Here is a 138,435-nt window from a genome sequence, read left to right as displayed (position 1 = left end):
TTTATGGCTGAGATTCTAGCTATCTGTATAACAGAGCATTCTGTCACAGTGGCACAGATCCTATCTGATCCCCCCATTGTAAGCAGCAGTCCTGCCCTGCTTTATGGCTGAGATTCTAGCTATCTGTATAACAGAGCATTCTGTCACAGTGGCACAGATCCTATCTGATCCCCCCCCATTGTAAGCAGCAGTCCTGCCCTGCTTTATGGCTGAGATTCTAGCTATCTGTATAACAGAGCATTCTGTCACAGTGGCACAGATCCTATCTGATCCCCCCATTGTAAGCAGCAGTCCTGCCCTGCTTTATGGCTGAGATTCTAGCTATCTGTATAACAGAGCATTCTGTCACAGTGGCACAGATCCTATCTGATCCCCCCATTGTAAGCAGCAGTCCTGCCCTGCTTTATGGCTGAGATTCTAGCTATCTGTATAACAGAGCATTCTGTCACAGTGGCACAGATCCTATCTGATCCCCCCATTGTAAGCAGCAGTCCTGCCCTGCTTTATGGCTGAGATTCTAGCTATCTGTATAACAGAGCATTCTGTCACAGTGGCACAGATCCTATCTGATCCCCCCCATTGTAAGCAGCAGTCCTGCCCTGCTTTATGGCTGAGATTCTAGCTATCTGTATAACAGAGCATTCTGTCACAGTGGCACAGATCCTATCTGATCCCCCCCATTGTAAGCAGCAGTCCTGCCCTGCTTTATGGCTGAGATTCTAGCTATCTGTATAACAGAGCATTCTGTCACAGTGGCACAGATCCTATCTGATCCCCCCATTGTAAGCAGCAGTCCTGCCCTGCTTTATGGCTGAGATTCTACCTATCTTTATGCTCAACCTTCTTAAAATCTTAAAAGTATCTGCAGACCCGAAACAATAAAGGGAAAGTAAAGGGATTATCGGGCTGAGTTACGCAGCCATCAGGAAGCCGCAAGTGAGAATGATCATTACCAGGGAATGGGAGATGTGCGTTACACAGCTCATTGATTACCCATTTGATAAGTGCGCTACATGCTCCTGGGGGTGCAAATCTTCCAGCTGATCGCTCCCATACCCACACGGCCCCCGGTCCCTGGCAGGATTGGCTCCGGCTCATTAACCACATTCCCACACTTAATAAATCTTGCTACTGATTCTCTTATTAAAAGAGAACTTTGCCTTAATATGATATCTTCAAGGTAATCTGGTTGCTGGGCGTCACTGATCCTGGCAACAAGGTAGCATAGAACTTTTTAATAAGATATTGGCATCACAGCTGCCATCTTGGAAATGTATATGTACATGCAAGATGGCAGCACCATCGCTCAGAGGGAATAATCTCCATCCGGTAATTGTGCCCCCCCCCCCGAACCAATATTCTGAGCGTGACTTTCCTCTGCGCCATCCAGGGATTTGCTTGTTATTTGCTCTCCATTAATATGTAAAGCCGGGGAGAGGCTGCGTGCAGTTTGCTCATCGCTCCGAAGCTATTGAGGTCACACGGGGGCCCTGGGAGGAGGAGGAGGAAGGCCCATTGCCTGCTGGGCAAGATATGCCCATAGGATAGTATCAACTGTGATTTCAATTATTGATCAGTGCCGTGGGCAGAATTGGGCTTTAGCTATGGGCAAAGAACATGCATATATGTCTTTCCAATAGGTGTCTAGCAGGGAATGCTGGGATTTGTAGTCCTGCAGCAGCTGCATAAACACCTGCACAAGTGCAAACGACTCCTAAACCATCCCAGGGAAACCCGGCAGCATGAGAGGTCATGGGGGCTCAATGGGATCAGTCCGGCTCCCTGTAATAATCCCATTAAGTTAATACTCAGCTAAGCAGCTAAGGAACTGGGAAAGAAATAGCAGGAGAAGGGTCACACGGGGGCAAGGTTTGATCCCTGCAGGAGTCATTGATAGTTATTCCAAATGGAATAAATGGAGGGACCTCTGTATGTTGGGGCTAAATGGTGTTGCCTACTGATTGGCTGATACAGAGGAACTACTGATCTCATTGGTCACATTCATTGCGGGAGTCTCACTGGGTGGCAGGTTGGGATCTTCTACTTCTTTCTTGCCTACAGATTAATGTGGGTGCACTGCCCATAGAGGTGCTGCCCATAGAGGCGCTCCCCATAGAGGCCCTGCCCATAGAGGCGCTGCCCATAGAGGGGCTGCCCATAGAGGTTCTGCCCATAGAGGCCCTGCCCATAGAGGTGCTGCCCATAGAGGCCCTGCCCATAGAGGTGCTGCCCATAGAGGCCCTGCCCATAGAGGGGCTGCCCATAGAGGCCCTGCCCATAGAGGCGCTGCCCATAGAGGCCCTGCCCATAGAGGCGCTGCCCATAGAGGCCCTGCCCATAGAGGCGCTGCCCATAGAGGCGCTGCCCATAGAGGCCCTGCCCATAGAGGCCCTGCCCATAGAGGCCCTGCCCATAGAGGCCCTGCCCATAGAGGCGCTGCCCATAGAGGCGCTGCCCATAGAGGCCCTGCCCATAGAGGCCCTGCCCATAGAGGCGCTGCCCATAGAGGCCCTGCCCATAGAGGCCCTGCCCATAGAGGCCCTGCCCATAGAGGCGCTGCCCATAGAGGCCCTGCCCATAGAGGCCCTGCCCATAGAGGCGCTGCCCATAGAGGCGCTGCCCATAGAGGCCCTGCCCATAGAGGCGCTGCCCATAGAGGCCCTGCCCATAGAGGTGCTGCCCATAGAGGCCCTGCCCATAGAGGTGCTGCCCATAGAGGCCCTGCCCATAGAGGCCCTGCCCATAGAGGCCCTGCCCATAGAGGCGCTGCCCATAGAGGCCCTGCCCATAGAGGCGCTGCCCATAGAGGCCCTGCCCATAGAGGCGCTGCCCATAGAGGCGCTGCCCATAGAGGCCCTGCCCATAGAGGCCCTGCCCATAGAGGCCCTGCCCATAGAGGCCCTGCCCATAGAGGCGCTGCCCATAGAGGCCCTGCCCATAGAGGAGCTGCCCATAGAGGCCCTGCCCATAGAGGGGCTGCCCATAGAGGCGCTGCCCATAGAGAGGCTGCCCATAGAGGCCCTGCCCATAGAGGCGCTGCCCATAGAGGCGCTGCCCATAGAGGGGCTGCCCATAGAGGCCCTGCCCATAGAGGAGCTGCCCATAGAGGCCCTGCCCATAGAGGGGCTGCCCATAGAGGCGCTGCCCATAGAGGCGCTGCCCATAGAGGCGCTGCCCATAGAGAGGCTGCCCATAGAGGCCCTGCCCATAGAGGCGCTGCCCATAGAGGCCCTGCCCATAGAGGCGCTGCCCATAGAGACCCATAGTCTTTGCAGCAGTGACACTAAGAAGATTTTGTTTATCTATGTAAAACCTGGAATCTATAGCAGTATTGGAGTCTCTTTATGGCTGACGCTGCCTCTTGTTCTCATTCGGCTGAGCTTTATGGCGAGGGGATTATCCCATTATTCCCGAGTTACCTGAGGTCACGTCCCCCCAGAGCACACTAATAGGGAATGAGGTTGCCTATGTATTGCACTCTGGGCTCATTTTCTCCTAATGGCGCTAATTGTATTTAATTGTATCTCTCTGTCCCAGCAGCCACTGGTGGAAGTGTTCTTACACACAGCCATGGCATTTATGGGGTTATTGTACTTTGTGGGGGGGGGGGGAACAAATACAGATGTAGTGTTGGCAGCTGAGACCCCCATAAATCAGGGATGTCCCACTAATATATATACAATATAGTTATGTATGTGAGTGTATAGATTGGTAGGTGTGGGTGCTGGGTTTACTTGGAAGGGTTGAACTTGATGGACTCTGGTCTTTTTTCAACCCTATGTAACTATGTAATTGCTCACTAAGGGGCTTCCCCAATGTTTGGGGGCCCCCTGCCTCACCCTAAAACCAGCTCTAATTGGGCCCTGCGCTTCCCAAATTCATCAATGGCTGTTTCTTATCAGAGTTATATTTTCAGCCATTTCATGTATAATTCGTGGCGCTTCCATTTATCCTGCAAATTACCCGCTAGCAAACAGTGCTCCCCCCGTTATATCTGCCCAATGAGCCATTAAATGGAGATTTCTCTTTGTAGAACGGATCTGTTCCACCAGCTGCTGCTCCGCAATCTCTCCAATGGACAGACCCTCGGCGGCGTTAGTCTGGGGGGAGATGGAGCGGATGGTGCAACCCAAGAACAAAGTGGATGAGGCCCTGGCACCTGATATACGGGATTTAAAGGGGAAGTAAATGGGAACAAAAGGAACTCTACTGCCCAGAAAGGGTTAACTCTGCGGCACAGCTGGTACTGCTTGTACACTGTAATAACAGATCAATATACCAACACGCGGGTCACACAGCCAGACGGCCCAGAACCTGTTTCCCCTATCCCAGTATTTATGAATCACCCATAATTACAGCTGGTTTCGCAGGGATTGCTCTGTCCCTTCCATTAAGCGCCTTTAATATTTAATGCTGTCAGTGTGCGAGTCTGACTGGGCCATTAGCGCTGGGATTTGGTATCGCTGAGCTCCTGATCCGGCAGCTTTATGGGCCGGCTCTGTGGCATACACACTAATGCATTGGCCGGGGGGGCGCTGGGACCTGCAGAATGTAATAAGAGGGGGTAGGAATGGATTTACAAACATATATACATATACCAACACTTATATAATACTAACGTAGGTGCCCTGAATGCTCTCTGTGCATTCCCCCAAATATTTAAGTATTTAGTATATTAGTCCCTGCCAGGTCTGGGCTTCCAAACTGGCCCTGGCATTTCAATTAGACAGGGGCACAAACAGCCCCCCCAGCCCAATAAATAGTGACTGTCTGTGGCACCTTACAGCCCCCTGGCATTCCCAGTACCCAGAGGCACAAACAGCCCCCCCAGCCCAATAAATAGTGACTGTCTGTGGCACCTTACAGCCCCCCTGGCATTCCCAGTACCCAGAGGCACAAACAGCCCCCCCCAGCCCAATAAATAGTGACTGTCTGTGGCACCTTACAGCCCCCCTGGCATTCCCAGTACCCAGAGGCACAAACAGCCCCCCCAGCCCAATAAATAGTGACTGTCTGTGGCACCTTACAGCCCCCCCATGGCATTCCCAGTACCCAGAGGCACAAACAGCCCCCCCAGCCCAATAAATAGTGACTGTCTGTGGCACCTTACAGCCCCCCTGGCATTCCCAGTACCCAGAGGCACAAACAGCCCCCCAGCCCAATAAATAGTGACTGTCTGTGGCACCTTACAGCCCCCTGGCATTCCCAGTACCCAGAGGCACAAACAGCCCCCCCAGCCCAATAAATAGTGACTGTCTGTGGCACCTTACAGCCCCCCTGGCATTCCCAGTACCCAGAGGCACAAACAGCCCCCCAGCCCAATAAATAGTGAGTGTCTGTGGCACCTTACAGCCCCCCTGGCATTCCCAGTACCCAGAGGCACAAACAGCCCCCCCCAGCCCAATAAATAGTGACTGTCTGTAGCACCTTACAGCCCCCCTGGCATTCCCAGTACCCAGAGGCACAAACAGCCCCCCCAGCCCAATAAATAGTGACTGTCTGTGGCACCTTACAGCCCCCCTGGCATTCCCAGTACCCAGAGGCACAAACAGCCCCCCCAGCCCAATAAATAGTGACTATGGCACCTTACAGCCCCCCCATGGCATTCCCAGTACCCACAGATTGCCAGGCCGCGCCAGACATGCCCATGATGCCTCAGTTTGCCAGACAGGCCCCTCCTGTTACACCCAAAATGCCAAATGCTTTCTCTGAAGTCAAACATCTTTTTTTTGCTTTATGACCCGGGACTGTTCCTTTGGACACAACAGACAGGGTCGGACTGGGCCGCTGGGACACCTGGTGGGGGATGTGGCCGGCGGGGGCACCTTGGGGGGTGTGGGGCTCCTGGGGCAGTAGCCCCAGTGGGCCCTGCACCCCCCAGTCCGATCCAGACCCTCCCAGTCCGATCCTGCCCCTCAGCCGGTATTTGACTGAACCAACCGGTAAGTCACCAGCTAGGCCTGAAGCCTATAAACCCCCACCTTCCCTTACCCTTCCCGTTGCCATAATACCCCTTATAAGGATAGACAAGTCCCGCCATTCTCCTCCCCAGTGATGTAATTGCCCCATGTGACATCACCACCTGCTCCCTGACCGGTAGGCTGGAATTATCCTACAATAAAGATGGCAGCCCTATTGCTTAAGGATATGGCTAACACCAAAAGGTATCATTTAGCCCCACAGTCACAAACCTGTGGGTGCGCTCTGATTGGCTATCCCATTCCCCCAGTCTGGGGAACTGAAATTGCCCCCATAGTTGCACCCTGACCTGTCTATGAAGCATTTGTGTCAGTAACTGGGCCTCATTCTCTGCTCTGGGAGATTTGCAGTATATTCCCATTGGGAAAGAACACTCTGAAATAATGAAAATCACATTTATTCACTACAGACCAAGCTGTGGCCTTCCAGCTGGGCATGGGGGCAATACAGCAAGGCAAGGGCGCCCCCCTACTCATCAGCCTTGCAGTGCACACAGTCCGGCTGGGAGCCCCAGTGGAAGCCAATGCTGTGTATGACGGAGGAATAACGGCCGCTCACGTAGCGCAGGACAGTGTTAGAGTACAGGGGAAAGTCGTTAAAGCAGTTGCCCGAGGGTTGGCCAAAGCGGAAGATGCGCCCGTGGTTTGTCACAAAGATCAGCTCATTGACATAGGCGGCCGTCTTCCCTGATACCTGGGTGATGCTCTCCCCTGGGCGCAGCAGAATCTCAAGGATGGGCCCCGATGTGTACCCATAATAGGTTCCCCAGGTATCGCCGTATCGGAACTGCAGGCTGGGATGGGGGACAGGAAGAAAAATGAACAACAATAGTGACTGTCTGTGGCACCTTACAGCCCCCCCTGGCATTCCCAGTACCCAGAGGCACAAACAGCCCCCCCGGCCCAATAAATAGTGACTGTCTGGGGCACCTTACAGCCCCCTGGCATTCCCAGTACCCAGAGGCACAAACAGCCCCCCAGCCCAATAAATAGTGACTGTCTGTGGCACCTTACAGCCCCCTGGCATTCCCAGTACCCAGAGGCACAAACAGCCCCCCCAGCCCAATAAATAGTGACTGTCTGGGGCACCTTACAGCCCCCTGGCATTCCCAGTACCCAGAGGCACAAACAGCCCCCCCAGCCCAATAAATAGTGACTGTCTGTGGCACCTTACAGCCCCCCCTGGCATTCCCAGTACCCAGAGGCACAAACAGCCCCCCCAGCCCAATAAATAGTGACTGTCTGTGGCACCTTACAGCCCCCCTGGCATTCCCAGTACCCAGAGGCACAAACAGCCCCCCCCCAGCCCAATAAATAGTGACTGTCTGTGGCACCTTACAGCCCCCCTGGCATTTGCCTGAACCCACAGATTGCCAGTCCAGGCCTGATACTACTACTCGGAGCCTAGCCCTTTCCCCCCCCAGGAATGTTAAGGGGCCCCTTAAGTGTATTATAGGGTTATCTTGATTGGCCCTTACTAATGGGGTCCCCATGCCTCTGGAAACATTCACAGTGGGGTTCCAAGCAATGGATCAGCCCCATATCCTTACCCAATGACATGGCTGGGGTTCTCTCGCACTCGCAGGCCAGTGATTGGTCCATACACCTGCTCTGAAGAGAAAGAGAACGCGGTGCCTCCACCTGAGCCGTACTCCCCAGCGAAGGAAGAGAGGCGAGACTGGACTGCAGGGGGCGATATAAAGGGAGGGGGAGATAAACAGAGATTGGTGGGAAGGGGAAAGAGGGAATATTAGGGGCCCCTGTCACACAGAGTTACTATTGGGGCCCCTGTCACACAGAGATACTATTGGGGCCCCTGTCACACAGAGATACTATTGGGGCCCCTGTCACACAGAGATACTATTGGGGCCCCTGTCACACAGAGATACTATTGGGGCCCCTGTCACACAGAGATACTATTGGGGCCCCTGTCACACAGAGATACTATTGGGGCCCCTGTCACACAGAGATAGTTGTACTCACTGCTGGCTGCCGTTGATGATCCCAGCAAGATGCCAGCGCACAGTACCAGGAACAGAAACATCCTGCAGGGAACAAAGAGTTAAATGTGTTTCTGGAGACAGTGCAGGGTCCTAGAGGTGTCTTGTTGGGATCCCTAGAGCAGTCATGTTCCTTTGTGGTCTGGCACTGGGATGGGCCCCTTAGCCCATAACAAGGTTACAGATATATAGAAACATTGGGGTAACAGTCACCCTGCTATAGTTCCAGGGGTACCCAGGGCACAAATAAGCACTCACCCCAAATCCCCCCCTAACTGGCCTTCAGGCTGGGCCCCCTTAGCCCATAACAAGGTTACAGATATATAGAAACATTGGGGTAACAGTCACCCCGCTATAGTTCCAGGGGTACCCCGGGCACAAATAAGCACTCACCCCAAATCCCCCCCTAACTGGCCTTCAGGCTGGGCCCCCTTAGCCCATAACAAGGTTACAGATATATAGAAACATTGGGGTAACAGTCACCCCGCTATAGTTCCAGGGGTACCCAGGGCACAAATAAGCACTCACCCCAAATCCCCCCCTAACTGGCCTTCAGGCTGGGCCCCCTTAGCCCATAACAAGGTTACAGATATATAGAAACATTGGGGTAACAGTCACCCCGCTATAGTTCCAGGGGTACCCAGGGCACAAATAAGCACTCACCCCAAATCCCCCCTAACTGGCCTTCAGGCTGGGCCCCCTTAGCCCATAACAAGGTTACAGATATATAGAAACATTGGGGTAACAGTCACCCCGCTATAGTTCCAGGGGTACCCCGGGCACAAATAAGCACTCACCCCAAATCCCCCCCTAACTGGCCTTCAGGCTGGGCCCCCTTAGCCCATAACAAGGTTACAGATATATAGAAACATTGGGGTAACAGTCACCCTGCTATAGTTCCAGGGGTACCCAGGGCACAAATAAGCACTCACCCCAAATCCCCCCCTAACTGGCCTTCAGGCTGGGCCCCCTTAGCCCATAACAAGGTTACAGATATATAGAAACATTGGGGTAACAGTCACCCCGCTATAGTTCCAGGGGTACCCAGGGCACAAATAAGCACTCACCCCAAATCCCCCCCTAACTGGCCTTCAGGCTGGGCCCCCTTAGCCCATAACAAGGTTACAGATATATAGAAACATTGGGGTAACAGTCACCCCGCTATAGTTCCAGGGGTACCCAGGGCACAAATAAGCACTCACCCCAAATCCCCCCCTAACTGGCCTTCAGGCTGGGCCCCCTTAGCCCATAACAAGGTTACAGATATATAGAAACATTGGGGTAACAGTCACCCTGCTATAGTTCCAGGGGTACCCAGGGCACAAATAAGCACTCACCCCAAATCCCCCCCTAACTGGCCTTCAGACTGGGCCCCCTTAGCCCATAACAAGGTTACAGATATATAGAAACATTGGGGTAACAGTCACCCTGCTATAGTTCCAGGGGTACCCAGGGCACAAATAAGCACTCACCCCAAATCCCCCCCTAACTGGCCTTCAGGCTGGGCCCCCTTAGCCCATAACAAGGTTACAGATATATAGAAACATTGGGGTAACAGTCACCCTGCTATAGTTCCAGGGGTACCCAGGGCACAAATAAGCACTCACCCCTATAACCCCCAGTCCCTGAGGCTGTGTAGCCCTTACCTGCAGGCAGTAGGGAGTCTCAGGGTGTGTAGGCGCCCTGCCCCGTGCCTGTATTTATACCCAAGTCTCCCCGGTACAAGTGCCAGCTGCTGTCCTGGGTACCATGTTGGGTGCCGGTAACCCTTTCAGTGCCAGCAATGATCACAGCTGGGGATACAGAGCGAGAGCTTTAGAGTAAATGTTGTTGGAAGGTGCAGGGTTAATGTGACCCGGATTCTCCCAGGAGGGGCAAAGGCCAGACGGGCTAGATAAGGTACCTCAGGAGGGGCCCAGCTGCTGCTGACTGACGCACACCTACACAGTATATTTATTATTCCTGCGCCACACTAGGCCTGTCTTATGGAGTGACAGCTCCCATCATGCTCAGCTCCAGTGTGGCCTGCTGGGATATTGTTCCCTGCCATCCCTGGCTGCACACTGGGAGAGGCCTGTTCCCCATTCCCAGAAGGCCGTGGGCTGCATATTTTATGTTTATGTACAATGGGATGTGACTGTCAGAATGAGTGGAGCTGGCAGTTGTGCTCTCGTCCGTGTCTCTCCCACCGCCGACTCCACGTGTTCCCTTCCCACGTTGCCTACTTCTTCCCTATGTTCCCCAAGGCTCCATCCCACCTCTCTGCCTGCCCTTGGCTCTCTATTCTTCCCATTCTCTGTCTCCCACATGAGTGAGAACCATAAATGCAACTCCCGGACTCTCGCCCTCAGCGCCTCCCTCCCAAGCTGCACCCTGGGGGCCCCTCTCCCTGTTATTTCTTTTATTTACACTAAAGCTTTTACTTATATTTCCCTTTAGCCTAGTCACATGCTCCAACCCTGAACAGTCACTATGTGTGTGGCCCCAAGTGATTGGCTGATGGAATCCTATGTAGGCCCAACATGGCTGACAGCACAATGCATTGGGGGTGTTTAACCAATGGTCAGTGATCCTTAGTCCTGTAGATGGATTAGGAGCGGAACTATCTGTCAGTGACCCTTACAAACTGGGTATGGGAGAGGAGCTGAAAAGGGCTGAGTCCCCTTTAGAGAACCCACAGGTAAGCAGAGTGGAGTTCCATGCTCAAGTGCCTGTTTATATCCCTGCAGACTTCCCGTAGCGAGCAGCCTTCCTTGGGGTACGGGGTTCAGTTGCCAACTTGTTGCTCTCTCTGCTGGGTCATTTGCATTCACTGAAAATCCCATAAGGTTATATGTAATATTAATACTTATAAATCTGCATTCTGCCACTAGGTGGCGTATGCAAGTGAAATGATACGTTATCCTGTCTAAGATCCTTGGAATATGGCATTGCTGCAAACCTTCCAGACCACCATTCTCACCACTCTCATCTAGATTTAGTACAAAACCTCAAAGTAGATTGTCTTCATCTAATTCCTAGGGGCAGAATGTGGCCTACAGGAGCCAATGGCAGGAGAATGTTGATTAAAGACACAGACAGGCTACTCTTACAGCCAACCCATGCACCTCAAGCAGCAAACTACAGATTTAACCCCGTATGTGACAATAACCCTGGACCAGGATCCCCTCACAATCCCTTTGCCCAGTTACACCCCTGCTATGTATTTCCTTGTTATTACATAAAGGATAAACCTTACAGAAGTAAAACAGAAAGAACCCAAGTCCCACCTTGCACCCTTATAGATACAGGGCACTAAATAAGGCCAAATATACCCCCACCCCACACGGTGCCTGTAGTGAGTGGGGAATAATAGCCCTGACTGTAGGGGCAGAGCCTTCTCCATTCTCTGGGGGCATCGCTATGGGAACAGCTGCCTTTCTCTCTCTGGGGACGGACTGAGATGGGGGATTTATAAATAAAAGCTAATAAAGAGGGTCACAGGCTACAGCAATGCTCAATGAAACTGCCATTTATTCCGAATGATATTTGCAGCTGGCAGTCACGCGGGGAGTATGAGGAAAGCCTGGCTCCTGCGAGTAATAATGACAGTTACAGCCGGGTCACTGGGTTCAGGGAATACAATATATAAAGCTTGTGTCAGAGTTCAGCCCCTATAATGTGAGGTGGGGGCCCCTCTGTCCAGCTGTAATGTAGCGTGTAGTATGTGCGGCTTGGGGCATTCACGGCTCATTACATGCACATAGTCACGGATCATACCATGTACAGTCGGGGAGATACAGAGCATTTATAAAAGGCAGGGCCCATTGTGCCATTTAATGCTGGGACTAGTGATGAATGAATGTTTTCGCCAGGCGTCGATTGGCTGCAGATTTAGGTATTTCGCCATTGGTGATTTTTTCCACAGCAAAAAAATGGGACAGATTCGCTCATTACTCGCTGGGGCCACGGAGTCATGCACCATAGCACGGGCACACTGAGGTACACACGGGTCATAACAAGCTTAAACTACATGGATTATACCATTTACAGAGTTATGAACATACATGGATCATACCATGTGTCGGGAACATACATGGATCATACTATGTGTCAGTAACATACATGGATCATACTATGTGTCGGGAACATACATGGATCATACCATGTGTCAGGAACATACATGGATCATACCATGTGTCAGTAACATACATGGATCATACTATCTGTCAGTAACACACATGAATCATACCATGTGTCAGGAACATACATGGATCATACCATGTGTCGGGAACATACATGGATCATACCATGTGTCGGGAACATACATGGATCATACAATGTGTCAGCAACATACATGGACCATACCATGTGTCAGTAACATACATGGATCATACCATGTGTCAGTAACATACATGGATCATACTATCTGTCAGAAACATACATGGATCATACTATCTGTCAGTAACACACATGAATCATACCATGTGTCAGGAACATACATGGATCATACTATGTGTCGGGAACATACATGGATCATACCATGTGTCGGGAACATACATGGATCATACTATGTGTCGGGAACATACATGGATCATACCATGTGTCGGGAACATACATGGATCATACAATGTGTCGGGAACATACATGGACCATACCATGTGTCAGTAACATACATGGATCATACCATGTGTCGGGAACATACATGGACCATACCATGTGTCGGGAACATACATGGATCATACTACGTGTCAGGAACATACATGGATCATGGCATGTAGAAAAGCAGGTGCATACATGGGACATACCATGCTCACATATGTGGGGGGTCATCATGGAGGGACTCCGGTGTCAACTATAAGTGACCCTAAGTTTCAAACCAATTACTGACCGCCCCTTGTTTCCTCTGTTATTAACCTTTTAGTTGCACCCCCTCCCATCATTGCAAAATCATGTTTGTCCCAGTCAGAGCCATAAACCCATGGATGGGTCATACAGTTCTATGTGGGGGGAACACTGGGTCCTGGGAGTAAATTGCCCCCACGCCCAGTGACACCGGCCATAAAGTTAAATGAGAGGCAATTCCCAGGGCAGTGAGGGTTGGGGGGGAGGAGCCCTATGTGCCAGCTGGTTGGGGGGGAGGAGCCCTATATGCCAGCTGGTTGGGGGAGGAGCCCTATGTGCCAGCTGGTTGGGTGCTGCCTGCAAGCTGGACCCTATGATATGACTGCACCCATACAATATATTCCCAGCCTGGTCTGTTTGTTTTCTAATGGTGCCTCAGTTTATGATCCCTCCTTGGGCACCTCCTCTGCTATTTACCCCCCGCGGGGCCCCCACTTGCTTGGCCCTAGCAGCCCCCACATCTCTCTTCCCTGCACTCGTTCTGCCCCCCACTGTGGCCCTCTAACGTTCTCTCTCTCACTGTGTATCGCTGGCCCTATGGGGGGGGTGTCTCATACATGTCCCACACCGTGGGGGCCCTTTAATGTCTGCCAATTAGCCCCATACCCCCCTGAGTGTTACACCGTGCTGCTCTCAGCTACTCACCCCCCCCCGCCAATACTGATTATTCATTCATAAATAAGAGTTATCAGTGTAAATAGAGGGTCAGTTATATCTCATCTCTGTGATTTATTATTTACTGATATAGCGCCCACATATTCTGCGCCTCAAACCCCTCAGTCTCCGCCCCCACAGAGCCGCATCAAACACACGGATCCCTCCCAGGGGCTTATCTGTGCTAGGGGGGCCCCGCCCGTGCTGGAGATCCGATTGGATAAAGAGAGCAGCCCAGCAATAGGAAGGAACTGGTTACATTCCATAAATTTACTCTGGGAGAGGTTCCTGCCTGACCATGGGAAAGAGAGCAGCCCAGGAGCAGGAAGTACAGAGAATCAGAGCTCTGTACCTGGGTAAGTACTGGGGGGAGATTGGATTCACTTGCCCAGGGGGAGGTTCCTGCCTGACCATGGGAAAGAGAGCAGCCCAGGAGCAGGAAGTACAGAGAATCAGAGCTCTGTACCTGGGTAAGTACTGGGGGGAGATTGGATTCACTTACCCAGGGGGAGGTTCCTGCCTGACCATGGGAAAGAGAGCAGCCCAGGAGCAGGAAGTACAGAGAATCAGAGCTCTGTACCTGGGTAAGTACTGGGGGGAGATTGGATTCACTTACCCAGGGGGAGGTTCCTGCCTGACCATGGGAAAGAGAGCAGCCCAGGAGCAGGAAGTACAGAGAATCAGAGCTCTGTACCTGGGTAAGTACTGGGGGGAGATTGGATTCACTTACCCAGGGGGAGGTTCCTGCCTGACCATGGGAAAGAGAGCAGCCCAGGAGCAGGAAATATAGGGAATGGGACCTAGATTAGAATGATGACATTACATCCTACTTTTATCTATCATTGCAACTATATTTCCCCTTTAAATAAAAACAAAACAAAACAAAAGTCCAACCCGCTATGCAGCTTTGTATGTTTGTTCTATGCGGGAGCAGGAGAGCGATGCCTTCCAGTAACTGTGAGATGAGACAGCGCCACCTGGGGGCCAATCCATGAATGCGCCGAGACACTGCTTGCTGGGAATTGCCAAGTGATATCGATTGGAGGCTCAGGGTTCTCCCCACATTTGTCCAGTAAAATCTTCTTCATGTAATTGGGTGCTGTTATTTTTATGTTCTACTCCGCTCCCTGCACTTTATTGGCCGTATTCATCCACAGTGACACCGGTCGATGGCTCCGCTGGGAGTTACTTTATTGGCCAGTTTTACAGATAGGAATTAGGGCACTGCAGTGACATGGAGAACACTCGGGGGGGGGGGGAGTCAATAATCATTGTTGTCTGTATTGTGACTAAAGGGGATCGTTCATCCCCACTAACCAGGCTGCTCTGCTTCTATGGAAACGGCTCATTGTGTCAGTAACAGCTACCTGTGGGCTCATCTGGGTCAGCACCCCCCCCCAGCAACCCTGTGGGCTCATCTGGGTCAGCACCCCCCCCCCAGCAACCCTGTGGGCTCATCTGGGTCAGCACCCCCCCCCCAGCAACCCTGTGGGCTCATCTGGGTCAGCACCCCCCCCCCCAGCAACCCTGCGGGCTCATCTGGGTCAGCACCCCCCCCCCCCAGCAACCCTGTGGGCTCATCTGGGTCAGCACCCCCCCCCCCCCCAGCAACCCTGTGGGCTCATCTGGGTCAGCACCCCCCCCCAGCAACCCTGTGGGCTCATCTGGGTCAGCAAACCCAACACCCCTTTCCTGCGGTGTAACTATGATTTCGATCAGAACCACCAGACTTTGTGGGTCAGACTATAGTTGGGCCACAGGTTCCAGTTGAGCCGCAGTACAGAACAGAACTGTGTGAGACCCTGTGGGACCCTACAAATCCTGATCCTGGAAATTCTCATCAGATTCTAATGGGTTCTTGTTGTATGAAAAAGCAGCACAGAGTCGTGTCGGCTGGTAAAGCTCTTGTGTAGTTGGCAGAGCAGATTAACAACAGCTCCATTATTTATAGGCATAACTGTATCTTGTAGAGTGAGATCTGTATATCCAACCACATCCAACCGTATCCAACCCACATTCAACCACATTCAACCACATCCAACCACATTCAACCACATTCAACCACATCCAACCACATTCAACCGTATCCAACCACATTCAACCGTATCCAACCACATCCAACCATATCCAACCACATCCAACCATATCCAACCACATCCAACCACATTCAACCGTATCCAACCACATCCAACCACATCCAACCATATCCAACCACATCCAACCATATCCAACCACATCCAACCACATCCAACCACATTCAACCGTATCCAACCACATCCAACCACATCCAACCATATCCAACCACATCCAACCACATCCAACCACATCCAACCACATCCACCCTGTCCCTGCAGCTGGTAGGGGGTTGTAGTTCTGTCCTATCTTCCCCCTGCCATGAGTATATGTTATATGAGGGGAACAGTATTTGTGGAGTTTTATTAATGGACTGGGTCAGTGGGAGACAGGGAGGGACAGAGGGTTGGTGGGAGAGGGACAGAGGGGTTGGTGGGAGAGGGGCAGAGGGGTTGGTGGGAGAGGGACAGAGGGGTTGGTGGGAGAGGGGCAGAGGGGTTGGTGGGAGAGGGACAGAGGGGTTGGTGGGAGAGGGGCAGAGGGGTTGGTGGGAGAGGGGCAGATAAGTCGGTGGGACATCGGTCATAGTTTCCTTATTGTCTGTGTATTTACAGGAAAGGCATTCCCTTAGTTCTGTACCTTTGTTGTTTCTGAAGAGGAATTTATATAAATGGCTGGTGGGATGGAACAAGGGACAGAGGCAGCGGGGAAAATAGAAAAGCAGCCAGAGGGAGAGATAACAGGAGTGAGTGGAAAAGAAGAAAGAAGAATAGATAACAAGGACTGGAGAGAGAGAGTCAGAGAAAGGAAACAGGGCGAGATATGAAGGTGGTGGGAAAGACAGAGAACACGAGGAGTCAGGATGAAGAAGAGGAGGAGGAGGATGGATGGGAGGAAGAGATGGGGAATGCTGGTGGGAGAGACAGAGAACATGAGGAGTCAAGATGAAGAAGAGGAGGAGGAGGATGGATGGGAGGAAGAGATGGGGAATGCTGGTGGGAGAGACAGAGAACATGAGGTGTCAAGATGAAGAAGAGGAGGAGGAGGATGGATGGGAGGAAGAGATGGGGAATGCTGGTGGGAAAGACAGAGAACACGAGGAGTCAGGATGAAGAAGAGGAGGAGGAGGATGGATGGGAGGAAGAGATGGGGAATGCTGGTGGGAGAGACAGAGAACATGAGGAGCTGGGATGAAGAAGAGGAGGAGGAGGATGGATGGGAGGAAGAGATGGGGAATGCTGGTGGGAGAGACAGAGAACATGAGGAGTCGGGATGAAGAAGAGGAGGAGGAGGATGGATGGGAGGAAGAGATGGGGAATGCTGGTGGGAGAGACAGAGAACATGAGGAGTCAAGATGAAGAAGAGGAGGAGGAGGATGGATGGGAGGAAGAGATGGGGAATGCTGGTGGGAAAGACAGAGAACACGAGGAGTCAGGATGAAGAAGAGGAGGAGGAGGATGGATGGGAGGAAGAGATGGGGAATGCTGGTGGGAGAGACAGAGAACATGAGGAGTCAAGATGAAGAAGAGGAGGAGGAGGATGGATGGGAGGAAGAGATGGGGAATGCTGGTGGGAGAGACAGAGAACATGAGGAGTCAAGATGAAGAAGAGGAGGAGGAGGATGGATGGGAGGAAGAGATGGGGAATGCTGGTGGGAGAGACAGAGAACATGAGGAGTCAAGATGAAGAAGAGGAGGAGGAGGATGGATGGGAGGAAGAGATGGGGAATGCTGGTGGGAGAGACAGAGAACATGAGGAGTCAAGATGAAGAAGAGGAGGAGGAGGATGGATGGGAGGAAGAGATGGGGAATGCTGGTGGGAGAGACAGAGAACATGAGGTGTCAAGATGAAGAAGAGGAGGAGGAGGATGGATGGGAGGAAGAGATGGGGAATGCTGGTGGGAAAGACAGAGAACACGAGGAGTCAGGATGAAGAAGAGGAGGAGGAGGATGGATGGGAGGAAGAGATGGGGAATGCTGGTGGGAGAGACAGAGAACATGAGGAGCTGGGATGAAGAAGAGGAGGAGGAGGATGGATGGGAGGAAGAGATGGGGAATGCTGGTGGGAGAGACAGAGAACATGAGGAGTCGGGATGAAGAAGAGGAGGAGGAGGATGGATGGGAGGAAGAGATGGGGAATGCTGGTGGGAGAGACAGAGAACATGAGGAGTCAAGATGAAGAAGAGGAGGAGGAGGATGGATGGGAGGAAGAGATGGGGAATGCTGGTGGGAAAGACAGAGAACACGAGGAGTCAGGATGAAGAAGAGGAGGAGGAGGATGGATGGGAGGAAGAGATGGGGAATGCTGGTGGGAGAGACAGAGAACATGAGGAGTCAAGATGAAGAAGAGGAGGAGGAGGATGGATGGGAGGAAGAGATGGGGAATGCTGGTGGGAGAGACAGAGAACATGAGGAGTCAAGATGAAGAAGAGGAGGAGGAGGATGGATGGGAGGAAGAGATGGGGAATGCTGGTGGGAGAGACAGAGAACATGAGGAGTCAAGATGAAGAAGAGGAGGAGGAGGATGGATGGGAGGAAGAGATGGGGAATGCTGGTGGGAGAGACAGAGAACATGAGGAGCTGGGATGAAGAAGAGGAGGAGGAGGATGGATGGGAGGAAGAGATGGGGAATGCTGGTGGGAGAGACAGAGAACATGAGGAGTCAAGATGAAGAAGAGGAGGAGGAGGATGGATGGGAGGAAGAGATGGGGAATGCTGGTGGGAAAGACAGAGAACACGAGGAGTCAGGATGAAGAAGAGGAGGAGGAGGATGGATGGGAGGAAGAGATGGGGAATGCTGGTGGGAGAGACAGAGAACATGAGGAGCTGGGATGAAGAAGAGGAGGAGGAGGATGGATGGGAGGAAGAGATGGGGAATGCTGGTGGGAGAGACAGAGAACATGAGGAGTCAAGATGAAGAAGAGGAGGAGGAGGATGGATGGGAGGAAGAGATGGGGAATGCTGGTGGGAGAGACAGAGAACATGAGGTGTCAAGATGAAGAAGAGGAGGAGGAGGATGGATGGGAGGAAGAGATGGGGAATGCTGGTGGGAAAGACAGAGAACACGAGGAGTCAGGATGAAGAAGAGGAGGAGGAGGATGGATGGGAGGAAGAGATGGGGAATGCTGGTGGGAGAGACAGAGAACATGAGGAGCTGGGATGAAGAAGAGGAGGAGGAGGATGGATGGGAGGAAGAGATGGGGAATGCTGGTGGGAGAGACAGAGAACATGAGGAGTCGGGATGAAGAAGAGGAGGAGGAGGATGGATGGGAGGAAGAGATGGGGAATGCTGGTGGGAGAGACAGAGAACATGAGGAGTCAAGATGAAGAAGAGGAGGAGGAGGATGGATGGGAGGAAGAGATGGGGAATGCTGGTGGGAAAGACAGAGAACACGAGGAGTCAGGATGAAGAAGAGGAGGAGGAGGATGGATGGGAGGAAGAGATGGGGAATGCTGGTGGGAGAGACAGAGAACATGAGGAGTCAAGATGAAGAAGAGGAGGAGGAGGATGGATGGGAGGAAGAGATGGGGAATGCTGGTGGGAGAGACAGAGAACATGAGGAGTCAAGATGAAGAAGAGGAGGAGGAGGATGGATGGGAGGAAGAGATGGGGAATGCTGGTGGGAGAGACAGAGAACATGAGGAGTCAAGATGAAGAAGAGGAGGAGGAGGATGGATGGGAGGAAGAGATGGGGAATGCTGGTGGGAGAGACAGAGAACATGAGGAGCTGGGATGAAGAAGAGGAGGAGGAGGATGGATGGGAGGAAGAGATGGGGAATGCTGGTGGGAGAGACAGAGAACATGAGGAGTCAAGATGAAGAAGAGGAGGAGGAGGATGGATGGGAGGAAGAGATGGGGAATGCTGGTGGGAAAGACAGAGAACACGAGGAGTCAGGATGAAGAAGAGGAGGAGGAGGATGGATGGGAGGAAGAGATGGGGAATGCTGGTGGGAGAGACAGAGAACATGAGGAGCTGGGATGAAGAAGAGGAGGAGGAGGATGGATGGGAGGAAGAGATGGGGAATGCTGGTGGGAGAGACAGAGAACATGAGGAGTCGGGATGAAGAAGAGGAGGAGGAGGATGGATGGGAGGAAGAGATGGGGAATGCTGGTGGGAGAGACAGAGAACATGAGGAGTCAAGATGAAGAAGAGGAGGAGGAGGATGGATGGGAGGAAGAGATGGGGAATGCTGGTGGGAAAGACAGAGAACACGAGGAGTCAGGATGAAGAAGAGGAGGAGGAGGATGGATGGGAGGAAGAGATGGGGAATGCTGGTGGGAGAGACAGAGAACATGAGGAGTCAAGATGAAGAAGAGGAGGAGGAGGATGGATGGGAGGAAGAGATGGGGAATGCTGGTGGGAGAGACAGAGAACATGAGGAGTCAAGATGAAGAAGAGGAGGAGGAGGATGGATGGGAGGAAGAGATGGGGAATGCTGGTGGGAGAGACAGAGAACATGAGGAGTCAAGATGAAGAAGAGGAGGAGGAGGATGGATGGGAGGAAGAGATGGGGAATGCTGGTGGGAGAGACAGAGAACATGAGGAGCTGGGATGAAGAAGAGGAGGAGGAGGATGGATGGGAGGAAGAGATGGGGAATGCTGGTGGGAGAGACAGAGAACATGAGGAGTCAAGATGAAGAAGAGGAGGAGGAGGATGGATGGGAGGAAGAGATGGGGAATGCTGGTGGGAGAGACAGAGAACATGAGGAGCTGGGATGAAGAAGAGGAGGAGGAGGATGGATGGGAGGAAGAGATGGGGAATGCTGGTGGGAGAGACAGAGAACATAAGGAGCTGGGATGAAGAAGAGGAGGAGGAGGATGGATGGGAGGAAGAGATGGGGAATGCTGGTGGGAGAGACAGAGAACATGAGGAGCTGGGATGAAGAAGAGGAGGAGGAGGATGGATGGGAGGAAGAGATGGGGAATGCTGGTGGGAGAGACAGAGAACATGAGGAGCTGGGATGAAGAAGAGGAGGAGGAGGATGGATGGGAGGAAGAGATGGGGAATGCTGGTGGGAGAGACAGAGAACATAAGGAGCTGGGATGAAGAAGAGGAGGAGGAGGATGGATGGGAGGAAGAGATGGGAAATGCTGGTGGGAGAGACAGAGAACATGAGGAGCTGGGATGAAGAAGAGGAGGAGGAGGATGGATGGGAGGAAGAGATGGGGAATGCTGGTGGGAGAAAGAGACATCTAGAAGAGGAAGAGAGAGAGAGACAAAGAGGTTTGAAAGAAGAGATGCAGAGACAAAGAAGGAGAGGGGTAATTAATAGGGTATAGCAAAAGGGATATAATGGAATTGGGGCAGATCATAGTTTCTGGGCCTTCGAGTTTCACCCCCAGTAAATAATATAGTGTCCCCCCCAAGCCCCTGTCTCTCTCTCACATTATCCTGCCCATTATCCTGTGGTTGAATGTGGTTGGATACGGTTGGATGTGGTTGGATATACAGATCTCACTCTACAAGATACAGTTATGCCTATAAATAATGGAGCTGATGTTAATCTGCTCTGCCCTGGGGGGGGGGGGGGGGGGGGGCACACCTGTATGGCACATTATCCTGCCCACCTGTATGGCACCAGCTGTTTCCCAGGTAAGAAATCTCAGAGCAGCTTCCAGCAGGGCTTCCCAATGTGGCAGTTTGTGCCAAGCTGAGTTACTTATAAATCCTGTTTTTCCCAAAGTCATTCAGTCTGCAGAGATGGATAAGGGGAAATAGGGCAATGGGCAAGGCAGTGCCCCCCCGGATATATCTATAGTGTTCTATGGGGGGTTCAGCAACTGCCTGGTGCCCAGCACATAGTGGTGCCCTGTAGAGCAGCAGTTGTACGTAGGCAGGGTGAAAGCAGGTACAGTAGGGCAAGATGGAGACAGTAGGGCAAGATGGAGACAGTAGGGCAAGATGGAGACAGTAGGACAAGATGGAGACAGTAGGGCAAGATGGAGATAGTAGGACAAGATGGAGACAGTAGGACAACATGGAGACAGTAGGGCAAGATGGAGACAGTAGGGCAAGATGGAGACAGTAGGACAAGATGGAGACAGTAGGACAAGATGGAGACAGTAGGGCAAGATGGGGACAGTAGGGCAAGATGGAAACAGTAGGGCAAGATGGAGACAGTAGGGCAAGATGGAGACAGTAGGGCAAGATGGAGACAGTAGGGCAAGATGGAGACAGTAGGGCAAGATGGAGACAGTAGGACAAGATGGAGACAGTAGGACAAGATGGAGGCAGTAGGACAAGATGGAGACAGTAGGGCAAGATGGAGACAGTAGGGCAAGATGGAGACAGTAGGACAAGATGGAGACAGTAGGACAAGATGGAGGCAGTAGGGCAAGATGGAGACAGTAGGACAAGATGGAGACAGTAGGGCAAGATGGGGACAGTAGGGCAAGATGGAGACAGTAGGACAAGATGGAGACAGTAGGGCAAGATGGAGACAGTAGGGCAAGATGGAGACAGTAGGACAAGATGGAGACAGTAGGGCAAGATGGAGACAGTAGGGCAAGATGGAGACAGTAGGACAAGATGGAGACAGTAGGGCAAGATGGGGACAGTAGGGCAAGATGGAGACAGTAGGGCAAGATGGAGACAGTAGGGCAAGATGGAGACAGTAGGACAAGATGGGGACAGTAGGGCAAGATGGAGACAGTAGGGCAAGATGGAGACAGTAGGGCAAGATGGAGACAGTAGGGCAAGATGGAGACAGTAGGGCAAGATGGAGACAGTAGGACAAGATGGAGACAGTAGGACAAGATGGAGACAGTAGGACAAGATGGAGACAGTAGGGCAAGTTAATTACAAGGGTTTCGTAACGACTGTGGCTCCTATCACTGCAGCCTTTGGGGAGCCCAATATCAGCTGGGTGTCACCGGGGTCTGGGTATAATTATCCGCTGGGTTTGTATCTATTAGACCAGGGGCAGCGGCTGTAGGCAGGAGAGACCTGTCCCAACTGGATAAAAGATGGAAAATGGAAAAAAGATGGAGGACTAAAAGGCAACAGAAACACTAAACATCCAACCAGCTGGTACGGTAGGAGTTCATGCCATAACTGCAAATTCTACTGCTGTGGGAGAGAAATTCCCATAGAGGGAGGTGCTGCCACCTTGTGGCCATGTGACGCACTTCCATCCACAGTCTGTAAAGGGCTTACCTCTGTGATAGTGACTTTGTCTCCAGTCACCATGGCAACACTGCCACCTTGTGGAGAAATTGCTACACCTGATACAGGTGGGAGGGCATTGTGCAGCTGTAAGGGGACATATTGACTAAAAATTAATATTGTGCCAATGAATTGTACTCATCTAAATATAGAAGGAATGGGCTTTAAAAAGTAGTGTTTCAGGCTGATTTATTGAAAATTTCTCCCGAAACCCCACTAGCCCCGCCCATCTGTTCCACTTCCTGCTGCCTCCTTTTCCAGGCTGTGCAGGGGGGCCGGCGGCACTGTAGGATAGGAACCAATCAGCAGCTAGGCTGACCTGATAGGGAACTGAAGCCTGTCTGTGCTTGTGTGACTGCAGGGCTGTGATTGGCTCTCCCCCTCCTACTGTGCTTCTGGCAGGGACCGTTAGGACACGCCCACCCCTCATGTGAAACCCAGACAGGGACCTGAGAGGATCTATAGGGAGCTCCAATAAAGGGGCCATTGTTACAGATAGGGTTAATGTTTAGCCCAAAGGGAAACCAGCACCGGATATTATTCATAATTGCCTACAGGGTTAGGGGGTTTTCCTTTATCCAATATATAAGAAATTATTCCATATATAACCAAATGTTAAAATAAAAATGTGACCTTTCCTCCCAAATATCCCATTTAGTAGAAGCAACACAACACTCGGGATAAAGATTTAATTGCAAGCATTTGGGTGAGTTACATTGAGATGCAGGATAAGGCAATCGGAGGCGGATGCTGGGGGGCAGGAATGTATCTCAGGGGAGACTCTGCAATGTGTGTGATGTACAGCAGGGGGCGCTGACAGAAGCGCAGGGAATATATAATCATATATAAATGAATTACACAGGGAATGCCAGTCCTGCAGGCAGGGGGTGGGCTCGGCGGGATCACTTGTTGCAGTGGGTGCAGCCGCTGGAGGAGTAGTCCCAGTGGAAGCCAATGGCGTCGATGACGGACCCGGAGCTCCCGCTGAAGAAGCGCAGCACGGTGTTGGGGAAGAGGGGCGCCGCGTTGAAACTGGTTCCGTAGTCCTTCCCAAACCTGAAGTAGCGACCCTTGTTTGTGACAAACACCAGCTGGCGCATGTAGACGGAATACTTGCCCGAGACCTGGATTATGTGCTCCCCGGGGTGCAAGAAAACTTCCTCTAAATCTCCCAGGCTGCCCCCTTTATAGTCACTCCATGCCGTGCCATAGCGCGCCTGTAGCCTGCAAGCCAACATTGGCATAGGGTCAGGGCTCAGCGCCATTGGATGCCATAGACAAGATGGCGGCAGTATAGACATGGCACAGACAAGATGGCAGCAGTATAGACATGGCACAGACAAGATGGCAGCAGTATAGACATGGCACAGACAAGATGGCAGCAGTATGAACATGGCACAGACAAGATGGCAGTAGTATAGACATGGCACAGACAAGATGGCAGCAGTATAGACATGGCACAGACAAGATGGCGGCAGTATAGACATGGCACAGACAAGATGGCGGCAGTATAGACATGGCACAGACAAGATGGCGGCAGTATAGACATGGCACAGACAAGATGGCGGCAGTATAGACATGGCACAGACAAGATGGCGGCAGTATAGACATGGCACAGACAAGATGGCAGCAGTATAGACATGGCACAGACAAGATGGCAGTAGTATAGACATGGCACAGACAAGATGGCAGCAGTATAGACATGGCACAGACAAGATGGCGGCAGTATAGACATGGCACAGACAAGATGGCAGCAGTAAGGACATGGCACAGACAAGATGGCGGCAGTATAGACATGGCACAGACAAGATGGCAGCAGTATAGACATGGCACAGACAAGATGGCAGCAGTATGAACATGGCACAGACAAGATGGCGGTAGTATAGACATGGCACAGACAAGATGGCAGCAGTATAGACATGGCACAGACAAGATGGCGGCAGTATAGACATGGCACAGACAAGATGGCGGCAGTATAGACATGGCACAGACAAGATGGCGGCAGTATAGACATGGCACAGACAAGATGGCGGCACTATAGACATGGCACAGACAAGATGGCAGCAGTATAGACATGGCACAGACAAGATGGCGGCAGTATAGACATGGCACAGACAAGATGGCAGCAGTATAGACATGGCATAGACAAGATGGCGGCAGTATAGACATGGCACAGACAAGATGGCAGCAGTATAGACATGGCACAGACAAGATGGCGGCAGTATAGACATGGCACAGACAAGATGGCAGCAGTATAGACATGGCACAGACAAAGTAGTGAGGCACAGAAGCAGACGGTATCTGTATGACTTACCCCACAATGTAGTTGCGGTTCACCCGTATGCGAATAGCTGTGAGTGGCCCGTTCAGCTGGTTCCCTGAGTGGGAGAACCTCTTGCCGCCACCGCCGCCATATTCTCCAGAGTAAGACGAGCTGCGCTGCTGAGCTGGGGGAGCACAGACCCATGAGCGCCACACACAGTACAAAAGGGCACAGCGTCCCCTACATGGTATGTACCCCTGTGTACAGCGCCCCCTACTGATTAACCCTCTGCCCTCTCTATGTATGAGATGGTGGCGCTGTTCTACTGCAACCTATGGGGAAAACCGTCCTTGACCCAGACAGGTGAGACACGGTACTGCAGCCAATGACTATAAAAGCTATTATATTAATGCAATAAGAATGAACTCCTCCACTTTTTTTTTGCTCAATAAAGGAAACGTCTAAGCACATACAGTAATTACTATTATTATTATTATTACACATTTCCATTCCCGATTGTTTCTTTTAACTGGCATTGTCCCCCCGCCCTGCATTATACATTGCTCTATATAGCCTATAATATCTCTGGGGCTCCCCTTATATGATCTGGGGGGGGGGGGGTCTCACCTGCAACCAGGCAGCACACACTGAGTAGGACCCACAGCAGCATTCTGGGGGGAGAGAAAGAGAAGCATTACCCCCAGCCATGTACCTCGCTTTATCCTACTGTATATACACAGAGCATTACAAGCCATATGGGAACCCACAGAGGTAATGGGTCAGAACAAACCCCAGCAGAATTGAACCAAATACCCACATTCAATGGACCCAGCCCCAAAGGAAACTGTCTCCCCCGGTGCAGTGTCCCACCCTGACCCCCAGGTGGCGCTTCAGTGTTACCTGTTAGAAGTTCTGGCCTCTGGGACGACTGAGCGACTCGCACCCCTATTAATATGGCAGGGGGCTGGTTTATTGCCCAGAATCCTCCTTCTGAGCAAATACTAGGAGCACAGCTGTGGGGCAGGAGCAGATAAGGCAGAGCAAATGGGGTCAGGGGCAATCCCTGGCCTTATCTCTGTTTGCTTAGCCTTAATATAGAAATGAGTATCAGCTCTGCTGGCAAGAGCACAGCCCAAGGGAGTCATGTAGGGGTAGCAGTGGGTTGAAGTGCTGGGCTGCCATTAGCAATGTATGGAACTAGTGAATTTGTAGCCTACAAACATTGCTGAACTACCAGAATCCTCTAGTGGTCGCCTCCCCCTCTTGCAGAGCTAATGTCACTCGTGTCACCGGCACAGCATTCCCCATACATCTCTATGGGACTATATGAGAATATATCCCTGCCGTAAAGCGAGACAGTGCTGCTGAGTTATCACCAGAGAGGCATTAGAGAGTGTAGGGTAATAAGGGCCTGTGTCTTTGCTGGGGGCTGGGCCTACTGTGAGCGGGGGCAACAAAGTCAATGCCATTCTGCAATGAGGATCTGAATGGGGCTTGTTAGGGGTTAACATATCGTTTAAAGACAGGTCCCACTGAAAACCAAAACCCAACTTAACCCCTTGGGGACCAAGCACCAGAATAGAATCATTAACGCCAGGCAGCTGTGGAATCCCACACCTTAACAGCACCAACTGTTATAAAAAGTTGAAACTTCCATTGATATAATAGACTGTTCCCTGGCCAATAATTTTATATACAATCTCCATCTTGCCCTACTGTCTCCATCTTGCCCTACTGTCTCCATCTTGCCCTACTGTCTCCATCTTGCTCTACTGTCTCCATCTTACCCTACTGTCTCCATCTTGCCCTACTGTCTCCATCTTGCCCTACTGTCTCCATCTTACCCTACTGTCTCCATCTTGTCCTACTGTCTCCATCTTGTCCTACTGTCTCCATCTTGCCCTACTGTCTCCATCTTACCCTACTGTCTCCATCTTGTCCTACTGTCTCCATCTTGTCCTACTGTCTCCATCTTGCCCTACTGTCTCCATCTTACCCTACTGTCTCCATCTTGTCCTACTGTCTCCATCTTGTCCTACTGTCTCCATCTTGCCCTACTGTCTCCATCTTACCCTACTGTCTCCATCTTGTCCTACTGTCTCCATCTTGTCCTACTGTCTCCATCTTGCCCTACTGTCTCCATCTTGCCCTACTGTCTCCATCTTGTCCTACTGTCTCCATCTTGCCCTACTGTCTCCATCTTGTCCTACTGTCTCCATCTTGTCCTACTGTCTCCATCTTGTCCTACTGTCTCCATCTTACCCTACTGTCTCCATCTTGTCCTACTGTCTCCATCTTGTCCTACTGTCTCCATCTTGTCCTACTGTCTCCATCTTGCCCTACTGTCTCCATCTTGTCCTACTGTCTCCATCTTGTCCTACTGTCTCCATCTTGTCCTACTGTCTCCATCTTGCCCTACTGTCTCCATCTTGCCCTACTGTCTCCATCTTGTCCTACTGTCTCCATCTTGTCCTACTGTCTCCATCTTGTCCTACTGTCTCCATCTTGTCCTACTGTCTCCATCTTGCCCTACTGTCTCCATCTTGCCCTACTGTCTCCATCTTGTCCTACTGTCTCCATCTTGCCCTACTGTCTCCATCTTGTCCTACTGTCTCCATCTTGCTGCACTTTGCTGACCCCACACACACAGTAATGCATTCATTTCTGCATGTCTGCAGAACCCCAAATCACATGAGACACCCTGATAAAAGAGCAAGGGGAGATCTGTGCATAATGCAGATCTGGTCAATGTGGTGTGTAGCTAATATAAATAACCACAAATGTACACAGCATGGGGCAAGCCTGGGACACACACTGGCCAATCCCCTGTGACTCACAAACACACACAGCTGTGTAACAGGAGATGCCACCCAGAGATTAGTGCCGCAGCCGCCAGCTGTGCCTGACAGTGAGGGGGGAGTAAGAGGGTGGCACCTCATGTATGGGGAAAGCTAAAGCTATAGTTCCAGGGGTACCCAGGGCACAAATAAGCACTCACCCCAAATCCCCCCCTAACTGGCCTTCAGGCTGGGCCCCCTTAGCCCATAACAAGGTTACAGATATATAGAAACATTGGGGTAACAGTCACCCCGCTATAGTTCCAGGGCACAAATAAGCACTCACCCCAAATCCCCCCTAACTGGCCTTCAGGCTGGGCCCCCTTAGCCCATAACAAGGTTACAGATATATAGCAACATTGGGGTAACAGTCACCCTGCTATAGTTCCAGGGGTACCCAGGGCACAAATAAGCACTCACCCCAAATCCCCCCCTAACTGGCCTTCAGGCTGGGCCCCCTTAGCCCATAACAAGGTTACAGATATATAGAAACATTGGGGTAACAGTCACCCTGCTATAGTTCCAGGGGTACCCAGGGCACAAATAAGCACTCACCCCAAATCCCCCCTAACTGGCCTTCAGGCTGGGCCCCCTTAGCCCATAACAAGGTTACAGATATATAGCAACATTGGGGTAACAGTCACCCTGCTATAGTTCCAGGGGTACCCAGGGCACAAATAAGCACTCACCCCAAATCCCCCCCTAACTGGCCTTCAGGCTGGGCCCCCTTAGCCCATAACAAGGTTACAGATATATAGAAACATTGGGGTAACAGTCACCCCGCTATAGTTCCAGGGGTACCCAGGGCACAAATAAGCACGCACCCCAAATCCCCCCTAACTGGCCTTCAGGCTGGGCCCCCTTAGCCCATAACAAGGTTACAGATATATAGAAACATTGGGGTAACAGTCACCCCGCTATAGTTCCAGGGGTACCCAGGGCACAAATAAGCACTCACCCCAAATCCCCCCCTAACTGGCCTTCAGGCTGGGCCCCCTTAGCCCATAACAAGGTTACAGATATATAGAAACATTGGGGTAACAGTCACCCCGCTATAGTTCAAGGGGTACCCAGGGCACAAATAAGCACTCACCCCAAATCCCCCCCTAACTGGCCTTCAGGCTGGGCCCCCTTAGCCCATAACAAGGTTACAGATATATAGACACATTGGGGTAACAGTCACCCCGCTATAGTTCCAGGGGTACCCAGGGCACAAATAAGCACTCACCCCAAATCCCCCCCTAACTGGCCTTCAGGCTGGGCCCCCTTAGCCCATAACAAGGTTACAGATATATAGAAACATTGGGGTAACAGTCACCCCGCTATAGTTCCAGGGGTACCCAGGGCACAAATAAGCACTCACCCCAAATCCCCCCCTAACTGGCCTTCAGGCTGGGCCCCCTTAGCATTAGAAGATGAAAAGCACTGAGAAGGGGTAACCTTGGGGTGTCCAGAGAAACATGAATGGGGCTTGCAGGGAGTGGGAGGGGCTTGGGTGGATTGTGGGAGGGGCTTGGTGGATTGTGGGCGGGGTTTGACATGATAGGACATGGTCTCAGTGGATCCAGGGCTGCTACACAGCAAACAAACTGCCTGAATGAGCGCCCTGACCCATCAGACGTAGCACCCTTACACCCACAATGATATGAGCCATAGATAATCCCATAATTATATTCTCCTTCCTCTGCCCCCTCCCTCTAGGTTCTGTATTTATTCTTACGGGACATGGCCCTATGGTAGCAATATAATAATTATTAGTTTGGTACACATGGGGGGTGGGGGGATCCTCTCTCTCCTACCTGTGTAATTAATTGCACGCTAATGAGCACATATTAACCCCTCTATAAACATTATCTTATGTGCATAGAACGTTATCATTGTTAGGATACTATAGGGATAATATAGGTTGGTAATGGGAGGATCCCACAGATTAGCGCTGTACCTGCAAGCTGTCTGCCTGTTTGTCTTAGATCATTGGCCGAGGCTAAGGGCCGGGAAGGGACATTGGGTCATTCTGTGGCTGATTTGTACCTGGGACCTACCTTATCCCTGTATCCCCCCTCCCAGATGATTAACCAGGGGGTCCCAGTGTTGGATTATGGGTATATTCAATATACTGTATATCATGTTGTGCACAGTTTGGGTGGCGGAGCCCATAAAGCAATGGTTCTGTTGCACAGCGGTACTGGGAGACACTTGGGCCCAGAATCAGGACTCCCACAGTGAAGGCTTTGCACTCACTCACTCATGTTCTCCTTTGTATTTATACATTGGGCCTCAGTGTAGCCCAGGGAACTCCTGAAACCCCCAGCCCCGGGCAAACCTACTGTCTCTTCTGGGACTCCCTCTCTCTCGCTTCCCAGGTAAGGGGGTCACATTAGCACCCAAAGAAATACTCATCTTTATAGTAGTGAATACATTCTCCTTTCTGTTGCACTTATTATAAGGAAACCTGTGCACATACAGTGTGTTTATACCATCGGAATATGATCTATGAATGAATGAAAACATCATTATGTTATTAATATGATAAGATGAGGGCTGTACAGCTGTATTTTCTGTAATGCGCTGCTGCCACCTAGTGTACAGTGGAAACATTATCCGTCAGGTTGGGCCCTGGGTAGGAGAGAGATGAGGATTGCTGGGAGCTTATTTGTTCAAGGGGCAGAATGTTGTTTTTATCTGCAATGTATGAGCAGCCACAGAAAGCTATTATTATCTTTATATAGCACCAACATAATCTGCAGGGTTGTACAGACATTATACATCCCATCAGCGACTGCCCTAGTGAGCTTACAATCTGAGGTCCCAATGCAGGGGAGCCGGCAGCACTCAGTACACTGCACTGTAGGATAGGAACCAATCAGCAGCTAGGCTGACCTGATAGGGAACTGAAGCCTGTCTGCGCTTGTGTGACTGCAGGGCTGTGATTGGCTCTCCCTCTCCTACTGTGCTTCTGGCAGGGACCGTTAGGACACGCCCACCCCTCATGTGAAACCCAGACAGGGACCTGAGAGGATCTATAGGGAGCTCCAATAAAGGGGCCATTGTTACAGATAGGGTTAATGTTTAGCCCAAAGGGAAACCAGCATAAAAACATTGCTATTCTACAATATATCAGAAAAAGTCTTTGTTTGACATAAACTGTATATTTCTGCGCTTTACTGTATTCGTTTCTCATATCTAACTTTTCCTGCTGGGCTCCTGCTGTTTTTTCTCCTTTTCTTTATGGCCTGAAGGAACATGCCTCCCTCCTCCTGCTAAACAGAATATTTGCTTATTTATGTTTTTGCCTCACTCGTCGCACACAGCAGAGAGCTCTCTCACACCAGGGTCAGACAGGGCCGCCATCAGGGGGGCACAGGGGGTACGATCGTCCCGGGCCCGGGGTTTTTAACTTTAAAGGGGGCCCGGCCGGTCCTTAGCTCGGGCCCCATTTAATCAAGTCCGGGCCCTGCCCTTTCTGGCGTGCTCCACTTTGTCCCGTGGCTCCCTGCTACTTCTGTGCTTTTATATGGTTGTGCCTGTGCGTACTGACGTCACACACACGGGACGCAACCTTATAAAAGCGCAGAAGTAGCAGGGAGCCGCGGGACATAGCGGAGGACACCACGGGAGCGGAAGAAAGCAGGAGGCCGCTGGGGTGAGCTGGAGGATGCTTGAGAACCCGGAGGACGCTTGGGGACCCTGAAGGATGCTTGGGGGGGAGGGGAGGGAAGGGGGGAGCTGGAGGATGCTTGGGGACCCGGAGGACGCTTGGGGACCCTGAAGGATGCTTGGGGGGAAAGGAAGGGGGGAGCTGGAGGACGCTTGGGGGGGAGGGAAGGGGGGAGCTGGAGGACGTTTGGGGGCCCTGAAGGACGCTTGGGAGGGGGCCTTGGGGGAAGCAGGAGGATGCTGTGGGTGCCCTGGGGGGAAGCAGGAGAATGCTGGGGGTGCCCTGGGGGAAGCAGGAGGATGCTGGGGGCCCTGGGGGGAGCAGGAGGATGCTTGGGGGGGCCCTGGGGGAAGCAGGAGGACCACCAATGTTTTGGGGGGCCCTGGGCTGGCTAGCAATGTTTTAGGGGGTACCTGCCCTGGCACCAATGCAAAACATATCCCCTGGCCACCAATGTTTTAGGGGGGCCCTGGCTACCAAAGTTTTAGGGGGCCCTGGCTACCAAAGTCTGTATGTCCTTTGTATTGATAGGAGGGGCCATTGGGGGTGTGGGAGGAGGGGGGGCCCAGAAAATGTTGTTGTGAGGGGCCCCGTGATTTCTGATGGCGGCCCTGGGGCCAGGGGGGCACCAGGAAAAACCCCAGTGGGCCTCGCCCACCCAGACCTGGGCCCTGTGGTTCTTCCCCAGTCTGAACTCCCTCCCCCAAAGTGCCTAAGTAAAAAGGTACAAACTGGGGGGCCCCATTGGTGGTGGGGGGAGGGGTACCCCCGGGTGGGGAGCCCCAGTGGGCCCTGCAGGGGCCAGTCCGACCCTGCTTCAGACTAGCTGTAACCAGCTAACAAGGAATTTGTGTGAGACAAAAGTCACAATGTATTTAATCCATAAAAACAGACAGAAGCCTTACGCGTTTCGTACCTAGGGGCACTTAATCATAGGCTGCTTATGATTAAGTACCCCTAGGTACGAAACGAGTAAGGCTTCTGTCTGTTTTTATGGATTAAATACATTGTGACTTTTTTATGAATATACGATTAGCTGCTTCTTATGACTTTTTGATACTATGTGGGTACCAGAAGTGCCTGCTGTTTTCTCTTTGAGCCCCTGGACCCATCTCATTTGGGGGTAAGACTCTACAATCAGTTGCACAAATGTGTATATTCAGTACCTAAATTCCCTATTCAGAACACTGGGCCCAAAATGCACCCAGGTGAAGTTCTACTGCAACTCCCGGTATCCTAGCAACAACAGGGCGAGGGGGGGGGGTGTTCCCTTGGGTCCCAGCTTCCCCAGCGGCCCCTATTCACCAGCCCTGCGAGTCACACGATATAGTGAGGGTACTGAGGATACTGAGGGCACAGACTCATCCCAATTGCGCTACATTTACTACTCTCAGGCTTTACCCTCAGCTTTCAAACGGAGCAAATGCCGCTTTTATCTCTACTACGCATGCTCCCAGCGCCTAACACTTCCGGTGCCAGGGGAACTTCCGCTGACATCAGTTGCTTTGTCTCCTTAGTGCGCATGCGGCTGGGAGTCAGCGCAGGGGATTGTGGGAGCCCTGAGGCACGGTAAGCCGAAGGCGCTGCGCATTGTGTATGAGGGGAGGGGCGGAATAATGACAAGTCGGTAGGGGGTGAGCAGTGATAGCATGGGAAGGTACTGGCTGTCAGGACATAGAGCAAATACAGCTTCTCATTGTTTCTAGCCATAAACCCTCCCTGTTATCAGCTGACTTCATCTAAATAGCTTTATTGAGCTCTGTATAAACAACCCCCTACCACAATGCTGTCATTGGCAGTTGCCCTACCAACATAAGGCATTCATGTGCCCACACATGGGCCTCTCCTTGTCCCACAGGGGGAATTATAATGAAGAAATAAAATAGAAACCTGCCTGTAATTGATAGAGAACCCCTGATCTGAATGTTCTGTTGGTTCCTTCATATCGTTGTTTGTTTTGCAGACGTGCAGCCTGTGGCACTGGATCCCCTTATGGATCATAACCTGCGATGGTGGGATCCCCGCTGACGTTAAGGTGAGGAAGTGTAACATAACGGGCCCTTTCCTGTGTTCTGATTTGTAGCCGGTATCTACCTGTCATAATGAACAGGAATCAATAAGCTGTATAGAGAATGGCACTTAGTGATATCAGTCCTAGCTGAGTCTGTGCAGCCCCGGCTGTAATACAGACGGATAATAAAGGCCCCCAAGGAGTCCCTTAGATTTTACTGCAGCGGGTACATGGTTTCCTATAACTCACAGGTTTCATATGACAGCCAAGATACATCACTAATAACCATCCAGATATTTATAATAAGTTATTCATGGCCATATGTGCTTTGGTAGAAACCCAAGGCAACTGATCAGATCATTGTTTTATGTACGGTTGTGAACAAGGCTATCCAGTAATTGATTGGCATATGTTGCTGCCATGGTACAGTGTGCCCAGTGTTAGTAAATGAGCCTCCATGATGTTTGATATATGACCAATATAACTCATATGGTCACAGAACCCCTCAGTGACTGCTAATATCCTTATCATTTACAGTAGGGGGTACATTATCCCTTATAATACATGAGTGATACTCAGAGTTCCCTGTATAACTCAGCCTGCAGCCTTGTGCCTTTATATGGGCACAGAACCCCTCAGTGACTGCTAATATCCTTATCATTTACAGTAGGGGGTACATTATCCCTTATAATACATGAGTGATACTCAGAGTTCCCTGTATAACTCAGCCTGCAGCCTTGTGCCTTTATATGGGCACAGAACCCCTCAGTGACTGCTAATATCCTTATCATTTACAGTAGGGGGTAGATTATCCCTTATAATACATGAGTGATACTCAGAGTTCCCTGTATAACTCAGCCTGCAGCCTTGTGCCTTTATATGGGCACAGAACCCCTCAGTGACTGCTAATATCCTTATCATTTACAGTAGGGGGTACATTATCCCTTATAATACATGAGTGATACTCAGAGTTCCCTGTATAACTCAGCCTGCAGCCTTGTGCCTTTATATGGGGGGCACAGAACCCCTCAGTGACTGCTAATATCCTTATCATTTACAGTAGGGGGTACATTATCCCTTATAATACATGAGTGATACTCAGAGTTCCCTGTATAACTCAGCCTGCAGCCTTGTGCCTTTATATGGGGGGCACAGAGCCCCTCAGTGACTGCTAATATCCTTATCATTTACAGTAGGGGGTACATTATCCCTTATAATACATGAGTGATACTCAGAGTTCCCTGTATAACTCAGCCTGCAGCCTTGTGCCTTTATATGGGCACAGAACCCCTCAGTGACTGCTAATATCCTTATCATTTACAGTAGGGGGTACATTATCCCTTATAATACATGAGTGATACTCAGAGTTCCCTGTATAACTCAGCCTGCAGCCTTGTGCCTTTATATGGGCACAGAACCCCTCAGTGACTGCTAATATCCTTATCATTTACAGTAGGGGGTAGATTATCCCTTATAATACATGAGTGATACTCAGAGTTCCCTGTATAACTCAGCCTGCAGCCTTGTGCCTTTATATGGGCACAGAACCCCTCAGTGACTGCTAATATCCTTATCATTTACAGTAGGGGGTAGATTATCCCTTATAATACATGAGTGATACTCAGAGTTCCCTGTATAACTCAGCCTGCAGCCTTGTGCCTTTATATGGGCACAGAACCCCTCAGTGACTGCTAATAACCTTATCATTTACAGTAGGGGGTACATTATCCCTTATAATACATGAGTGATACTCAGAGTTCCCTGTATAACTCAGCCTGCAGCCTTGTGCCTTTATATGGGGGGCACAGAACCCCTCAGTGACTGCTAATATCCTTATCATTTACAGTAGGGGGTACATTATCCCTTATAATACATGAGTGATACTCAGAGTTCCCTGTATAACTCAGCCTGCAGCCTTGTGCCTTTATATGGGGGGCACAGAGCCCCTCAGTGACTGCTAATATCCTTATCATTTACAGTAGGGGGTACATTATCCCTTATAATACATGAGTGATACTCAGAGTTCCCTGTATAACTCAGCCTGCAGCCTTGTGCCTTTATATGGGCACAGAACCCCTCAGTGACTGCTAATATCCTTATCATTTACAGTAGGGGGTACATTATCCCTTATAATACATGAGTGATACTCAGAGTTCCCTGTATAACTCAGCCTGCAGCCTTGTGCCTTTATATGGGGGGCACAGAGCCCCTCAGTGACTGCTAATATCCTTATCATTTACAGTAGGGGGTACATTATCCCTTATAATACATGAGTGATACTCAGAGTTCCCTGTATAACTCAGCCTGCAGCCTTGTGCCTTTATATGGGCACAGAACCCCTCAGTGACTGCTAATATCCTTATCATTTACAGTAGGGGGTACATTATCCCTTATAATACATGAGTGATACTCAGAGTTCCCTGTATAACTCAGCCTGCAGCCTTGTGCCTTTATATGGGGGGCACAGAACCCCTCAGTGACTGCTAATATCCTTATCATTTACAGTAGGGGGTACATTATCCCTTATAATACACGAGTGATACTCAGAGTTCCCTGTATAACTCAGCCTGCAGCCTTGTGCCTTTATATGGGGGGCACAGAACCCCTCAATGACTGCTAATATCCTTATCATTTACAGTAGGGGGTACATTATCCCTTATAATACATGAGTGATACTCAGAGTTCCCTGTATAACTCAGCCTGCAGCCTTGTGCCTTTATATGGGCACAGAACCCCTCAGTGACTGCTAATATCCTTATCATTTACAGTAGGGGTACATTATCCCTTATAATACATGAGTGATACTCAGAGTTCCCTGTAGAACTCAGCCTGCAGCCTTGTGCCTTTATATGGGCACAGAACCCCTCAGTGACTGCTAATATCCTTATCATTTACAGTAGGGGTACATTATCCCTTATAATACATGAGTGATACTCAGAGTTCCCTGTATAACTCAGCCTGCAGCCTTGTGCCTTTATATGGGGGGCACAGAACCCCTCAGTGACTGCTAATATCCTTATCATTTACAGTAGGGGTACATTATCCCTTATAATACATGAGTGATACTCAGAGTTCCCTGTATAACTCAGCCTGCAGCCTTGTGCCTTTATATGGGCACAGAACCCCTCAGTGACTGCTAATATCCTTATCATTTACAGTAGGGGTACATTATCCCTTATAATACATGAGTGATACTCAGAGTTCCCTGTATAACTCAGCCTGCAGCCTTGTGCCTTTATATGGGGGGCACAGAACCCCTCAGTGACTGCTAATATCCTTATCATTTACAGTAGGGGGTACATTATCCCTTATAATACATGAGTGATACTCAGAGTTCCCTGTATAACTCAGCCTGTAGCCTTGTGCCTTTATACTGATGAATACACACAGGCTTTTCTGAAAGGGGCAGCCTTTATGATCACCAGAGCGTTCACATGGGGGGAAAACATGTATAGTGTGTGGGAAAAAGCTTCTCTAAAATGGCAGACTGCAAAATCAGCCCTGAGTTCACACTGGGGAGACGTCATTCTTGTGTACGGGATAACTTTCTAAAGAGAACCCATTGCAATCACCAGAGATTCACGCAGACGAGAAGCCGTTCATTTGTCTGTGGGGAGAGTTTCTCTCAGCAGGGAACCCGTCACACTCACCAGAAAGTCTACCTTTCACTTGCACTGAGTGGGGGAAACGCTTGTACACAACGCCGGCTTCTGAGCCGCCAAAATATTCTCACCGGGGCAAAACCTTCTCTTGTACAGAGTGCGGGGAGAGCTGCTCTCTAAAGAATCCTCTTCATCGGCACCGAGAAATCCACAAAGGGGAAAACACCTCAGCTACTGAGCAGAAGGAAGAATAAATCAGTTTGAGACCAACCTATAGTTAGGGAAGACCGATTCCATGTGTAGGTAATAAGGGGAGCTTTCAGAAACAAACTGTCATTTGTCGAACTGGATGTGATCTGATATTCCATATTTAACAGGGAAAAAAGCTGAAAAATCAGTATTGTAAATTAAACCGAGGTGTTCATTGTGCCCGGGAAAATGAGAATCAGCTGCCCAGTTTCTCCAGCCTGTTTCCTAGCTGATGGGATACACAGGATTGGCCAGTCAGGCAGTAGGAACTCTTATTAAGATCACACAAAACCAATATATTCTGGAATACTGGATTGGTTTTACATATAATAAACACAACTCTCTTCTTATTGCTTTCATGTGTTTTGTCTTTTAACACCGTTTCCAACAATGTTTTTTTTTAATGGAAAACAAGTGACTTTTTGGGTGCAAGATATTGTCCTTATGATCTCAGTTTTGCGCAAGAACAAACCAAATATATATGTTTTTTGTGTACATTGACTGGATTGGACACCTGAATCCACTACATTAACTCAGTCTATACAGCTGAACAAGTCCCTCTCTATCCCATACGTTCAGATTTCCCATTGGTGCATCAGTATAGCGTGGAGAAGCCTCAATATCATCTAAATGGCTGCCAGTGAGAGAGAGCAAAGTATACAATTATATGAACACAGGATCTTCTATGTAACAGAAACCACCAAGAAATGGGGGAATGACATTATCCTTATATATAAAAATTGTATTTTTGCGATTCTCTGAATTATAACTTTGCTTTACTGTATTTGCAGCAATTACATCTAAAACAGGCTCTTTCTGAATCTATGGCTGAGTAAATACTTGGTATATATATACACTGAGCAAGTAGATACATGTCTCCCATTTATCTGAATAGGAAGCAGCTATCAGTTGGGGCAGGAGTTTTCCCAAGAGTCTCTTATGCTCATTTGCTATTGGTTTATGCTGGGTAAATAACTGAGTGTATATACAGTAAAGGTCCCCATACACTGGCAGATTCTTCTCCCGATATCCCCACCTACGGGTGGGCGATATTGGAAGAATCCAGGGTAATTCGATCGTTTGGCTCTGGGGCCAAGCGATCGAATTATAATGATGGGCATAGGTAAAGTCGGTACGGGGACCGCATCAACGAGCCGATGCGGTCCCCAATCTGACTAGATTTTCTAACCTGCCTGATCAGATCAGATATCGGTTGGGCAGGCCTGTTGGAAGTGCCCATACACGGGCCGATTAGCTGCCGAATCGGTCCAAGGGACCCATATCAGCAGCTACTATCTGCCCGTGTATGGGGCCCTTAAGTGTGAATGCATCAGTTTGCAGTCAGTGAGTGGTTTATTGTGTCTGTGTGCAACCTAAGGAGAGACCTTCAGTGATATTTTGGGTGTAGGTGGAAGTCCTTTGCTTTTACACTAACTGCCTAATCAAGTGACACTGCTGCCAGTTACCAGATATCCTGCTTTCTACCATGACAGGGGTCCCCTTGTGATGGATCAGAAACCTGTTCTAATACACTATGAATCTGAATCAAGGAATGGACTTTGGTTCCCTGTCCATTGTCTCCATGGATTCGCTGATTGAAAAAAGGTGGGTAGCGGAGAAACTAGAGAATGATCATCTGACCACAATAAACAAGTTCACATATGGAATGAATCTGTGAAGATCAGCCGGTGGCAGTTGGGAGCATGGCCGGTAGCTTTATAAATGCTGAAACCCTAAAACCTGAACCTCGAGATATGAAAGTTAAGAAAGAAGAGCGGGACTCTAACAACCATCTGTCCCAAATAAAAACCGAAAGGCCTTTATTGTGTATTGCTGAACCTGTACCAGAAATAATACAGATAAAAATAGAGGATGGGGCAGGATATGCTGAAGACGACCTGAATGCAACTGAATGTGCAGCAGTTACATTTACCGATGGGGAGTTGGACTCCACAATAAAGACTGAAACTGGTTTCCCAGAGGATGAAACAGAAGTATTAAAGGTAAAGATAGAGGAGGATGAAGCGTCAGACTGTGCCGATGGGAAAAGTTCAAATGATGAGAGAAACGGGAGCTTACAAACATCCCAGTCTGGGCTTCAGAGCCCTTCAGTGCCAGATAGCAGCAGCTCCCCTCATTCTATGGATACAGGTGGGAAACCAAATGCTGACAGGTACGAGGAATGCTCAGCTAAGCCCAACATGTGTTCTAAATGTGGAAAATGCTTCTCTGTGAAAAGGGCTCTTCTTTCCCACAAATGTGGGAGGAAAAGAAAATGTTTCACTAGTCGTAAAAGAAGTCACTGTGAGGAGACACCTTTCATTTGTAATCACTGTGGAAAGTGCTTTGGTAGGAAACATAACATGCAAAAGCATCAGTTTGTTCACACAGGGGAGAAACCATTCATCTGTACAGAATGTGGGAAAAGATTCTCGCAGAAGAGCATCCTTCACAGGCACTATGCCATTCACACGGGGGAGAAACCATTCACCTGCACAGAATGTGGGAAAACCTTCTCCCAAAAGGGCAATCTCCAAGCTCACCAGAAGGTCCACACAGGAGAGAAGCCTTTCCGATGCATAGAGTGTGGGAAGTTGTTTTCTAGAAAGAATGAGCTTCGACGGCACTATAGAATTCACACGGGGGAGAAACCATTCACCTGCGCAGAATGTGGGAAATGCTTCTCTGCCAAGCGAAAACTCGACTTACACCAGGTAGGGCACATAGCGGAGATGAAATATAAGTGTAGAGAAGGTGCCAATAACTTTTCTCAAGAGAGTCATCAGCAAGAACATACAGAGGAAAAATCATATACGCATTCAGAGAGTGCTTCCCTTACGAGCTGCCTTTACTACCAACAGAACCATCGCCCCAAACCTTATCCATGCACTGAATGTGAGAAAAGATTTTGCAAAAAGAAAACCCTCCTCACACACCTGAAGAATCACACAGGGGAGAAACCATTCACATGTTCAGAATGTGGGAAGTGCTTCACTGAAAAAATCCGACTTCAGGAACACCAGAAGGTACACACCGGGGAGAGACCGTTTATATGTACGGAATGTGGCAAAGGCTTCTCTAAGAAGGACAGACTCCAGACACACTTGATAGTGCATACAAGGGAGACCCCTCACGCCTGTAAGGAATGTGGGAAAAGCTTTTCTCTAAAGAACAGCCTTGTTAGGCACCAAAGGGTCCACACAGGGGAGAAACCTTTTACATGTACACTATGTGGGAAAAGCTTCTCTACGAAATGCTGGCTTCAGAGTCACCAGACTGTTCATACAGGGGAGAAACCATTTGCATGTACGGTTTGTGGGAAGAGGTTTTCGTTAAAGCATAGCTTAGACAGGCACGGCAAGGTTCATCCAGAGAAAATACATGTACTTGTGGGAGATGCCTTCATATAAAGGAACAGCCTCTAGCCCTGTAGGGACTGGGTTACAGGCTAAACTAGTTGCTAAGATCCCACTAACTTACCAACCAGTGGGATGCTGACAATTAGATACAAGTTCCATGTTAAAGGAACACTATCATGGGAAAACATGTTACAAAACCATCAGTTACTAGAGTTTCTCTAGCAGAATCCTGCATTGTAATCTGTTTTTTCCACGGGGCTAGCCATGTTCTTCATCAGCAGAACAATGGGAAGGGAGCAAGATAGCAGCTCCCAGTAGGTATCAGAATAGCACTCAATAGTAAGAAATCCAAGTCCGGCTTGGGACTCCTCCAGTTACATGGGAGTAGGAGAAACAATAGGTTAGCTGAAAGCAGTTCTAATGTGTAGCGCTGGCTGAAAGCTCAGACTCAGGCACACTTTACTGCTGCGCTGCAAGTTGGAGTGATATCCCCCCCTCCCCCCCAGCAGCCGATCAGCAGAACAATGGGAAGGGAGCAAGATAGCAGCTCCCAGTAGGTATCAGAATAGCACTCAATAGTAAGAAATCCAAGTCCAGCTTGGGACTCCTCCAGTTACATGGGAGTAGGAGAAACAATAGGTTAGCTGAAAGCAGTTCTAATGTGTAGCGCTGGCTGAAAGCTCAGACTCAGTCACACTTTACTGCTGCGCTGCAAGTTGGAGTGATATCCCCCCCCCTCACCCCCAGCAGCCGATCAGCAGAACAATGGGAAGGGAGCAAGGTAGCAGCTCCCAGTAGGTATCAGAATAGCACTCAATAGTAAGAAATCCAAGTCCAGCTTGGGACTCCTCCAGTTACATGGGAGTAGGAGAAACAATAGGTTAGCTGAAAGCAGTTCTAATGTGTAGCGCTGGCTGAAAGCTCAGACTCAGTCACACTTTACTGCTGCGCTGCAAGTTGGAGTGATATCCCCCCCCCTCACCCCCAGCAGCCGATCAGCAGAACAATGGGAAGGGAGCAAGATAGCAGCTCCCAGTAGGTATCAGGATAGCACTCAATAGTAAGAAATCCAAGTCCAGCTTGGGACTCCTCCAGTTACATGGGAGTAGGAGCAACAATAGGTTAGCTGAAAGCAGTTCTAATGTGTAGCGCTGGCTGAAAGCTCAGACTCAGTCACACTTTACTGCTGCGCTGCAAGTTGGAGTGATATCCCCCCCCCTCACCCCCAGCAGCCGATCAGCAGAACAATGGGAAGGGAGCAAGGTAGCAGCTCCCAGTAGGTATCAGGATAGCACTCAATAGTAAGAAATCCAAGTCTGGCTTGGGACTCCTCCAGTTACATGGGAGTAGGAGAAACAATAGGTTAGCTGAAAGCAGTTCTAATGTGTAGCGCTGGCTGAAAGCTCAGACTCAGTCACACTTTACTGCTGCGCTGCAAGTTGGAGTGATATCCCCCCTCCCCCCCAGCAGCCGATCAGCAGAACAATGGGAAGGGAGCAAGATAGCAGCTCCCAGTAGGTATCAGGATAGCACTCAATAGTAAGAAATCCAAGTCCAGCTTGGGACTCCTCCAGTTACATGGGAGTAGGAGCAACAATAGGTTAGCTGAAAGCAGTTCTAATGTGTAGCGCTGGCTGAAAGCTCAGACTCAGTCACACTTTACTGCTGCGCTGCAAGTTGGAGTGATATCCCCCCCCCTCACCCCCAGCAGCCGATCAGCAGAACAATGGGAAGGGAGCAAGGTAGCAGCTCCCAGTAGGTATCAGAATAGCACTCAATAGTAAGAAATCCAAGTCCAGCTTGGGACTCCTCCAGTTACATGGGAGTAGGAGAAACAATAGGTTAGCTGAAAGCAGTTCTAATGTGTAGCGCTGGCTGAAAGCTCAGACTCAGTCACACTTTACTGCTGCGCTGCAAGTTGGAGTGATATCCCCCCCCCTCACCCCCAGCAGCCGATCAGCAGAACAATGGGAAGGGAGCAAGATAGCAGCTCCCAGTAGGTATCAGGATAGCACTCAATAGTAAGAAATCCAAGTCCAGCTTGGGACTCCTCCAGTTACATGGGAGTAGGAGCAACAATAGGTTAGCTGAAAGCAGTTCTAATGTGTAGCGCTGGCTGAAAGCTCAGACTCAGTCACACTTTACTGCTGCGCTGCAAGTTGGAGTGATATCCCCCCCCCCTCACCCCCAGCAGCCGATCAGCAGAACAATGGGAAGGGAGCAAGGTAGCAGCTCCCAGTAGGTATCAGGATAGCACTCAATAGTAAGAAATCCAAGTCTGGCTTGGGACTCCTCCAGTTACATGGGAGTAGGAGAAACAATAGGTTAGCTGAAAGCAGTTCTAATGTGTAGCGCTGGCTGAAAGCTCAGACTCAGTCACACTTTACTGCTGCGCTGCAAGTTGGAGTGATATCCCCCCTCCCCCCCAGCAGCCGATCAGCAGAACAATGGGAAGGGAGCAAGATAGCAGCTCCCAGTAGGTATCAGGATAGCACTCAATAGTAAGAAATCCAAGTCCAGCTTGGGACTCCTCCAGTTACATGGGAGTAGGAGCAACAATAGGTTAGCTGAAAGCAGTTCTAATGTGTAGCGCTGGCTGAAAGCTCAGACTCAGTCACACTTTACTGCTGCGCTGCAAGTTGGAGTGATATCCCCCCCCCTCACCCCCAGCAGCCGATCAGCAGAACAATGGGAAGGGAGCAAGGTAGCAGCTCCCAGTAGGTATCAGGATAGCACTCAATAGTAAGAAATCCAAGTCTGGCTTGGGACTCCTCCAGTTACATGGGAGTAGGAGAAACAATAGGTTAGCTGAAAGCAGTTCTAATGTGTAGCGCTGGCTGAAAGCTCAGACTCAGTCACACTTTACTGCTGCGCTGCAAGTTGGAGTGATATCCCCCCCCCTCACCCCCAGCAGCCGATCAGCAGAACAATGGGAAGGGAGCAAGGTAGCAGCTCCCAGTAGGTATCAGGATAGCACTCAATAGTAAGAAATCCAAGTCTGGCTTGGGACTCCTCCAGTTACATGGGAGTAGGAGAAACAATAGGTTAGCTGAAAGCAGTTCTAATTTGTAGCGCTGGCTGAAAGCTCAGACTCAGGCACAATGCACTGAGATGGCGCCTACACACCAATATTACAGCTGGAACCCATGTTTGCTGCCCTAGACGTTCTTGGTACCCTAGCAGGAGCACAAATCATTTCTCATATATCTTGAGGAAAGGGAAGTATTAAACAACTGTTAGATCTTGACAAAATTAGACCAAAAAGTATGAAAACAACTGATCAACTCACCACTGGATGTTGGGGGTCATTTTCCAATATTAAGGATGTAAAACTAATTCATGTTGTACGGGGCACTCACAGGGGTGGGTTTATAGATTATTGAGAAAATTAAACCAACATTCTTGGAATCAGGGGATAAAGATATAGCATGATAATTGTCTCTGGGCATGGGCCTTATGGTATATTCAGTATATATGAGAAACATGGAAAGCAGAAGATGGACGCTAATTACATAATGAATGATGAGCTGCTGATTACTTTATTACACTGTGTCTAATTAACTGTAATTGTTACAGCTCCGTTTGGCCTGACATTTTCCACTTCTTTTTTGGTTTGTCAGCGATTAAAAAAACAGATCAAATAAAGGAAAACAACACAAAAGCCTTTTGACAGTTTTAACTTGTTGATTAAAGATTTTTCCTTGCTCTGAATCTTCCCCTCTGCCTGCCCCCACAAACACAAATATTGTGGTAAATGGTATATATCCAACTATATATATGTCAGCATATAGCATTGTATCCCTTCACTTAAAAGAGAACTTATCCTGCCCCAGAGCAGGAGTCTGACTGACTGGAGGATGCCATATTGCTAGTCAGTGTCTGGCCAAACGCTGTGTCTGTGACCTCAAGGAAATAGGCAACCGCTATAGAACTGTGCACCTTAGAGTAGTACAACACTATTCCCCTCATCAGCTTATATATAGGTTATAATAAGGTGGGACAAACTCCATGGCAACCGGTACCACAACCGTCCTAGTCCTAGAACATAATCTGCGCTAGTACTGATACCAGCGGAAGCAATAAGGAACCTGCCGGAGATCCGGAAGTAGCCGTCTAACCATACTCCAATTAGGTTTAGAGCGGGATTGAGTTGTGATACCCGGAAGGTAGGGCTTGGAGACACTGTTTGGGGGAATGTGAGTGGACGAAGGGCTGGGGAGAGTGTAATGAGGCTAATTAGCATCGCATTTAAATACATGGAGCAGAGTATTCTGGGAATTAGACTTGAAGGATTGGGAGTCTGGGTGTAAAGGGATTTGGTCCTTTATCAAAGTAAAGGCGGCCATACACCAGCCATACACCCTTGAACCAATTCGGCAGCTTATTGGCCCATGTAGGGGCAGGAACAAGGGGCATGCCCGACCGATATCTGGCCAATTTCAGGCCAGATATCAGTTGGGCATGCCCCTCGTTCCTGCCCCTACATGGGCTGATAAGCTACCGAATCAGTCCAAGGCAGGTTAAAAGATTTAGTCGGATCGGGGAACGCATTGGATTGTTGATGTGGTCCCTGAACCGACTGCGCCCATTGCTCCCGTTGTAATTTGATTGTTCGGCCCAGGGCCAAATGATCGAGTTAGCCTCACCAAGCCCGCCGTTCTTCGCATGTATGGCCACCTTAACTTAGATTCAGCCTCATTTGTAATGTGACTACCTAACTCTCTCACATTAGTAAAGTATTGTGTACTGTGAGATATCGGGTAATTAATTTGTAGGAGGCACACAGCCAACAGGTAAGTAATGGGGGATCTGTGATTGGCTGCCCACAACCTATTTGGCTTCTGAAGAAGGACCATTAGAACACCCCCATCACTCAAGAACACAGAGAAGAACTAGAGGGGATCTATGGAGAGCACCAATAAAGTTTTTTTTTTTAGCCCACATTGAAGTCAGGTACCATATATTAATTTAAACACTATGGGCCTGATTCACTAAAGTTTATCGCACGCTTTTTTGCGGTAAAAAAGACGCGACAATTAGCGCGTGATTCACTACAGCATTTCTCGCGCTAGTTTTACCGCATACGTTCATTTCCGTGCTGAAAAGAATATGATCGCATGATTCACTATAACTTTTGCGCGCTAAATATCGCATTCGGCTATGCGAAAATTAACACCTACTACAGGCAGGCGAAGAATTATACAAAAGTACAGTAAATGATTTTTTGTCTGTGTTTCCCCCAGAGTGATGCAGCCGCCAGTTTGCAGGGAAATGTTCATTTTTAATACAGTAATTATCTGCAAGTATTGGCGTGTATGGCTAACATGGCGTGCGTTCATTTGCGCGACTATTTATATTTGGCTACAAGTGATGAAATGTTTCGCCAGGCATGGATTCGCAGCGAATTTTTGGACGTGCGTTGAATTTTTTTGCGGCGGATTTTTTCATGCGTTTCGCAAAACAATCCGCCAATGGTGAAACGCCTGAAAAAATTCACCGCACATACAAAAATTTGTACAAGCGTCAAAAAATAATAGTCACAGCAACAATTTTTTTGCCCGCACAACATTTTTGCCGTTTCGTGGATCTTTCGAAAGATTTGCTAATTTTCACTAAAGAAACCAGAACACATTTGCTCATCACTAGCGGCTACTATTTATAAGCATCTACTATTTATATGCTACTATTTATATGCTACCATTTATATGTGGCTAATATTTATATACACCATTTATATGCGGCAAAATTTTTATACACTATTTCTAAGCGACCATTCATATGCGGTGACTATTCGCGGGCGTAATTTAGCGCATGTACCAGCAAATACCGCATTGAAATAGTCTTCGCGAGTTAAATAACTCATGCAATATCGCGCGTAAAAAAGCGCGAGTATGCTTATAGTGAATCGTGCGAAAAATCGGCAAAATTAAGACGCGGTAAAAATTTTAACGCACGCTATAAATAGCGCACGTTAAATCGCACTTTAGTGAATCAGGCCCTATATGTCCCTTTTAATGTATCCTGTTTCCAGACCACTTACAAGCACTACAGTAGGTAGGGGTATATATAAAAAAGTACACATTTCTGAAAGATATCTTATTGTACCAAGGGAGCTCAGGATGGTGTGTGGTAATTCATTGTCATAAAAGGGTAACCTAAAATAACAGGTTACCACTAATGCTGCTTTCTGCCATGGCAGGTCTGTCCTTCCGGATCTTCGGCCCTTCTGATACCCAGTGAATGTGGATCAAGGAGCCTCCCATCTCAACATGGACTGAGGAACCCTACCCATGACTAACATGGAGGAACCGGAGAATGAGGCATCAGACTCGAAAGCCCCGGTGACCACCATAAAGTGTGAAATGGGTTCACTTATGGCTGGACTCCCACAGACTCAATCAGAATTGTTACGGATAAAGGCAGAGAAGGTAAAACGAGACTCCGATCAGCTGAATAGAATAAAAGATCAGAACATTTTCCTCATGGATAGGGCAAGTCTAAGGACTGGGTCTAGAGGAGTGAAACCGGAGAACGACAACTCCGATGTTCATTTGCTTACGATAAAGATGGAGTCTGACCCAGATATATTAAAGGTTAAAATAGAAAAGGAGGAAACAGACGCAGAAGATTGTCTGGAATCATCTAAACTCATATTATTTCCAAGCACAAACGAGGATCATCGCCCTAATGACGAGAGGAAGGGAAGATTGGAAACACTGCCATCGGTTCCAGCCACAAATGATTCCCCCGATACAGGGAAAGAACAGAGAGCTGGGTTGTGTATAGGGCTGTCACAGCACAACCCTCTGTCCGACCCCGAGTGTGACCCAGGCACAAGGTATGAGGATTCTCCAGCAATGTCAGAGTCCTCGGATGCTATCTATTGTAAGTGCAGAGACAGCCTTTCTCCAGACAGCACCCATATCTGCACCCATGCCATGAACGACAGTGTTCTCAGTAATCATAAGAAAGACCTTGCCGAGGAGAAAACATTTATTTGTACTCAGTGTGGCAAGAACTTCAGCACAAAACACAATTTCCATATACATCAGTTGGTCCACACAGGGGAGAAACCATTCACTTGCACAGAGTGCAGCAAAAGCTTCTCTCAGAAGAGCGTCCTCCACAGGCACCGGCGAATTCACACGCAGGAGAAACCATTCACCTGCACAGAATGTGGGGCGCGTTTCTCCCAGAAATCCATGCTTCACCGGCACCAGACCGTGCACACCGGGGCGAAACCATTCACCTGCACCGAATGTGGGAAAAACTTCTCCTATAAAAGCAACCTCCTCAGCCACCAGAAAGTTCACTTGGGGCAGAAACCGTTCACTTGCACAGAGTGCGGCAAAGACTTTTCTCTGAAGAGCACCCTGAACAGGCACCAGAAGGTTCACACTGGGGAGAAACCATTCCCGTGTCCAGAGTGCGGGAAAAGCTTCTCTCAGAAGAGCCACCTGTTAAACCACGAGAAATTCCACAGGGGGGAGAAGCGCTTCACATGCACAGAATGCGGAAAAGGTTTCTCTGAGAAGAGCCCACTTCTGGCCCACCTTAGGGGCCACACAGAGCAAAGGGCAGCTTTATAGCATCCACATCATAAGCTTGGTTAGTGTAGCACTAGGAAGTCCTTCTGATACTCCCTTCTCGGGGACTTCCTGCTCATCTAGACTTGTTCCACAGCAGCCTTCCTGCCACGGAATTGTGATACCAACAGGAAACGTGCACACTAAAATGTATGCACTTTTCATAAAGATGACTTTTTTATGAGTGTCGTTAGTACTTATCTTAATTTAGATTATCTCAACAACTTGGGCACATAAATCATATTGGTCACGGCTACCTGCTGGATTGTAATGGTGGGTGCTGGTGGGCTGCCTGCCACTGACAACAGTATGTATGTATATCTTTATTTATAAAGTGTTACTTATGTACCCAGCGCTTTACAGTAGAATACATCAATACAAACGGGGTTAAAGATAATAATAGATAAATACACAGTATAACAATAAATACAAGATACAGTTGCAATAAGTTAAGTCAAAGACACAAGAGGATGGAGGTCCCTGCCCCGTAGAGCTTACAATCTATAACAGTGGGAAGTTCCTTGAGTTGCTGTCACTGCTATGGTCACGTTAGGGTTACGGGGAAGGTGCTGAAGGCTTGCAGATTACTTCTGTGGCTTCTGTGGTACAATTCCATCTGTTTTTCAGAGAGAGCTGGAAGGTACAGGGGATTCAAGGGTGTCAGGGAGTTGAGGTTGGCACGTGTGCAGTGATAGGAATCCCACTAAACTTTACTTGTCTTTAAATGGGTAGTTCACTTTTACATGGGGATCCCTGGAGTAGGGGCTCATTTTTGAATTCCTGCCTTGGAGCAAGTTTAGGTTGCATAAAAACCATGTGTTCTACTAACAGAGACTCCTATAGGCTGCCAATCCACACAGGGGCTACCAATAGCCAATTACAGCCCTTATTTGGCACCCCTATAAAGCTTTTCATGTTTGTGTTTCCCACTAACTCATTTTACATTTGAATGTGCCTCACAGGTAAAAAGGCTGGGGATTCCTGATATAGACAGAGTTTGCAACTGGTCTTTTTTATTTTATTAGCTTTTATTATTCATTTGCTTTTTGTTCAGCAGATCTGCACTTTGGCTTTTCAGCAGCTACCTGGTTGCCAGGGTCCAATATACCTACACATCCAGGCGGCGGTGTGAATGACAGACTGGAAGATGAATAAGAGTGGCCTGAATAGAAAAATTAATAATAAAAGAGTTTTTGCCCGCCAGGATCAGGCAAAACATTAAATAACAATTAAATATTAAACCCCATTCTCCCACGTGTGGCGTAGCTGTCAGTTTGCCAGCTCTGCTGTATGACCACCTTTACTATTCCCTCCATACTAAATGTACTAGCAGAGCAGCAGCTACTGACCCGGGCCCCAGGGACTGAATGACAGAGGATGGGGTTGAGTGACATTTTGTTTCCCCTGCACTACCACATGAATTATGAGTGGGGTATCAGGTAAACTATGAAAAATGAGCACTGTTCCCGCATAACATCCAGATACTGAGCTGCAAAAAGACAATGCACTGGAGCGCTGTGATCTGAGTTTCCAGCATTAAGACTCTGTAATGCACTTTACAAAACAAATATATATAAAAAAAAAAGGTATTGCACAGAGCGCCTATAGCAGCGGTTCTCAACCTGTGGGTGGCGAGCCCTTTGGGGGTCACCTAAGACCATCGGTAAACACATATTTCCGATGGTCTTAGGAATAATTTTATGGTTGGGGGGCACCACAACATTAGGAACTGTATTAAAGGGTTGGGGCATTAGGAAGGTTGAGAACCACTGGCCTATAGCAACGCTTCTGTGTTTGACAGAGAAGCAAAATCCTTCCAAATCCAGTATTCCAGTTCAACTAGCTCCTTCAGGCAGGCTATCACTCCTGTGCTCCTGTTGTAGCACTAATTACACATATAAGATAATGGAGGACACCTGACCCTGCAGGGCTTTGCTGCACATTAGTGTTTATTAGTGGGTTCCACTACATGTTCCGGGCAAAGCCCTTTTTCAAGTGAACAACATAACATCTGAACTAATAACATTTATGTGGTTCCAAGACCCAAGTCCAACCTCCCCCTTAACACCATTGGTTCCAAGCCGCCCAAGGGAGGGGTTACTGCTCCAGGGCACTCAGGAGCCTGACCCCCAAGAAAACTTTTTAAAGTCCAAAGTTATTTTTTATACATGGCCCAGGAACTGCCAAGCAGTTGTTCTTCCCCCACAGTGTAGCTTTAATAGAAATACATATTCCAGGCACAATACAATTCTAGCTGCTGATATCGGTCCCTTAGACAGATTCGGCAGCTAATCAGCCCGTATATGGGGACTACCAACTGGCCTGCCCGACCAATATCTGGCCTGAAATCGATCAGGCAGGTTAAAAAAATCTAGTTGGATCGGGGACCGCATCAGCTAGTTGATGTGGTCCCCGAACCGACTTTGCCTATACCCGTCATTATAATTCGATCGTTTGGCCCCAGGGCCATAGGTGTCAACGCCAAGCGAGCGGATCTGAAGGTGTATGGCCAAGAGGTGGCGTGAAATTTGTAACAAGTGCAGCCTTCATCTAATGGTGTTAACAATAGAGAGACTTAAAGGAGACATATCCTATAAAAATGAAGAATGTACCAGGGAATTATACTCCTCTAGATATAGAAGGATTGGGCTTAAAGTTGTGTTTCTGACTGATTTATTGAGAAATTCCCCCAAACCCCACTAGCCCCGCCCATCTGTGCCACTTCCTGCTGGCTGAATTCTCTGGATGAGCTGGGGGGGCGGCGGCCCTCCGTACCCTGCACTGTAGGATAGGAACCAATCAGCAGCTAGGCTGACCTGATAGGGAACTGAAGCCTGTCTGTGCTTGTGTGAGTGCAGGGCTGTGATTGGCTCTCCCCCTCCTACTGTGCTTCTGGCAGGGACCGTTAGGACACGCCCACCCCTCATGTGAAACCCAGACAGGGACCTGAGAGGATCTATAGGGAGCTCCAATAAAGGGGCCATTGTTACAGATAGGGTTAATGTTTAGCCCAAAGGGAAACCAGCACCGGATATTATTCATAATTGCCTACAGGGTTAGGGGTTTCCCATTTATCCTATCTGTCTCCTTTAAAGAGAAATTCTGCGCAACCCAAGGCATTACCAAAACTGAGGAGATATTCGGAGAGCAATCTGAGGCACTTAGGGGTATATTTATCATGCTGTGTAAAAAGTGGAGTGAAGCATTACTGGTGATGTTGCCCAGAGCAACCAATCAGCAATTAGATTTCAACAGTTACAAAATCAAATCAAAGCATCTGATTGGCTGCTATGAGCAACATCACCGGTGATGTTTTACTCCACTTTTTACACAGCAGGATAACTATACCCCTTAGTGTGTTTCAAGCAAAGGTGACTGAGGGAAAACAGGGGAAGCTCACGAGAGACACTGAGGATTACCTGCAAAATCGTGTGGAAAGCAGAACGAAAGAGACAGCATCCAGCAGGGAAACTTACAAGCAGCCGACTGCCCAGCTACAGCAGAGGAACAGGCAAGCAACGGGCACTAGGACCATGTGGGACTCCAGCAGGATCCAGACACAGGCAACGCGAGAACCGGACTCCTTGGTCACATGACACAGTAACTCTGTCTTCTGAGAGCAACAGAGCAGAGAGCGGTTTAGGGAAAGAGCCACAGCGGATACAGTGTCCAATAACCCAAGGGCCCCTATAGACCGGGAGAATTACCCTCAGAGGAGCCGACATCACAAGAGGTAAGAGGTTGTGAATATCTCTTTATGCATTGTCTGCCCCTGAGCGTAGGGTTAGGCTTTATTCCCTACCGCAATAACTTTATGGATTGGGAGATTGACTTTCCCAAGGTTACCCGCCAGCTGGGACTAAAGATGTGTTTCCCACAGGGTGACAAGCTTTGTAAGCAAGGAAAGACTATGGGGCATTAAAGAAAAAAAGTACATATATATATATATTCCCACAGTAACCAGTGTTAATATGGACACGTTGAACAGGTGGTGACATTCACAATAAGAAAGGAAGTGGATAACCTGGTGATAGAAGCCTATAGGACTGGTATTATAAACTTAAAGCAAAGGGATCTCCTTACTACTGAATTTCCCTTAATACCAGTACTTTATTTCCTACCCAAAATCCATAAGTCTTTGACTAACCCCCCGGGCAGACCTATTGTGGCAGGTATAGGTTCCGGGCTTGAACCACTATCTAAATGTGTGGGTAGCTGTTATGTTGTTCACTTAAAAAAGGGCTTTGCCCGGAACATGTAGTGGAACCCACTAATAAACACTAATGTGCAGCAAAGCCCTGCAGTGTCTGACAGAGAAGTGTAAGCGAAAGTTAGTGAGAGTACGGTGAGTCATGTGACCCGAGGAACTATATCGCGCAGCGGCAGTAGAACCTGAGCAGGTAAATTGCCAGCTGGGAGCTGTAGTTCCGACTAGCTTGGCCGCGCTGGTTTATTGGGAGCTGGCAGATTCAGAGACCTAGATTTCTATTTAGAGTTGCCAACTTCTTGTGGCAACATTTCCAGCTCTCCTATCATTATTATTATATATTACTATTATATATATATATATAACATACCCATCTGTGCCACTTCCTGCTGGCTGAATTCACTGGATGTGCAGGGGGGCCGGCGGCACTGTAGGATAGGAACCAATCAGCAGCTAGGCTGACCTGATAGGGAACTGAAGCCTGTCTGTGCTTGTGTGAGTGCAGGGCTGTGATTGGCTCTCCCCCTCCTACTGTGCTTCTGGCAGGGACCGTTAGGACACGCCCACCCCTCATTTGAAACCCAGACAGGGACCTGAGAGGATCTATAGGGAGCCCCAATAAAGGGGCCATTGTTACAGATAGGGTTAATGTTTAGCCCAAAGGGAAACCAGCACCGGATATTATTCATAATTGCCTACAGGGTTAGGGGTTTTCCTTTATCCTATATGTCTCCTTTAAAAGTCTTGCTTTCAGAAGGAATTATTTTCTTCTGCTTACTTTCTGCCATGACAGGTCTGTCTCTATAGACTGAAAGCCCTTCTGATACAGCGAATGTGGATCCCCAGACAGACAGAGGAGCCCCGCCCATTACCAACATGGATCCCTTCTCAACACTGAATGAAACAAGGAGGTTGGACAAGAAACCAAAGTATGAAATGTCAGACTGCAATTTTCTCCTGCCTGTGATCAAGCAGGAACCAGATCCATATTCCGAGGCCGACTTCCCTGAGGCCAAAGCGAAAATATTACAGATAAAAGTAGAGAAAGAAGAATCAGGCTCGGAATATGATGTGGAGAAACTGGAGGCTGTATCTAGAAAAGTGAAAGTGGAAAATGATTGGTCAGCCTCTAACGAGCATCTCATTATGGCTGGGAATGACCTAGAAACGTTGCAGGGAAATATAAAGGAGGAAGAGTTGGGCTGTGAAGGCACCGGGGCCGCACCGACTGATGGGGGGGAGTATTGGCAGTTACATACTCTAAGACCCCCAAGCTCAGCTAGTGACTCCCCCGATACTTTGGCCAATGACAGGGAGCTATTGAGCTCATCACAGAGTGAGTCTGAGGCGGAGTCAGGCCCAATGTACGAGGGCTGTGTGGGTAAAGCAACGTCATTGGCCTGTGTGTGTAATAAGTGTGGGAAGGGATTCTCAGCCAATAGCAATTTTCTCACACACATCTGCACCCCCCAAGCGAGTTTAACTGAAAGCCGTAAGGGAAATCCCACTATCAAGGAACCTCTTATTTGCCCTTCATGCGGAAAGCATTTCCGTAACCAGCAAAAACTAAAACTCCACCTGGCAATTCACAATGGGGAGAAACCATTCACTTGCACAGACTGCGGGAAAGGCTTCTCAGCCAAACGGCTACTGCGCATACACCTGCAGGTACACACGGGGGAGCGGCCATACTCGTGTAAAGAGTGCGGCAAAACCTTCGCCCGGAGAAGTCACCTGTACACCCATCGCAAAGTTCACACCGGGGAGAAACCGTACATCTGCACGGAATGTGGGAAAAGCTTCGCCAGGAAGATTCACCTTAACAACCACCATAAAGTCCACACGGGGGAGAAACCATTCACCTGCATAGAATGTGGCAAAAGCTTCTCTCAGAAAACAAACCTTTCCAAGCACCATAAGGTTCACACCGGGGAGAAACCATTCACCTGCCCTGACTGCGGGAAGAGCTTCTCTTCAAAGAGCAACCTGCACGTTCACCAAACGATTCACATCAAAAGGTACCTCTCCTTTGGGCCGGATGTGGGGCAAGGTCCTGGCTAAATGTACACGGTGCGGGGAGCAGAAACAACTCATGTATGTGCAAAAGGACCGGAGAGAGTTCTGAGCGTTACAGAACCATCGCACGACAGTATTCAGCCAATGAATGGCCTTGGATAATAATTCCACTGCTGCTCAGTTCTTTTGGGAGACTTTGCATTTATATCTGGGGCTCAGCTGTAATAGATGCACTCACGTAGCAGGGGCAACTAGAAGCCTTCAGTTGTGTGACTACACCTCTCTGCATTTCTCTGGTGTACACCAGCAATCCACTCATTCTGTATTTAAGACTAATACTTAATGTTTAGGGCTATTCCAATACCCATGACCTGCCAATTGCAGTAATTATTAGCAGGCCTCTATCTATAAGGAGATTATAAGCACAAAAATATGTTAGTGGGGGGGTTCAGTGCAACAAGGTGGGTGAGGGGGTTATGCCTCCTGGGGTCAGCCTGCAGCCCTCCTGTACAGCATGTGATTTAGCTTCTGCCAGGGGATGGCATTTAGGGGGCACGTTCCATTGTAAAAAATCATGCGTTTTGCAACATTTTGAAAATGCAGACTTAGTTTGCCCTATGTATAAACGTAAATTGGGCTCATTAAGTGGCTGTCTGAGATGCACTAACGGGTACTGCCGTCGCTACACGTACTGTACCCCATTATCACCCAATACAGGTATAGGACCCATTATCCAGACTGCTCGGGACCAAGGGTATTCCGGATAAGGGGTCTTTCCATAATTTGGCTCTCAATACCTTAAGCCTACTAAAAAATAAATAAAATATGAATTAAACCCAATAGGATTGTTTTGGCTCCAATAAGGATTAATTATATCTTAGTTGGGATCAAGTACAGGTACTGTTTTATTATTACAGAGAAAAGGGAATCATTTAACCATTAAATAAACCCAATAGGGCTGTTCTGCCCCCAATAAGGGGTAATTATATCTTAGTTGGGATCAAGTACAGGTACTGTTTTATTATTACAGAGAAAAGGGAATCATTTAACCATTAAATAAACCCAATAGGGCTGTTCTGCCCCCAATAAGGGGTAATTATATCTTAGTTGGGATCAAGTACAGGTACTGTTTTATTATTACAGAGAAAAGGGAATCATTTAACCATGAAATAAACCCAATAGGGCTGTTCTGCCCCAATAAGGGGTAATTATATCTTAGTTGGGATCAAGTACAGGTACTGTTTTATTATTACAGAGAAAAGGGAATCATTTAACCATGAAATAAACCCAATAGGGCTGTTCTGCCCCAATAAGGGGTAATTATATCTTAGTTGGGATCAAGTACAGGTACTGTTTTATTATTACAGAGAAAAGGGAATCATTTAACCATTAAATAAACCCAATAGGGCTGTTCTGCCCCAATAAGGGGTAATTATATCTTAGTTGGGATCAAGTACAGGTACTGTTTTATTATTACAGAGAAAAGGGAATCATTTAACCATTAAATAAACCCAATAGGGCTGTTCTGCCCCAATAAGGGGTAATTATATCTTAGTTGGGATCAAGTACAGGTACTGTTTTATTATTACAGAGAAAAAGGAAATCAGATTTAAAATTCTGTATTATTTGATTAAAATGGAGTCTATGGGAGACAGACTTTCCATAATTTGGAGCTTTCTGGATAATGGGTTTCCGGATAAGGGATCCCATACCTGTATATATCTGTGTACCTAGAATGAGTACTGGATTGTACCATGGCACGTGCCATTGGGGACCCCCCACCTACATGACAGTTGCTCACTGGAGAAGATACCAACATGTGTAGCCCCCTGTTCAGTCTAATTACGTTTGATCGACAAGTTATTTTATCCGTCGATGTCTAATTGTAGACAACTGGCAAATAAATACGCTTTGTATTATTCTCATGTATAAAGGACAGTGATGTTGCCTTTACTCATTTCACCCCACCCTACACCTGTGCTCCATTCCTGGCAACTTTGCCCAATCAGACTAAAGTGAAGCACCGTAAGTTGGACTGAACCCATGAGTAATGCTTGGCCATATGCACTGAGGTCTAATCGCAGGTCCTGGTGAATGGGATGAGATACAAAGCATTTGTTTCCCGTGTACATGGGGCAGGACTGTAGTTTATGATCAACCTACCTGAGCCTGAATGAATGGGAAAAGATCTATAGAACAAGATGAAGCCTGTAGGACACTGACTAAAGCATTAGCGGTAGCGCCCATTTCAGAAGCGTCAGGGACCTGCACTCTGCCACAAAGTCTTTGCATGGGAGGTAGATTCACATATGTTTTTTTTAAAGGGGGTAAATTATTGGTCAATACAGAAGTTGTAGGACCCAGGTCTCGTCCAAGACCTGTCTGCATGGGAGGTAGGTTATTGGTCCACTCAGGTTCCTAACATTCTGCCAACCAGTGCAATTGGGCCACAGGCACCGTGTGAAACCTTATATGTGATTATAAAGAACCTCTCCATAGTGATTGTGAGATTAACAAACTCCATTTTCCATCAGGGAGCACCTCACAAAAAGGGCCTGTAGGTACCCACCATACCCCTACCCATGAAGTATGTATTCGTACCACTGTAGGATGCATGTTCTGCTCATCTGTAGAAACCAAACACCTATAGCAACCACCCAGGAAGCAACGCTGGTTACTGAGGCTTTAGCATCCCACAGGAATAGGAGATTGTCATTTCCAAATATAATTGGTACCTCATCATTAAAGGCAACATATAATGTATGTAGAACCTTTATAATAATCTGATACAGAAGGTACTGCACAATTAAAGGGTAAGTACACAATGCCACCCCTACTATAACCGAAGCTGCTCCCAGGGAACATATTGTGGGAAAAACAATATTGTGCCAGTTAATTGTACTCATCTAAATATAGAAGGAATGGGCTTTAAAAAGTAGTTTCAGGCTGATTTATTGGAAATTTCTCCAAAAACCCCACTAGCCCCGCCCATCTGTTCCACTTCCTGCTGCCTCCTTTCCCAGGCTGTGCAGGGGGCGGTGACACTGTAGGATAGGAAGCAATCAGCAGCTAGGCTGACCTGATAGGGAACTGAAGCCTGTCTGTGCTTGTGTGAGTGCAGGGCTGTGATTGGCTCTCCCCCTCCTACTGTGCTTCTGGCAGGGACCGTTAGGACACGCCCACCCCTCATTTGAAACCCAGACAGGGACCTGAGAGGATCTATAGGGAGCTCCAATAAAGGGGCCATTGTTACAGATAGGGTTAATGTTTAGCCCAAAGGGAAACCCGCACCGGATATTATTCATAATTGCCTACAGGGTTAGGGGGTTTCCATTATCTCAAATGTCACCTATTAAGTGAGGTGGCAAAAAATACCTTATTTATCCCCAAATGCAATAAAAAGCACGTTTGCCCAAGTGCAGTAACTAAAAGCAACAGATAAGATGTTTACTTTTAAACAGGTGACCAGTAAATGCTGCTTGCTGATTGGTTGCTATAGGTGATTAGACCTGTAGAAAATGTTGCACGTTATTACATACCTCCCATACTGTAAAAAGGTAACAGAGCTGGGCCTGTCAGTGCGTAACGACTTGTAAATTCTCCCTGCCCCATTACTGAGAGATAATCACCATTATATCAATATATTGTGGGTATATATATATATATAGTGGGCAGACAGCACAGGGAGCAAACTACCCTGTGTACCATTAACCTAACAAAAAAGGGGGTGACGGGTAGGGGGTTGTTTATACTAATTCAGCAGGAAGATCGCAAATGTGAAAAGAATGGACAGAATGGATATTATTCAGCACAAGTTCTGTTTATTTTGCTCATGTGATTACAGGTACAGCCCCCAACCCGATTACTTATAGACTTACAAATCTGCTCCTTTCAGACTATTACTGCCCTCCTGTTAGTAATGCATTGTATGTGGATTTCAGGCTGTATAAGTCTGTGCTGTTCCTATTATCCCTATCATTTATATGTATCAGTAGCAATGATATGAATACAGAGGCTCAATCCCCTGTTGTTGCTGCTTCTATTTATCATTCTGGGTAACAGGCAGGTTTGTGTATTTCCATAAACCCCACTGATCTGAACTAACCAGAGCTCAGCCAATCACATGCAACTTATGGTGCCGGGGAGATTCTAAGAGAGACTAAGGCTAATACCATGCGTATAGTGTATATTTTCAGCAAGCCAAAAAACGATTGCCAAACTAATGGAATACGCTCGGGTGCATCCGCCTAAAAGTGCAAGAGAATGCAAAGTCTTTTTATGCGGATTTCAGTTACATGTGCCTGCACCCGAGCGTATTCTATTAGTTTGGCAATCGTTTTTGGCTTGCTGAAAATATACACTATACGCATGGTATTAGCCTAATGGGATCAGCTGCAGATTCTCACCCAGCCGTTACCATACACATAGAATGCAGGGTGCAGGGGCTCAGTGAAGGAGGCAGTGAAGGTGTGTAAGTGCCTGATTGGCTCACTCAGCTCATAGAAGGACAAATGTCCGGCCTCATAGTCCAATGAGATTCTGAATCTCCAGCAGGAGGGGGATACAGGAGTTTTTATGCAGTTATGTGCCACTGTAATACTGCGATATAATCTACGCAAACTCCAGGATTTAATATTATCTCCTAAACTGGAATGATCTCCTTCTCTCTCTATACTGGGATAGGCCGCCCCAACCTCCCACTCCCCTGACTCACTGCCCTCCACTTCCCAGTAATGTCGCCCTGATGGGAAACCCCTGCTGCTTAACACTTGGGCGTATTCTATAAACCTCTCTGGTGTGTGTGGGTAACACAGGGCAGTCTCTGACCGGGATGCAGTTTTCCTGTCCTCTGATAAAGCAACATGTTCATAAGCTGTATTTATATCCAGTACCAGGTCTGTAGCCTCCTGCCCATAGATCCTTCTCTTTACCCCAGTCACAATCCCAGCTAAGCCTGTGAGTAATGTCTCTGAGATCAGTCCCTTATCCAGATCCCCTACAGCCGGGGCCTTTATACCCTCTGTCTCTCTGCCCTCAGTATCTGCAGCTCCATCTGATTCCCATTGTTCCTGTAGGACAGTGAGTGGAGCTGCCATGTTGCACAGCTCCTCAATGTGCTGGATCTTCCCGGACAGCTCGTCCTTCTTTATTTCCAGCTGTTGGATCAGCTCAGTGAGTTGGAGGGAAATCTCCTCTTTCTGTCTGGAGATGTCACTCAGGAGTCTCTTCTCTAGGGCTTCCAGCTCTTCCCTGATGTCTCTAAACAGGGCAGTGACTCTCTCTGTCTCACCGGCTGCTCTTTCTGCCACGTCTCTCCTGCGCTCCTGCAGCCTCTGGGCTCCTCTCTCAGTCTCCTCTCTCTCTGGGCTCAGTTTCTCCAGAACTTTCCTCAGTTTCTCTTTCTTCTTCTCAGAGGCCTCACTCAGCAGCTCCACCCTGTGGCCCCGGTGCCCCCCGGCCAGGCAGCAGGACACACAGACACAGGCAGAGTCCTCAGGGCAGTAATACTCCAGGATCTTTCTGTGGGTGGAGCATTTTTTTCCCATAAAGGAGTTGGTGGGCTCAGTTAGGACGTGCCGTACAGACTTGTTGTGCTTGTGTAAGTGGGTATCACACAGGGAGGTCTCACACTGCTCACAGGATTTAACAGCAGCCACAGGGGAGTCACAGTAAGTGCAGAGGATCCCAGTCTCCCCCGGCTCCGGCTGAGCAGAAAGGAATCGCTCTGCAATGTTCCCCAGAGTTCTGTTCCTGGGCAGGGCCGGGCGTTCCCGATACTCGGCTCTGCATTCAGGGCAGGAATAACCCCCAGACCCCTCCTGGGTACCCAGCACCCCCCCAATGCAGCCCCGGCAGAAGTTATGGCTACAGGGCAGGGACACAGGATCAGTATAAACGCTCAGGCAGATGGAGCAGCTCAGCTCGTCTCTCAGATCAGCCGCCGCCATCCTGGGACGCGGGAGAAGAAACGAAACTAAATTCTTTAGTGAGTAAATAAAAGGGAGGGGTGTGACTCAGTAACACTGAATTGTTGCTTCAGGATAAAAGTTCAGTATGTAGAAGAGTCTAAAGCAACTGGATTCGCTGACTTTTCCTGACAACAATTCACCCCTCATCTCTGTCACTTCCCTGGCATTGAATCCCTCAGGCTACAGCCCCACTGGGTGGTAGAGATGTAGCGAACTGTTCGCCGGGGAACTAATTCGCATGAAAATCGGGTGTTCGCAAGTTCGCAATTTTGGGTTCGCATTAGCTGGAGCCAAATTTTGACCTCTCACCCCAGAGCCAGCAGTTACATGGCAGCCAATCAGGCAGCTCTCCCTCCTGAACCACCCCCGGACCACTCCCTTCCATATATAAACCGAAGCCCAGCAGCCATTTTACATTCTGCCTGTGTGTGCTTGATGAGTTAGCATAGGGAGAGAGCTGTGCAGGGGTTTGAGGGGCAGTTTAGGTAGCTTTGCTGACTAGTAATCTACTTTCTACTGCTCTGTATGTAGCTGCTGTGGGCAGCTGTCCTGCTGATCATCTGCTGTAACCCAATAGTCCTTGTAAGGACTGCTTTTATTTTCTGATTACTGTTACTCTTCTTTTCATTGTGTACTGCAGCTCCGTCTGTGTGTGTTGGAGACAGGTGTGCTGCTCATAGTAGTGCACTAAGCACCAACCACACATTCACATCATTTTGTTTTATTTGTGTTTTTTTACTTTGCTACTGTAATTTATAGAGCCGAGTGCTATTAGTCTAGCTGTGGGGGACTGGTGTGCTGCTCCTAGTAGTTCCCCCCAGCACCAACCAGAGATCACTTTTTTTTTTATTATTAATTTTTTTTTTTTAATTTAAGTTACTGTTCTTTAACGTGTCCAGTGCTGTTTGCTGTTATTCATAGTAGTGCACAAAACACGTTACACATAGTAGTGCACCAAACACGTTACACATAGTAGTGCACCAAACACGTTACACATAGTAGTGCACCAAACACGTTACACATAGTAGTGCACCAAACACGTTACACATAGTAGTGCACCAAACACGTTACACATAGTAGTGCCCCAAACACGTTACACATAGTAGTGACATTGCATTGCAATAAAATCACCTGAGCGATGTTTTTCCAGCAGCAATAATATATTCCGTATCCACTACTGCGGCGTTTTGTCTTTGCGTGGGAACCAGCCGTAACCTTTACACGACTTGATTGGCATGTAGGCGCCGGATGTTTTAAAGCAGTTTATTACACAAGTTTAGGAATGTAGTGTGATTTCTGCCCTTTACAGCACAAAACGCAACGCTGTGTCAACAATGTATTTTTCAGAGAAATTTTTGCCCTTGATCCCCCTCCTGCATGTCACTGCCCAGGCCGTGGCACCCTTTAAACAACTTTAAAATCAGTTTTCTGGCCAGAAATGGCTTTTCTAGGTTTTAAAGTTCGCCTTCCATTGAAGTCTATGGGGTTCGCAAAGTTCGCACTTATTGGCGGAAGTTCGCGAACTTTTTTTGTGAGGTTCGCTACATCTCTACTGGGTGGATTCTCAGCCTCACAGAGCAGATCGGCCCCTGCACTCCTGTTAGTTTCTGATGGGGCTCTGGTTGGGGGCAGTTTGGGCCTCTGGGTACTGGAAATACCAGGGCTTATTGGGAATCCCAGTCCAGACCTGCTACAAACACAATGCCCCAAGCAGGTGGGAGATATTCCTGTAGTTCCTACACAGGGTGCCCCCCTCGCTGGGAGTTCCTAAGCGCAGCACTGGGTGCAATGGGTGGGGCTTCTGCCTCTCAGTTCTGGGCTCTTGGGTTCTATTCCAGCCTGGGCGCTATCTGCAAGGGGTATCCTCTTGTTTGTGTAGGTTTCCTCCGGGTACTTTGGGTTCCCTGACAGCAAACGGGCATTGCCCCATAATGTGTGTCCCACCCAGCGGTTTAGGATTGTGCTGCATGGTTATTGTAGGAATATGTGTGGGGACTGTGCATACATACCTGCAAGTGTAGGATATTAATATCATTTAATTGTATGAATGTACATTGGGCACAAGATATCTGTATAGATTTAAAACATCAAGTCAGTCAAATTACTTGTGAAGCGCTTATACAATCAGACACCCACAGACACACACAGCATATTTGCAGTAATATACTATAAATATATATATCTATAGATCTGTTTAGGACGTGAGCGCTTCTGCGTCCATACCGTGACTGCCTATTTCTAATGGCAATAGATTTACACCGTGGACATTTTGATATAATGAGTCAGTTAAAGAAGGTACGGAGTGGGAACTATGTACGTTCTTCAATGGTAATTTTTCCTTCAGGCAAACTTGATATACCGAATGACTAGGAACAGTATCAGGTCTTTCCTTGTAATATACCGTTGTAACCTTTATTGAAGTGATGAATGTAACCTTTCCTAATCGGCAACATTAGTTACTGAACAAGATTGCTATTTTTTATTGAAGTACCGTATACACTCGAGTATAAGCCTAGTTTTTCAGCACCCAAAATGTGCTGAAAAAATCATCCTCGGGTTATACTCGAGGCGAGTGCCTTGGGCCCCTCCAGACTAGAACCCTCTCTCCTTTGTGTGCAAATTAGGCCCCCCACACCCAGACCCCCCAGTGCCCTGGCCCGCTCCCAGTCGCAAAACTTATTTCCACCATATTGATACCATATTGTTTTTGTTAACCCTCTTCTCCGCTTACAGAGCTAGTTTACTGTTTTTCTTTGAAATAAATATTTAAAAACATAGACCCCACTGATGCCTCAATTAATGTAATTTTATTGGTATTTATTTTGATTATTGAAACTTATCAGCAGCGGCTGCATTTCCCACCCTAGGCTTATACTCGAGTCAATAAGTTTTTCCAGTTTTCTTAGGTAAAATTAGGTACCTCGGCTTATATTCGGATCGGCTTATACTCGAGTATATACGGTATATATTGTGGGTATATCTATATATATATAGTGGGCAGACAGCACAGGCAACAAACTACCCTGTGTACCATTAACCTAACAAAAAAGGGGGTGACAGGTAGGGGGTTGTTTATACTAATTCGGCAGGAAGATCACAAGTGTGAAAAGAATGGACAGAATGTATATTATTCAGCACAAGTTCTGTTTATTTTGCTCATGTGATTACAGGTACAGCCCCCAACCCGATTACTTATAGACTTACAAATCTGCTCCTTTCAGACTATTACTGCCCTCCTGTTAGTAATGCATTGTATGTGGATTTCAGGCTGTATAAGTCTGTGCTGTTCCTATTATCCCTATCATTTATATGTATCAGTAGCAATGATATGAATACAGAGGCTCAATCCCCTGTTGCTGCTTCTGTTTATCATTCTGTGTAACAGGCAGGTTTGTGTATTTCCATAAACCCCACTGATCTGAACTAACCAGAGCTCAGCCAATCACATGCAACTTATGGTGCCGGGGAGATTCTAAGAGAGACTAAGGCTAATACCATGCGTATGGTGTATATTTTCAGCAAGCCAAAAAACGATTGCCAAACTAATGGAATACGCTCGGGTGCATCCGCCTAAAAGTGCAAAAGAATGCAAAGTCTTTTTATGCGGATTTCAGTTACATGTGCCTGCACCCGAGCGTATTCCATTAGTTTGGCAATCGTTTTTTGGCTTGCTGAAAATATACACTATACGCATGGTATTAGCCTAATGGGATCAGCTGCAGATTCTCACCCAGCCGTTACCATACACATAGAATGCAGGGTGCAGGGGCTCAGTGAAGGAGGCAGTGAAGGTGTGTAAGTGCCTGATTGGCTCACTCAGCTCATAGAAGGACAAATGTCCGGCCTCATAGTCCAATGAGATTCTGAATCTCCAGCAGGAGGGGGATACAGGAGTTTTTATGCAGTTATGTGCCACTGTAATACTGCGATATAATCTACGCAAACTCCAGGATTTAATATTATCTCCTAAACTGGAATGATCTCCTTCTCTCTCTATACTGGGATAGGCCGCCCCAACCTCCCACTCCCCTGACTCACTGCCCTCCACTTCCCAGTAATGTCGCCCTGATGGGAAACTCCTGCTGCTTAACACTTGGGGGTATTTTATAAACCTCTCTGGTGTGTGTGGGTAACACAGGGCAGTCTTTGACCAGGATGCAGTTTTCCTGTCCTCTGATAAAGCAACACGTTCATGTGCTGTATTTATATCCAGTACCAGGTCTGTAGCCTCCTGCCCAGGGATCCTTCCCTTTACCCCAGTCACAATCCCAGCTAAGCCTGTGAGTAATGTCTCTGAGATCCGACCCACATCCAGATCCCCTACAGCCGGGGCCTTTATACACTCTGTCTCTCTGCCCTCATTATCTGCAGCTCCATCTGATTCCAGTTGTTCCTGTAGGACAGTGAGTGGAGCTGCCATGTTGCACAGCTCCTCAATGTGCCGGATCTTCCCGGACAGCTCGTCCTTCTTTATTTCCAGCTGTTGGATCAGCTCAGTGAGTTGGAGGGAAAGCTTCTCTTTCTGCCTGGAGATGTCACTCAGGAGTCTCTTCTCTAGGGCTTCCAGCTCTTCCCTGATGTCTCTAAACAGGGCAGTGACTCTCTCTGTCTCACCGGCTGCTCTTTCTGCCACTTCTCTCCTGCGCTCCTGCAGCCTCTGGGCTCCTCTCTCAGTCTCCTCTCTCTCTGGGCTCAGTTTCTCCAGAACTTTCCTCAGTTTCTCTTTCTTCTTCTCAGAGGCCTCACTCAGTAGCTCCACCCTGTGGCCCCGGTGCCCCCCGGCCAGGCAGCAGGACACACAGACACAGACCAAATCCTCACAGCAGTAATACTCCAGGATCTTTCTGTGGGTGGAGCATTTTTTTCCCATAAAGGAGTTGGTGGGCTCAGTTAGGACGTGCCGTACAGACTTGTTGTGCTTGTGTAAGTGGGTATCACACAGGGAGGTCTCACACTGCTCACAGGATTTAACAGCAGCCACAGGGGAGTCACAGTAAGTGCAGAGGATCCCAGTCTCCCCCGGCTCCGGCTGAGCAGAAAGGAATCGCTCTGCAATGTTCCCCAGAGTTCTGTTCCTGGGCAGGGCCGGGCGTTCCCGATACTCGGCTCTGCATTCAGGGCAGGAATAACCCCCAGACCCCTCCTGGGTACCCAGCACCCTCCCAATGCAGCCCCGGCAGAAGTTATGGCTACAGGGCAGGGACACAGGATCAGTATAAACGCTCAGGCAGATGGAGCAGCTCAGCTCGTCTCTCAGATCAGCAGCCGCCATCCTGGGACGCGGGAGAAGAAACGAAACTAAATTCTTTAGTGAGTAAATAAAAGGGAGGGGTGTGACTCAGTAACACTGAATTGTTGCTTCAGGATAAAAGTTCAGTATGTAGAAGAGTCTAAAGCAACTGGATTTGCTGCATTTTCCTGACAACAATTCACCCCTCATCTCTGTCACTTCCCTGGCATTGAATCCCTCAGGCTACAGCCCCACTGGGTGGTAGAGATGTAGCGAACTGTTCGCCGGGGAACTAATTCGCACGAAAATCGGGTGTTCGCAAGTTCGCAATTTTGGGTTCGCATTAGCTGGAGCCAAATTTTGACCTCTCACCCCAGAGCCAGCAGATACATGGCAGCCAATCAGGCAGCTCTCCCTCCTGGACCACCCCCAGACCACTCCCTTCCATATATAAACCGAAGCCCAGCAGCCATTTTACATTCTGCCTGTGTGTGCTTGATGAGTTAGCATAGGGAGAGAGCTGTGCAGGGGTTTGAGGGACAGTTTAGGTAGCTTTGCTGACTAGTAATCTACTTTCTACTGCTCTGTATGTAGCTGCTGTGGGCAGCTGTCCTGCTGATCTCATCTGCTGTAACCCAATAGTCCTTGTAAGGACTGCTTTTATTTTCTGATTACTGTTACTCTTCTTTTCATTGTGTACTGCAGCTCCGTCTGTGTGTGTTGGAGACAGGTGTGCTGCTCATAGTAGTGCACTAAGCACCAACCACACATTCACATCATTTTTTTTATTTGTGTTTTTTTACTTTGCTACTGTAATTTATAGAGCCGAGTGCTATTAGTCTAGCTGTGTTGGGGACTGGTGTGCTGCTCCTAGTAGTTCACCCCCAGCACCAACCAGAGATCACTTTTTTTTTATTATTAATTTTTTTTTTTTTAATTTAAGTTACTGTTCTTTAACGTGCCCAGTGCTGTTTGCTGTTATTCATAGTAGTGCACCAAACACGTTACACATAGTAGTGCACCAAACACGTTACACATAGTAGTGCACCAAACACGTTACACATAGTAGTGCACCAAACACGTTACACATAGTAGTGCACCAAACACGTTACACATAGTAGTGCACCAAACACGTTACACATAGTAGTGCCCCAAACACGTTACACATAGTAGGGACATTACATTGCAATAAAATCACCTGAGCAATGTTTTTCCAGCAGCAATAATATATTCCGTATCCACTACTGCGGCGTTTTGTCTTTGCGTGGGAACCAGCCGTAACCTTTACACGACTTGATTGGCATGTAGGCGCCGGACGTTTTAAAGCAGTTTATTACACAAGTTTAGGAATGTAGTGTGATTTCTGCCCTTTACAGCACAAAACGCAACGCTGTGTCAACAACGTATTTTTCAGAGAAATTTTTGCCCTTGATCCCCCTCCTGCATGCCCCTGTCCAGGTCGTGGCACCCTTTAAACAACTTTAAAATCAGTTTTCTGGCCAGAAATGGCTTTTCTAGGTTTTAAAATTCGCCTTCCCATTGAAGTCTATGGGGTTCGCAAAGTTCGCACTTATTGGCGGAAGTTCGCGAACTTTTTTCGTGAGGTTCGCTACATCTCTACTGGGTGGATTCTCAGCCTCACAGAGCAGATCGGCCCCTGCACTCCTGTTAGTTTCTGATGGGGCTCTGGTTGGGGGCAGTTTGGGCCTCTGGGTACTGGAAATACCAGGGCTTATTGGGAATCCCAGTCCAGACCTGCTGCAAATACAATGCCCCAACCAGGTGGGAGATATTCCTGTAGTTCCTACACAGGGTGCCCCCCTCGCTGGGAGTTCCTAAGCGCAGCACTGGGTGCAATGGGTGGGGCTTCTGCCTCTCAGTTCTGGGCTCTTGGGTTCTATTCCAGCCTGGGCGCTATCTGCAAGGGGTATCCTCTTGTTTGTGTAGGTTTCCTCCGGGTACTTTGGGTTCCCTAACAGCAAACAGGCATTGCCCCATAATGTGTGTCCCACCCAGCGGTTTAGGATTGTGCTGCATGGTTATTGTAGGAATATGTGTGGGGACTGTGCATACATACCTGCAAGTGTAGGATATTAATATCATTTAATTGTATGAATGTACATTGGGCACAAGATATCTGTATAGATTTAAAACATCAAGTCAGTCAAATTACTTGTGAAGCGCTTATACAATCAGACACCCACAGACACACACAGCATATTTGCAGTAATATACTATAAATATATATATCTATAGATCTGTTTAGGACGTGAGCGCTTCTGTGTCCATACCGTGACTGCCTATTTCTATTGGCAATAGATTTACACCGTGGACATTTTGATATAATGAGTCAGTTAAAGAAGGTACGGAGTGGGAACTATGTACGTTCTTCAATGGTAATTTTTCCTTCAGGCAAACTTGATATACCGAATGACTAGGAACAGTATCAGGTCTTTCCTTGTAATATACCGTTGTAACCTTTATTGAAGTGATGAATGTAACCTTTCCTAATCGGCAACATTAGTTACTGAACAAGATTGCTATTTTTAATTGAAGTACCGTATACACTCGAGTATAAGCCTAGTTTTTCAGCACCCAAAATGTGCCGAAAAAGTCACCCTCGGCTTATACTCGAGTCGGGTGCCATGGGTCCCTCCAGACTAGCACCCTCTCTCCTTTGTGTGCAAATTAGGCCTCCCGCAACCAGACCCCCCAGTGCCCTGGCCCGCTCCCAGTCGCAAAACTTATTTCCACCATATTGATACCATATTGTTTTTGTTAACCCTCTTCTCCACTTACAGAGCTAGTTTACTGTTTTTCTTTGAAATAAATATTTAAAAACATATACCCCACTGATGCCTCAATTAATGTAATTTTATTGGTATTTATTTTGATTATTGAAACTTATCAGTAGCGGCTGCATTTCCCACCCTAGGCTTATACTCGAGTCAATAAGTTTTTCCAGTTTTCTTAGGTAAAATTAGGTACCTCGGCTTATATTCGGATCAGCTTATACTCGAGTATATACGGTATATATTGTGGGTATATATATATATATATATATATATATATATATATATATATATATATATATATATATATATATATATATATATATATATATATATATATAGTGGGCAGACAGCACAGGCAACAAACTACCCTGTGTACCATTAACCTAACAAAAAACGGGGTGACAGGTAGGGGGTTGTTTATACTAATTCGGCAGGAAGATCGCAAGTGTGAAAAGAATGGACAGAATGTATATTATTCAGCACAAGTTCTGTTTATTTTGCTCATGTGATTACAGGTACAGCCCCCAACCCGATTACTTATAGACTTACAAATCTGCTCCTTTCAGACTATTACTGCCCTCCTGTTAGTAATGCATTGTATGTGGATTTCAGGCTGTATAAGTCTGTGCTGTTCCTATTATCCCTATTATTTATATGTATCAGTAGCAATGATATGAATACAGAGGCTCAATCCCCTGTTGTTGCTGCTTCTCTACCTGCTTCTATTTATCATTCTGTGTAACAGGCAGGTTTGTGTATTTCCATAAACCCCACTGATCTGAACTAACCAGAGCTCAGCCAATCACATGCAACTTATGGTGCCGGGGAGATTCCGTTCATTCCGGTGCAGGCACAGGTAGGAGCATATGGCGTGTATTTTTGGCACATGTTTTTCAGCTTGTCAAAAATATACGCCATACACATGGTGTGGCATTAGCCTAATGGGATCAGCTGCAGATTCTCACCCAGCCGTTACCATTCACATAGAATGCAGGGTGCAGGGGCTCAGTGAAGGAGGCAGTGAAGGTGTGTAAGTGCCTGATTGGCTCACTCAGCTCATAGAAGGACAAATGTCCGGCCTCATAGTCCAGTGAGATCCTGAATCTCCGGCAGGAGGGGGATACAGGAGTTTCTATGGAGTCATGTAACATATTAATGTTATCATGATATTTGCACAAACCCCAGGATTCTATAGTAATTCCCAAACCTGATTTATCTCCTTCTCGCTCTATACTGGGATAGGCCGCCCCCACAGCCCAACTTCCTGACTCACTTCCCTCCACTTCCCAGTAATGTCGCCCTGATGGGAAACCCCTGGTACTTAACACTTGGGCGTATTCTATAAACCTCTCTGGTGTGTGTGGGTAACACAGGGCAGTCTCTGACCGGGATGCAGTTTTCCTGTCCTCTGATAAAGCAACATAATCACTCGCTGTATTTATATCCAGTACCAGGTCTGTAGCCTCCTGCCCATAGATCCTTCCCTTTATCCCAGTCACAATCCCAGCTAAGCCTGTGAGTAATGTCTCTGAGATCCGATCCACATCCAGATTCCCTACAGCCGGGACCTTTATACCCTCTGTCTCTCTGCCCTCAGTATCTGCCCCCTCAGTATCATATTCCTCATCTTTATCCTCCTCAGTATCATATTCCTCATCTTTATCCTCCTCAGTATCATATTCCTCATCTTTATCCTCCTCAGTATCATATTCCTCTTCATTATCTGCAGCTCCATCTGATTCCCATTGTTCCTGTAGGACAGTGAGTGGAGCTGCCATGTTGCACAGCTCCTCAATGTGCTGGATCTTCCCGGACAGCTCATCCTTCTTTATTTCCAGCTGTTGGATCAGCTCAGTGAGTTGGAGGGAAATCTCCTCTTTCTGCCTGGAGATGTCACTCAGGAGTCTCTTCTCTAGGGCTTCCAGCTCTTCCCTGATGTCTCTAAACAGGGCAGTGACTCTCTCTGTCTCACCGGCTGCTCTTTCTGCCACGTCTCTCCTGCGCTCCTGCAGCCTCTGGGCTCCTCTCTCAGTCTCCTCTCTCTCTGGGCTCAGTTTCTCCAGAACTTTCCTCAGTTTCTCTTTCTTCTTCTCAGAGGCCTCACTCAGCAGCTCCACCCTGTGGCCCCGGTGCCCCCCGGCCAGGCAGCAGGACACACAGACACAGACCAAATCCTCACAGCAGTAATATTTTAGAAACTCACTGTGGGTGGAGCATTTTTTTCCCATAAAGGAGTTGGTGGGCTCAGTTAGGACGTGCCGTACAGACTTGTTGTGCTTGTGTAAGTGGGTATCACACAGGGAGGTCTCACACTGCTCACAGGATTTAACAGCAGCCACAGGGGAGTCACAGTAAGTGCAGAGGATCCCAGTCTCCCCCGGCTCCGGCTGAGCAGAAAGGAATCGCTCTGCAATGTTCCCCAGAGTTCTGTTCCTGGGCAGGGCCGGGCGTTCCCGATACTCGGCTCTGCATTCAGGGCAGGAATAAGCCCCAGACCCCTCCTGGGTACCCAGCACCCCCCCAATGCAGCCCCGGCAGAAGTTATGGCTACAGGGCAGGGACACAGGATCAGTATAAACGCTCAGGCAGATGGAGCAGCTCAGCTCGTCTCTCAGATCAGCAGCCGCCATCCTGGGACGCGGGAAAAGAAACGAAACTAAATTCTTTAGTGAGTAAATAAAAGGCAGAGGGAGGGGTGTGACTCAGTAACACTGAATTGTTGCTTCAGGATAAAAGTTCAGTATGTAGAAGAGCCTAAAGCAACTGGATTTGCTGCATTTTCCTGACAACAATTCACCCCTCATCTCTGTAACTTCCCTGGCATTGAATCCCTCAGGCTACAGCCCCACTGGGTGGATTCTCAGCCTCACAGAGCAGATCGGCCCCTGCACTCCTGTTAGTTTCTGATGTGGCTCTGGTTGGGGGCAGTTTGGGCCTCTGGGTACTGGAAATACCAGGGCTTATTGGGAATCCCAGTCCAGACCTGCTGCAAACACAATGCCCCAACCAGGTGGGAGATATTCCTGTAATTCCTACACAGGGTGCCCCCCTCGCTGGGAGTTCCTAAGCGCAGCACTGGGTGCAATGGGTGGGGCTTCTGCCTCTCAGTTCTGGGCTCTTGGGTTCTATTCCAGCCTGGGTGCTATCTGCAAGGGAAAAGGCAGGCCAAGTTGGCGGGCACCCTAGGGGACCCGGCCGGCCACCTCACCCCCACCGATTTCTCCTTCACACAGAAAGAGAAAGAATGATTCTGCAAAGATTATATAGAAGATCAGGGAGAAGTCTTCTGAAGGCTATTCCCTATCTCAGTGATCCCCAACCAGTGGCTCTGGGGTTTGGGGGGGACAAGTTGCTCCCCAGCTCCTTGGATGTTGCTCCCAGGGGCCTCAAAGCAGGGGCTTATTTTTTCATTCCTGGCTTGGGTGGCAAGTTTTGGTTGCATAAAAACCCAGTATAATGCCAAACAGAGCCTTCTATAGGCTGCCCGTCCCACATAGGGGCTATTAAGTAGCCAATTATAGCTCTTATTGGCACCCCAGGAACCTTCTTGATGCTTATGTTGCTCCCCAACACTTTTTCCATTTAAATATGGCTCCCAGGTATAAAAGGTTGGGGTCCCTGCCCTATACAAGTATTACTTGCTGTCTCTGGGCTGGACAATCTGAATACATTGTTTCAGCTTTGGAAAAGAACTGTGGTCGTCTCTATTTATCTGGCTGTGATAACTAGTGAATCTACAGCATATTTGCAATAATATACTATATATATATATATATATATATATATATTTATCCCTCCTCTTCCTACTTCCCTCTGACTGTGGGAGGAGCCTTCCTCTCAGCCCTAAATAGGAGCAGCACAATGATGACCTCACTGCGCCAGACAGTAACCGGCAGCCATCTTGGGGGAGGCACACAAACCCCTGCAGGGAAACACAGGTTGGATCCCGATTGTTATGTGTAGCTGTGTGAGAATAAAGAGAATTGCTGAGAAACACAAGAATTCCATATGAGTTGTGCCCAAGAGATTAGAGGGAGATACACAGAAGTTTAGAATCTGTAGCTATGGATAGGGAGCAGTTACTAGGGGACAAAGGGGCGTGTTTACAAACAAGGAAATAAATATCACTAGTGATGTTGCCCATAGTAACCAATTAGCGATTAGATTGGAACAGTCACCTACAAGTTAGAAAACAAAAGCAAAGCTCTGATTGGTTGCTATGGGCAACATCACCCCTGATCATTATCTCCAATGTTAGTAAACATGCCCCAAAGATATAACTGTTAATAAAGAGAGAGAAAATAGTTTTCTACAATCCCACCCCATACAGTGGCACCCCCCGGCCATAGGAACTGGTGCAATAATAAGGAAACACTGGGTATATATAAAGGGGGGTGGGTAGGGTTGCCAGCTGCCTGGTATTTCATTGGCCCAGCCTGTAAAACACCTGCCCAGATTGGGCCCAGTCAGAACAATTCCTGTAAATTTATAATTAAATTAGCCCCAGGCCCATCCCCCGATCCACCCCAATCTGTCCCAATCTTATCTGTTTCCTTCCTGGACCTGCTCTGTAACCTCCCCTGTGTCCTTTTAAGTGAGGTGGCAAAAAATACCTTATTTATCCCCATATGCAATAAAAAGCACAACGTTTGCCCAAGCGCAGTAACTAAAAGCAACAAATTAGATTTTTACTTTTAAACAGGTGACCAGTAAATGCTGCTTGCTGATTGGTTGCTATAGGTGATTAGACCTGTAGAAAATGTTGCACGTTATTACATACCTCCCATACTGTAAAAAGGTAACAGAGCTGGGCCTGTCAGTGCGTAACGACTTGTAAATTCTCCCTGCCCCATACAGTATATTGTGGGTATATATATATATATAGTGGGCAGACAGCACAGGCAGCATACTACCCTGTGTACCATTACATACCTCCCAACATTTGAATAATGAAAAGAGGAACAAAAAGATTTGGGGCGCGCAGGGCGGCAAATTTTATTGACCACGCCCACTTTTATGGTCACGCCCCAATTATCACACCCCCTTTTAAAAAAAATACTCCTTTTATATAGATGAAATGGTGGGATCAGACGCAAATGTGCTATACCCTCATACTGTACTACCTAAGGGAAACAATATAGCAACTCCTACATATAAAATACAAATATAGAGAGAAGGCAGTCAGTTATAAGTGAGTTATAACTATGTTTCAGCTTTGCCCCCCATACACAGTACCCCCATACACTGTAGCTCCCCCATACACAGTGCCCCCACACACAGGTGCCCCCCCATATACAGGTGCCCCCCATACACTGTAGCCCCCCCATACACAGTGCCCCCACACACAGGTGCCCCCCCATATACAGGTGCCCCCCCATACACAGGTGCCCCCATACACAGTTCCCCCCAATACACAGTATCCCCCTAATACACAGTGCCTCCATACATGCTGCTGCTGCTGCTTCTTCTTCTGCAGCGTCTCCTCTCTATATGCGGCTCCTTGTTCGGCAGAGCCAGGCCCTTTTATAAGGTTGTGCCCCATGTGTACGTGTGACGTCAATACGCACAGGCGCAACCTTATAAAAGGGCCTGGCTCTGCCGAACAAGGAGCCGCATATAGAGAGGAGCCACTGAAGAAGAGGAACGCCTGACTACAGCCAGCGCATCCCGCTGTCAGGGATAGTTCCATGACATTACGGAAATTCGAGACATTCATGGACAGCGGGATGCTCTACCAAAACCGGGACTGTCCTACAGAAAGCGGGACAGTTGGGCGGTATGATTTCTTGCCATATTAACAAGGCCTAAGGTTCCCAGACTTATAAGGGCCCCTTTAAAATGTCTGCTATATTTTATGAATGAGCAATACATCTCCCCTGCATGCTCTGCCAGAGATTCCCAGTGTGAGAGATATATGTTAGGGGTGGGAAGGTGAAACTGCTCAGCACATAAATAAAGGCAGCAGCCTCTTCTGCCTGATAAAAGCCAGAGCCCCCTCAGCCCCTGACCCACTGAGCAGGAGAGGAATGGGAGCCAATGCCAATAGTTAACCCTTGCCTGTCACAAATGCTCCTCCCAGGACAATTAAACATCAAGGTAAGGCTGTGAGCTTGAGTGTAGCAGGGGAGATTGAAGAGTTAAGGGGGCGGGGCTTTATCCCCCAGAGCAGGCACAGCAATCAATTAAATGGCAAAGCTGAAAAGCGGGACATCTAACAGTGAATCCGGGACAGCGGGAAGTGCCATAAATATCGGGGGTGTCTCGCTGAAAGCGGGACGGTTGGGAGGTATGCCATTACCCTAACAAAAAAGGGGGTGACAGCTAGGGGGTTGTTTATACTAATTCGACAGGAAGATTGCAAGTGTGAAAAGAATGGACAGAATGTATATTATTCAGCACAAGTTCTGTTTATTTTGCTCATGTGATTACAGGTACAGCCCCCAACCCGATTACTTATAGACTTACAAATCTGCTCCTTTCAGACTATTACTGCCCACCTGTTAGTAATGCATTGTATGTGGATTTCAGGCTGTATAAGTCTGTGCTGTTCCTATTATCTCTATCATTTATATACAGGTATAGGATCCTTTATGCAGAATGTTTGGGACCAAGGGTATTCCGGATAAGGGGTGTTTAAGTAATTTGGATCTCCATACCTTTAGTCTACTAAAAAAAATCAATAAAACATTAATTAAACCCAATAGGATTGTTTTGCATCCAATAAGGATTATTTATATCTTAGTTGGGATCAATTACATTATATATATTATATATACATGATATATATATATGTATCAGTGCTGAATGGATCAGTAGCAATGATATGAATACAGAGGCTGAATCCCCTGTTGTTGCTGCTTCTATTTATCATTCTGTGTAACAGGCAGGTTTGTGTATTTCCATAAACCCCACTGATCTGAACTAACCAGAGCTCAGCCAATCACATGCAACTTATGGTTTTCAGCAAGCCGAAAATACGTGCCATATGCTTCTACCTGTGCCTGCACCCAAATGAATACGCTCGGATGCAGGCACATGTAGCCAAAATCTGCATAAAAACGCGAGACTTTCCATTCTCTTGTGTTAGGTGGATATCGGCTACGTGTGCCTGCACCCGAGCATATTCCATTCATTTGGGTGCAGGCACAGGTAGAAGCATATGGCGCAAGCTGAAAATATACGCCATACGCATGGTGTGGCATTAGCCTAATGGGATCAGCTGCAGATTCTCACCCAGCCTTTCTCATAGACACCGAATGCAGGGTGCAGGGGCTCAGTGAAGGAGGCAGTGAAGGTGTGTAAGTGCCTGATTGGCTCACTCAGCTCATAGAAGGACAAATGTCCGGCCTCATAGTCCAGTGAGATTCTGAATCTCCGGCAGGAGGAGAACACAGGAGTTGTTCTGGAGTTATGTGCCATAATAATTTTATCATGATATTTGCACAAACACCAGGATTTTATAGTAATTCCAAAACCTGATTTATCTCCTTCTCTCTCTATACTGGGATAGGCCGCCCCCACAGCCCATTTCCCTGACTCACTGCCCTCCACTTCCCAGTAATGTCGCCCTGATGGGAAACCCCTGCTGCTTAACACTTGGGGGTATTTTATAAACCTTTCTGGTGTGTGTGGGTAACGACAGGCAATAATTAACCTGGATGCAGTTTTCCTGTCCTCTGATAAAGCAACACGTTCATAAGCTGTATTTATATCCAGTACCAGGTCTGTAGCCTCCTGCCCATAGACTCTTCCCTTTACCCCCGTCACAATCCCAGCTAAGCCTGTGAGTAATGTCTCTGAGATCCGACCCACATCCAGATCCCCTGCAGCCGGGTCCTTTATACCCTCTGTCTCTCTGCCCTCAGTATCTGCCTCCTCAGTATCATATTCTTCATCTTTATCCTCCTCAGTATCATATTCCTCTTCATTATCTGCAGCTCCATCTGATTCCAGTTGTTCCTGTAGGACAGTGAGTGGATCTGCCATGTTGCACAGCTTCTCAATGTGACGGATCTTCCCGGACAGCTCGTCCTTCTTTATTTCCAGCTGTTGGATCAGCTCAGTGAGTTGGAGGGAAAGCTCCTCTTTCTGCCTGGAGATGTTACTCAGGAGTCTCTTCTCTAGGGCTTCCAGCTCTTCCCTGATGTCTCTAAACAGGGCAGTGACTCTCTCTGTCTCACCGGCTGCTCTTTCTGCCACGTCTCTCCTGCGCTCCTGCAGCCTCTGGGCTCCTCTCTCAGTCTCCTCTCTCTCTGGGCTCAGTTTCTCCAGAACTTTCCTCAGTTTCTCTTTCTTCTTCTCAGAGGCCTCACTCAGCAGCTCCACCCTGTGGCCCCGGTGCCCCCCGGCCAGGCAGCAGGACACACAGACACAGGCAGAGTCCTCGGGGCAGTAATACTCCAGGATCTTTCTGTGGGTGGAGCATTTTTTTCCCATAAAGGAGATGGTGGGCTCAGTTAGTACGTGCCGTACAGACTTGTTGTGCTTGTGTAAGTGGGTATCACACAGGGAGGTCTCACACTGCTCACAGGATTTAACAGCAGCCACAGGGGAGTCACAGTAAGTGCAGAGGATCCCAGTCTCCCCCGGCTCCGGCTGAGCAGAAAGGAATCGCTCTGCAATGTTCCCCAGAATTCTGTTCCTGGGCAGGGCCGGGCGTTCCCGATACTCGGCTCTGCATTCAGGGCAGGAATAACCCCCAGACCCCTCCTGGGTACCCAGCACCCTCCCAATGCAGCCCCGGCAGAAGTTATGGCTACAGGGCAGGGACACAGGATCAGTATAAACGCTCAGGCAGATGGAGCAGCTCAGCTCGTCTCTCAGATCAGCAGCCGCCATCCTGGGACGCGGGAGAAGAAACGAAACTAAATTCTTTAGTGAGTAAATAAAAGGCAGAGGGAGGGGTGTGACTCAGTAACACTGAATTGTTGCTTCAGGATAAAAGTTCAGTATGTAGAAGAGTCTAAAGCAACTGGATTTGCTGACTTTTCTTGACAACAATTCACCCCTCATCTCTGTAACTTCCCTGGCATTGAATCCCTCAGGATACAGCCCCACTGGGTGGATTCTCAGCCTCACAGAGCGGGATCGGCCCCTGCACTCCTGTTAGTTTCTGATGTGCCGGCACCTAGAGCTAATGCAGTGGCTCTGGTTGGGGCAGTTTAAATATTTGGAATCCCAGTCCAGACCTGCTGCAAACACAATGCCCCAACCAGGTGGGAGATATTCCTGTAATTCCTACACAGGGTGCCCCCCTCACTGGGAGTTCCTAAGCGCAGCACTGGGTGCAATGGGTGGGGCTTCTGCCTCTCAGTTCTGGGCTCTTGGGTTCTATTCCAGCCTGGGTGCTATCTGCAAGGGAAAAGGCAGGCCAAGTTGGCGGGCACCCTAGGGGACCCGGCCGGCCACCTCACCCCCACTGATTTATCCTTCACACAGAAAGAGAAAGAAGGATTCTGCAAAGATTATATGGAAGATCAGGGAGAAGTCTTCTGGAGGCTATTCCCTATCTCAGTGATCCCCAACCAGTGGCTCTGGGGGGTATAATGCCAAACAGAGCCTTCTATAGGCTGCCCGTCCCACATAGGGGCTATTAAATAGCCAATTATAGCTCTTATTGGCACCCCGGGAACCTTCTTGATGCTTATGTTGCTCCCCAACACTTTTTCCATTTAAATATGGCTCCCAGGTATAAAAGGTTGGGGTCCCTGCCCTATACAAGTATTACTTGCTGTCTCTGGGCTGGACAATCTGAATACATTGTTTCACCTTTGGAAAAGAACTGTGGTCGTCTCTATTTATCTGGCTGTGATACATAGTGAATCTACAGCATATTTGCAATAATATACTATATATATATATATCTACACTATACAACATTTATGAGATATAACAATACACAAATACAATGAAACCCTTCTTATCAGAGATAAATAGTCAATGGTTGTTAAAGTAAAGTCCTCTGTGGAACAGTAAGGGTTAATGCCCCCTGCAAATTGCCCCCTTTGCTGTCAAGAGCTCCCTCAGCCCACAAAGCATACTCCTGTAACCCTTTCTTGGCACACTTCTGCACAAGTTAGTCAGCCGCCCCCTAGTGGGCACTGAGGAACAGCCCTCGGGGGGGGGGGTTTCCACTGGGAAATAATTACACACAGTTTGCAGCAAGGATAACTTTATATAACTGTTGTAATAATATAAACACAACTGTAACTGAGCTGGATCCCCTACACTTCCTTTAGTTATCCCTCCTCTTCCTACTTCCCTCTGACTGTGGGAGGAGCCTTCCTCTCAGCCCTGAATAGGAGCAGCACAATGATGACCTCACTGCGCCAGACAGTAACCGGCAGCCATCTTGGGGGAGGCACACAAACCCCTGCAGGGAAACACAGGTTGGATCCCGATTGTTATGTTGTAGCTGTGTGAGAATAAAGAGAATTGCTGAGAAACACAAGAATTCCATATGAGTTGTGCCCAAGAGATTAGAGGGAGATACACAGAAGTTTAGAATCTGTAGCTATGGATAGGGAGCAGTTACTAGGGGACAAAGTGTTTACAAACAAGGAAATAAATATCACTAGTGATGTTGCCCCTAGCTTGGTTGCTATGGGCAACGTCACCGCTGATCATTATCTCCATGTTAGTAAACATGCCCCAAAGATATAACTGTTAATAAAGAGAGAGAAAATAGTTTTCTACAATCCCACCCCATACAGTGGCACCCCCCGGCCATAGGAACTGGTGCAATAATAAGGAAACACTGGGTATATATAAAGGGGGGTGGGTAGGGTTGCCAGCTGCCTGGTATTTCATTGGCCCAGGCGTAAAACACCTGCCCAGATTGGGCCCAGTCAGAACAATTCCAGTAAATTTATAATTAAATTAGCCCCAGGCCCATCCCCCGACCCACCCCAATCTCTTCCAATCTTACCTGTTTCCTTCCTGGACCTGCTCTGTAACCTCCCCTGTGTCCTTTCAATTGAGGTGGCAAAAAATACCTTATTTATCCCCATATGCAATAAAAAGCACAAAGTTTGCCCAAGCGCAGTAACTAAAAGCAACAGATAAGATTTTTACTTTTAAACAGGTGACCAGTAAATCCTGCTTGCTGATTGGTTGCTATAGGTGATTAGACCTGTAGAAAATGTTGCAGGTTTATTACATACCTCCCATACTGTAAAAAGGTAACAGAGCTGGGCCTGTCAGTGCGTAACGACTTGTAAATTCTCCCTGCCCCATTACTGAGAGATAATCACCATTATATCAATATATTGTGGGTATATATATATATAGTGGGCAGACAGCACAGGCAGCAAACTACCCTGTGTACCATTACCCTAACAAAAAAAGGGGGTGACAGGTAGGGGGTTTGTAATGCCAATATAGTATTTCCCTGGCATGTCCAGAGTTAAACCTGGCAACATTTGGCTTTGGGTCCACAAGAGACCCTTAATATAAATCCATAAATATGGATTATAGAAAGGGATCCATATCTCCTTTGTTTTAGGGTTCACATCCTCATAAATCATATATTGGTTATGGGGGGGGGGGGGCCCAGGCTTCCCAATGATACCAAACAGGGACGGCCTATACCCACCAGTTAGGGGGGATAGTTTCTGGGGGGGACATGAGACTCCCCTCATGTTTGGTATCATTCTGATCCCCCACATATGGGTTACAGCAAGCCCATATTTTCATCATAATATTGGATACGGGCAAGTGCCAATATTACATGACAGCAACTGGCCTGAGAATTGCAGCGCCCTACAGGGGGGGGTCATGTGACAAGTTCCTGGCCACTCCCCCCTCATGCATACGTAATGAGGGAGGGGCCCAGCAGGGGATAAAAGGGCCCCAGACCCAGTTACTGACAGCTCATACCTGGGGTCCCAGTTCTGTTGGGGGGTGTGCCCAGGTTTCCCACTCTTGCCTCAGGGGGACACAAAGGGAATTCCTAACTCGGTAACGTACATAGGGTTTCTTTGTGTTTTATTCCCTTTTATTCTATTTACTGTTTGCATTGTTATGTGTATGTCTCTTTTTGTAGTATCTTTTATATGCACTGTTTACCCTTGTAATATTAAATATAAAATGTAATAAGTCTTGTCCTTTGGCTCTAACTACAAACTCACGTAGCTTGTATGGCGCTTGGGCATAAATGTACTAACTGCTTGTCTGTGATTGGAGGGCAAGTTGTCTGTGTAAATGCTAATTAACTAGTTGACTGCTAGCAGGAGAGTGTGTTTGACTGTAAGTTAACCCTTTGGCTGCTAGAGTGCTTGTTGAGTCAGTAGAAGCTAACCCTGACTGCAGTGAGAGAGAGTGAGTGATACAGTTTGTGTATTGGGAATAGTACCTGTGTAGGGAGCAGGGGGATATTCACATTAGGTTTCTATCGCCTGTTAATGATAGATGGTGGCAGTGAATAGTTATTTGGGGCGGGGGTGTGTTTTGGGGGCGTCTGATGTTAGTCTAACCCTTGTTTCCCCGTCCCGGTATCACGTGCGCCTGAGAGTGGCCTGATCGTGACAGGGTTGTTTATACTAATTCAGCAGGAAGATCACAAGTGTGAAAAGAATGGACAGAATGGATATTATTCAGCACAAGTTCTGTTTATTTTGCTCATGTGATTACAGGTACAGCCCCCAACCCGATTACTTATAGACTTACAAATCTGCTCCTTTCAGGCTATTACTGCCCTCCTGTTAGTAATGCATTGTATGTGGATTTCAGGCTGTATAAGTCTGTGCTGTTCCTATTATCCCTATCATTTATATGTATCAGTAGCAATGATATGAATACAGAGGCTCAATCCCCTGTTGTTGCTGCTTCTCTACCTGCTTCTATTTATCATTCTGTGTAACAGGCAGGTTTGTGTATTTCCATAAACCCCACTGATCTGAACTAACCAGAGCTCAGCCAATCACATGCAACTTATGGTGCCGGGGAGATTCTGAGAGAGACTAAGGCTAATGCCACACTATGTGTATGGCATAGTGTGGCAAAGTCTTGCGTTTTTATGCAGATTTTGGTTACATGTACCTGCACCCAAGCGTATCCCATCAGTTTTTTGGCTTGCCCGCCATACGCATGGTATTAGCCTAATGGGATCAGCTGCAGATTCTCACCCAGCCGCTACCATCCACATAGAATGCAGGGTGCAGGGGCTCAGTGAAGAAGGCAGTGAAGGTGTGTAAGTGCCTGATTGGCTCACTCAGCTCATAGAAGGACAAATGACCGGCCTCATAGTCCAGTGAGATCCTGAATCTCCGGCAGGAGGGGGACACAGGAATTTCTATGGAGTTATGTGCCACTGTAAAATGGTCATTTAATCTACTCAAACTCCAGGATTTGATATTATCTCCTAAACTGGAATTGTCTCCTTCTCTCTCTATACTGGGATAGGCCGCCCCTACATCCCACTCCCCTGATTCACTGACCTCCACTTCCCAGTAATGTCGCCCTGATGGGAAACTCCTGCTGCTTAACACTTGGGCGTATTCTATAAACCTCTCTGGTGTGTGTGGGTAACACAGGGCAGTCTCTGACCCGGATGCAGTTTTCCTGTCCTCTGATAAAGCAACATAATCACTCGCTGTATTTATATCCAGTACCAGGTCTGTAGCCTCCTGCCCAGGGATCCTTCCCTTTATCCCCGTCACAATCCCAGCTAAGCCTGTGAGTAATGTCTCTGGGATCAGCCAGTTATCCAGATCCCCTACAGCCGGGACCTTTATACCCTCTGTCTCTCTGCCCTCAGTATCTGCAGCTCCATCTGATTCCCATTGTTCCTGTAGGACAGTGAGTGGAGCTGCCATGTTGCACAGCTCCTCAATGTGCCGGATCTTCCCAGACAGCTCGTCCTTCTTTATTTCCAGCTGTTGGATCAGCTCAGTGAGTTGGAGGGAAAGCTTCTCTTTCTTCCTGGAGATGTCACTCAGGAGTCTCTTCTCTAGGGCTTCCAGCTCTTCCCTGATGTCTCTAAACAGGGCAGTGACTCTCTCTGTCTCACCGGCTGCTCTTTCTGCCACGTCTCTCCTGCGCTCCTGCAGCCTCTGGGCTCCTCTCTCAGTCTCCTCTCTCTCTGGGCTCAGTTTCTCCAGAACTTTCCTCAGTTTCTCTTTCTTCTTCTCAGAGGCCTCACTCAGTAGCTCCACCCTGTGGCCCCGGTGCCCCCCGGCCAGGCAGCAGGACACACAGACACAGGCAGAGTCCTCACAGCAGTAATACTCCAGGATCTTTCTGTGGGTGGAGCATTTTTTTCCCATAAAGGAGATGGTGGGCTCAGTTAGGACGTGCCGTACAGACTTGTTGTGCTTGTGTAAGTGGGTATCACACAGGGAGGTCTCACACTGCTCACAGGATTTAACAGCAGCCACAGGGGAGTCACAGTAAGTGCAGAGGATCCCAGTCTCCCCCGGCTCCGGCTGAGCAGAAAGGAATCGCTCTGCAATGTTCCCCAGAGTTCTGTTCCTGGGCAGGGCCGGGCGTTTCCGATACTCGGCTCTGCATTCAGGGCAGAAATAACCCCCAGACCCCTCCTGGGTACCCAGCACCCCCCCAATGCAGCCCCGGCAGAAGTTATGGCTACAGGGCAGGGACACAGGATCAGTATAAACGCTCAGGCAGATGGAGCAGCTCAGCTCGTCTCTCAGATCAGCAGCCGCCATCCTGGGACGCGGGAGAAGAAACAAAACTAAATTCTTTAGTGAGTAAATAAAAGGCAGAGGGAGGGGTGTGACTCAGTAACACTGAATTGTTGCTTCAGGATAAAAGTTCAGTATGTAGAAGAGCCTAAAGCAACCGGATTTGCTGCATTTTCCTGACAACAATTCACCCCTCATCTCTGTAACTTCCCTGGCATTGAATCCCTCAGGATACAGCCCCACTGGGTGGATTCTCAGCCTCACAGAGCGGGATCGGCCCCTGCACTCCTGTTAGTTTCTGATGCGGCTCTGGTTGGGGGCAGTTTGGGCCTCTGGGTACTGGAAATACCAGGGCTTATTGGGAATCCCAGTCCAGACCTGCTGCAAACACAATGCCCCAACCAGGTGGGAGATATTCCTGTAATTCCTACACAGGGTGCCCCCCTCGCTGGGAGTTCCTAAGCGCAGCACTGGGTGCAATGGGTGGGGCTTCTGCCTCTCAGTTCTGGGCTCTTGGGTTCTATTCCAGCCTGGGCGCTATCTGCAAGGGAAAAGCAGGCCAAGTCGGGCGGGCACCCTAGGGGACCCGGCCGGCCACCTCACCCCCACTGATTTATCCTTCACACAGAAAGGGAAGGATTCTGCAAAGATTATATGGAAGATCAGGGAGAAGTCTTCTGGAGGCTATTCCCTATCTCAGTGATCCCCAACCAGTGGCTCTGGGGGGTATAATGTCAAACAGAGCCTTCTATAGGCTGCCCGTCCCACATAGGGGCTATTATAGCTCTTATTGGCACCCCGGGAACCTTCTTGATGCTTATGTTGCTCCCCAACACTTTTTCCATTTAAATATGGCTCCCAGGTATAAAAGGTTGGGGGTCCCTGCCCTATACAAGTATTACTTGTTTTACCTTTGGAAAAGAACTGTGGTCGTCTCTATTTATCTGGCTGTGATAAATAGTGAATCTACAGCATATTTGCAATAATATACTATATATATATATATATCTACACTATACAACATTTCTGAGATATAACAGTACCCAAACACAATGAAACCCTTCTTATCAGAGATAAATATTCAATGGTTGTTAAAGTAAAGTCCTCTGTGGAACAGTAAGGGTTAATGCCCCCTGCAAATTGCCCCCTTTGCTGTCAAGAGCTCTCTCAGCCCACAAAGCATACTCCTGTAACCCTTTCTTGGCACACTTCTGCACAAGTTAGTTAGCCGCCCCCTAGTGGGCACTGAGGAACAGCCCTCGGGGGGGGGGTTTCCACTGGGAAATAATTACACACAGTTTGCAGCAAGGATAACTTTATATAACTGTTGTAATAATATAAACACAACTGTAACTGAGCTGGATCCCCTACACTTCCTTTAGTTATCCCTCCTCTTCCTACTTCCCTCTGACTGTGGGAGGAGCCTTCCTCTCAGCCCTGAATAGGAGCAGCACAATGATGACCTCACTGCGCCAGACAGTAACCGGCAGCCATCTTGGGGGAGGCACACAAACCCCTGCAGGGAAACACAGGTTGGATCCCGATTGTTATGTTGTAGCTGTGTGAGAATAAAGAGAATTGCTGAGAAACACAAGAATTCCATATGAGTTGTGCCCAAGAGATTAGAGGGAGATACACAGAAGTTTAGAATCTGTAGCTATGGATAGGGAGCAGTTACTAGGGGACAAAGTGTTTACAAACAAGGAAATAAATGTAACACCTGTTTGGCCAGTAAAGGGTCAATCCAGACTAGTATTAGGTAGAGCATGTGTTACATGCGATCCCCCTTTCCCAGGATGGGCCTCCGCTAAGTGGGAGATGACCTTTTAGGAGCTAATTTTGAGATGAGGATGGTGTTAAACTACACCTCCCTGATGCTGTATGGTGTAGTGCTAGTAATTAGGACGCCAGAAGGTTCTTTGCTGATCAACTATTAACATTTATTGTTACACACAAAATGATGCAGGGTGATACTCACAAATACTGAGGTAGATGGTGAAGCAGATAATACAGTTGTAGTTATACAGATGCAGAGTAACACCACGTTGGAGGTAGATAAGGAGATATAGGCAATCCTAAGGATGATCACCTGGTACTGGGCCGGATCCCTACAGCGACGGTGGATCAGGGGAAGAAACTGCCTGATACCTGTGTCTGACTGCGGTCCCTTCAGTAAGGCAAACAGAGCCTGGGTATTGCTAAACCCTTTTTAGATCTCCTATGGTGGAGCGAGTGCTGCTCATGCTAGATAGCCCTGACTGTCTCACACTATATAAAGCGTGCTATTACAGGATCTATCCCTCTGCTAACTTCACCTCATTCACGGGGCCCTGTCCCCGACTTTCACTAGAGTACCAAGGGGCTACTCTAGGGCAAATGGCTTTTACTGGGGCCAAGTCTGATCCCAGGCTCGATGGAGATGTCACCTGAGAGTCAGAAGGCAGCCAAAGAGGAAGCCCTCCTCCTTGCAAGACACTTTATCAGTCTGCAAGGGGAGTGGCCATCCCTAGTAAACCAATAAGGCACAATATAGTATGAACTAGATACATGGTGCTTTGCCCAGCAACAGCACTAGGAACTAGGAAGTAGGGATTTAAAGCCATAGGGACTCTAATACCTATGGGTCCCTACATTCACCCGGGGGAAAAACCCATTCCGACCCGGCAATGGTAAATTAAATAAAATTGTACATTATACAATTGAAAAATCATAAACACAGTACCAAACATCCTCTTCTGGTATCCTCTCCGGAGGAATACCTGGGTACAATGGTTCTTGTGGATTAAAGAAGTTACAGGCACAATTTAAACTGTTTCAGTTACTGTTACCCAAACTTATATACAATTCTTGAGTGTCCTATGGATCACTCAGGCATATTACTTGAGATCCTTGAAATACCACCTGGCCCTGCAACAGGGGTATAACAGGCACATACTTAGAGAAATCTTGAGACACCTTCCTGACCACTAACAGGGGTGCTCAGGTACACACTTACACTTGGGAACGATCCTGCCTTCACTCAGGTGTTCCCAGGCACAACACTTGGACTGTAAAGAAAGTTAGTTAAGTTCAAGCAATTTGCAAACTCTCCCATCTCCCCAACTTTATTAAGTCCATCTGTCCCCCCCTAGCCCAGTGTTCATGAATCTCCCGACATGCACTCCGTAGGATGTAAGGACAAGATGGTTCCTACTCAGTGGTAGGTCCTGCAGAAGTTGTAGTGAGATGGGGCTCAGCAGTCCTGTCTCTTGAACCCAACTATGTACAGTCATGAGCAAAGTCTCTCCAGTGAGAGTTTAAACAAAAAGAAAGGCCCGTTTGTACAGGGCAATAGAAACAAGGTCACACCCTAGATTACCTCTATCATACTGGGAGTCTCTAAAGGTGGACTAAAAGGATTATTCACATCCTGAGGAAAACATCATGGACTTTATATGTGAATGTCATACTTGGCCAGTGTATCCTCAAAGGATATATAATAAGCAGGGTGTGGTTTGTCTACTCGACCACCCTGTGGAAGGTCTGCTGACAGGCTGAAATACTTATCCTCTTGGTATTTCCCACAGCTTTTTACAAAATGTTTCAGTATGGTTCTGCCAAACCACCATTCTTTGGATATATCATAAAGATAGTTCACATCCTTCTGCCTCTGATTGGGATCGCTGTGGAACACTCCCCGTGTTCTCAGCTTCTCCCTGCGGACCAGCTCACCATAGATCCATTCCTCTAGGTGCGCTTCCACTTCATCATAGACCCATTCGGGCCCATAAGGCATATAGTACCCCCATCTTTCCAAAACATGGGCATTGATGATCCGTTGGACGCGGGACACCGTGCGCTGTTTGGCTGGATCTGCCCTTCCAGGTGCAATCCAGAAATGGTCGTCTGATGGGGGCATGTAAGGAGGCAGTTGGGGTGCTGATGGCGATACCACAATAATGGGATCCTCTTCCTTGAAGGATGACTCATCAGAAGGGGTCCCGAATTCCATCAAATCCCACTTAGGTTTAGGGGACTTTGCTTTTGGATTGTTAGTATCCGGAGTAGGAGGGCCAGGTGGTGGTGCCACTGTGGAACCGCTCACTGATGTGTTAGTGCGGGGTCTACCCCTCCCCGCAGCAGCCCTGGCCACTACCTCCGGGTCAGCAATGTTCAAATTTAGCTCTGAAACAGTCCTCAGCCAAGTGGGCCCTTCCTCCTTTACGGTGGCAGCGGTGACAATCGGTAGACTTTGCACCGACATGGCCTTGAAGGACTCCTTTGGGCTAAGAGGAGCAATTGAACAGTCCTGCGTAGTGGTAGCCCCCTCCTTGGGGTCATTGGGTATTTTCCCTTGGGGACCCTGCGAAGTGGATGACACCTCCGTCGCTGTGGAGGGGCTGTCTACGCGTGTTGGCCCAGCCCAACACCGGTTCTGGCAGTAGGGGCAACGCGCCTTAACATTTCGCAGTACGCGCCACACTTGCTTCCCACATGCGCCACAATAGGGGACAATCTCCGTAGCGGTTTCGCTAACGTACTGTTCCCCAAACATGCCAGTCCATAGGTACCGGAGTGGGGATGGTGGCAGTATCACTGGTTTGGTGGTAAATGAGCGGCTCCCTTCCGGAACTTCCGGATCGGGCCACCCGTCCCAGCCCTTCTCTGCCATCCCTGCGGAGGGGTAGTGGGCACTATAGGGTACTGGGGTTAAATAGACGTGTCCGGTATGTGCTCCGCAGTGTGCGGTAACACTATAGAATTATTGGTTAAGTCCCGTATATTACTCAGGTCTCAGCCGAGAATCCTGGTACGGTTAATGATTATTTAGAGCGAGCCGCAGCCGCGGTGGTACTCACTCTTGCCTTGTGGGGTACTCCGGCAGGTATATACAGGCCTCAGCCGAGGGTCCTGGTAGTGCTCGGCACTCCCTTCAGTCCCTGGTTGTCCTCCTCTGCGGATGGTACAGGTAGGCAGGCTGAACTTTAAAGGCTTGAAATGGAACGTAGAAATTCCTCAGTAGGCCGCTGAAGATGTGACTTCTACGGAGCAGTAGTCGCGCTTGCGTCTGATGAGGAGTGGTTCACAAAATGGCCGACCCACCCTTTTATGGGCAGGCACCGCCCTACCAAGTCTCGTAAACAAGGTGGGACTTCGCGCGGGAGTACAGAAAGTGCGCCAAAAGTTCCACAGAGATGATTGTTTAAGCCAATGGGTACACCCGGGGAAACCTTCAAGACCCGAACCCACGGCCAATTAGAACGTAGTTTTTACGATCAGACACTGCAGGTGCCTTTTTCCTATCGAGTCCGGCAACCTGTCAGTGATTTTTAAAGTGATATGCACACACACAGCTCAGTCCTCAGGTAATGGCTCCGTAATGGTAAAATACAATAATTGCTGGCTCCGCCCCACGTTGGGCGCCAAATGTAACACCTGTTTGGCCAGTAAAGGGTCAATCCAGACTAGTGTTAGGTAGAGCATGTGTTACATGCGATCCCCCTTTCCCAGGATGGGCCTCCGCTAAGTGGGAGATGACCTTTTAGGAGCTAATTTTGAGATGAGGATGGTGTTGAACTACACCTCCCTGATGCTGTATGGTGTAGTGCTAGTAATTAGGACGCCAGAAGGTTCTTTGCTGATCAACTATTAACATTTATTGTTACACACAAAATGATGCAGGGTGATACTCACAAATACTGAGGTAGATGGTGAAGCAGATAATACAGTTGTAGTTATACAGATGCAGAGTAACACCACGTTGGAGGTAGATAAGGAGATATAGGCAATCCTAAGGATGATCACCTGGTACTGGGCCGGATCCCTACAGCGACGGTGGATCAGGGGAAGAAACTGCCTGATACCTGTGTCTGACTGCGGTCCCTTCAGTAAGGCAAACAGAGCCTGGGTATTGCTAAACCCTTTTTAGATCTCCTATGGTGGAGCGAGTGCTGCTCATGCTAGATAGCCCTGACTGACACTATATAGAGTGTGCTATTACAGGATCTATCCCTCTGCTAACTTCATCTCATTCACGGGGCCCTGTCCCCGACTTTCACTAGAGCACCAAGGGGCTACTCTAGGGCAAATGGCTTTTACTGGGGCCAAGTCTGATCCCAGGCTCGATGGAGATGTCACCTGAGAGTCAGAAGGCAGCCAAAGAGGAAGCCCTCCTCCTTGCAAGACACTTTATCAGTCTGTAAGGGGAGTGGTCATCCCTAGTAAACCAATAAGGCACAATATAGTATGAACTAGATACATGGTGCTTTGCCCAGCAACAGCACTAGGAACTAGGAAGTAGGGATTTAAAGCCATAGGGACTCTAATACCTATGGATCCCTACATAAATATCACTAGTGATGTTGCCCATAGTAACCAACCACTTCCTGCTGCCTCCTTTCCCAGGCTGTGCAGGGGGGCCGGTGGCACTGTAGGATAGGAACCAATCAGCAGCTAGGCTGACCTGATAGGGAACTGAAGCCTGTCTGTGCTTGTGTGAGTGCAGGGCTGTGATTGGCTCTCCCCCTCCTACTGTGCTTCTGGCAGGGACCATTAGGACACGCCCACCCCTCATGTGAAACACAGACAGGGACCTGAGAGGATCTGGGGCCTATAAAGTACTGATGATTTACAAATAATCCCTATTTCGGAATTCCCGAGAATGAAATTATGCGCCGTGTGTTATCCATCACTGCCTACACGATGAGGGTGATAGATAATATTCACTTATCAGTTTACACTATTAATGGTATGAGGGCTCTTGCCAAAAAATTAATAAAACTGAAAAAATTTGCTGAATGTTAAAACAAAAATTGTGACATTTTGTTTTTGGCGTATGGAAAATTTTTTCCACTGTGAAGTTTTGCAAAAAAATCTGCCAATGGGGAAACACGGAAACCCTGAACAGCAAAATGATTGTTTCCCACGCAAATTGCTTTGATGACTTTAATTGGCTGCTGTGGGGGCAGCCCTGAGATACAGGCACATTATAGCCAAACACAGGGGTCTCTTAAATCCTGCCTGTGGGGAATGATTGCATCTTCTCTGTGTAAATTGAAACAGATGCAGATACTGGTTGGGAAACTGCTGATACAAAAGGGAGAAATCCCTGTATCCACACGATGGCGCTGTTGTACTAAAACCAGTTTTGTTAAACGACCCTGTGTGGGGTATTATCTATGCGAGTAACAACGATGCGCCTTGATTCTAAGCCCCGCCCCTTCCAGTCCGACACCGAGTTCTGCCCAATCCTGGCTCATTCTAACTCAGCCCCACATACAGAATTATAGAGAGAAAGAACCATCAAACCATAGAAACAAGGGAAATCTGGGAAAAAAATTATAACTCCGTTCCAGGCTGAATGTCAGATCTTTGGACATGAGGCTCCAGGCAGTTTGTTCATTATGCAGTTTCCGCCCATTGGCCCAACTGTAATAAATTCCGTGCGGCTGCACTTCAGCCCTTATGGGATTTACTGGCGGGAATTAAAGGAGACATATTGGATAAATGGGGAGCAACGCTAATTGTGTAGGCAATTATGAATATCCGGTGCTGGTTTCCCTTTGGGCTAAACATTAACCCTATCTGTAACAATGGCCCCTTTATTGGAGCTCCCTATAGATCCTCTCAGGTCCCTGTCTGGGTTTCACATGAGGGGTGGGCGTGTCCTAACGGTCCCTGCCAGAAGCACAGTAGGAGGGGGAGAGCCAATCACAGCCCTGCAGTCACACAAGCACAGACAGGCTTCAGTTCCCTATCAGGTCAGCCTAGCTGCTGATTGGTTCCTATCCTACAGTGCAGGGTACGGAGGGCCGCCGGCTCCCCAGCTCATCCAGAGAATTCAGCCAGCAGGAAGTGGCACAGATGGGCGGGGCTAGTGGGGTTTGGGGGAATTTCTCAATAAATCAGTCAGAAACACAACTTTTTAAGCACAATCCTTCTATATCTAGAGGAGTATAATTCATTGGTACATTCATAATTTTTATAGGATATGTCTCCTTTAAGGGATTGTTCCCATTTCTACTCCGAGCAGCCCCCCCATTCCTTCATCTGTATTGTTCTTGGCAAAAAACCCTCCCCAAAGTATCGCAGCGCTCGTTTGTCCGATACAAATCCAGCGGCTTCACTTCCCCTTGAAATACGATCTATAGAATTCAGAGTGCCGGGCATTCCTGCAAGAAGAGCCAGGAGTAACTACAGCCCAGGGCGGCGCCACCGAGGCCTGAGTCGTACGAGTATTGTGTTCCCTATACAGATAGTGCGGCGCCTTTATACTAACCAGTTACAGATCTTATAGGGAGGGGGTGAGTGGCTCTTAGAAGAGCCTTTGTGTTGCCGGGAGTAGGGCAGGAGATGGGGCAGCAGTTACTTGGCGCTGGTGTACTTGGTGACAGCCTTGGTGCCCTCGGACACGGCGTGCTTGGCCAGCTCCCCAGGCAGCAGCAGGCGGACCGCGGTCTGGATCTCCCGGGAGGTGATGGTGGAGCGCTTGTTGTAATGAGCCAGGCGGGAGGCTTCCCCTGCGATGCGCTCAAACACATCGTTGACAAAGGAGTTCATGATGCTCATGGCCTTGGAGGAGATGCCGGTATCGGGGTGCACCTGCTTCAGCACCTTGTACACGTAAATGGCGTAACTCTCCTTCCTTGTCTTCCTGCGCTTCTTCCCATCTTTCTTCTGGGTCTTGGTCACCGCTTTCTTGGAGCCTTTCTTCGCGGCTGGAGTGGATTTGGCTGGTTCAGGCATGATCAACTATCCTTACGCTTTCCGATAAACGAGAAAACTGTTCTCTCCGCCTCCCGGGCTGCTGCTTTTATAGCCCTCCCATGCAAATAAGGCTGCCTAATAGCACAAACTATTACTGGTTAGTTTTGTCACATGGTATAGAGACCGCCCATCTACAGCTACGGATTTGTGTTTCTGAAAACATCTGTGTAATTGGCTGCAATTAACTCACCCAATACAAAACGGAGAAATGCAAGTAGAGCAATTGATTGGTGCTTCCAAAACCTACAGTTTGATTGGCTGCATTGGAACTCACCCAATTAGAGAAGAGAGGTGTGTCCAGCGCGGCCTAATAAAACCAGTACCTGGGTGGGAAAGCGTTACATTCTGCAATTTCTTTGTGTTTGAGACTTACTTGCAACAATGTCCGGAAGAGGCAAACAAGGCGGGAAGGTTCGGGCTAAGGCCAAGACCCGCTCATCCCGGGCTGGGCTGCAGTTCCCAGTTGGCCGAGTTCACAGGCTCTTGAGAAAGGGCAATTATGCTGAGCGGGTGGGAGCCGGAGCTCCGGTCTATCTGGCCGCAGTGCTCGAATACCTGACCGCTGAGATCCTGGAGTTGGCCGGGAACGCTGCCCGGGATAACAAGAAGACCCGTATCATCCCCAGGCACCTGCAGCTCGCTGTGCGCAATGATGAGGAGCTGAACAAACTGCTCGGAGGAGTCACTATCGCTCAGGGCGGGGTCCTGCCCAACATCCAGTCCGTGCTGCTGCCCAAGAAAACCGAGAGCTCCAAGGCGGCCAAGAGCAAGTGAGCTGCCCGGTCACAGCGCCCCCATCAGGAAACAACACAAAGGCTCTTTTCAGAGCCCCCACACCGGCTACAGAGGGCTGCATTCACAATATTCCGAGCTCCGTTACACAATAGACATTACAGTACAAGGCTTAGTGCCGCCTTGTTTCAGGTCCGTTATAAAGTTCTTTGTGGGTTGGATTAATCCGTCCAACTATATCCGCTCCCCCTTTCTATTGTACAGACTCTATGAATAGAAACAAGAGGCGCTGTGCCGGGGAGAGACACAATCTGATACCGAGGGCTGATCCCTTCCGTGCTCTTTTATTCAGCCCCCGGTACAACCCATAGGAGTATCTGGCAGTGCGGATCTATTAGAATGTTACCCGGTGCCTAAGGGTTAACCTTCCCAGTTACTCAGAGACAGAGGGAGACACGTTATTAGCAGATGGGGGGTTCGCAGAGTGACGGGGGGATCCCATAGCCGATCCGGCGCGGAACAAGAGCGGCTGCTGTATGGGATGTAGATACGGAGCTGCTTTATCTGCTGATGATCCGGCAACAAAACTGAATTATTCAGTGGTTTCATTATAATCATTTCATTGTACAACGTTTCAATTCTAGAATAGCCAATGGCACGTAGACATTTTGGCGGGAATTTTGAACTCAGTGGAAGCACCGGGTGTTTATGTGGAGCCAATTATAGGGAGTTAAACTCAATACTATTATTCTCTGCAGAATGAAATCACGTTTGTCCCACGATCAGTAAACTGACAGGAGGTTCCATCGGAGGGACCTGCAGCTCAGTCCGTGTATAAATAGGGATCAGTAATGAGCCGGTTCCTATTACAGAGCCCGGGGGAGAGGGAGCCGCTTCCGGTGCAAAGGGAGTCGGTAACTTGCCTGTGGGTGTCAGTGAGCGGGAAGTTACATACACAGAACTAGAGATAATGGCTACAGATTGGAACAAGCAGTAACAGCTCTAAATAACTGAATGAGTGGGCGGCTCTGAAAAGAGCCTTTGGGTTTATATCGGTTTATGAGCAGATTCAGCCCCCGAAGCCGTAGAGAGTGCGGCCCTGGCGCTTGAGAGCGTACACCACATCCATGGCGGTAACGGTCTTCCTCTTGGCGTGCTCGGTGTAGGTGACGGCGTCCCGGATGACATTCTCCAGGAAAACCTTGAGGACCCCCCGAGTCTCCTCATAGATGAGGCCAGAGATGCGCTTGACTCCCCCTCTCCGTGCCAGGCGGCGGATGGCGGGCTTGGTGATGCCCTGGATGTTATCCCGCAGCACCTTCCTGTGCCGCTTGGCGCCTCCTTTCCCCAAACCCTTCCCGCCTTTGCCGCGTCCGGACATAATGATATCTTTCTCTCACTTCTGTTAGACAATAATTTCTGTAGCGCAGCCACCCGCTTATATACACAGGCACAGGACCTGAGTGGGAACTTAGGAGGGGGCGGAGGTTAGAACGTCTGGGTAACTAGGCTCTTGATTGGACAATAGAAACGTTCCTTTGTATTCTCAAAGCCAATGGCTGAAACGTATGTAAAGCCGTTAATAATTTCAAATCGCCCGCCAAAATAATTTGCTCTGACTTGAATCCACTCAAAGTATTGCGATTGTATTTTATTACGGTAGTTACATTATTATAACTAGACTTATTAGGATAAAATCGGCCCGCATATAATCTATACTGTGGCACAGTGTCTATTTGGCTACTCCCCCCTATACCGAGCAAAGCGTCACTGCGCTAATCTGTGCGGGAAAGTGACAGTAAGTATAAGGGAGCGGCACCAGGCTGGGACTGATCAGCACAATACGCGCCCCTCCACTTCAGATGCTGCATTTCTGCATAAAACCCCGGAATCCCTTCAGTTCCTATCGCTATTCGGGAATAATTGTAATTTGCACTCAATAGGGAAGAGGAAAAAGTCTTCTGACAAATAATCCCTATTGCAGTTCTGTAGCCGTGTGTTACCGACCAATCAGCTCCCAGATCGCTACATATGAGCTGCGGGTTGGGGCAATGTATCGGCCTCAGGCTGTAACCTCCCCGCAGTGTCACAGAGTAACGAACTGTTATTGTTTTATTTCTCCTCAGTAACGTTACTGCGACTGTCGGGTTTATCACTAAAGACACTAACGACTTTCGAAGAACTGGGGGGAAAATGAGATCAGGTACCGAAATGCCCCTGAATATTGTACTCGCAGTCCAACCTCCCGCCAGAAATAAATGTACCCCCGACAGATTCTTCCCGATCCCAATGTTACACCTACCGGCCCTATTGTACACTTCCGCTACAACACAAGGAATCTGCCCGATAATAAAGAGGTTCAGCTCGTTTGATTGCGGATTTGGTGGCTCTGAAAAGAGCCTTTGTGCTGCTGGGAGAGAAGCTGCCGATGATCTAAGCCCTCTCGCCTCGGATCCTGCGGGCCAGCTGGATGTCCTTGGGCATGATGGTGACCCTCTTGGCGTGGATGGCGCACAGGTTGGTGTCCTCAAAGAGACCGACCAGATAAGCCTCGCTGGCCTCCTGCAGAGCCATGACGGCTGAGCTCTGGAAGCGCAGGTCGGTCTTGAAGTCCTGAGCGATCTCCCGGACCAGGCGCTGGAAAGGCAGCTTGCGGATGAGCAGCTCGGTGGATTTCTGGTAGCGGCGGATCTCACGGAGAGCGACTGTGCCGGGCCGGTAACGGTGAGGTTTCTTCACTCCACCGGTGGCCGGAGCGCTCTTCCTGGCTGCTTTGGTTGCCAGCTGCTTGCGGGGAGCTTTCCCTCCTGTAGACTTACGGGCGGTCTGCTTGGTACGGGCCATTCTGTAACACTAACACTGCGGAACAGAGTATCCTAAACTGGCCGCAACCCGGGTTTCTTATAGGCACAAGCTCAAATTGATTGGCTAATTATAAACACGCCCCTGCCTCCCCAGCGAATCCGCGTCACTTTATGGAATGCCGCGTAAATACTTCTGTGTCATTGGCTAATTTAAATGGTCCCGCCTCCCACCATCCACCCTATTGACTGATAACGGTTGGATTTCAGGTGGCCGCCAAAATATCCCAATAAGGGAAATAGCGCGTCCAATTCAGGTTACCGGGCGGCGCTTCTGTGCGATGTATTTGCAGTTATATTTAGGTACATAGCAGACGTGGGAGCGGGATGTGCAGTTAGGGTATAAAGTGCAGCTAAAATGGGTGGGAAAACTTGGGCCCCTGTGATGATCCGATCTGTTCGGGTATCAGGGACAAGTAACTCTGCATTGCCAGTAGTTACTAATAGTGTCCGGCAGGGGGAGCATCTTTGTTTTCTCCAGACAAACGCTGTCTAAACCGAGCCATAAGCCCCTAGTAAAGCTTCTCACTGATACAGGAAATAGAAACCCTTAGCCCGTGAGTGATAGAACGAAACTTGGTATTTGGGCGACACCTAGTGGTAATTTGGGGTTTTTAAACAAACACGGCAGGACATTCGGGAAGTTACAGCGCCCAAATAAACCCGGTCTTTCCCTTTTTGTTGGGGGATAATGAACGTTGTTTTTTCATTCGGACCTGAATGTCACCTCTATAGAAACCGGCATTGTGATTGGCTGAAGTGAGAATCAGCCTCATTCACTCGCCCAGATTCCGACTATACGCAAAGAATAAACCGGTCACATCTGTCAGATTATTGGGGCGAGTATACACCGGGGTAGAGATTATGGGAATAGGGCCGGATACTGAGTGTTATGGGACGATACAAGAGAGAATTGGGACCCTTATATTAACCCTATAATTAGCGGATTACACAGGTATCGGCTCTTTAGATGGAGGAGGTGGTGGCTCTGAAAAGAGCCTTTGGGTCAGTGCGCAGGGGCCCCGGGGCCGAATTACTTCTTGGGCGCCGCCTTCTTCGCTTTAGCCGCTTTGGGTTTGGCTGCCTTGGCCTTTGCGGGGCTCTTTGTAGCTTTAGGCTTTGGAGCCTTTTTAGCCGGGCTCTTGGCAGCTTTGGGCTTGGCGGCCTTTTTAGCCGGGCTCTTGGCCACCTTCTTGGGTTTGGCAGCTTTGGGCTTCTTGGGGCTTTTGGCGGCCTTTGCCGGTTTCTTCACCTTCTTGGGGCTCTTTGCTGCTGCCGAGACCTTCTTGGGCTTTTTAGGGGACTTGGGCGCCTTCTTTGCCGCCACCGCTGGTTTCTTGGCTTTGGGCGCCGCTGGCTTCTTCTTGGCCGCCTTCTCCTTACTCTCCAGCTGCTTCTTGTTCAGCTTGAAGGATCCGGAGGCTCCGCTCCCCTTGACTTGGGTGAGAGTCCCCTTAGTGACCAAGGCCTTGAGAGCCAGCTTGAGGCGGCTGTTGTTCTTCTCCACATCGTAGCCTCCGGCAGCCAGAGCCTTCTTGAGAGCGGCCAGGGACACCCCGCTGCGCTCCTTAGAGGCGGACACGGCTTTCACGATCAGTTCGGCCGCGCTGGGCCCGGCGGGTTTCTTGGCTTTAGCGCCTCCCTTCTTGGGCTGCTTCTTCTTGGCAGCGGCGGGTTCAGCCGGGGGAGGGGCGGGAGCGGTCTCAGACATTCTAAGCGCTAAACTCGCGTACAGTCACAAGTAAGAAATAACTATACGTTTCGTTCGTGTAACTCCGCTATATATACATTTCCCCTTTGCACCGATTGGTCACTTCTCTAGCTAGACGTCCCTTTCTATTGGGTAAATGTTTATTTCCCCGCCCACTCACTCTCTCCCTCTCTCCCCTGTAGCCCGGTGTCCGTGTGTTTCCAGAGACGGAATATTGTGCTGTTTCTCTCGGCTCTGAGTATAAATGTGCCCCAGTCTGTATGGGATCAGCTGCCCCAGTAAGTGCCCGGGTCTGTGCCACTAATTCCCATTCTATTGGCTGCATATATTGCCCAGAGCAGCTCCTGGGAACTCAGTCCCGCTCCCCGGAAAGGCTCCGCTTCATTTCTCTCCTTCCCATTTGTGGGAATTGTTGGGGATGAATAGAAATCCTTCCCCTCCCGCTGTTCCCCCAGAGAAATAAGGGGGCCCCGGGTATAATATGGGCAGGTGAGTGAGAGAGGGGGAGGCTATAAAGGGAGTGTGGGGGGGTCGGAGTCCCAGGCAAGTAGCACAGTACAGGGAGCCATTGCTGGGGGAGTTTGGCTGCAGCACTCAGGGAGGGGTCGGTCCCACTGACTGGATTGGGTTGGGTTATTGGTTCCGTTCTAGAGACTGATCACTTACTGTTCCCCCATCATGCTGCACTAGATCCAGATCTCTTTTATCAATTATCAGTATATAGGGGCAAATCCCAGTCCTGGTCTAAATGTTATTATAAGGAATAGGAAAAGTTTTCCAACTGGGATGTAAGAATTCTGGGCTCAGTGTTCATATTTGACTTTGACACTACATCTATTTCATTGAGAGACTGTGGTGAGCCCACTGGGCCCTTAGTGTTATTACATAGGTATTAGTGTTATTACATAGGTAACCATGAGACACCAGGCACATACCCCATGCCTTAAAAACAAGAGGTTCTGGGCCTTTGGAGCCAATACAAGTTGGCCTGGCACTGACATTAGGGAAATCCTTTATTATAGGTATTTGATTCTTTCAAGTCAACAGAAATGTCACAGTGACACTGTTTGCTCTGGGAATAAAGTATTATCCCAGATGCAGATTCTGCAGAGATGAACCTACATATCAGCTGTTCAGCTAAAGTGACCATCTCAAGGTCCAATAGAATTGAATTGCGCATTGATATTTAGCGATATGGCAGCACTTGGAGGTTGTGAATTTCACATTTACCAAATAGGCTGATACCTAAGGATCCTGGGGAAATTGCAGACAGACAGACAGACAGACAGACAGACAGACTGGGTATCTCTCCTGCTGGTGAGACTAAAAGCTGTTGCCACACTGGAATCTATAAGCCATGTGATTGGCTGCAGCGGGAATGGCCTTGTTGTTCCCTACGCAGATATTTCCTACAGCACAAACCCTGAGTCTGAATGTAAACGTCTCTAGAACCTTTTGGAAAAAGGAAAATCCATTGCAGTGTAGGGCACAGGGTAGGGCAGTTACTGTTTGTTTGTGGGATTCACAAGTCTGCAGTCTTGTTCAGGGCAGTTACTGTGCCTGGGAATACAGGCTCCTATAGGGATTCCCCTGACTCTCCTTTTGATGGAGGAACTAAAGACCATGACAAGAGCCTTTGGAACAATGTTAAGGGGCCCCATGGCCAAATTTTTAACCACTTTGTGTTTGACTGACTTAGCTTTGTGGAGCTTTTGGCAGCTTTAGCCAAACTCTTGGCCACCTAATTGGCTTGAGCAGTGTTGCGCTTGTTTTTGTGGCAGATAAACTATTTCAGCTATTACACAGCATTTTGTAAGTCCTCTAAAAACAGGACATGTGGCTTTCTCCTTAGCACACAGACATGTTAACATTCAGTGCCCTCCTCCCTTATCAGCCCCCTGCAGAACAACTGCACTACCTGAGATGCCCCCCAACATCAACTGGAGGCAGCAGGGCCCCCCTCACAGTCATATGTCCCATTTCATATCTCCTGCAGTAGGAATATTCCTGCAGTTCCCTATTTACCCCCTGCTTCTCTCCATCTGACCCCTGCAGCAGGATCAATAGCTACAGATCCATGGCTACTTCCATCCAACCTGTGCAGCAGAAATAATGCTACAGATCCTTTGACTCGCTTACTCCAATATAAATGCATCATGCACCAGTAATAACACTACGGGTCTTTTTCTCAGCCCCACTCCCTCTCTAGCTAACCCCTGCAGCAAGAATAATTCTACAGATCCTCAGCCACTGTCGCTCCTCCTTAATTAACCCCTGCAGCAGGATAATGCGCTTCCTTTGTCCCTCTTTGTCCTACACATTCCTATCTCCCAGAATTCCTCCCTGCAGGGCACAGCCAATCAGATACTCGGCATGAGGAAAAGCGGTAAGAAAGGGGCATATGCATAGGGATGGGGCGGAAAGTCGGCTTGTTGGCTATGAGAGCAGAGAGAGAGTAATTCAGATGTGGGTACAGTGATTACTGCACCTCTGTAAATCAACGCCGACCGCCTCGAATCTACAAACAGTAATGAATTAACCCGGTAACACTTGTACGGACATAGAAACAACTAGTTGTATAGTCCGTAGCATTCTGGGATTTGTTGTTCCGCCTCGCTGCAGTGTCCGATGTTACGTCTCTCTAGAAAACTACAATTCCCAGGGTGCCCCAGTGCCAGCACCCTCACGTGGTACCGCACAGCCAATCAGCGTGGCTCCAGCCCGAGAGTGAGGCTGGGAGGCGGAGCTTCTCGCACAGGTATTACTGAGGTAGGAATCCTCATTTGTGCAGTTCTACTTACCTTGTGGGTGTGTCCGGCTGCGGCGCTCAGTCCGTCCGTGCTGGTACAGGCGGTGCCAGGGCGGAGCAGGGATAGGCTGGGCTTGTTGGGGGTTACTGAATGGGCCCAGCGGCACTTGGTTCTTCCCACCATGCTTGTTTATTGCCGGACACTAAAGTGTTCGGATCTTTGTTCCCTTGTTTGTGCTGATCCCCAATCAGCCTCCATGCTGGGGTTTGCTGTGTATACATGGTGCGACTGTCTGTGACTGGAAGTGCTTGTGTGGGTCCCAGTGTGGCTGCTGTAGGGCCGGTGTGTGGGGCAGCTCTGTGCCTGAGGGTAAAGGGGCTGGGATACTGGCCTGTCACTGGTATCCCACTGGGAATTGGGCAGAGAGGCGCAGGGGAGCTTGGGAAATACACGGGCAGGGGCGTCAGTACCGCCTCCCCCAATGGGTCCCGGCCCTTGTTATTAGGGTGCAACCAATCCGCTATTATTGGATTTGGCGGAACCCCGAATTCTTTATGAAAGTTTCGACTGAATACGGAACCAAGTGCAAAAAATGTTCAACTTCCGTGATTATGTGACAAAAAGTCTTGTGAGTTTAAGGATTGAAAAAGGCAGAATCTTGGCCGAATCCTGGATCAGCTGCTTCCCTGCTTGTTATGATCCATTCGTTGGCTCGGGAGCGGTACCAGGGGATCTGCCCAATTTGTTCCATCGTGTGGGAGGCCAAACTGTGCAAAGATCTGTGTGTTTGGTCTGTGGCCAACTGTATAGGTGGCCACACATGTAGCAATTTCGACCAATGGTTGCACAAAAGATCGTTCCCACCCTCCACCGACATTCAGGGCTGAATCGTTAGATATGGGGGTAGAAGCAACAGGAATTCTACCTCCTTCTGCCGACTCAGCCCTGAATGTAAATTTTGCTCAGGTGCCTTATCGGCGAGTCCGCAGCCTTTTGCGATATCGGTCGAGCCGCCATACAGGCACTGAATATCGTACGAAATGAGGTTTCTTACGATATCATTGGTGTGTGTATGGCCAGCTTAAAGCGGACCTGTCACCCTAAGAAATAATGACAAATTGTTTTCTATTGTGTTTGTCAAGCAAAATAAACTTCACTTACATTATATACATTTTTTTGAAACTTGTTTCCTTCAGCCTTGGAATTCACAATTGCAGCAAGCAGGCAGGGGCCATTTTGTGGCACTGTTATTGAGGCAAGTTGTGTATCCTGCCAATATCTTGTTTCTGTGCCAGTATGGGGGGACCTAATGCCCATATCCATGTACTGGTTATGAAATTAGATGGTGAGGAGGGAGGGGGAATGTGAGGGGTGCAGCAACATCTAAAGCTGGCCATACACGCACCAATGATATTGTAGGAAACCTCATCTTGTGCGATATGCGGTGCGTGTATGGCAAGTCGGCGAGGCAGTATCGCAGGAAGCTGCTGATATCGGTCGACTCGCCGATTGGGTGGGTTAAAAGATTTTGATTGGGCGCCATAGAAGGCGTTTGAGCAAAATCTGCCGTCAGGGCTGAATCTCCAGAAGGAGGTAGAAATCCTATTGTTTCTACCTCCTTATCTGCCGTTTCAGCCCTGAATGTTAGTGGCCGATTGGAACGATCTTTCGTGCGACCGATGGTCGAACGAAAGATCGAAAATCGCCAGATGTGTGGCCACCTTAAGAAGTTCTGAACTGAAAGTGAAAGTAAATATCTGCCTTAGGCATAGAGGCGGGGCAGGCAATATATGATTGACAGCTGGGACTTTTAAATGCTTTTATAATGGGTATGGATGTGTTAATAAAAAAATGACTTTGGGTTACATATTTAATTTGAAAAGGGCTTTTATTATCCAGCTTTTTATGTCTGGGTGACAGGTCCACTTTAAGGTGTTGGGCCACTTTGTCCCAGTGTTTAGGGGGGTCTGTTTGGCTTATAAGCTGTTTATTTGCTGGGTGTAATGGCACTTGCTGCCAATATTATCAATGAGGTGTTTGGCCTCATTGGCTGCTGCTGGTACTAAGCCTGTGGGTGGGATTTGGGAGTCATGTGACTGAGGGGATCGTGATATTGAGCAGTGAGTGAAAAGTGCCCTTCTATTCGCCAGACAGGACCTGACTCCATACGGGGGTTTACCTTGTAGCCGGCCTGGGGGCCGTGTGTATGGGGGGGGGGGGGGGCACCGGTAATATTCGCTCTGGGGGTGAGGGGGGGGGGGGTGACACCAAGTCCGATTGTGCTGAGTGAATGAACTGGTCTGTGAGAAGGTGAGATCAGCACAATATTGGTCTGTGTGTCACTGAGCGTAGACTTAGCACCACAGTCACTACTGACCCCCACCCTGCAGCAGCTGCATGCAGACCTTTCCCTAATGATATAGTGGTATTGCCCCCCCCCATGACATAGACACTTCCACCAGTCAAGTTATAGGCTAATTAAAGTCATACTGATTGTGACATCAATTAACGTGAGGATCATATTGGAATCACGTGGCGTGCAGTGGTCACATGACCTAGAGCAGTGATCCCCAACCCCTTGGATGTTGCTCTCAGTGGCCTTAAAGCAGGTGATTATTTTTTGGCTTGGGGGCAAGTTTTGGCTGCATAAAAACCCAGTGTAATTGCAAAGAGAGCCTCCTATAGGCTGCCAGTCCACATTAGCCAATCGCAGCCCTTATGTGGCACCCCAGGTATATTTTTTATGCTTATGTTGCTCCCCAACTCTCTGAATGTGGTTCATGGGTAAAAAAAAAAAAAGATTGGGGACCCCTGACATAGAGAATGTGCAGGTTCTATGGCAAAGGCCGTGTTTTACTTCCATCCTTCCTTATACTTTCCCTTTGTGCCACAGAATGATGGGGGCAGAATCATCCTCTACCTCTGGCTCTCACTTCAGTATGAAAGCAATAGGAGAGACACCTCTCTATTAGGTACAGGCCATAGGGATATTAATGGGATTGTATGGGGATGCGGCCATGCCATTTGGGTTAAGTGACTTGCCCAGGTCCCCTCCTCCTCAATGCATCTCCCTCACCGTGTGAAAATGCATCACAAAGTCATGGGTGTGTTTGTGGGTTTGAGCAGGAAATATGGGTCCTTATCAGGTCACTGCAGTCGCAGGATTTGCTGTATTATAGTTGATGAGCCCTGTAATTCTTTTGTGGGGATCTTGCTGGGAATAATCCCCTATAGAAATGTCTAACTGTTTAATTCCACTTCCAGGCCCCTCCCTCCCACAAGGAGCCAATGGGAATGTGGGAGGAAGCGAGTGACCCAGTGATGGGGAAGAAGGATAAAAATGAGGAGCGGAAGGAGAGAATCCTGAATCTCACACTGGAGATTATCTATCTGCTGACTGGAGAGGTGAGGGGGGCACTGTGAGTGGCACAGTGAGAAGAGACTGTCTGTCTGTACAAAGGGGGTCTCTCTGCTGCGTTACACACTCATCATTCTCTCTCCCTCTCAATACATAGGGCTACGTCATCCCTAAGAAGAAGAGCCCAACTGTGGGTTTGGGGGCCCTGCATGCCCCTGGCTCCGTCATACAGAAGGAAAATGACAAGAAGATCCTGGAACTCATCTCCAACATCATCCAGCTGCTGACTGGAGAGGTGGGTGCGGCCCCCCAATCCCCCCTTATTGTTTAGTAACAGTGTATGATAATCCCTTTCTCTGGCTGGGGGATGACTGTAACATTGTGTGTGCCAGGTTGCCATAAGGTGTGAGGATGTTTCCATCTATTTTTCCTTGGAGGAGTGGGAGTATATAAAAGGAAACAAGGCCCTTTACAGGGAAGGGATAAAGGAGGAGGAGGAGCCCCAGCAGCTCCGCCCACTGGGTGAGTAATGGGTGCAGGTGCAAAACCAAACTGCCTGATTTAAGGTATGTAAACAAGTGTCGTGCATGTGTAATACATACAGATTTATTGTATTAGCATAGGCTACAAGTCCATCCAGAACAAAATAAGTATTTACTTTGGATAAACACTGCTGTGTAATTGTGCTACGTGCAGTTAATAGGAAGCAGAGTCGCAAGACTTATTGGAACAAAGTAGCAGCTTTCAATTCTTCTCCAGATGAGACGCCACTTCCCACACTCACTTCTGTGATCCCCCTTCCCCTTCCATACAGGAGCTGGTTGAATAGAACAAAGGCGGGAAGGTTCTGTTTCTGAGCATTACGTGCCAATAGATTTGCCATATTAGTTCCACCTAGAATGCTATATTTATTCTGCCTGCAGAAAGCTTTCTCTTTTTGTTTAAGACAGCAACTGCCATTTTAATTAGCTTCCTGCTTGCAGTTCTAGCCGTTATAGCTCAGATCACACATTCTGAGGGAGTTCTTAGCATTCTAGTGGGGGGGGGGAGAAGGAGGAGGGAGAGAGGAGAGAACTGTGCAGACTCTGGCCCCAGGAATTAAGGCTGTTTCTGAGAGAGGAAGTCAGACACTGGAACATGTTTACAAAAAAAGAGACAAGAAATCCTGTGTTTCTTTTGATAGAGGACTCAGTGTTTCTGTGAGTGATTATGGCTGTATTTACTTAGACCTTTCTGATAAAGCTTACTGAGTTTTTACCTTTCCTTCTTTAAACTCTTCTTTCTGTGTCAGGCTGTGAAAATGAAGAGAAGAGCAATACAGAGGCCAATATGGATCCAGCTTTTCCTTGTGCAGAGGAACCAAGCAAGACTTTGGCCGAAGAAACTGTTATTCCTGCAGCTATGAATCCCCAACTTATTGACACTTTTCTGGCGGAAACAACTGGACCACAGTGTGGCATTAAGAAGGAACTATCTTCATGGGAAGAGGGAAACCAATCAGATTGCAGCATTAATCCCCTTACAGAACAGATACAGGGAACAGACACACCTACTCCTATCATGGAACACACTTTGAACAACAGCTCAGACATTTTTTACAATAGGTTTGATACAAACATTCATATAAATGCCCTACACGCGGCCCACCTTGCCAAACATCCCCCCCAGGGGATCTATAACTGCCCGACCTGCCATAAACCTTTCACTAAAAGCTATGATTTTATCAGGCACCTGAGAACTCACACAGGGGTAAAACCCTTTTCGTGCTCGGAATGTGGGAAATCTTTTACTCGCCGCTCAAACCTGAATGTACATCGTAGAACTCACTCTGGGAATATCCCACAGGGCCAACAGCAAACAGCTTTGTGTGACGGGGGAAACCAATCAGATTGCAGCATTAATCCCCTTACAGAGCAGATACAGGGAACAGACACACCTACTCCTATCATGGGGTGCAGCCTGAATAACAGCCCGGCAGCCAATTATATATCAGATGCTTCACTGGAAGTAGAGCAGAGAAACCAATCAGATGGCGGCATTAATATACTTCCAGAGCAGATTCGGGAAACTGATGCATCTCCTCAAATGCGAGGCAGTGAGAATGATTTGGCAGCCAATTATATATCAGTTTCTATTAAAGAGGAATCAGCTTTATGTGAAGAGGGAAACCAATCAGATTGCAGCATTAATCCCCTTACAGAACAGATACAGGGAACTGATAAACCTTCAATGATGGAACACCGCCCGGCTGGGGGCTTGCCAGGAATTAAGCCCAGTAACTACAGTATAACCCATCCCCCACGTACGTCCCAGCTGGCAGAACCTACCATCCCGGTGCTTTATACCTGTGTCGAATGCCATAAACATTTTACTAAGAACGATGATCTGATCAGGCATCAGAGGACTCATTCTGGGGAGAAACCGTTCTCGTGTTCCGAATGTGGCAAATGTTTCACCCGTCGCTCAAACCTCAACGCGCATTTTCGAATTCACACCGGGGAGAAACCATTCACTTGCTCCGAGTGCGGCAAATGCTTCACTCGCAGCTCCCTGCTCATCATACACAAGAGGACGCACACCGGGGAGAAACCATTCACGTGCGGCGACTGCGGGAAATGTTTCACCAATCACTCAGACCTTAAAATCCACCACCGGATTCACACCGGGGAGAAACCGTTCACTTGTAACGAATGTGGCAAATGCTTCACGCAGCGCGCGCACCTACGGGTGCATCGCAAAATCCAGAAAATCTGCAAACGTTCCTACTTTGATGTCAGGACTCTCATGTCTGATCCGAACTGCACCTTCACGATAAACGTGTAGCCAGGTTTGTGACTTACGTGGGCTTCGCTTACCCATAATGCAACGTGGGGCCATGGAATTAGGGAAAGTCCTCAGTCCCTATTAAAGTGTTTTCCTGCTAAGAGCAAAGTGGAAAAATACACCCTAAAGGTGCTAGTAATGGGGCAATAGAGAGCAATGGCGTACTGAGAAATGGGCCGGACTTGTATTGTGAGGTTCCAGGAGCGAGAAATCTGATCTGAGTGAATTGGAGAGTTGGACGAGGATCTTACATACAATGTGAATTTGATTTGGAGGCTTTTGCCTTTAGGGGATAAAGAGGATTTTCTTGCCTATATGATAAAATCACATGACGTGTTACTGTACGGTTTCTGATCCCCGCAGGGCAAGTCTCTGCTACACATTTAGAATGAGGGATGAGTGCTGGAACCTGGGCAGGTCTGGATCATACCATTTATGCCACCCAAGGTCGTTATGTTGTGACTCCACCCTCCCCCATGTTGATCTACTGAATTCTCCAAAAAATATACCGTATATACTCGAGTATAAGCCGAGGTACCTAATTTTACCTTAGAAAACTGGAAAAACTTCTTGACTCAAGTATAAGCCTAGGCATCCATTTCTTTTAACACACCTGCACACTAGCTTGTGTCCGTGTAGTAAGGGCAGCGCCGGATTACTTGTCCAACCGGCCAACCATCTAAATGTTATCATTTCAATTTTGCAAAACCTGATGGGGCTGAACCCTTATTAATCAGTTAAAAGAAACTGCTGGATTACTTATACTTTACTTGTTTTACAACCACCTTATTGTTTTACAAACACTTTAGCACCATAGCAAAGGTTCTGATTCCTCTGTAGGAATTCTGTGTTACTGAAAGCCGTGTATTGGGTTCCCCAAGAGATATTTTATGGCCTCTAGACTCGAGCTTCATAGTTGGATCATTCTATTTGGTACTGAGCTACTATATGGAAAGTGCTGATTTAAAGCCACGCCCCTGCCTGAATAAAAAACATAGCTGGTACTCGGTACTACTTGTATGGTTGGCCTCCGGACTTATCCGGGCGCTCCCCTCATAGTTCGCTTCAGAAGGTAATGGATTACGTGGGCCTTGGCAAGAGCTGTACGGCTTGTTTTCGGTTGTGGTCTCTCTGCTAGTTTCTGGGCCTGTTGGAAGTAGCTATATCGGGCAAATGTCACGCGCGCACGGGGGGGGTAACGCACCGCACTGCGACGCATGCACGGCGCACGCCCGATGGCGAGGTAATACAGCTGGAGAGGTAATACGGCGCTGCCTTTGATACTTGCCTCGAGTATAAGCCGAGGGTTCCTTTTTAAGCACATTTTGTATGCTGGAAAACTCGGCTTATACTCGAGTATATACGGTAAGCAGAAATTCAAGCCCAAACTACAACATTCATTAGTTGTTATGAGACAAGGAGGTTTGCTTGCCGTCATGGCTTCATCCATGATCGGAACCTTCTCACCTGAACCCTCTATGCTGAGAGCAGACCGGCCCGGGGCTATTCCTATAGCAACTGCAGCATTTACACACGGAGAGACACAGGCCTTATCCCTCAGCTTTTGTTCTTCTGTGCCCATTGGATTAGTAGAGGGACAAACAGACAAATACACTGAGCTGAAGTGTAGATTTTATCATTTGTTACTAAGGAAGCAGGTGATTTTGAGCCGGACCAGGTCGCTCCCCAGGAATCTGATTGATACTCGAGTGACTGATTAGCCGAGTGTGAGGATCTCAGCTTTTGTCTTATGAGATGTGTAAGGGAATTCCACTGGTGTGTAAGTTACGGTAATTAAAATATTTTGGGTCTTTCTAAATTCCTCTGTGGTCTCTTTATTTTGATCCTCTCAGGTCCCTGTCTGGGTTTCACATGAGGGGTGGGCGTGTCCTAACGGTCCCTGCCAGAAGCACAGTAGGAGGGGGAGAGCCAATCACAGCCCTGCACTCACACAAGCACAGACAGGCTTCAGTTCCCTATCAGGTCAGCCTAGCTGCTGATTGGTTCCTATCCTATAGTGCCGCCGCCCCCCTGCACAGCCTGGGAAATCCCCCCCTATTAAATACAGCAGCCCAGGGTACTTTTTTGGAGTGCTACACTGCCATATTGGATTACGTTACTTATGGGGTTGGGCGAAATGAATGAATATTCACATTATCAGTGCCAAATATTCATAGTCTTATAAAGATTCCTGACTTGCTTAGCTTGGAACCCCCAGAAGGCCAATACTGATTTTGGGCAATTACCAAATGTTCACTTGCGGGGGCCAAAGTCTAAGATATGTCCCCAGGTTTTAGTAGGCATCCCAATGCATCAATAACATGGAACAGAACTATTACAAATGGCTCTGCCCAGTTCTAATTCAGATCTAATGGCAGCTACAGACTATACCTGCCCCTACGTGACTGGGAATCAGCCAGATGTCAACTGGGCAGGTTTGAAAATCCTGACAGAGCAAAAACCACATCAGTTTGTTGGTCCTCACTCACCTCAATGGCCTGTATCCCCCATCAATGTATGGCCACCTTTAAATGGTTCACACAAGAGAGAAATCATTCTACTACAGGTGCCCAGAAGGTTCATATGGGGAGAGATCATTTACAGGCACATAAAGTGGTTAAAGCCCAAACACCAAGGTTCATTCTATCACTCACGGGCTAAGGGTTTCTATTTCCTGTATCAGGGAGGAGCTTTACTGGGGGTTTATGGCTCGGTTTAGACAGCGGTTGCCTAGAGGAAACAAGTAAAGATGCTCCCCCTGCCGGACACTATTAGTAACTACTGGCAATGCAGAGCTACTTGTCCCTGATACCCGAACAGATCGGATCGTCACAGGGACCCAAGTTTTCCCACTCAGTTTAGCTGCACTTTATACCCTAACTGCACATGTCGCTCCCACGTCTGCTATGTACCTAAATATAACTGCAAATACATCGCACAGACGCGCCACCCGGTAACCTGTATCGGACTCGCTATTTCTATCTATATGCAATTTTGGCGGCCGCCTGAAATCCAACCGTTATCAGTCAATAAAGTGGGAGGCGGGACCATTTAAATAAGCCAATGACACAGAAGTATTTACGCGGCATTCCAAAAAGCGACGCCGATTGGCTGGGAAGGCAGGGGCTTTTTCATAATTAGCCAATCAGTTTGAGCTTGTGCCTATAAGAAACACGGGTTTCGGCCGGTTCAGGATACTCTGTTCCGCAGTGTTAGTGTTCCAGAATGGCCCGTACCAAGCAGACCGCCCGTAAGTCTACAGGAGGGAAAGCTCCCCGCAAGCAGCTGGCAACCAAAGCAGCCAGGAAGAGCGCTCCGGCCACCGGTGGAGTGAAGAAACCTCACCGTTACCGGCCCGGCACAGTCGCTCTCCGTGAGATCCGCCGCTACCAGAAATCCACCGAGCTGCTCATCCGCAAGCTGCCTTTCCAGCGCCTGGTCCGGGAGATCGCTCAGGACTTCAAGACCGACCTGCGCTTCCAGAGCTCAGCCGTCATGGCTCTGCAGGAGGCCAGCGAGGCTTATCTGGTCGGTCTCTTTGAGGACACCAACCTGTGCGCCATCCACGCCAAGAGGGTCACCATCATGCCCAAGGACATCCAGCTGGCCCGCAGGATCCGAGGCGAGAGGGCTTAGATCATCGGCAGCTTCTCTCCCAGCAGCACAAAGGCTCTTTTCAGAGCCCCCAAATCCACAATCAAACGAGCTGAATCTCTTTATTATCGGGCAGATTCCTTGTGTTGTAGCGGAAGTGTACAATAGAGCCGGTGGGTGTAACATTGGGATCGGGAAGAATCTGCCGGGGGTACATTTATTTCTGGCGGGAGGTTGGGCTGCGAGTACAATATTCAGGGGCATTTCGGTACCTGATCTCATTTTTCCCCCCAGTTCTTCGAAAGTCATTAGTTACTTTAGTGATGAACCCGACAGTCGCAGTAACGTTACTGAGGAGAAATAGAACAATAACAGTTCGTTACTCTGTGACACTGCGGGGAGGTTACAGCCTGAGGCCGATACATTGCCCCAACCCGCAGCTCATATGTAGCGATCTGGGAGCTGATTGGTCGGTAACACACGGCTACAGAACTGCAATAGGGATTATTTGTCAGAAGACTTTTTTCTCTTCCCTATTGAGTGAAACGGAAAAGAGCTAAAAACCAACGGTGCAAATTACAATTATTCCCGAATAGCGATAGGAACTGAAGGGGTTCGGGGGTTTTATGCAGAAATGCAGCATCTGAAGCGGAGGGGCGCGTATTGTGCTGATCAGTCCCAGCCTGGTGCCGCTCCCTTATACTTACTGTCACTTTCCCGCACAGAGTAGCGCAGTGCCGCTTTGCTCGGTATAGGGGGGAGTAGCCAAATAGACTCGGTGCCACAGTATAGATTATATACGGGCCGATTTTATCCTAATAAATCTATTAATAATAATGTAACTAATACAATACAATCGCAATACTTTGTCTGAGTGGATTCAAGTGAGAGCAAATTATTTTGGCGGGCGATTTGAAATTCTTAACGGTTTTACTTTTGCTTCATTAATTGGCTTTGAGAATACAGAGGGATGTTTGTATTGTCCAATCAAGAACCTAATTTCCCAGGCGTTCTAAACTCCGCCCCCACTGAAGTTCCCGCTCAGGTCCTGTGCCTGTGTATATAAGTGGGTGGCTGCGCTACAGAAATGATTCTCGAACAGCGGTGAGAGGAAGATATAGTTATGTCCGGACGCGGTAAAGGCGGGAAGGGTTTGGGGAAAGGAGGCGCCAAGCGGCACAGGAAGGTGCTGCGGGATAACATCCAGGGCATCACCAAGCCCGCCATCCGCCGCCTGGCACGGAGAGGGGGAGTCAAGCGCATCTCTGGCCTCATCTATGAGGAGACTCGGGGGGTCCTCAAGGTTTTCCTGGAGAATGTCATCCGGGACGCCGTCACCTACACCGAGCACGCCAAGAGGAAGACCGTTACCGCCATGGATGTGGTGTACGCTCTCAAGCGCCAGGGCCGCACTCTCTACGGCTTCGGGGGCTGAATCTGAATAATATCCCGGCTACTGATCTATCGAACCCAAAGGCTCTTTTCAGAGCCACCCACTCACTCGGTTAATTAGAGCTGTTACTGCTTGTTCCAATCTGTAGCCATTATCTATAGTTATGTGTATGTAACTTCCCGGTCACTGACACCCACAGGCAAGTTACTGACTCCCTTTGCACCGGAAGCGGCTCCATCACCCCCGGGCTCTGTAATAGGAACCGGCTCATTACTGATCCCTATTTATACACGGACTGAGCTGCAGGTCCCTCCGAGCTCTCAGCCCCTGTACTTGTTACTCCCGGGAATCCCCTATCGGATAATAATGCGCCAAAGCAGCTGGAGCCCCAGTTACACCTTCTAATTAGAGTGAAACGATGGAACCTCCTGTCAGTTTACTGATCGTGGGACAAACGTGATTTCATTCTGCAGAGAATATTAGTATTGAGTTTAACTCCCTATAATTGGCTCCCAATAAACACCCGGTGCTTCCACTGAGTTCAACAATCCCGCCAAAATGTCTACGTGCCATTGGTTATTCTAGAATTGAAACGTTGTACAATGAAATGATTATAATGAAACCACTGAATAATTCGGTTTTGTTGCCGGATCATCAGCAGATAAAGCAGCTCCGTATCTACATCCCATACAGCAGCCGCTCTTGTTCCGCGCCGGATCGGCTATGGGATCCCCCCGTCACTCTGCGAACCCCCCCATCTGCTAATAACGTGTCTCCCTCTGTCTCTGAGTAACTGGGAAGGTTAACCCTTAGGCACCGGGTAACATTCTAATAGATCCGCACTGCCAGATACTCCTATGGGTTGTACCGGGGGCTGAATAAAAGAGCACGGAAGGGATCAGCCCTCGGTATCAGATTGTGTCTCTCCCCGGCACAGCGCCTCTTGTTTCTATTCATAGAGTCTGTACAATAGAAAGGGGAGCGGATATAGTTGGTCGGATTAATCCAACCCACAAAGAAATTTATAACGGATCTGAAACAAGGCGACACTAAGCATTGTACTGTAATGTCTATTGTAACAGAGCTCGGAATATTGTGAATGCAGCCCTCTGTAGCCGGTGTGGGGGCTCTGAAAAGAGCCTTTGTGTTGTTTCCTGATAGGGGCGCTGTGACCGGGCAGCTCACTTGCTCTTGGCCGCCTTGGAGCTCTCTGTTTTCTTGGGCAGCAGCACGGACTGGATGTTGGGCAGGACCCCGCCCTGAGCGATAGTGACTCCTCCGAGCAGTTTGTTCAGCTCCTCATCATTGCGCACAGCGAGCTGCAGGTGCCTGGGGATGATACGGGTCTTCTTGTTATCCCGGGCAGCGTTCCCGGCCAACTCCAGGATCTCAGCGGTCAGGTATTCGAGCACTGCGGCCAGATAGACCGGAGCTCCGGCTCCCACCCGCTCAGCATAATTGCCCTTTCTCAAGAGCCTGTGAACTCGGCCAACTGGGAACTGCAGCCCAGCCCGGGATGAGCGGGTCTTGGCCTTAGCCCGAACCTTCCCGCCTTGTTTGCCTCTTCCGGACATAATAGCAAATAATCCACAAACACAACAAAATTGCAGAATGTGACGCTTCCCCACCCAGGTACTGGTTTAAGTAGGCAGCGCTGGACACACCTCTCTTCTCTAATTGGGTGAGTTCCAATGCAACCAATCAAACTGTAGGTTTTGGAAGCACCAATCAATTGCTCTACTTGCATTCCTCCGATTTGTATTGGGTGAGTTAATTGCAGCCAATCACACAGATGTTTTCAGAAACACCAATCCGTAGCTGTAGATGGGCGGTCTCTATACCATGTGACAAAACTAACCAGTAATAGTTTGTGCTATTAGGCAGCCTTATTTGCATGGGAGGGCTATAAAAGCAGCAGCCCGGGAGGCGGAGGGAACAGGTTTCTCGTTTATCGGAAAGCGTAAGGATAGTTGATCATGCCTGAACCAGCCAAGTCCGCTCCAGCCCCGAAGAAAGGCTCCAAGAAAGCGGTGACCAAGACCCAGAAGAAAGATGGGAAGAAGCGCAGGAAGACAAGGAAGGAGAGTTACGCCATTTACGTGTACAAGGTGCTGAAGCAGGTGCACCCCGATACCGGCATCTCCTCCAAGGCCATGAGCATCATGAACTCCTTTGTCAACGATGTGTTTGAGCGCATCGCAGGGGAAGCCTCCCGCCTGGCTCATTACAACAAGCGCTCCACCATCACCTCCCGGGAGATCCAGACCGCGGTCCGCCTGCTGCTGCCTGGGGAGCTGGCCAAGCACGCCGTGTCCGAGGGCACCAAGGCTGTCACCAAGTATACCAGCGCCAAGTAACTGCTGCCCCATCTCCTGCCCTACTCCCAGCAACACAAAGGCTCTTCTAAGAGCCCCCACTCCCTCCCTATAAGATCTGTAACTGGTTATTGGCTATAGGATGTCTGTGTAGAGTGAATGAACGTTTATTTGTGTGGATGTTGTGGCTAATGGAGAAATACTGCTGTACAACAGCCAGTGACATTGGCATCAGAAAGAATGTTTGGAGTACAATTATTTTTGGCGGTGCTAAAGCTGCTCTAAAGCGCAGGGAGAAGTTGGGCTGTGAGTAAGGTGCTTCCTAGAGGCTTCTGATTGGTTCCTATTTTACAGTGCTGACCCCACCCCCCAGCTCATCCAGAGAATTCAGCCAGCAGGAAGTGGCACAGATGGGCAGGGCTAGTGGGGTTTGGGGGAATTTCTCAATAAATCAGTCAGAAACACAACTTTAAGCACATTCCTTCTATATCTAGAGGAGTATAATTCCCTGGTACATTCATAATATTTATAGGATATGTCTGCTTTAAATGACATCAATAGAGCTGCATGTGGGGTGAGACACTGCCAGAAGATTCTGGATATGTGAGGGGCAATAAGTAAAATAATAAAGCGCCAACATACCCCGCAGCGCTGTACAATAAGTGTGTTCCATACATTGGTCATACAGAGTAACATATAAAGCAATCAATAACCGATACAGGAGGGGAAGGGAGCCCTGCCCAAAAGAGCTTACACTCTACAAGGAGTAACATATAAAGCAATCAGTAACCGATACAGGAGGGGAAGGGAGCCCTGCCCAAAAGAGCTTACACTCTACAAGGAGTAACATATAAAGCAATCAGTAACCAATACAAGAGGGGAAGAGAGCCCTGCCCAAAAGAGCTTACACTCTACAAGGAGTAACATATAAAGCAATCAATAACCGATACAGGAGGGGAAGAGAGCCCTGCCCAAAAGAGCTTACACTCTACAAGGAGTAACATATAAAGCAATCAGTAACCGATACAGGAGGGGAAGGGAGCCCTGCCCAAAAGAGCTTACACTCTACAAGGAGTAACATATAAAGCAATCAGCAACCGATACAGGAGGGGAAGAGAGCCCTGCCCAAAAGAGCTTACACTCTACAAGGAGTAACATATAAAGCAATCAGCAACCGATACAGGAGGGGAAGGGAGCCCTGCCCAAAAGAGCTTACACTCTACAAGGAGTAACATATAAAGCAATCAGCAACCGATACAGGAGGGGAAGGGAGCCCTGCCCAAAAGAGCTTACACTCTACAAGGAGTAACATATAAAGCAATCAGCAACCGATACAGGAGGGGAAGGGAGCCCTGCCCAAAAGAGCTTACACTCTACAAGGAGTAACATATAAAGCAATCAGTAACTGATACAGGAGGGGAAGGGAGCCCTGCCCAAAAGAGCTTACACTCTACAAGGAGTAACATATAAAGCAATCAGTAACCAATACAAGAGGGGAAGGGAGCCCTGCCCAAAAGAGCTTACACTCTACAAGGAGTAACATATAAAGCAATCAGTAACCAATACAAGAGGGGAAGGGAGCCCTGCCCAAAAGAGCTTACACTCTACAAGGAGTAACATATAAAGCAATCAGTAACCGATACAAGAGGGGAAGAGAGCCCTGCCCAAAAGAGCTTACAATCTACAAGGAGTAACATATAAAGCAATCAATAACCGATACAAGAGGTGAAGAGAGCCCTGCCCAAAAGAGCTTACACTCTACAAGGAGAAAGGGTTGAGACACAAGGTGTGGGAATGGGCAGAGTTGGGAGGGGTGGGGCAGGGGGTATTTAGCCGCACACTGAGGGGATGTTACACTAGATTAGGGTAAGCTTCTCTGAATAAATGTGTTTGTAGAGATCTCTTGAAGGCAGAGAGATTGGGAGAAAGTCTGAGAGTTTGTGGGAGCGAATTCCAGAGAAGGGGGGCAGCCCTTGCACAGGCTTGTGTGAGCGTGTGAGGGGGGAATGAGAGAGGAGTTGGGGGGCAGGTCAGTAGGGGGGTAACAAGCGGGTTGGATGGTACCTAGAGATGAGTTCAGAGATGTAGGGGGGGGGGGGGGGGGGCAGAGTTATTGGCTGCTTTAAATGTGAGAGTCATTAGTTTGAATTATATCCTGGATGGTAGGGGAAGCCAGTGCAGGGATTGGCAGAGGGACTGGAAGAGGGATTGGCAGAGGGACTGGAAAAGTGGAACGGCAGAGGGATTGGCAAAGTGGCACGGCAGAGGGACTGGAAGAGGGATTGGCAGGGGGACTGGCAGAGTGGCACGGCAGAGGGATTGGCAGAGGGATTGGCAGAGTGGCACGGCAGAGGGATTTGCAGAGGGACTGGAAAAGTGGAACGGCAGAGAGATTGGCAAAGTGGCATGGCAGAGGGATTGGCAGAGTGGCACGGCAGAGGGACTGGCAGAGTGGCACGGCAGGGACTGGCAGAGGGGCACGGCAGAGGGATTGGCAGAGAGGCACAGCAGAGGGACTGGCAGAGGGATTGGCAGAGTGGCACGGCAGAGGGATTGGCAGAGAGGCACGGCAGAGGGATTGGCAGAGTGGCACAGCAGAGGGATTGGCAGAGTAGCACAGCAGAGGGATTGGCAGAGTGGCACAGCAGAGGGATTGGCAGAGTAGCACAGCAGAGGGATTGGCAGAGTGGCACGGCAGAGGGATTGGCAGAGTGCACGGCAGAAGAATTGGCAGAGGGACTGGCAGAGTGGCACGGCAGAGGGACTGGCAGAGTGGCACAGCAGAGGGATTGGCAGAGAGGCACAGCAGAGGGATTGGCAGAGAGGCACGGCAGAGGGATTGGCAGAGTGGCACGGCAGAGGGATTGGCAGAGTGTCACGGCAGAAGAATTGGCAGATGGATTGGCAGAGGGACTGGCAAAGTGGCACGGCAGAGGGATTGGCAGTGGGATTGGCAGAGTGGCATGGCAGAGGGATTGGCAGAGTGGCATGGCAGAGGGATTGGCAGAGAGGCACGGCAGAGGGATTGGCAGAGTGGCATGGCAGAGGGATTGGCAGAGAGGCACGGCAGAGGGATTGGCAGAGTGGCATGGCAGAGGGGCATGGCAGGGGGATTGGCAGAGTGGCACGGCAGAGGGATTGGCAGAGTGGCACGGCAGAGGGACTGGCAGAGTGGCACGGCAGAGAGACTGGCAGAGTGGCACAGCAGAGGGACTGGCAGAGTGGCACGGCAGAGGGACTGGCAGAGCGGCACGGCAGAGGGACTGGCAGAGCGGCACGGCAGAGGGACTGGCAGAGGGGCACGGCAGAGGGACTGGCAGAGGGGCACGGCAGAGGGACTGGCAGAGCGGCACGGCAGAGGGATTGGCAGAGTGGCACGGCAGAGGGACTGGCAGAGCGGCACGGCAGAGGGACTGGCAGAGGAGGAGCGGTTGGAGAGGTGTATGAGCCTGGCAGCAGTATTCATTATGGACTGGAGATGGGACAATCCAATTAATAGGAAGTTAAAACTAATTGGCCCCATATAGGCTTTGTATCATTTGTAGTCACTTGGTCTTAAATTTCTTGTAACCTCTTTTGTAATTAGCTCTTTTATCCTGCCAACTGCACTGAGTGATTTACGTCCCTTATGGCCCCGACCCATGTGCCGCCCCACCTGCCCAAGGCAAATGGCCTCTCATGAAATGCAACGACTCTCAAGCCTCCTATTTCCACTGCATTTTGTATATTCCACAGTGAGCCCTGAGGCACACAATGGGTTAATAGATATCTCGCCTTTCCATTACAACTCGCAACTGGGAAGGTGTAAGCTGGGACAATGGGTTTCCTGCCATAAAACTACACAACAGTCCCTGCAGCTACAGTGCAGCCCCCACCAAAGAGATGGAAATGGGCGGAGACTCTGGCGCAGGGGGCGGGGAGAATTAATCAGATTTCACTTACAAAAAGTCGAAGCTGCACCAACAAACAGACACCTGGAGCTTTGGAAATAGTCATGTTTAGTTCTTTGCTGACTCGGCTCTGTTAGGGGGGAGCCAGACGCGGCTCTGAGAGACCCAACAGCTGGAACTGCAAACAAACAACAAAAGTAACAACTGTGGCTACAAACAAACTGACACCCAAAGTAATATTCAGAGGAAAGAGCGGGGGTGGGGGAATCACTCTGATACCAAATGGCAAATGGCTGTCTGGCCGAACTAAAGAAACCTGCTCCAACCCCCCCCCCCACCCCCTTTAGCTTTATTGTTCCTTTTCTTTCATCTCTAAGGAGCTCAGTTTGTTCCTCCTGATTGGGCTCCTTTTAGTACACAAGCTCCATCATCATTTTGCAGAGGAAACACTATTTGCCACTAGTGATGTAGCGAACCTCACAAAAAAGTTCGCAAACCCGTTCACGAACTTTCGCCAAAAAGTGCGAATATTCGCGAACTTTGCGAACCCCATAGACTTCAATGGGAAGGGGAACTTTAAAACCTAGAAAAGCCATTTCTGGCCAGAAAACTGATTTTAAAGCTGTTTAAAGGGTGCCACGGCCTGGGCAGTGACATGCAGGAGGGGGATCAAGGGCAAAAATTTCTCTGAAAAATTACAAGGAGGGCTGATGCCACACGTGGCGTTTTTACGCTGCGTATTTTCTAATTCTCTCAGCGGCTGAAAAACGCCCGATATCATCATCCATAGAAATAGCTTGAAAAGACTCGAAGCAAACCACACTATGCAGAAATACGCTAGAAAACGCCTTAGCACGGATTTTTCAAGCATTGGCCGAAATACGCCAGTATTTGCACAGCAAGCTATTCCTATGTATACACAAAGGCAGCTGCCAGACCTAGCGGAAATACGCGGCGTTTTTTGCTATTTCGCACTATTAGCACCATGGAAACGGGATTTGCTTAGGCCACCAGTGTAGCTGCCCGCCCAAGCCAACCTAACATTTGAGCTGCATAATTCATTGTGACTGTTAATGTAAGAGAAGTTTATAGCAACTTAGTGCAAATTTGCAGTACAGAACAATATATATTTTTATATGCTCTGTTGTATTGTAAGCAGAAAAGTTAGTCCTGCTGTTAAAGTTCATTTGTGTGTAGAGTAACAGCCAGCAGCATCAGCTAATATAGCCAGCTAAGCACAGGTCATTACAGGGTCAATCTGAGTACTCTAGTCACCTGACAGTCTAGTCCAATCAGAACCCAGCCTCACTCTGGGAGCTCTAGAACCTAGCCAGACATGCCAGCAGCCATCTTAGAGACAGAATCTTCAGAGAGCATGTCAGAGTAAAGAAACTGCCCTTAAGATCCTATGAGGTGAAAATAGGTGAGCTATCTTTGTTTATGTATGCTGATTAATGCTGCTAATGACAATGTTATTGATTATATGTTAGAATATACTGAATACTTCTTTTGTATGTTTGCCCCTAGTTCTACCACTTTCTACCACATTCTACCGCATTCTATGTGCACTTACTGCACGTATATCGCAACAATATTAATAAAACTGATCATCTTTGTTCCTGATTCCCTATCCTGATGATGTTACCAATAAAGAAAGTTATTCTTGTACCAGTGGTATGTTCTTAAAGTCTTTCAAGGATCCGAGGACAGTTACAGTAGAACTATTACCCTCTGAGGAGGCGAGAAGACGCACCTCATCAGAGCTACAGCAGAAGTCATATCAAGTGTGCCTCAGAGTGTAATTTCAAGCCCTTAAAGAGACAGTGCACTAAAAAGTTAAACAGCACTGTAAAGCTAACCTGCCTTTTCTGTGGCCATAGAGTTGACAAAATACCACAGAAGAAGTACAAATAGAGCCCAGTATTGCACCCAAGTAGATGTATGCCTCTCCTGCAGCCTTCAGAGTCAGAGCATTGCCACAGCGAGAGCGCACATATCGACAAGCGTGTTAATGCCCAGAGTGAAACAACCACGTGCTGCAATTCACCCAGAGACATCGCACACAAGCAGAGCAACAATCCTGAATGCTGCATCTCGGCTAGTAAAGACACAGACAGCATTCAGAAAGTAACTCAAGCAAGTCACAGACATTCACAGCTGCATCTCTGCAAGCAAAGACACAGACCGTCAGCATCCTGTAAGCAACTGCAAGCAAGCCAAAGTCCCTCACCTTGCATCTACTTCTGCAAAGACTGATCCTGAGTGATTTCTAACTTCTATAGAGAGACACTTAATTTGAATCAGCAAGCCGAGTCACTGTATCCTGCTCTTCACATTAAGGTCAGGGTTTCCTGTTTATTCCTTATTGATGGTCATGTGCTGACTTTAACACATTAAGAGGCATTGAATAAAAGGTAATAAGAACTTTGAAAGAATCCAGAGATATTTGCATTATAGGGACTTTATGTGAATTTGAATAAAGTTATTTATTCCTTTGTGTTTAACTTTAACTCTTTCAGGTCAAAATGTCTGTTTATAGTGATTCAATGCCATTGATAGAGGGTGAAGTGTTAAATAGTGAGAGATATTCCCTACAGCAGAAAGTATTAGAGTTAAGGGAAACCTTAAAGTCAGAGATAAATCCTGAAGAGATAGAAAGGATAAATTGTGACATAAAAGAGTACCTGTCTAAGATAGAGAAATTAGAAGCTGAGCTTAGGGAGTCTCAAGCAGTCTCAGAGCAGATAAGCCAGTTGAGACAGTCATCTCGTGAGAGAAGACCTACCCCAAAAATGCTAGAATATATGCAACAAGAGGCTGCACACAGAGAAAGGAAATTCAACCAAATGTACATAAAATGGAAAACGCACACCAATGAGGTTCGCATGAAGCTAAAACAAGAGTGTGCAGAGGATGAATTATCCAACATGATGGATGCTGTAGAGAAACACGAGTTAGATATGAAGACAACATTTGAGGAGCTAAGGTCTCACACAGTACCCTCCCAGGACATTAAAAGGAAGATCGATACATGCACTGCAATAACAGCAGATTTATTAGGGCTTATGAGAATACGATCAATTGAAAACGACTTTGACGCAGAGACAGAGAGAACAAGGCTACTAGAACTTTATAAAAGGGATTATGCAAAGTCCGTATATGGGTCCACAGTTTCAAGAGTAGCATCTTCTAGCAAACATTCTAGCCACTTATCTAAGTGCACCAGTACCTCAGCCAAAAGAGTAGAAGCATCTGCACAACTTGCCGCTAAAAGAGCTGAGATTGAGATGGAAGCTGTTATCGAAGCACAACGTCAACAATTAAAAAAGTTGAAAAACCAAAGAGACATCGAGGTCATAGAAGCTAAACTTAAAGTATATGCTGAAGAGGAAATAAAAGAAAATGGTGATAGATCCAGAGCAGTACTTCCTGAGGGAACAGATCCCTGTCCCTCTATCCTCACTGAGGAAGACAGAAATAAATCTAAGGCAGTGTATAGTGAGAGAACAGATCCCTGTCCTTCTATCCCCACTAGTCATCATAGTGACCAAGGAAATGTTGCAGCTATTGCTCAAGCAATACATGAGACAATGGTTCTTACAAGACTTCCAACTCCTGAACCAACTGTATTTTCAGGAGACCCATTGAAGTTCATAGAGTGGAGTACAAGCTTTGAAGCACTTATTGCACGTCGCTGCTCCAATCCAGCAGACAAGTTGTTCTACCTACAGAAGTATGTTAGTGGAGAAGCAAAGAGTGCTCTTGAAGGTAGCTTCTACAGGAAGGATGAAGAAGCCTTTAAACAAGCATGGGAGAAGCTGAAAACACGGTATGGTCATCCCTTTGTAGTACAGCGAGCCTTTAGAGAAAGACTTAACAGTTGGCCAAAGATAGGCTCTAAAGAGTATGTTAGGCTTAGAGAGTATGGTGACTTCCTGCAAGCATGTAGCAACGCCATTCCTCACATAAAGGGTTTGCAAGTACTGAATGACTGTGAAGAAAATCAGAAAATGTTACTTAAGCTGCCTGATTGGGTGACCTCAAGATGGAATCGTCATGTAACTAAACAGTTAGACCAAGGAAAGGAGTATCCCAGTTTTGAAGAGTTCTCTTCATTTGTCAATTCAGAAGCACGTATAGCATGCAATCCAGTGTCATCCCTCCACATTCTGAAACCTTTGGAAGGAAAGCCAACGAGAGAAATAAAACGTGCAAAGGTCACTTCATTTGCAGTCGATACAATGACTAAAGACCATGATACCAATGAGAGTAAGACTAAGGTCATTGATGTACTGAATAGAGAGAAAGCACGGACAGAGAGTCACACACCTCTTCAATGCATGTTCTGTGGAGAGAACCACTCCATCTACAAATGTCAACAAATGAAGGAAAGGCCGGTAGAGGAGAAGAAAAGATTCATACTGGATAACCAACTCTGTTTTGGTTGCCTAAGAAAGGGACACAGTGCCAAGGACTGTAAAAGAAGAGCCACCTGTGGCATTTGTAAAGGACGTCACCCAACCCCATTACATGAGGATCGCCCAAAAAGGGATAGAGCTTCAACACACAGTACACTCATTGAGGGAGAAATCATATCCACACTATCTTGCTGTATGGTTAAAAGTGAGAGTAAGAATACGTCAATGATCATCCCAGTGTGTATCTCATCTCCAGGAACAGAAGGCAAGGAGGTACTTGCTTATGCATTACTAGACACACAAAGCAGTAACACATTTATTGACCAAGAGGTCTGTGAGAAATTGCAAGTGGCAATGGAGCCAGTGAAGCTGAAGCTCTCAACGATTATGGGAAAAGACTCATTGGAAGATAGTCAAAGAGTCACAGGAGTAAAAGTCAAGGGACTTTGCTCAGATGTCACCATAGATCTACCTCCGGTCTATACAAGAGACTTCATACCCCTTGATCGTGAACACATACCTACCTGTGAAACAGCCAAAAAGTGGAAGCACCTATCAGTCATCTCTCATGAAATACCCCCTCTGAAGGAGTACCGTGTGGGGCTCCTGATAGGTTATGACTGTTCTAAAGCATTGATGCCACGACAAATAATAACAGGAGGTGATGATGAACCATATGCCATCAAAACTGATTTGGGATGGAGCATTATTGGAGGACCACAACAGGCTGCAAGCTCAAGACAAGTAACCGGGTTATGTCATCGCATATCTGTCAAGACGTCACTAACCCCAAGTCCTGCTGCAGTGATCAAGATTCTTGAGTCCGACTTTGCAGACACCAGCTCAAAGGAAAAGAGTATATCTCAAGAAGACATAACTTTCCTACACATCTTGGAAGGAGGCATTCAGCAAAACCAACAAGGCCATCTAGAGATGCCCTTACCTTTCAAAAAACGCCCTGACCTTCCATACAACAGGAATCTTGCCTTAGTACGACTAAGACGTTTAGAGAGGAAGCTGGGAAGAGAGCCAAAGTTCAAAGGCGACTATTCCAAGTTTATGGAAGGCATCATACAAGACGGAGATGCAGAAAGAGCCGACCATCAACCAGACCTGGGGAAGGTTTGGTACATTCCACATCAAGGTGTCTATCACTCGAAGAAACCAGACAAGATAAGAGTGGTGTTTGACTGCTCAGCAAGGTATGATGGTGTTGCATTGAACGATTATCTGTTAACGGGACCAGACCTCACAAATATGCTGTCTGGTGTTCTCGGTAGATTTCGGAAATACCCCATTGCTGTCATGTGTGACATTGAAAAGATGTTCCACAGGTTTCATGTGAAAGAGGAAGATAGAGATTTCCTGAGGTTCCTATGGTGGGAGAATGGAAACACTAACACAGAGCCTGTAGAATATCGCATGAAGGTTCATCTGTTCGGAGCAGCATCATCCCCAGGTTGTGCCAATTACGGTATGAAACACCTTGCCAATCAAAACGAAGGAAATTATCCATCTGCAGCAAACTTCATTAAGAAAAACTTTTATGTTGACGATGGACTTGTAAGCCTGCAATCAGCTGACTCAGCAATCAAATTAGTGAAAGAAACTCAAGAGTTGTGCGCAAAGGGAAATCTGCACCTTCACAAGTTCATCTCAAACAGCAGAGAAGTGTTGGAATCCATTCGTGAATCCGAACGTGCATCAGCAATGGAAAACGTAGACCTAAACTACGATGATCTTCCAGTCCAGAATGCACTTGGCCTGAGATGGGATGTTGAAAATGATGAGTTCTTCTTTAAGGTCTCTATTGAAGAGAAACCAGCAACAAGACGCAATATTCTCTCCACGGTAGCTTCTGTGTATGATCCATTGGGTTTCTTAGCCCCAGTAATCCTCAGAGGAAAAGGAATACTCCAAGAGCTGTGCAGACAGAAGCTAGGTTGGGATGACTCTATGCCAGAAGAACTGAGGCCAAGGTGGGAGAGTTGGATCAAGGATTTACAACATCTGCACGGAGTCAGAATACCAAGGTGCTTTGCACCCCACGATTTTGGAAAGTATGAGAGAATTGAACTGCATCACTTCTCAGATGCTAGTAGTTACGGCTATGGCCAATGTTCCTACATCAGGGTGATAAGAGATGAAAAGGTACATTGCTCCCTTGTCATGGCCAAGACCAGAGTTGCACCTACCAATGTTCTCACAATACCAAGACTGGAACTATCGGCTGCTGTAGTTTCTGCTTCAGTGAGCAAGTTCCTGAGAGACGAATTAGAGTTCAAGGTAGATGAAGAGTACTTTTGGACAGATTCACAGGTGGTTCTAGGCTACATAAATAATGAAGCTCGAAGATTTCATGTCTTTGTGGCGAACAGAGTTCAAAGAATTCGAGAAATTACTGATCCAGACCAGTGGTACTACATTGAGTCAGAAAGGAACCCAGCTGATCATGCTTCAAGAGGTCTTAAAGTTTCAGAAATGAAGGACTCAAATTGGTTTACAGGCCCAAAGTTCCTATGGGAAAGGGAAATAGTACCCATCAAAAATTGCCTAGAGCTATCAATGTCTGATCCTGAAGTGAAGGTCATTCAAGCCTTAAACACAACAACCAAGTGCCAGGACGATATGCTCGAAAGACTATCACGATTCTCCAATTGGACTACAGTAGTAAATGTAGTTGCTCGAATTCAGTGTCTGGTAAGACGAACTAGGAAGTTTGAACCCTTGAACGTTGAAGAAAGAATGAGAGCTGAGGATACAGTTATAAAACTCATTCATCAGAAATTTTACAAAGAAGAATTAAAGATGCTCAGTCAAGAACCTGGAAGGATCCCCAACAACCACCCTTTGCATCAACTTAATCTTATCCTACAGGATGGTATAATAAGAGTGGGAGGAAGATTGGAAAATGCACCTTTATCTTTCAGAGTGAAGCATCCAGCGATTCTTCCCAAGGATTCTACCCTTACAAGCCTGATAATTGATCATCATCACACAAGGTCCTCACATCAAGGCAGAGGTCTAACCTTGAGCTACTTGAGAGATGGTGGTTACTGGATTGTGAATGGCAGTAAAACTGTAGCTAAACACATAGCTACTGTGTCGGAAGACTCGAAGGCCGACAGAAGACCAAAGAATGGCAAATTTACCCATGGATCGTGTAGAACCATCGCCTCCCTTCTCTTATTGTGGCATGGATTGTTTTGGTCCATTCTACACCAAGCAAGATCGTAAGGAGCACAAAAGATATGGTCTACTTTTCACGTGTCTAAGCTCCAGAGCAATCCACATAGAGATGTTGGAGAATATGTCAACTGATGTGTTCATCAATGCTCTTCGATGCTTCATAGCCATTAGAGGCACCGTAAGAGAAATCAGATCTGACCAAGGTTCTAACTTTGTTGGAGCTAAGAATGAGTTAAGAAAGGCTTTAGAAGAAGTAGACAAAGAAAGGATAACCATGTTTCTGGCAGAGAGACAATGTGACTTTCACATGAATGTTCCAGATGCAAGCCATACGGGAGGTGTTTGGGAGCGTCAGATAAGAACTGTAAGGAATGTTCTGAGTTCAGTACTAAAGCAGAGTGCTGGAAGAATAGATGATGCTTCTCTGAGGACTGTATTTTATGAAGCTATGTCCATTGTGAACAGTCGTCCATTGACAGTTGATAATATCAATGACCCAACAAGTTTAGATCCTCTGACTCCAAATCATCTGCTTCACCTAAAGTCCACTCCCATACAGCCACCACCCGGCAAGTTCCTCGAGGAAGATTTGTATGCCAGAAAGAGATGGCGACGTGTGCAATATCTGACCGAACAATTTTGGAACAGATGGAAGAAGGAGTACCTAGCTAATCTCACTATCAGACAAAAATGGCATACTCCTAGGAGAAATGTTCAAATAAACGACATAGTGATCGTCAAAGAAGAGGACATACCCAGAAATCGATGGAGAATTGCTAAAGTTCTTGAAGTTCAGAAAGACAATGACGGATTGGTAAGAAGAGTGAAATTACAGATGGGAGATTCCAAATTAAGTAAGAGAGGAGAACGTCTCACTACTCCACTCATCCTAGAACGTCCTATCCAAAAACTGGTCGTTCTTATCGAGAATAATAATAATAAGTAAAATTCCCTTAATCTATGCAAACCAACTCAACAATGAATGCATAAATTAAAGGTAATTTGGTGGGAGTGTAGCTGCCCGCCCAAGCCAACCTAACATTTGAGCTGCATAATTCATTGTGACTGTTAATGTAAGAGAAGTTTATAGCAACTTAGTGCAAATTTGCAGTACAGAACAATATATATTTTTATATACTCTGTTGTATTGTAAGCAGAAAAGTTAGTCCTGCTGTTAAAGTTCATTTGTGTGTAGAGTAACAGCCAGCAGCATCAGCTAATATAGCCAGCTAAGCACAGGTCATTACAGGGTCAATCTGAGTACTCTAGTCACCTGACAGTCTAGTTTAATCAGAACCCAGCCTCACTCTGGGAGCTCTAGAACCTAGCCAGACATGCCAGCAGCCATCTTAGAGACAGAATCTTCAGAGAGCATGTCAGAGTAATGAAACTGCCCTTAAGATCCTATGAGGCGAAAATAGGTGAGCTATCTTTGTTTATGTATGCTGATTAATGCTGCTAATGACAATGTTATTGATTATATGTTAGAATATACTGAATACTTCTTTTGTATGTTTGCCCCTAGTTCTACCACTTTCTACCACATTCTACCGCATTCTATGTGCACTTACTGCACGTATATCGCAACAATATTAATAAAACTGATCATCTTTGTTCCTGATTCCCTATCCTGATGATGTTACCAATAAAGAAAGTTATTTTTGTACCAGTGGTATGTTCTTAAAGTCTTTCAAGGATCCGAGGACAGTTACAACCAGTACTAGGCTGAAAAACGCCATGTGTGGCTTGTGCGGCGATTTTAGGCCCAGAAAATACACAGCGGAAAAACGCCACGTGTGGCGAAGGCGAACCCAATATTGCGAACATCGCCAAAAGTTCGCAAACTTGAGAACAACCGATGTTCGCGCGAATTAGTTCGCCGGCAAACAGTTTGCTACATCTCTATTTACCACAAGTTTAAGGACCCACAGAAGGACTGGCCAACTGCGAGCTAGTGATGGGCAAATCTGTCCTGTTTCGCTTCACTGGAAAATTAGTGAAACTATGGAAAAATTTGCAAAATGGAGAAAAATTTAAGTTTAGTGAAACAATTAACCAATGGCAAAATGCAGGAATTCGCTGCGAATCTATGCCTGGCAAAAAAATGTGCTCATCACTACTGGTAGCCCAGGAGCCACATTGGACAGCACTGACCTATAGGAATCAATCAGCAGGGGGCAATTACTGATTACATCTGAAACACCTGATTGGCTGATGTGGGTTATTGCTCCTGGGCAAACTTTGGGGAGATGTGTTAGCCAGGTAAGGACACTATCAGTCTGAAACACAACTTTTTAAGCACAATCCTTCTATATCTAGAGGAGTATAATTCCCTGGTACATTCATCATTTTTATAGGATATGTCTCCTTTGAGGTTCAGAGCACCCAGCCGCCATCATCAAACCTGGCAAATCTTATTGTCCTGCATCTTTTCCTTGTGTCCAGTGTGGTACTGGCCCAGCAGGATGCCAGGAAAACTACCGGTGGGCCCAGGTGTCAGCGCTTCTATCTGTTTAGCCTATTTCCTGTTTATTCCCTATGTCTGTATGGGAACAAGGAAGCTCGATAGATGGAAGAATAGAGTATAGTTTAGAAAAAATAGACTTGGATAATAAAGAGTTTGAGGGAGGAGCATTGAGTATTGAGAGTGGCCGCTCAGTCCCAAATTGCTTCTGTCTCTTTCCCTGTCTTCTGCTCATTATGATCCCTGAAGGCACAAGTGTAAAAAGACATATCAGAGAGTCTTTGCCTACGATTTACTCACCATCAGCCCCAATATGCTCCAGCAGCTTCTTCCAACAGGAATTTAATAGCATTAAAGGAGACATATTGGATAAATGGGGAGCAACGCTTATTTTGTAGGCAATTATGAATAATATCCGGTGCTGGTTTCCCTTTGGGCTAAACATTAACCCTATCTGTAACAATGGCCCCTTTATTGGAGCTCCCTATAGATCCTCTCAGGTCCCTGTCTGGGTTTCACATGAGGGGTGGGCGTGTCCTAACGGTCCCTGCCAGAAGCACAGTAGGGGGGGGAGAGCCAATCACAGCCCTGCACTCACACAAGCACAGACAGGCTTCAGTTCCCTATCAGGTCAGCCTAGCTGCTGATTGGTTCCTATCCTACAGTGCAGGGTACGGAGGGCCGGCGGCTCCCCAGCTCATCCAGAGAATTCAGCCAGCAGGAAGTGGCACAGATGGGCGGGGCTAGTGGGGTTTTTGTGGAATTTCTCAATAAATCAGTCAGAAAGACAACTTTTTAAGCCCAATCCTTCTATATCTAGAGGAGTATAATTCCCTGGTACATTCATCATTTTTATAGGATATGTCTCCTTTAAAACTTCTGCCAAAAGAAACACCAAACCACAGGGAACTTCACTTGCTCCATCTTTATTAAAGATGTAGCGAACATCGCCGAAAATGTTCGCAAACCCGTTCGCGGACTTTCGCCAAAACTCGCGAATATTCGCGAACTTTGCGAACCCCATAGACTTCAATGGGAAGGCGAACTTTAAAACCTAGAAAAGCCATTTCTGGCCAGAAAACTGATTTTAAAGTTGTTTAAAGGGTGCCACGACCTGGACAGTGACATGCAGGAGGGGGATCAAGGGCAAAAACTTCTCTGAAAAATACTTTGTAAGAAAAACGCCAAAAAATAACGCCAAAAAAACCCAAAGTGCCGAACATCGGCAAAAGTCCGCGAATTTGCGCGAACGCGAACACCCGATGTTCGCTACATCTCTAATCTTTATACTGTATACTCCCACCCAATGAAACCCAGATACCATATCTATTGTAGCCAAGAGGTGCCATCGTGATACTCACCTGGGTGCCAATTAGTGATTTGCTGGAAATTTGTGAATCTTTGAAAAGATTTGCAAAACGCGAAAATGTTGCATGTCAAAAATAAATTGACAAAAAAAATTTATGCAGAGGACAATGTTGTCATGCGGCAGATTTTGTCGCTATTTCGCCCATCACTAGTGACAGTCAGATGCTACTAGGACGCCATATTAGAACTCCAAGAATGCCAATAAACTTATACCAAGTCAGTGGGTCCCAGAGTCCCTGAATCTGCAGCCAAACTCCCCCAGCAATGGCTCCCTGTACTGTGCTACTTGCCTGGGACTCCGACCCCCCCACACTCCCTTTATAGCCTCCCCCTCTCTCACTCACCTGCCCATATTATACCCGGGGCCCCCTTATTTCTCTGGGGGAACAGCGGGAGGGGAAGGATTTCTATTCATCCCCAACAATTCCCACAAATGGGAAGGAGAGAAATGAAGCGGAGCCTTTCCGGGGAGCGGGACTGAGTTCCCAGGAGCTGCTCTGGGCAATATATGCAGCCAATAGAATGGGAATTAGTGGCACAGACCCGGGCACTTACTGGGGCAGCTGATCCCATACAGACTGGGGCACATTTATACTCAGAGCCGAGAGAAACAGCACAATATTCCGTCTCTGGAAACACACGGACACCGGGCTACAGGGGAGAGAGGGAGAGAGTGAGTGGGCGGGGAAATAAACATTTACCCAATAGAAAGGGACGTCTAGCTAGAGAAGTGACCAATCGGTGCAAAGGGGAAATGTATATATAGCGGAGTTACACGAACGAAACGTATAGTTATTTCTTACTTGTGACTGTACGCGAGTTTAGAGCTTAGAATGTCTGAGACCGCTCCCGCCCCTCCCCCGGCTGAACCCGCCGCTGCCAAGAAGAAGCAGCCCAAGAAGGGAGGCGCTAAAGCCAAGAAACCCGCCGGGCCCAGCGCGTCCGAACTGATCGTGAAAGCCGTGTCCGCCTCTAAGGAGCGCAGCGGGGTGTCCCTGGCCGCTCTCAAGAAGGCTCTGGCTGCCGGAGGCTACGATGTGGAGAAGAACAACAGCCGCCTCAAGCTGGCTCTCAAGGCCTTGGTCACTAAGGGGACTCTCACCCAAGTCAAGGGGAGCGGAGCCTCCGGATCCTTCAAGCTGAACAAGAAGCAGCTGGAGAGTAAGGAGAAGGCGGCCAAGAAGAAGCCAGCGGCGCCCAAAGCCAAGAAACCAGCGGCGGCAAAGAAGGCGCACAAGTCCCCTAAAAAGCCCAAGAAGGTCTCGGCAGCAGCAAAGAGCCCCAAGAAGGTGAAGAAACCGGCAAAGGCCGCCAAAAGCCCCAAGAAGCCCAAAGCGGCCAAACCCAAGAAGGTGGCCAAGAGCCCGGCTAAAAAGGCCGCCAAGCCCAAAGCTGCCAAGAGCCCGGCTAAAAAGGCTCCAAAGCCTAAAGCTACAAAGAGCCCCGCAAAGGCCAAGGCAGCCAAACCCAAAGCGGCTAAAGCGAAGAAGGCGGCGCCCAAGAAGTAATTCGGCCCCGGGGCCCCTGCGCACTGACCCAAAGGCTCTTTTCAGAGCCACCACCTCCTCCATCTAAAGAGCCGATACCTGTGTAATCCGCTAATTATAGGGTTAATATAAGGGTCCCGATTCTCTTTTATTGTTTCATAACATTCCGTATCCGGCCCTGTTCCCATAAACTCTACCCCGGTGTATACTCGCCCCAATAATCTGACAGATGTGACCGGTTTATTCTTTGCCTATAGTCGGTATCGGGGCGAGTGAATGAGGCCAATCACAATGCCGGTTTCTATAGAGGAATTCAGGTCCGAATGAAAAAAAAACGTTCATTGTTCCCCAACAAAAAGGGAAAGACCGGGTTTATTTGGGCGCTGTAACTTCCCTAATGTCCTGCCGTGTTAGTTTAAAAAAAATCCCAAATTACCACTAGATGTCGCCCAAACACCAAGTTTCGTTCTATCACTCACGGGCTAAAGGTTTCTTTTTCCTGTATCAGTGAGAAGCTTTACTGGGGGCTTATGGCTAAACTGCACATCTCACTCTCACGTCTGCTATGTACCTAAATATAACTGTAAATACATCGCACAGAAGCGCCACCCGGTAACCTGAATAGGACTCGCTATTTCCTTCTATGGGATATTTTGGCGGCAGCCTGAAATCCAACCGTTATCAGTCAATAGGGTGGGAGGCGGGACCCATTTAAATTAGCCAATGACACATAAGTATTTACGCGGCATTTCATAAAGATACATGGATTCGCTGGGAAGGCAAGGGCGTGTTTATAATTAGCCAATCAATTTGAGCTTGTGCCTATAAGAAACCCGGGTTGCGGCCAGTTCAGGATACTCTGTTCCGCAGTGTTAGTGTTACAGAATGGCCCGTACCAAGCAGACCGCCCGTAAGTCTACAGGAGGGAAAGCTCCCCGCAAGCAGCTGGCAACCAAAGCAGCCAGGAAGAGCGCTCCGGCCACCGGTGGAGTGAAGAAACCTCACCGTTACCGGCCCGGCACAGTCGCTCTCCGTGAGATCCGCCGCTACCAGAAATCCACCGAGCTGCTCATCCGCAAGCTGCCTTTCCAGCGCCTGGTCCGGGAGATCGCTCAGGACTTCAAGACCGACCTGCGCTTCCAGAGCTCAGCCGTCATGGCTCTGCAGGAGGCCAGCGAGGCTTATCTGGTCGGTCTCTTTGAGGACACCAACCTGTGCGCCATCCACGCCAAGAGGGTCACCATCATGCCCAAGGACATCCAGCTGGCCCGCAGGATCCGAGGCGAGAGGGCTTAGATCATCGGCAGCTTCTCTCCCAGCAGCACAAAGGCTCTTTTCAGAGCCCCCAAAACCGCAATCAAACGAGCTTGAGCCTCTTTATTATCGGGCAAATTCCTTGTAGTGTTGTGGTGGAGTTTTACAATAGGTGGGTGTAACATTGGGACTGGGAAGAATCTGGGGTGCAGTTATTTTTGGCGGGGGCTGAAGCTGCTCTGAGGCGCAGCGGGAGGTTGGGCTGTGGGTACAATATTCAGGGGCAATTCGGTACCTGGTCTCACTTTCCCCCCAAATTCTTCTGAAGTCGCTAATGACTTTAGTGATAAACCCGACAGTCGCAGTAACGTTACTGAGGAGAAATGGAACAATAACAGTTCGTTACTCTGACACTGCGGGGAGGTTACAGCCTGAGGCCGATACATTGCCCCAACCCGCAGCTCATATGTAGCGATCTGGGAGCTGATTGGTCGGTAACACACGGCTACAGAACTGCAATAGGGATTATTTCTACTAATTTCAGAATAGTTTTTCCTTTTCCCTATTGAGTGAGACGGAAAAGAGCTAAAACCAACGGTGCAAATTACAATTATTCCCGAATAGCGATAGGAACCGAGGGGGTTCCGGGGTTTTATACAGAAATGCAGCATCTGAAGTGGAGGGGCGCGTATTGTGCTGATCAGTCCCAGCCCGGTGCCGCTCCCTTATACTTACTGTCACTTTCCTGCACAGAGTAGCGCAGTGACGCTTTGCTCGGTATAGGGGGGAGTAGCCAAATAGACTCGGTGCCACAGTATAGATTATATGCGGGCCGATTTTATCCTAATAAATCTAGTAATAATAATGTAACTAATAAAATACAATCGCAATACTTTGAGTGTATTCAAGTCAGATCAAATTATTTTGGCGGGCGATTTGAAATTATTAACGGCTTTACATATGTTTCAGTCATTGGCTTTGAGAATACAAAGGAACGTTTGTATTGTCCAATCAAGAGCCTAGTTACCCAGACGTTCTAACCTCCGCCCCCTCCTAAGTTCCCACTCAGGTCCTGTGCCTGTGTATATAAGCGGGTGGCTGCGCTACAGAAATGATTCTCGAACAGCGGTGAGAGGAAGATATAGTTATGTCCGGACGCGGTAAAGGCGGGAAGGGTTTGGGGAAAGGAGGCGCCAAGCGGCACAGGAAGGTGCTGCGGGATAACATCCAGGGCATCACCAAGCCCGCCATCCGCCGCCTGGCACGGAGAGGGGGAGTCAAGCGCATCTCTGGCCTCATCTATGAGGAGACTCGGGGGGTCCTCAAGGTTTTCCTGGAGAATGTCATCCGGGACGCCGTCACCTACACCGAGCACGCCAAGAGGAAGACCGTTACCGCCATGGATGTGGTGTACGCTCTCAAGCGCCAGGGCCGCACTCTCTACGGCTTCGGGGGCTGAATCTGATTCATTTCCCGGCTACTGATCTATCTGACAAAGGCTCTTTTCAGAGCCACCCACTCACTCGGTTATTTAGAGCTGTTACTGCTTGTTCCAACTTATAGCCATTATCTCTAGTTATGTGTGTGTAACTTCCCGCTCACTGACACCCACAGGCAAGTTACTGACTCCCTTTGCACCGGAAGCTCCATCTCCCCCGGGCTCTGTAATAGGAACCGGCTCATTACTGATCCCTATTTATACACGGACTGAGCTGCAGGTCCCTCCGAGCTCTCAGCCCCTGTACTTGTTACTCCCGCGAATCCCCTATCGGATAATAATGCGCCAAAGCGGCTGGAGCCCCAGTTACACCTTCTAATTAGAGTGAAACGATGGAACCTCCTGTCAGTTTACTGATCGTGGGACAAACGTGATTTCATTCTGCAGAGAATATTAGTATTGAGTTTAACTCCCTATAATTGGCTCCCCATAAACACCCGGTGCTTCCACTGAGTTCAAAAATCCCGCCAAAATGTCTACGTGCCATTGGTTATTCTTGAATTGAAACGTTATCAGCAGATAAAGCAGCTCCGTATCTACATCCCATACAGCAGCCGCTCTTGTTCCGCGCCGGATCGGCTATGGGATCCCCCCGTCACTCTGCGAACCCCCCATCTGCTAATAACGTGTCTCCCTCTGTCTCTGAGTAACTGGGAAGGTTAACCCTTAGGCACCGGGTAACATTCTAATAGATCCGCACTGCCAGATACTCCTATGGGTTGTACCGGGGGCTGAATAAAAGAGCACGGAAGGGATCAGCCCTCGGTATCAGATTGTGTCTCTCCCCGGCACAGCGCCTCTTGTTTCTATTCATAGAGTCTGTACAATAGAAAGGGGGAGCGGATATAGTTGGACGGATTAATCCAACCCACAAAGAACTTTATAATGGATCTGAAACAAAGCGGCACTAAGCATTGTACTGTAATGTCTATTGTGTAACAGAGCTCGGAAAATTGTGAATGCAGCCCTCTGTAGCCGGTGTGGGGGCTCTGAAAAGAGCCTTTGTGTTGTTTCCTGATGGGGGCGCTGTGACCGGGCAGCTCACTTGCTCTTGGCCGCCTTGGAGGTCTCTGTTTTCTTGGGCAGCAGCACGGACTGGATGTTGGGCAGGACCCCGCCCTGAGCGATAGTGACTCCTCCGAGCAGTTTGTTCAGCTCCTCATCATTGCGCACAGCGAGCTGCAGGTGCCTGGGGATGATACGGGTCTTCTTGTTATCCCGGGCAGCGTTCCCGGCCAACTCCAGGATCTCAGCGGTCAGGTATTCGAGCACTGCGGCCAGATAGACCGGAGCTCCGGCTCCCACCCGCTCAGCATAATTGCCCTTTCTCAAGAGCCTGTGAACTCGGCCAACTGGGAACTGCAGCCCAGCCCGGGATGAGCGGGTCTTGGCCTTAGCCCGAACCTTCCCGCCTTGTTTGCCTCTTCCGGACATTGTTGCAAGTAAGCCTCTAATACAAAGATAATGCAGAATGTAACGCTTTCCCACCCAGGTACTGGTTTTAGTAGGCCGCGCTGGACACACCTCTCTTCTCTAATTGGGTGAGTTCCAATGCAGCCAATCAAACTGTAGGTTTTGGAAGCACCAATCAATTGCTCTATATGCATTTCTCCGTTTTGTATTGGGTGAGTTAATTGCAGCCAATCACACAGATGTTTTCAGAAACACCAATCCGTAGCTGTAGATGGGCGGTTTTATACCATGTGACAAAACTAACCAGTAATAGTTTGTGCTATTAGGCAGCCTTATTTGCATGGGAGGGCTATAAAAGCAGCAGCCCGGGAGGCGGAGGGAACAGTTTTCTCGTTTATCGGAAAGCGTAAGGATAGTTGATCATGCCTGAACCAGCCAAGTCCGCTCCAGCCGCGAAGAAAGGCTCCAAGAAAGCGGTGACCAAGACCCAGAAGAAAGATGGGAAGAAGCGCAGGAAGACAAGGAAGGAGAGTTACGCCATTTACGTGTACAAGGTGCTGAAGCAGGTGCACCCCGATACCGGCATCTCCTCCAAGGCCATGAGCATCATGAACTCCTTTGTCAACGATGTGTTTGAGCGCATCGCAGGGGAAGCCTCCCGCCTGGCTCATTACAACAAGCGCTCCACCATCACCTCCCGGGAGATCCAGACCGCGGTCCGCCTGCTGCTGCCTGGGGAGCTGGCCAAGCACGCCGTGTCCGAGGGCACCAAGGCTGTCACCAAGTACACCAGCGCCAAGTAACTGCTGCCCCATCTCCTGCCCTACTCCCGGCAACACAAAGGCTCTTCTAAGGGCCCCTACTCTCTCCCTATAAGATCTGTAACTGGTTATTGGCTATAGGATGTCTGTGTAGAGTGAATGAACGTTTATTTGGGTGGATGTTGTGGTTTATGGAGAAATACTGCTGTACAACAGCCAGTGACATTGGCATCAGAAAGAATGTTTGGAGTACAATTATTTTTGGTGGTGCTAAAGCTGCTCTAACGCGCAGGGAGAAGTTGGGCTGTGAGTAAGGTGCTTCCTAGAGGCTTCTGATTGGTTCCTATTTTACAGTGCTGACCCCACCCCCCCAGCTCATCCAGAGAATTCAGCCAGCAGGAAGTGGAACAGATGGGCGGGGCTAGTGGGGTTTGGGGGAATTTCTCAATAAATCAGTCAGAAACACAACTTTAAGCACAATCCTTCTATATCTAGAGGAGTATAATTCCCTGGTACATTCATAATATTTATAGGATATGTCTGCTTTAAATGACATCAATAGAGCTGCATGTGGGGTGAGACACTGCCAGAAGATTCTGGATATGTGAGGGGCAATAAGTAAAATAATAAAGCGCCAACATACCCCGCAGCGCTGTACAATAAGTGGGTTCCATACATTGGGCATACAGAGTAACATATAAAGCAATCAATAACCGATACAAGAGGTGAAGAGAGCCCTGCCCAAAAGAGCTTACAATCTACAAGTAGAAAGGGTTGAGACACAAGGTGTGGGAATGGGCAGAGTTGGGAGGGGTGGGGCAGGGGGTATTTAGCCGCACACTGAGGGGATGTTACACTAGATTAGGGGAAGCCTCTCTGAATAAATGTGTTTTTAGAGATCTCTTGAAGGCAGAGAGATTGGGAGAAAGTCTGACAGTTTGTGGGAGCGAATCCCAGAGAAGGGGGGCAGCCCTTGCAAAGTCTTGTGTGAGCGTGTGAGGAGGGAATGAGGAGTTGGGGGGCAGGTTAGTAGGGGGGTAACAAGCGGGTTGGATGGTACCTAGAGATGAGTTCAGAGATGTAGGGTGGGGCAGAGTTATGGGCTGCTTTGTATGTGAGAGTCATTAGTTTGAATTTTATCCTGGATGGTAGGGGATGCCAGTGCAGGGATTGGCAGAGAGGCACAGCAGAGGGATTGGCAGAGTGGCACGGCAGAGGGACTGGAAGAGGGATTGGCAGAGTGGCACGGCAGAGGGATTGGCAGAGGGACTGGAAAAGTGGAACGGCAGAGGGATTGGCAAAGTGGCATGGCAGAGGGATTGGCAGAGTGGCATGGCAGAGGGATTGGCAGAGTGGCACGGCAGGGACTGGCAGAGGGGCACGGCAGAGGGGCACGGCAGGGGACTGGCAGAGTGGCACGGCAGAGGGATTGGCAGAGTGGCACGGCAGAGGGCCTGGCAGAGTGGCACGGCAGGGACTGGCAGAGTGGCACGGCAGGGATTGGCAGAGAGGCACGGCAGAGGGACTGGCAGAGGGATTGGCAGAGTGACACGGCAGAGGGATTGGCAGTGGCACGGCAGAGGGATTGGCAGTGGCACGGCAGAGGGCCTGGCAGAGTGGCACGGCAGGGATTGGCAGAGGGATTGGCAGAGAGGCACGGCAGAGGGACTGGCAGAGGGATTGGCAGAGTGACACGGCAGAGGGATTGGCAGTGGCACGGCAGAGGGATTGGCAGAGTGGCACAGCAGAGGGATTGGCAGAGTGGCACGGCAGAGGGATTGGCAGAGTGGCATGACAGAGGGATTGGCAGAGAGGCACGGCAGAGGGACTGGAAGAGGGATTGGCAGAGTGGCACGGCAGAGGGATTGGCAGAGGGACTGGAAAAGTGGAACGGCAGAGGGATTGGCAAAGTGGCATGGCAGAGGGATTGGCAGAGTGGCATGGCAGAGGGATTGGCAGAGTGGCACGGCAGGGACTGGCAGAGGGGCACGGCAGAGGGGCACGGCAGGGGGACTGGCAGAGTGGCACGGCAGAGGGATTGGCAGAGTGGCACGGCAGAGGGCCTGGCAGAGTGGCACGGCAGGGACTGGCAGAGTGGCACGGCAGGGATTGGCAGAGGGATTGGCAGAGAGGCACGGCAGAGGGACTGGCAGAGGGATTGGCAGAGTGACACGGCAGAGGGATTGGCAGTGGCACGGCAGAGGGATTGGCAGTGGCACGGCAGAGGGCCTGGCAGAGTGGCACGGCAGGGATTGGCAGAGGGATTGGCAGAGAGGCACGGCAGAGGGACTGGCAGAGGGATTGGCAGAGTGACACGGCAGAGGGATTGGCAGTGGCACGGCAGAGGGATTGGCAGAGTGGCACGGCAGAGGGATTGGCAGAGTGGCACGGCAGAGGGATTGGCAGAGTGGCACGGCAGAGGGATTGGCAGAGTGGCACGACAGAGGGATTGGCAGAGAGGCACGGCAGAGGGATTGGCAGAGTGGCACGGCAGAGGGATTGGCAGAGAGGCACGGCAGAGGGATTGGCAGAGTGGCACGGCAGAGGGATTGGTAGAGTGGCACGGCAGAGGGATTGGCAGAGTGCACAGCAGAAGAATTGGCAGGGGGATTGGCAGAGGGACTGGCAGAGTGGCACGGCAGAGGGATTGGCAGTGGGATTGGCAGAGGGACTGGCAGAGTGGCACGGCAGAGGGATTGGCAGTGGGATTGGCAGAGGGACTGGCAGAGTGGCACGGCAGAGGGATTGGCAGAGAGGCACAGCAGAGGGATTGGCAGAGAGGCACGGCAGAGGGATTGGCAGTGGGATTGGCAGAGTGGCACGGCAGAGGGACTGGCAGAGTGGCACGGCAGAGGGATTGGCAGAGAGGCACGGCAGAGGGACTGGCAGAGTGGCATGGCAGAGGGATTGGCAGAGTGGCATGGCAGAGGGATTGGCAGAGAGGCACGGCAGAGGGATTGGCAGAGTGGCACGGCAGAGGGGGATTGGCAGAGTGGCACGGCAGAGAGACTGGCAGAGTGGCACGGCAGAGGGACTGGCAGAGTGGCACGGCAGAGGGATTGGCAGAGTGGCACGGCAGAGAGACTGGCAGAGTGGCACGGCAGAGAGACTGGCAGAGTGGCACGGCAGGGGGACTGGCAGAGTGGCACGGCAGGGGGACTGGCAGAGTGGCACGGCAGGGGGACTGGCAGAGTGGCACGGCAGAGGGACTGGCAGAGCGGCACGGCAAAGG

The 138,435-nt window shown here is 48.5% G+C and overlaps 20 protein-coding genes across 21 annotated transcripts; 8 read left to right on the top strand and 12 right to left on the bottom strand.

Moving 5' to 3' along the window:
- The first annotated feature begins 1,290 nt into the window (after window positions 1-1,290).
- Window positions 1,291-4,188, top strand: LOC116407633 (repetitive proline-rich cell wall protein 2-like). The gene is made up of 3 exons (XM_031893344.1): window positions 1,291-1,329; window positions 2,062-3,328; window positions 4,034-4,188. Exons 1-3 carry the CDS (start codon window positions 1,291-1,293, stop codon window positions 4,186-4,188), a joined length of 1,461 nt encoding a protein of 486 aa, XP_031749204.1.
- A 2,172-nt stretch (window positions 4,189-6,360) lies between these two features.
- On the bottom strand, window positions 6,361-9,734 carry zg16 (zymogen granule protein 16). Its single transcript, XM_031893129.1, has 4 exons — window positions 9,625-9,734; window positions 7,962-8,023; window positions 7,529-7,661; window positions 6,361-6,772 (listed from the first exon to the last, which is right to left on the bottom strand). The coding sequence occupies exons 2-4, from the start codon at window positions 8,020-8,022 to the stop codon at window positions 6,448-6,450; spliced, it is 519 nt and encodes a 172-aa protein (XP_031748989.1). The 5' UTR covers window position 8,023; window positions 9,625-9,734; the 3' UTR covers window positions 6,361-6,447.
- A 13,695-nt stretch (window positions 9,735-23,429) lies between these two features.
- Window positions 23,430-25,949, bottom strand: LOC101731570 (zymogen granule membrane protein 16-like). The gene is made up of 4 exons (XM_031893089.1): window positions 25,919-25,949; window positions 25,646-25,689; window positions 25,070-25,202; window positions 23,430-23,979 (listed from the first exon to the last, which is right to left on the bottom strand). The coding sequence occupies exons 2-4, from the start codon at window positions 25,686-25,688 to the stop codon at window positions 23,658-23,660; spliced, it is 498 nt and encodes a 165-aa protein (XP_031748949.1). The 5' UTR covers window position 25,689; window positions 25,919-25,949; the 3' UTR covers window positions 23,430-23,657.
- A 7,031-nt stretch (window positions 25,950-32,980) lies between these two features.
- LOC101731414 (zinc finger protein 567) lies at window positions 32,981-54,588 on the top strand. The gene is made up of 5 exons (XM_031893341.1): window positions 32,981-33,082; window positions 33,477-33,548; window positions 46,934-48,322; window positions 51,676-51,883; window positions 53,335-54,588. Exons 3-5 carry the CDS (start codon window positions 47,025-47,027, stop codon window positions 54,586-54,588), a joined length of 2,760 nt encoding a protein of 919 aa, XP_031749201.1. The 5' UTR covers window positions 32,981-33,082; window positions 33,477-33,548; window positions 46,934-47,024.
- LOC108644474 (gastrula zinc finger protein XlCGF57.1-like) lies at window positions 39,079-46,974 on the top strand. The gene is made up of 3 exons (XM_031893343.1): window positions 39,079-39,526; window positions 40,043-40,681; window positions 46,934-46,974. The coding sequence occupies exons 1-3, from the start codon at window positions 39,079-39,081 to the stop codon at window positions 46,972-46,974; spliced, it is 1,128 nt and encodes a 375-aa protein (XP_031749203.1).
- A 4,302-nt stretch (window positions 54,589-58,890) lies between the features above and the next one.
- Window positions 58,891-60,514, bottom strand: LOC116407559 (E3 ubiquitin-protein ligase TRIM39-like). Its single transcript, XM_031893033.1, has one exon. It carries the CDS (start codon window positions 60,489-60,491, stop codon window positions 58,932-58,934), a length of 1,560 nt encoding a protein of 519 aa, XP_031748893.1. The 5' UTR covers window positions 60,492-60,514; the 3' UTR covers window positions 58,891-58,931.
- Window positions 60,515-63,635: 3,121 nt separating this feature from the next.
- Window positions 63,636-65,983, bottom strand: LOC105947074 (E3 ubiquitin-protein ligase TRIM39). The gene has a single exon (XM_031893034.1). It carries the CDS (start codon window positions 65,782-65,784, stop codon window positions 64,225-64,227), a length of 1,560 nt encoding a protein of 519 aa, XP_031748894.1. The 5' UTR covers window positions 65,785-65,983; the 3' UTR covers window positions 63,636-64,224.
- A 3,022-nt stretch (window positions 65,984-69,005) lies between these two features.
- LOC116407558 (E3 ubiquitin-protein ligase TRIM39-like) lies at window positions 69,006-71,194 on the bottom strand. Of its 2 annotated transcripts, XM_031893022.1 has the most exons (2): window positions 70,225-71,194; window positions 69,006-70,194 (listed from the first exon to the last, which is right to left on the bottom strand). In XM_031893022.1, the coding sequence occupies exons 1-2, from the start codon at window positions 71,165-71,167 to the stop codon at window positions 69,485-69,487; spliced, it is 1,653 nt and encodes a 550-aa protein (XP_031748882.1). In that variant the 5' UTR covers window positions 71,168-71,194; the 3' UTR covers window positions 69,006-69,484. The 2 variants fall into 2 exon arrangements, with proteins under 2 accessions (XP_031748882.1, XP_031748880.1); XM_031893020.1 differs by having other exon boundaries at window positions 69,006-71,194.
- Window positions 71,195-75,260: 4,066 nt separating this feature from the next.
- Window positions 75,261-83,219, bottom strand: LOC100498391 (E3 ubiquitin/ISG15 ligase TRIM25-like). Its single transcript, XM_031893032.1, has 2 exons — window positions 81,371-83,219; window positions 75,261-75,391 (listed from the first exon to the last, which is right to left on the bottom strand). Exon 1 carries the CDS (start codon window positions 83,201-83,203, stop codon window positions 81,644-81,646), a length of 1,560 nt encoding a protein of 519 aa, XP_031748892.1. The 5' UTR covers window positions 83,204-83,219; the 3' UTR covers window positions 75,261-75,391; window positions 81,371-81,643.
- On the bottom strand, window positions 75,678-77,624 carry LOC101730950 (E3 ubiquitin/ISG15 ligase TRIM25). Its single transcript, XM_031893026.1, has one exon. The coding sequence runs from the start codon at window positions 77,373-77,375 to the stop codon at window positions 75,753-75,755; it is 1,623 nt and encodes a 540-aa protein (XP_031748886.1). The 5' UTR covers window positions 77,376-77,624; the 3' UTR covers window positions 75,678-75,752.
- Window positions 83,220-91,218: 7,999 nt separating the features above from the next.
- Window positions 91,219-91,918, bottom strand: h2bc21 (H2B clustered histone 21). The gene has a single exon (XM_012962049.3). It carries the CDS (start codon window positions 91,901-91,903, stop codon window positions 91,523-91,525), a length of 381 nt encoding a protein of 126 aa, XP_012817503.2. The 5' UTR covers window positions 91,904-91,918; the 3' UTR covers window positions 91,219-91,522.
- Window positions 91,919-92,290: 372 nt separating this feature from the next.
- Window positions 92,291-92,758, top strand: LOC101730817 (histone H2A type 1). Its single transcript, XM_004913857.4, has one exon. The coding sequence runs from the start codon at window positions 92,306-92,308 to the stop codon at window positions 92,696-92,698; it is 393 nt and encodes a 130-aa protein (XP_004913914.1). The 5' UTR covers window positions 92,291-92,305; the 3' UTR covers window positions 92,699-92,758.
- A 2,277-nt stretch (window positions 92,759-95,035) lies between these two features.
- Window positions 95,036-95,718, bottom strand: LOC101730642 (histone H3). Its single transcript, XM_031893094.1, has one exon. It carries the CDS (start codon window positions 95,498-95,500, stop codon window positions 95,090-95,092), a length of 411 nt encoding a protein of 136 aa, XP_031748954.1. The 5' UTR covers window positions 95,501-95,718; the 3' UTR covers window positions 95,036-95,089.
- Window positions 95,719-96,497: 779 nt separating this feature from the next.
- LOC101730703 (histone H1B) lies at window positions 96,498-97,269 on the bottom strand. Its single transcript, XM_031893082.1, has one exon. It carries the CDS (start codon window positions 97,226-97,228, stop codon window positions 96,551-96,553), a length of 678 nt encoding a protein of 225 aa, XP_031748942.1. The 5' UTR covers window positions 97,229-97,269; the 3' UTR covers window positions 96,498-96,550.
- A 2,537-nt stretch (window positions 97,270-99,806) lies between these two features.
- Window positions 99,807-107,978, top strand: LOC108645569 (gastrula zinc finger protein XlCGF53.1). The gene is made up of 5 exons (XM_031893005.1): window positions 99,807-99,997; window positions 103,243-103,383; window positions 103,494-103,631; window positions 103,774-103,858; window positions 104,628-107,978. The coding sequence occupies exons 1-5, from the start codon at window positions 99,857-99,859 to the stop codon at window positions 106,157-106,159; spliced, it is 2,037 nt and encodes a 678-aa protein (XP_031748865.1). The 5' UTR covers window positions 99,807-99,856; the 3' UTR covers window positions 106,160-107,978.
- A 4,287-nt stretch (window positions 107,979-112,265) lies between these two features.
- Window positions 112,266-112,748, bottom strand: LOC101730761 (histone H2A type 1). Its single transcript, XM_004919846.4, has one exon. It carries the CDS (start codon window positions 112,718-112,720, stop codon window positions 112,328-112,330), a length of 393 nt encoding a protein of 130 aa, XP_004919903.1. The 5' UTR covers window positions 112,721-112,748; the 3' UTR covers window positions 112,266-112,327.
- Window positions 112,749-113,070: 322 nt separating this feature from the next.
- Window positions 113,071-113,797, top strand: LOC116407583 (histone H2B 1.1). The gene has a single exon (XM_031893104.1). The coding sequence runs from the start codon at window positions 113,123-113,125 to the stop codon at window positions 113,501-113,503; it is 381 nt and encodes a 126-aa protein (XP_031748964.1). The 5' UTR covers window positions 113,071-113,122; the 3' UTR covers window positions 113,504-113,797.
- Window positions 113,798-129,576: 15,779 nt separating this feature from the next.
- Window positions 129,577-130,351, top strand: LOC101730473 (histone H1B). The gene has a single exon (XM_004913852.4). The coding sequence runs from the start codon at window positions 129,624-129,626 to the stop codon at window positions 130,296-130,298; it is 675 nt and encodes a 224-aa protein (XP_004913909.2). The 5' UTR covers window positions 129,577-129,623; the 3' UTR covers window positions 130,299-130,351.
- A 3,659-nt stretch (window positions 130,352-134,010) lies between these two features.
- LOC100485548 (histone H2A type 1) lies at window positions 134,011-134,484 on the bottom strand. The gene has a single exon (XM_002940783.5). It carries the CDS (start codon window positions 134,461-134,463, stop codon window positions 134,071-134,073), a length of 393 nt encoding a protein of 130 aa, XP_002940829.2. The 5' UTR covers window positions 134,464-134,484; the 3' UTR covers window positions 134,011-134,070.
- Window positions 134,485-134,812: 328 nt separating this feature from the next.
- LOC116406438 (histone H2B 1.1-like) lies at window positions 134,813-135,260 on the top strand. Its single transcript, XM_031893113.1, has one exon. It carries the CDS (start codon window positions 134,865-134,867, stop codon window positions 135,243-135,245), a length of 381 nt encoding a protein of 126 aa, XP_031748973.1. The 5' UTR covers window positions 134,813-134,864; the 3' UTR covers window positions 135,246-135,260.
- The last annotated feature ends 3,175 nt before the right edge of the window (window positions 135,261-138,435 follow it).

Source organism: Xenopus tropicalis, chromosome 9 (genome assembly GCF_000004195.4).
Source record: "Xenopus tropicalis strain Nigerian chromosome 9, UCB_Xtro_10.0, whole genome shotgun sequence".
NCBI classification, from domain to species: Eukaryota; Metazoa; Chordata; class Amphibia; order Anura; family Pipidae; genus Xenopus; species Xenopus tropicalis.
This window is presented reverse-complemented; position numbering and strand designations above follow the sequence as displayed.

Bases quoted from the DNA above. Each gene is read 5' to 3' on its own strand.
- LOC116407583 (XM_031893104.1), top strand. From the start codon at position 113,123: ATGCCTGAACCAGCCAAGTCCGCTCCAGCCCCGAAGAAAGGCTCCAAG.
- LOC116406438 (XM_031893113.1), top strand. From the start codon at position 134,865: ATGCCTGAACCAGCCAAGTCCGCTCCAGCCGCGAAGAAAGGCTCCAAG.
- LOC108645569 (XM_031893005.1), top strand. From the start codon at position 99,857: ATGTTACGTCTCTCTAGAAAACTACAATTCCCAGGGTGCCCCAGTGCC. The intron at 99,998-103,242 runs GTAGGAATCCTC...TTCCACTTCCAG, and splicing joins CTCGCACAGGTATTACTGAG to GCCCCTCCCTCCCACAAGGA. The intron at 103,859-104,627 runs GTGAGTAATGGG...TTTCTGTGTCAG, and splicing joins CCAGCAGCTCCGCCCACTGG to GCTGTGAAAATGAAGAGAAG.
- LOC101730817 (XM_004913857.4), top strand. From the start codon at position 92,306: ATGTCCGGAAGAGGCAAACAAGGCGGGAAGGTTCGGGCTAAGGCCAAG.
- LOC101730761 (XM_004919846.4), bottom strand. From the start codon at position 112,720: ATGTCCGGAAGAGGCAAACAAGGCGGGAAGGTTCGGGCTAAGGCCAAG.
- LOC105947074 (XM_031893034.1), bottom strand. From the start codon at position 65,784: ATGGCGGCTGCTGATCTGAGAGACGAGCTGAGCTGCTCCATCTGCCTG.
- LOC100498391 (XM_031893032.1), bottom strand. From the start codon at position 83,203: ATGGCGGCTGCTGATCTGAGAGACGAGCTGAGCTGCTCCATCTGCCTG.
- zg16 (XM_031893129.1), bottom strand. From the start codon at position 8,022: ATGTTTCTGTTCCTGGTACTGTGCGCTGGCATCTTGCTGGGATCATCA. The intron at 7,662-7,961 runs GTGAGTACAACT...CGCCCCCTGCAG, and splicing joins ATCATCAACGGCAGCCAGCA to TCCAGTCTCGCCTCTCTTCC. The intron at 6,773-7,528 runs GTAAGGATATGG...CCCCCATCCCAG, and splicing joins AACCCCAGCCATGTCATTGG to CCTGCAGTTCCGATACGGCG.
- LOC101731414 (XM_031893341.1), top strand. From the start codon at position 47,025: ATGACTAACATGGAGGAACCGGAGAATGAGGCATCAGACTCGAAAGCC. The intron at 48,323-51,675 runs GCATCCACATCA...TATACCCCTTAG, and splicing joins GAGCAAAGGGCAGCTTTATA to TGTGTTTCAAGCAAAGGTGA. The intron at 51,884-53,334 runs GCAACGCGAGAA...CTGTCTCTATAG, and splicing joins CCAGCAGGATCCAGACACAG to ACTGAAAGCCCTTCTGATAC.
- LOC101731570 (XM_031893089.1), bottom strand. From the start codon at position 25,688: ATGCTGCTGTGGGTCCTACTCAGTGTGTGCTGCCTGGTTGCAG. The intron at 25,203-25,645 runs GTGAGACCCCCC...GTGCTCCCCCAG, and splicing joins TGTGTGCTGCCTGGTTGCAG to CTCAGCAGCGCAGCTCGTCT. The intron at 23,980-25,069 runs GTAAGTCATACA...GTTGGCTTGCAG, and splicing joins AACCGCAACTACATTGTGGG to GCTACAGGCGCGCTATGGCA.
- LOC101730642 (XM_031893094.1), bottom strand. From the start codon at position 95,500: ATGGCCCGTACCAAGCAGACCGCCCGTAAGTCTACAGGAGGGAAAGCT.
- LOC116407559 (XM_031893033.1), bottom strand. From the start codon at position 60,491: ATGGCGGCGGCTGATCTGAGAGACGAGCTGAGCTGCTCCATCTGCCTG.
- LOC116407558 (XM_031893020.1), bottom strand. From the start codon at position 71,167: ATGGCGGCTGCTGATCTGAGAGACGAGCTGAGCTGCTCCATCTGCCTG.
- LOC116407633 (XM_031893344.1), top strand. From the start codon at position 1,291: ATGGCAGCACCATCGCTCAGAGGGAATAATCTCCATCCG. The intron at 1,330-2,061 runs GTAATTGTGCCC...TCTTGCCTACAG, and splicing joins GAGGGAATAATCTCCATCCG to ATTAATGTGGGTGCACTGCC. The intron at 3,329-4,033 runs GTATTGGAGTCT...TTCTCTTTGTAG, and splicing joins AAAACCTGGAATCTATAGCA to AACGGATCTGTTCCACCAGC.
- LOC108644474 (XM_031893343.1), top strand. From the start codon at position 39,079: ATGGCCGGTAGCTTTATAAATGCTGAAACCCTAAAACCTGAACCTCGA. The intron at 39,527-40,042 runs GTGGGAAACCAA...TCACCTGCGCAG, and splicing joins CCCTCATTCTATGGATACAG to AATGTGGGAAATGCTTCTCT. The intron at 40,682-46,933 runs GTACGGTTTGTG...CTGCCATGGCAG, and splicing joins AGGGGAGAAACCATTTGCAT to GTCTGTCCTTCCGGATCTTC.
- LOC101730473 (XM_004913852.4), top strand. From the start codon at position 129,624: ATGTCTGAGACCGCTCCCGCCCCTCCCCCGGCTGAACCCGCCGCTGCC.
- LOC101730703 (XM_031893082.1), bottom strand. From the start codon at position 97,228: ATGTCTGAGACCGCTCCCGCCCCTCCCCCGGCTGAACCCGCCGCTGCC.
- LOC100485548 (XM_002940783.5), bottom strand. From the start codon at position 134,463: ATGTCCGGAAGAGGCAAACAAGGCGGGAAGGTTCGGGCTAAGGCCAAG.
- h2bc21 (XM_012962049.3), bottom strand. From the start codon at position 91,903: ATGCCTGAACCAGCCAAATCCACTCCAGCCGCGAAGAAAGGCTCCAAG.
- LOC101730950 (XM_031893026.1), bottom strand. From the start codon at position 77,375: ATGGCGGCTGCTGATCTGAGAGACGAGCTGAGCTGCTCCATCTGCCTG.